This window comes from Gymnoscopelus microlampas (genome assembly GCF_963454915.1).
Source record: "Gymnoscopelus microlampas genome assembly, chromosome: 2".
Classification (NCBI taxonomy): Eukaryota; Metazoa; Chordata; class Actinopteri; order Myctophiformes; family Myctophidae; genus Gymnoscopelus; species Gymnoscopelus microlampas.
In genome coordinates, this window is record NC_139939.1 from 6,898,842 (window position 1) to 7,041,817 (window position 142,976).

A 142,976-nucleotide genomic window follows, 5' to 3' on the forward strand; every position below is an offset into this window, starting at 1 on the left:
TGGCGCCCCGTTTTATTTGGTTCCTCAAGCTCCATTATGTAAAGTGTCTTGAGACAACTTGTTAATAAAATTGAATTGAATTGAAATTGCAGTTTTAAGTTCAGTACTGAAGCATATACTTTTTATTGTCCTCTACTGACAAGTGATTTATGTGATGATGTGAGTTGAACTTCTTCTGCTTCCTGGTGTTCTGCCTCTTGATCCAGACTGTTAAAGGAAACCATCTCAGCGTCCATCTGTCCTACTCTCTGCCCTCTGGTGGCCTGGAGAAACACAGCAGCACCGATGTTTTACTTACAGGATCACTAACCTCGGGTCACGAGGCTGGTTTTCATTCTAAACTGAGCCGTGTGATCCGGTCTAGAAAAAAGCAAAAATAAAAAAAACGTTCCAGTTGTGGGTTCCGGTTGTTTTTGTTCCCCCACATAATACGGATTAGTTTAGTCGCACTACGAGTTAGAATACAATATGGATAAACCAAACGATTATTCTGCCAAACGAAACGACTTATATCCGCTGAAAACCGAAAAAGGAGTTGAACCCAGACTACAGGATCACGGTCTCATTTATGAAATACGGAAGCATATTGCTCCCATGTCAGGAAAAAATAATTTTATAACGTATCATGTTATAACGTGATACGTTTCACATTTTTACGTGACAACGTATCACGTAACAATGTGATATTTATCATGTTATTACATAATAAAAAAACATAATTTCACATAATTTCATTTTATTACATATAACATTATGGGAAAAAGAAAATGTATTCAAACACTAATACTAATGAAAAAGTGAGATTATAATGTGATGTGTTAGCATGTTATAACATGATAATGATAACGGCTGTTTTCATACAGATGCATGGAAACGATTAAGTGACATAATTTCAATCAGCTGAAATAATGGCTATCAAAGATGCATACTGTACCTTCTTATTGGACCAGAGACAATAGAGGACGACGATGACGATGATGATGGTGATGAGCACGAACAGAAGCAGCACTGTGACTGTAGTTGTGATGACGTTGGACGTCACATGAGAGGCTGTAAGATTTAAAAACACCAAGAAACTTGTAAAACATCTGTAAAAAGCAGATCTTCAAGCTCACAACGCGTCTGGGTGCGATGCGTTGTCAGTTGGTAGATGGGCTGTTTTTGAAAAGCCAAAGTATAACAAAGTGGCAAATGTATGTTTTGTAATATTAATCTAAATCTGCAAAGTCACTTAACCCTTTAAGACCTTAGGCAATTCTTTAAAAAAAAAAAATCCTAAGAGTTTTTTGAAAAAAATCTAAAAACATTTTTTTCCCAAAGATTTTTCAAAAATAGCAGATCTACAAGCTCATAGCGCGGCACCGAGTGCCGCGCTATGAGCTTGTATATCTGCTATTTTTGAATAGCCAAAGACATCTCGAGTAGCCTCGATCTCCAGGCTTTTATTGTTTAGTTTTGCTAAAAAATAAAAGCCTGGAGGAGCGCGTCGTTGTACCGGGTATGGGAAGTGTTTCATTTCCCCAACCAACCAGAGTGCAGTGAGCGTCGCTCGTAATGTTGTGTTAACGGGGCGGGGGTTGACGGACAGATCGGTGAACCAATGGGATCAGGCGCAATCTCTCTGCGCCTCTATACACCCGCCCCTCTATACCCGAAAACAGGAGCGCTGGTGTAGCCTACATCTCGAGTGACACAGATTCGTTCCAGGTCTTGGGTTAAGGTGTCAAAGAAAAAGTACAATATTTGCCTCTGAGGTGTAATGGAGTACAAGTATATTGAAAATAGGACATACTCAAGTAAATTAAAGTACAGTACATGAGTGAATGTACTTAGTTACTTTACACCACATAAATGTCAGATGAGAGGCATTATTTGGCTGCTATATTATTTGTGTTTTGAAAGGCAGCGACTGCTAAAAAATCCAACAAAGAAATGTTGTGGGGAAATGTAATAAAACCTCTAATTGCAAATGTTCATATGATTTTATACAGCCATAGTATTGTGGAATAAATGTATGTGTAGTAATAGTGCTAATCGTGAAGTGAGTTATTTTTCTCACTATAATCTAAATCCATCATCATCCCATGCCTACTTACATAGCTTACCACTTGAACCCTAGCATCCCAATTCTGAGAAAAATAGGTGAACATTTGCTGTAAATAACCAATCTACAAGCTCACAATGCGTCGTCTTGTCACCTTGTAGGGAAAAAGGATGAGGCCTAGAATAGACACCTGGGGGACTCAGTTTGATTGATGGATGGATGGATGGATGGATGGATGGATGGATGGATGGATGGATGGATGGATGGATGGATGGATGGATGGATGGAGGGAGGGAGGGAGGGAGGGAGGGAGGGAGGGATGGATGGATGGATGGATGGATGGATGGATGGATGGATTGATAGATAAGTAAAATTTCATATGATTGTTGAAGAGTTTGTTACCTGAACAGATCACCTCCAGTCTCTCAGTGGAAGTAAAAGACTGCTTTGTTCCACACTCCCTCACTGAAGACTCAGATCCAACACAGAATGCATTAATCAACCAAACAGGTTCAAGTGTAAAATCAGAAATCCTTTCTGTTGACACAGCAGAGCCACAGTCCAGCTGTCTACACACTACAGATGATGACTTCTGGTTCCAGTAAGTGCCATCCACTGGTCTCCACTCTCCCTGGTATTTCATCTCCAGTCTACCAGTACAGTGACTGGTTCCGCCCACCAACCTGACATCATCCGGCTCTGTAAAGAGACAAGAGATTAAGCAGATCATGTAATAATTATTTCATTATAAAATAATAATCCAAACCTAAAGAATACTTTGTCTTTTACCTGAGCAGGTGAGTCCAACAGTCTTGGCAGGTGAGCAGGTGTTTCTATTTGACCCTGAAGTTCCACAGTCCATGAGAACAGACTCACTGCCTTCACAATGGAACTCTTTGGGCCACACTACAGCTCAGAGACAAATCTTGTACTTTTATTCCACTACAATTATTTGAAAACTTTAGTTACTAGTTACTTTGCAGATATAAATATCTTTTCATACTTGTTTAGATTAGAGCTTCATGCATGTCCTTTTGTAAAAGATTTTTTATTAGGTAAATATTTATATAGAAAGGTCTAACCAGGGACTGGGGTTGCAAAATAGCCTCGGCTATAAACCCCATTTACAATGCAAGGGTTTCATGCCTCACTGTTTTCTCAGGGCACAACGCATGCAGTAACATTTTCATAGACCTGACTGCTTATTTCTCTTGCAAAATTTGGCAACCCACTTCACTGCAAAGCCGCGGACAAAGATACAAGCATACAGCTTGTCACGCAGCAACTGTTTTATGCTTGAAGATCAGATATTTTGCGCAGGATTGAGCACATGTGTGAAGCATACCGATGTGTTTCGCTACAGATCGCGCTGTTTTAAAATGCTGGGAGACAGGGAGAGGAGAGGGACAGAGAGGGACAGGAGAGGAGACGCTTCTGTCAGCGTGGACAGCTGATAGAAGCGGCGGAAAAAGATCAGATCTGCAAGCATACAGCTTGTCACGCAGCAACTGTTTTGTGCTTGTAGATCAGATATACAGATCGCGCTGTTTTACACGCTTTTTAAAATAAATATGCACGATCTGCAGTTACCATTACAAGTTAGCCTATTATGTTTCTGCCTGCCTGCAACAACATATAATGTGAGCTCACTGAGAAGAGTGGAATTGAAATGGTAATTGGTATTTAAAAGACAATGGAATCCCCCGTTGTGCCCCACAGCGTGCGGGAGAAGGTGTTGGGATAGTCTGAGCCAGAGGGGGAAACACTGGCCAATAGAACAGCAGGAAACGATTGGTCAAAATGACATTATCTCAGGCTGTGTGTGGGATGGCCATATGATGGGCATATGCCATATATGGCAGACGTGGAAGTGTTAAGTGGCTAATAAAATAACATAACAATAAAATGCAAATACAAAGTAATAACAATTACATTGATCTGCATAATAGAGCTTTAGTATAATAGTATAATAAGAAATAGTTTGTTACCTGAACAGATCACCTCCAGTCTCTTAGTGGAAGTAAAAAGATTCCAATTTTGTCCTCCACACCGCCTAAGTGAAGACTCAGATCCTGTACAGGTCCTGTACCATACAGGTTGAATTGTAGAACCAGAAGTCCTTTGTGTTGACAAAGCAGTGCCACAGTCCATCTGTCTACACAATACAGATGCTGATTTCTGGTCCCACTTCTGATGATCCACTGGTCTCCACTGTCCCTCATGTTTCACCTCCACCATACCAGTACAGTGACTGATTCCTCCCACCCTGACATCATCAGGCTCTGTAAAGAGACAATAGAATATGCAGTGGAAATTATTACGCTATAATTATACAAAAATAATCAAAAGGTGTAGTTTTTCTGTTACTTGTGAAGGTGTGTGAGAGAGATAATAATGAAAGGGGTGTGAGTAACTCTATATTATAACTCCATTCCTGTAGTAATCTTTGCTATCTGAGTGTTTGAGGGTTTTCCCCTTCACTTCTAACCCAGTTAAATATATATATTTTTGTTATTAAAGAGCTGGAGACCCCTGTCACTGAAAAAACACTATGTAGATTAGAATGATTACTATCAAAATAATGGCTTTAACTTGTTAATTAATTTTATTTTATTTAAAGGAGCTACACCATGAATTTTAAAAATAATAATAATATTTGATATCATATTGTTTATGTCCCTCAAAAGTTTTTCAAAAGGTTTGAGCCTAAATCAAGCCTCAGATATACTCATTCCAACTAACTTCTCTCTGGCTTATAAAGCACTTTCACCTGCAATACCACATTGTCCTGTTTGGCATGGGGCGCTATTGAGCCAGTTTGTATGCATGTTATGTCCTGGTCCTGTGTGGAAAAAGTAAAACAAATAAATAAGAAAAAATAAAAAAAACCTTTTTTTTTTTTTTTTTTTTTTTTTGGTTAGAACTGAAAAACGGGAGGAATTGTTCCCAGACGTGACGTAGGGTGGGGGAACAAATGTGACGGACTGTTTTCAGACCAATTTACATAAAAAACACAGATAGCCTATGAAAGCCTGCATGCTCGAAGTCGGGTATTTGTTGGAACAGAAGAGAGGTGGGGGAGACCAAAAACACACAAAAATGAAAAAAAAGTTAAAATTCATGGTGTAGACCCTTTAAACCAAAACAAGCCAATTTAGATGTTTTTTTTCCTCCCTTAGATGTTTTTTTTCTCCCTCCCCATGTAAAGCGTCTTTGAGTACTAAGAAAAGCACAATACAAATATGAGATATTATTATCATTATCATTATCATTATCATTATTATGATTATTATTATTATTAGTAGTAGTAGTATTAGTAGTAGTAATGTAGCTCACAGCGCAAGTTCATAAAGAAGATCACTGAGTTGTTATGTCCTGCAGTCTGACCGCAGATTGGCAATCTGCAGTCAGTCCGCCAATCTGCCAACCTGCAGTCAATCTGCCTATCGGCAGTCAGCCAATCAGGCGGTTGGACTCCGCCTTTTAAATATCACTGCCTCTCTCACTGGTCATTCTCTTTCCAGCATGCAGCAAGCAAAGCATGCTCTCTCTGTGGCTTTCACACACAGAGTTTACAAACAAAGTGTGCGCTCTCCATGCTGCGGCTTACACTCACAGAGATGCAAGCGGCAGCTCATCAGCTTTTTCTCTCAATAATATTTTCAGGGTTACTTCAGATCTGATGTTTCGCGATGAAGTTTACCTCACTCCTTCTATGACTAGGGTTTCTCTCATCAATCACCAGCTGGTGCTACAGCCTTATCCAACAAGCTGGCCTCACTCCTTCCAGGGCAATGGCTGCCTTCGTTCCAGCCTGCTTTCAACAGTTTGTGAGGCTTTCATGAATGCTATAATGACTCAGCTAATGCTGACTGCTCTTGCTACTGCCGCTACAGCTAATGCTAACTCATGTCTGCAATGATCACTGCTAATGCTCACTCTATTCAAACTGTTGCAAACATAACTGCTAATCATCACAGCTAATGGTACCTTTACCCAGGCTACTGCTAATCATGTCAACTACGCAATGTCAACTGCTGCAGTCATGAGCCAGCAAATTCTGCTACACTGCATTGCTACTACAGCTTCAGCTAATGCTGCTATTATGACAGTAATCATTATAGCTATGCTACGTCAAACTGCTACTGGCATGAGGTCAGTCATGAGTCGGCTAACACTGCTGATCGCATTGCTACTACAGTTTCAGCTAATGCTAATGCATGCATTTTGCTGCTGACTGCATCGCTACTGCAGTTAATGCTACTTTTACTAAAGCTGCTGCTAACATGTCTGCTATCATGTGCTAAACATTACAGCTATGCCGCTGCTGCCATGAGGTCAGTCACGAGTCTGCTAACACTGCTGTCTGCATTGCTTCTACAGCTCCAGCTATTGCTACAACTGCTGTAAAAAAGCAAGGCTGGTCATAAGCCTGCTAACTCTGTCGACTGCATTTACAACTAATGCTACTTCCAACTCCTGCCAACATGATGGTTATGTTAATGCTAAAGTTGCAGTGCTAAATTGCTGCATCGTCTTAATATTCACATTAATGCTAAAGTTGCGCCTTCTCCTTGCTCCCCTCTTATCCTTCTCTCTGCCGGCCCAGCTGGCCCTATACGAGCATGCCCCGGCTCCCGCATCTAGCCTCCTCTGCCGGCTACTGCTGTCCATCACTGCGTGGTCGCCTCCCTGCTCTCTAAGAGCTTTAGCCCCAATAAACGCGGGCTATACTTCTCCTGGCCATCGCTGCATGGTCATTTCTGCTCTCTAGGAGCTAATTCTGCGTCCGTATTTCGGACATCCCATGCTATCTCTAATAGCTTTAGCCCATAAAAGCTGCTAAATTTCGCTGTACGTCCGGCCCCTTCTATGCCATTTCTAGTGGCTTTAGCCCATAAAAGCTGCTAAATTTCCGACCATCGCTGCATGGTCTCGCTGTGCTCCCTAGTAGCTTTAGCCCCACGGTGGCTAAATTTCTGCGTCCGTATTCGGACATCTATGCTATTTCTAGTAGCTTCTCCCTTAATGTTGGCGGAATTTCACCTGACTGAAAAGGGTCAGTCTACGAGAGCCTCGCCGGCCTCGCATCTCCTAGCCTAGAAGCTGGCTACTTTCGTGGCGGAGGCCACCCTACGCTATCCACTCTCTCCCCTTTTGTTTTTCCCGCTAGTCGCCATTCCGTTGCTCGCACATTTCGGTTGCCGTTTAAAGCTTTCTCTTTCCTGTCATCTATCAAGTCGTCACGGTGCTTCTCTCAACCTGAGTCTCATTTTGGGGCTCTCTCTCCTTTCCTATTTCTGCTCGTTTTTATGCAAACGGAGTCTAATCGCTACTCATACTCAAACTGTTGCTTCATAAATCACTTCAGCTGAATGCTACTCAAACTGCTGCTCATGTCTGCTAAGCATTACAGCCATGCTACGTCAACAGCGCTGCTACGAGCTAACGCAATTTTTACTCAGCCTGCGGCTATCATGTCTGCTAATCATTACAGCCATGCTACTTCAACTGGTGCAGCTACGAGCTAATACAACTTCAGCCCAGCCTGCTGCTTTCACGTCTGCTAAATCATTAAAGCAGTCAGTCATGTTTCTGCTAACACTGCCGACTGCATTGCTACTACAGCTTCAGCTCATGCTATAACCGCCTTTAAAATTAGGTTAGTCACAAGCCTGCCATCACGGCCGACTACATTACAAAAACAGCTAATGCTACTTTCATCTGCTGCCTGCCTGATGTTCAGTTAATGTTAAAGTTGCTGTACTAAAATTGCTGCATCGTCTTAATCTTCACATTAATGCTAATGTTGCGCGTTCTCCTAGCTCCCCTCTTATCCTTCTCTCTGCCGGCCCAGCTGGCCCTATACGAGCACGCCCCGGCTCCCGCATCTAGCCTCCTCTGCCGGCTACTGCTGTCCATCACTGCGTGGTCGCCTCCCTGCTCTCTAAGAGCTTTAGCCCCAATAAACGCGGGCTATACTTCTCCTGGCCATCGCTGCATGGTCATTTCTGCTCTCTAGGAGCTAATTCTGCGTCCGTATTTCGGACATCCTATGCTATTTCTAATAGCTTTAGCCCATAAAAGCTGCTAAATTTCGCTGTACGTCCAGCCCCTTCTATGCCATTTCTAGTGGCTTTAGCCCATAAAAGCTGCTAAATTTCCGACCATCGCTGCATGGTCTCGCTGTGCTCCCTAGTAGCTTTAGCCCCACGGCGGCTAAATTTCTGCGTCCGTATGCGGACATCTATGCTATTTCTAGTAGCTTCTCCCTTAATGTTGGCGGAATTTCACCTGACTGAAAAGGGTCAGTCTACGAGCGCCTCGCCGGCCTCGCATCTCCTAGCCTAGAAGCTGGCTACTTTCGTGGCGGAGGCCACCCTACGCTATCCACTCTCTCCCCTTTTGTTTTTCCTGCTAGTCGCCATTCCGTTGCTCGCACATTTCGGTTGCCGTTTAAGCTTTTTCTTTCCTGTCATCTATCAAATCGTCACGGTGCTTCTCTCAACCTGACTCTCTTTTATTTTGGGGCTCTCTCCTACTCCTGCTCGATTAAATGCAAACTGAGTCTAATCTCCGAATCTTGTACACTTCTCTAATAATTGTTCCCTTGTTCCAAAGTGGCGTGATCTCTCTTTTATTGAAATGTACTGTAGCTCTATGTGCAAAACAGGCTTCGCAGTTCCATGCTCATGGCGGTGGTCCGTGGCCGCGTGCAACTTCAGATCAGTTGCCCCAGCCACTGAGGAGAACTGGGCAGGTCCAAACTCGGCTTGCCTCGCTCTACATAGCTTTGCAGAATTATAGTAGGACGTGTTAAAAATATTTTTCATGTATTGTCGGATAAAGGTCATGTCAACAGGTAAAGGTTGTTGCAGTGGCGCTAAGGACTCGCTAATCCCGTGACAGGAGCCTGGGTGAAGCTTCGCGTAATGCTCGTACCTTCCACTGCGTGACATGAACTTTAGAAAACTGCATATAGGAGATTAGAAAAGTAGCGAAAGAACCAATACTCAAATCCACAAATTCACTGCATCTAACCTGTCATTTCTCAGTCCGCAGCATCTCAGGAATTACTCTACTTTATCAGTAAGCTACATGTTCAAAATATCTCTGCTTCTAACCTCTCATTCTCCTTTCAGTCAGCGAACAAGCAACCCACCCCCGACGGGTATCTGCCAGTAGGCGTCAGGAATTACTCCAACTTAACGTTTAGCTACACGTATCACTATAGCGGAGTATCCCATATCTCCAGTTAATTCTGGCCATCCCTTTTCAATGGGGATTCTTCAGCGTTGTAAAAAATGTCACCTCTCCTCCTCATGGATTGGTGGTCTTTGTCTTTATGCCATTGCCTTGTTTATCTATCCTGATTCTGTTATCAGCTTAAACACTTTGACATGCTTAAGATCAGTTTCAGCTGCATATAGCTGGTGGTGGTGGTTTCTCACGTCATTAAGATGCCTTGAAGGCCTCTAGCCTTTCATTGCCATCTTAAAATCTGTTGTCACTCTCTGCTTAAACGCTCAATCACGGCTCAAGAACATAGGCAGTTCTTCTCATACCGTAGCTGGTCATCCTGATCCGTCCTCGATCCTAGTAGCGGTGCGGCACTGCTCAGCAGTGGACATTCGCTCAGGACTCCCGAAGTTCAGGACTCCCGAAGTTCAGGAATCAACAGGTTATTCTGTTTCATTTCAGGTCTCACCTGCCACGGTAAGACGTTTTGGGGGGTTGTCCCTATTAAGCATATTCCATACTATGTATGTTGCATATGTATGATAAATGTTAATGGAGTCTAACCGCCAAAATGCTTACGACAAAGTGCCTATTCAATAAATTCCCTTTTACAACAACTCGATCTCTCTCTTATGAATTAGTAATAGTAAAATCATTATTATTTAAAATGACTATATATATTACTTTTATTGGTGAAGTCACTGTTTATTACCTGAACAGGTCACCTCCCATCTGGAGGAAGAAGTAACAGACTCCACTGAACCACATTCCCTCAGTGAAGACTCAGATCCAACACAGGATGATGTAATCTTCCATACAGGTTGAGATGTAGAATGAGTCCATTCTGTTGAAACAGCAGATCCGCAGTCCAGCTGTCTACACACTACAGATGATGACTTCAGGTTCCAGTGAGACAAACCATCCACTGGTTTCCACTTTCCCTGGTGTTTTATCTCCAGTGTACCAGTACAGTGACGGGTTCCTCCCACCAACCTGACATCAGATTCTGTACAGGAACGATAGAGAAAGCAAAAAAAAAAGAGATTGTAAAATAATAATCAATAATATTTGTTATATGTTTAGAGAGCATATACATGTATTTCTCCACTAAAATTATAAATTAATAGCAAATTTGATTGCATTTACAGTGCCTACTATATAAACACACAGAGGTAAAGATGAGTAATGTAACATTAAATGAACTCTCAAATATTGAGATACATAATATATAATGTATATCTCTGAAATGTTTTTCAACTTATTTTTTAATTAGTTTTTCTATAGCTAATTCCCGAAAAAAAGTAAAAGAAAAACAGAAGGGGGGACTTTACAAGCACACCGGAGATAAGGTTCACACAAAAGGAATTATGGACATCACACAGAGCTCAATGGAACCAGACGGACGGACTGACAGACAGATCGATGAATCAATAAATTACTGTATAGGTCATTTCGACTCTGAAGAAGACATGTTGCGTCGATATAATACAGTATTGTTTTATCATTATCTAGATATGAATATGCAGGATATCAATAAGGACTATGATATGATATGTTGTATCATAGGACAATAATAAGTGTAGTTTGTTACCTGAGCAGATGAGTCCGACAGTCTTGTCAGGTGAGCAGGTGTTTCTAGTTGAATCTGAGGTTCCACAGTCCATGAGAACAGACTCGCTACCTTTACACTGGAACTCTTTCGTCCACATTGGAGCCTTCATTTCTCCATAGAGCGCCCCCTGGAGGACTGAAGGAGCCCCACAGCCAAGCTCCCTAGACCACCTGTGCATCCTGCTGGTCAAAGTCACCTTCACACACCGAGACCCACGACTGATTAGACTTCACCTCCACTCTGCCTGAACACAAACCAGTCCCATTCACCATCCTCACAGACTCTGGAGAGAGAGAGAGAGAGAGAGAGAGAGAGAGAGAGAGAGAGAGAGAGAGAGAGAGAGAGAGAGAGAGAGAGAGAGAGAGAGAGAGAGAGAGAGAGAGAGAGAGAGAGAGAGAGAGAGAGAGAGAGAGAGAGAGAGAGAGAGAGAGAGAGAGAGAGAGAGAGAGAGATCCAGTATTAGACCACCGTAATAGTGTAATTGTAATAAAATAATGAACACACCAGAGACAGAGACAGGTTATTGTCATTGTTGAAGTCATTGTTTGTTACCTGAACAGGTCACAACCACACCATTATCATATCTGTAAGACGTCTGTGCTCCACACTCCCGCAGTAAAGATTCAGATCCAACACAAGAAGATGTCCTTATAGTCCATACATGTGGAAAATTGTTGCGTGTTATAACTGTTGAAACAGCATATCCACAGTCCAGCTGTCTACAAACTACAGATGATAACTTCAAGTTCCACCGATTATACCCAGCTGGTCTCCACTCTCCCTGGTGATTCACCTCCGCTGTACCAGCACATTTACGGATTCCTCCCACCAACCTGACACCATTACGCTCTGTACGTAAGACAATAGAAAGAATCATCAAAATATGTAGTTTTTGCACCTGAGAACAGAATGAACATGGCCACATTTTCACTAGGCGTTTGTATTGAGAAGTCTTAAATTGTATAGAGGTAGATAAAGCTTCTTCCTGGAGCAGGAGTTGATAGCGCCTAAAAGAATGAAACATTTCTCCAGACTGGCATATCTACTAGGAAGTGTGGTCTATACTATGGTTAATTTGTTTTCTTCACATTCATTACAGGTGTTTAGAGCAGCAGAGAAATTCATACGATTTAAAAGCATGTAGTGTAAGTAGTTTCTGATATGGAATACCAATCATATTGAGGAAAACCATTCACTAATAAGAGTTGGGAAGAGAAAGGCATTATGACTCTTGAAGACGTTGGTATCTCTTTTATTTCAGAGTACAGTACACTTGCAAGGCCTATTATGTTACCTGGGGATCAGAGTTAAAAGACCATCGCATTTTGAGCTGGTTCCAGAGTGCTCCTAGACAAATAGTGTCATTCGATGTATGACCAATTAAACTGTCAGAAGTAGCCTATATGCCATCGGTGGGAATGAAAGCATGGGATAGTGATGTAGAGGATTTGGAGCAAGACTTGGATTAGGATGCTATTTGGGACAATATAACTGGTGCATCAAAAAATATAGTTGGCCAATCCCTAAATTCACATACAACATTCATATGTTGTATGGCAATGCTCTGGGATTTTGGAGTTCTGGGGAAAGGTTATACTTTAATGGATCTAATAGAAGTACAGTACAACTGGCAATGGACCTGTTTGTGTATATTATGCGGCTTGTATAGATCTGATATTTTCGGCTTATGTTTATGTGGCTTATGTTAAAATTAAGGCCATATCACACAAACATTTGCAGCCCCCCTGCAGTATCTCTGGAGGAATGTGGGTAAGGGGAGAAAGGTGGGGGGGATACTGGGGTTTAAAATGTTCGTTCATGTACTGTCTGTATTTTGTGAAAATTCAATACAAATTGAATAAGGAAAAAAAAACATGGATGTAGATATACCTGTAGATTGTGCCCCGGGGTCCTGCATTTGGGGGTCCGTGGATGGGACCACCTGTGATGATTTTGGCTGGTAAACGGTTTGGCTGGTAAGCAACCCTGCTTCCCCTGCACACACACACACCAGGCCTATTTTGTAATTTGTACACCCAAAATAATCCATTAAACTCTAAAAACATTCATTCGAAAGAGTCTTACCTTTTGGTGAAAGCGTGAGCCCAAGGATGAGTATGATGATGAGATGCATTGTGTTGGACAGAGAGTTCCAAATGACACCCTGGACACAGTTACACACAGTTACAGCTTTTAATACGTCTGTGAAGGGGGTGTGGTGTCTGTGGTGGACATGCAGTATCAAAGTACATTTGAGAAAAACTGGTCTAGTTGATGATGACTGCTGGCAACTGTGAAAACAATTCAAATATGTGGATAAACCTTTACTGGTATCATTGCAGGATAAATGCACTGTTGTGAAATCATCTCACTGGTATAGTAACACAAATCAAGGCTGTGGACTTTTGCTCATTCATCACAGCAGGTAAATGATTATTTTTATTACGACACAGCTCTTTTGAGAAATCACACAATGTGTTGATACTCTTTGGGTCAAAAAAATAAGTCACTTACCGTACCTACCTAGATAATAAACTAACTGGAGAGGGTTTGGCTCGACGATGGCTAAGTTGAGAATATTTCTCTATTGTATCAATTCTTCTTGGCAATAACTTTTATGACGTTGATAAGCCTGTTGTTTTCCCTTTTAAATGGTGACAAGGAACATGCATTTGTGGAATGAGCAGTGCAGCTGAGTATGAATGAATGAATGATTTTATTTTAGTGTCATGCCCCACATGGATTAAAGCAAAATAAAATCTCACGACTAAAAAGTTTGTATGACCAAGTCCTAATGTGCGATTTCTGACCCCCCCCCCCCCCCCCCCCACACACACACACACACACACACACACTACATTACATAAACCATACTAATACTAAAGTACATACTAAAGTACATCAAACCGCACCATGGAGAGACAGTGGGACAGAGACAGAGAGAGGCCCTACAGACAGCGCAGCAGCCTGGGCTACGTCATAGAGGGGCGTTACCTACCAATCGCCCTCATGAATCAGCCCCAACTGAACAAACCTGCGAAGACCGGTTAGGTGTGGCACCAAACCTCAAAAGCAGCCACTCTGTCTCAGTCTGGCACTGGCTCTCCTGGTGAACAGACGGGTGCTCAGGCCGTAAGCGACTACTCCACTATTTCTCTCAAAATGTTAATTGCTGGTGAAATGTAGAACTAAAGGACTGTTTCTTTTACCTCATAGGCAACCTGTGGAGAGATGTAAAGAATGCTGATGTTATGATGCATGGACCCCCCGAACCCGGGATGAATTTATGTTGAACTGTTATTATTTCCCCGTTTGAAAAACGTATAAACAATGCTCTCTGAGCCTGGCTTTCAATAAATGCCCTTTATTGGGTTTTTACCCTGCCTTCTGTGCCTTGGCCTTGATCAGTATCCCACAAAGCCTTGAACATAGCCTGGAGGTAAGAAGGAGCTGTTCCTTTCACTGCCCTATAGAGCGTGCCAAAAATCCTGAAGGGGGCGTCAACAAGTGTCTTTTGTTAGCAGCGGACATCTTTGAGGGGTATAAACCAGGTTGACTTAACATTGCCCAAAACAAACATGTCTGCGCTACTATGCCGCATTTATTATATATAGGCCTACAATAATAAACAGGATTTTAAATATTACAATAACTTTTGCAAAGAGGGTTTCACAGAGTTGGAATTTCAGTAGAACTAGCGAGAGAAATGCTATGAACTCCTTTCTTGTCACATTGCTCTCCTCATTAAACACTTAATAGATTTTTAGAAATAGAATGACTTGTTTTCATAACATTAGCGTCAGTGCTAAGGTTGATAAACAGGTACACTGCATAGTTTTAACAGACTACGAGGGAAAACCCTGCGTCGTTACAGTTTGTTTATGTGCTGCTCCACAGTAGATCTCCTCCTCTGTCTGTGTGTGCTGTGCTGTGGAAGGGCAGCACGTGTTGTATACAGATGTGCCACTTCAAAACTTCACACGTTACTGTTCTTTCCCTGAAAGGGGCCTGAAAATGCATTTTTTTCCCTCCCTTTTCTGCCCTTAAAATGCACTGTTTTGCCCCTGAAAAGAAGTTGTCACTACAGCCCCCCGTTTTCCCCTTCAACAGACATCCATATACATGAGAACAAAAGAATGTGTGTTGAATAAGGTGTCAGACTCATTATGAGGCGAAAGGTGATTTGACCAGTTGCTAAAATTAATTAGCATCATAAAAGCAGTGTTCATCAAAATAATTCAGCATTTTAAATGCCCTTCTTTGTCCCTCTTATTGCCCTGGGAATCCCCTGAAAATGTACTGTCTTGGCGATGGCAGGACATGTGAAGTTTTGAAGTGGCACATCTGTAGGTAAGAAAACCAATATCTTTAAGTGCCTTGATTTTATTTTACCAATGACTCCTCTAGTGCTCTGCCTGCCGGTAGGTAGGTAGGTAGGTAGGTAGGTACTTTATTCATCCCCGAGAAATAAAATAGATGTGCAAACAAAGAAGCATTTGGTGTCTGCGTTGATCCAGTGTCACAAAAACAGAATTCACACATCACTTGGTTGAGGTGCTGGTTTGGTGGATATCATGAAGAAAAAGAGTAAACCTGCACACTCATCTCCAATGTAATTTAATGACAACGTTTTGAGCCAGGGCTCTTCATCGGGTCAATGTCTATTTCTAGACCTGAAGTGAACATAGTTTAACTCCTTAAATATTCCATATGACTCTACTCAGCTTTATCCCAATATTGAAAAGAGATTTTTTTTTTTTTAGAACGCTTTTTGGCCTCAGCCTTCCTCAGAGCAGATTAAAAAATGATTAGCTTTATCCCAATATGTGACTGCTACTGGTCTTTGATGCCGCATGTCGCATGGGGACAATCAGTCGAAAATTGAACAAATATATCGATTTTTTTTTGTGTGTTTTTCGTTTTTTTTCATATTAACACAGTTCGAATGTTTAAGAAGGCTTGTAATGCAAAAGCTAGTCGTTTTAGAATCATTAAATGGTTACATTAGTATAGCAAAGTCGGCTGCTTTTGTGCAAGTTTGTCTGTGTTTGGGGGTGGAGAGACACTTGGCCAAGATTTAGCATAGTGATTTCAATTGGTCAAGGCTTGGCATTGTACTCCGGTTTCACTGCCTGAGCCGTGGTCGAGCACCAAGAGCCAGTGTTGCCAGGTATTGTTATTATAAGTTAGCCCCCAAGATTTTATTTGAAAATAGCAGATCTACAGTATAAGCTGAGCTCCAGTGGTGGAAAAAAGTACTCAAAGTCTCTACTTAAGTAAAAGTACCAATACTGCAATATAATAATACTCTGTTACAAAGTAAAATTCCAGAATTCAACATTTACTTGAGTAAAAGTACACAAAATTAGTATTGGCATCAAAATGTACTTAAAGTACCAAAGTAAAAGTACTAAAGATTCAAGATTCTTTTTTAAAATAGCTGATTTAATAGGGCTAGTGGGCTACTTGGGTGAAACTGGTCGTTTCTTTTGGGCTTGTTTTCATAGACCTCGACTGAAAAGTGTCAATGGGGGAGTGATTAGAGGAGTGGCTAGGCTGAATAAATTACCCATTGTTCACGCCCATTACCTGGAGCTGAGAGGTGCTCTCAATTGAGGTGCTCTCAATTCTTTGGGATTATCTCAGTTTGCACTATTATAGATAACCAGATTCAAATGAGCACATCTTCTTCAACTATGTTCCGATTTCAATGAATGATACATCATATGAAAGCTTATATTCTGTACTTTAATAATCTGTAAAACAAATGAAAAATGTCCCAACAGGTTTGATTCCTGGCCCTGTTAATGAGTCAAAGTGTCCCTGCACAAGACACTTAACCTCTAACTGCTCCCTGAGGCCTGTACTAATAGTGATCACTGGTCCAAGTAGCTATAGGATGGGTAAATGTGGAGGAGAAATTCCCTGTACTGTATTTGAAAACATATAGTGTCAAAAAATACACCCCAAGGAGTATAGGCATGCAAGGCAAGGCTATTTTATTTATATAGCACATTTCAACAACAAGGCAACAATGTGCTTTATGCAAAACATCAAGCAAAGAAAACACTATTATAAAATTACATTAGGCAGCGGCAAACCGAAAGGTCTTTAGTTGTGATTTAAACTAAATAAGAGTGTATTTTGTCCCTAAGCCATTCAAAGCTGTATAGACCAAAAGTAGTATTTTTAAATACATTATTTGACACAAAGGGAGCCAGTGTAATGGTTCATATAATTGGAGTGATATGCTCCACTTTCTTGGTATTAGTAAGGACTCAAGCAGCAAAGTCCTCAATCAGTTTCATCAATGTTGTAAAGACACCGTTACAGTAGTCAAGTCTGAAGATGAATGCATGACATACATTACTCAGCATGTTTAGATCATGATGAGACATAAGTCCTTTAACCTGTGATTTATTTATGATGTGATAGTAGGCTGATAGTAGGGACTGAATGTTTTTATTTTTGAATTTAACACAAGCACACAATTATCAGAAAGCCCCCCTTTCTGTCAAAAAAACCCTGAAGGAAAGGGGACGACCCCTGCACCCATTTCTGTCAGAGAGCCCCCAGGGGAGACTTGTCCCTTCGTCAATGACAAGAGGAAAGAGGCTCACCAAAATACCCCAAGATGTAATCTCACACTGCCCTCATGTGGATCTGTTAAGCATCACATTTATTTGAATAGAAAAACGTGTGTGGGTGTGTGTGTGCGTGCGGCCGTGCGTGTGTAAGGTGTTATTATTATTATTATTATGATATGTGTGCGAATACAATGTTTGTTTTTTGTCTAATATGTACGGTAGAGTATATTAACCCATTAAAACCGGGAAAGCATCTGTGACCTGAATGTAATAATTCAATTTCTCCCCTGAGCAAGCAGGTTCTATTAGCTAAGTGGTGAAAAAAAAGAAAAAGTCTCTCGTCTAAGTTACATAGTGCAAAAAAAACCTGAAGCTTGCTCAGGGTGGGACAATGTGGGGTCTCTGCTCGAGAATGTGCACATTGAATTGAAATGCAGCTTTAAGTACAGGGCTGAAGTATATAATTGTTATTGTCCTCTACTGACAAGTGATTTATGTGATGATGTGAGAAGAACTTCTTCTGCTTCTTGGTGTCCTGCCTCTTGTTCCAGACTGTTAAAGGAAACCATCTCAGCATCCATCTGTCCTACCCTCTGCCCTCTGGAGGCCTGGAGAAACACAGTAGCACCAATGTTTTAGATGATCACTAACCTCGCCTCACGAGGCTGGTTTTCATCCCCCACATAATACGAATCAATTAGTTAAGTCATGCTACGAGTTAGAATAAGATATGGATATACCAAAAGATTATTCTGCCAAACAAAAAGACTTATATCCGCTGAAAGGCGCGTATTGCTCCTATGTCAGGAAAAAAAGAAACACATCATGTTATAACGTGATACGTTTCACATTATTGCGTGACAACGTATCACGTAATAATGTGATATGTATCATGTTATTACATAATAAAAAACATAATTTCACGTAATTTCATTTAATTACATATCACATTATTATATGGAAAAGAAAATATATCCAAACACTAATAATAATGAAAAAGTGAGATTATAATGTGACGTGTTATCATGTTATAACATGATAATGATAACTGCTGTTTTCATACAGATGCATGGAAACGATTAAGTGACATAAATGAAATCAGCTGAAATAATGGCTATCAAAGATGCATACTGTACCTTCTTATTGGCCCTGCGACGATAGAGGACGACGATGACGATAATGATGGTGAAGAGCACGAACAGAAGCAGCACTGTGACTGTAGTTGTGATGACGTTGGACGTCACATGAGAGGCTGTAAGATTTAAAAACACCAAGAAACTTGTAAAACATCTGTAAAAAGCAGATCTTCAAGCTCACAACGCGTCAGGGTGCGATGCGTTGTCAGTTGGTACATGGGCTGTTTTTGAAAAGCCAAAGTATAAAATAGCAGCAAATGTATTTTGTAATAATAATCCAAAGGTGTCAAATAAAAAGTACAATATTTGCCTCAGAGGTGTAATGGAGTACAAGTATAAAGTATTGAAAACAGAACATACTCAAGTAAATTAAAGTACAGTACATGAGTAAATGTACTTAGTTTCTTTACACCACATACATGTCAGATGAGAGGCATTATTCGGCTACCATATTATTTGTGTTTTGAAAGGCAGCGACTGCTAAAAACAATGAAATGTTGGTGGGAAATGTCATAACACTTCTAATTAACAAATGTTCATATGATTTTATACAGCCATAGTATTGTGGAATAAATGTGTAGTAATAGTGCTAATCGTGAAGTGAGTTATTTTTCTCACTATAATCGTGCCACTAAATCCATCATCATCCCATCCCTACTTACATAGCTTACCACTTGAACCCTTGCATCCCAATTCTGAGGAAAAATAGGTGAACATTAAGCTAAACTATAGGCAAACATTTGCTGAAAATAACCAATCTATAAGCTCACAATATGTCCTGTTGTGACCTTGTAGATACTGTTTTCTGAATAGATTTGATCTAGAGGGAAACAAGGATGGGGCCTAGTATAGACACCTAGGGGACTCCAGTCAATAATGATGTGTGGGTCAAATGATTTAGAACCCAACCCTGGTAGGTCGTTGATTGATTGATTGATTGATTGATTGATTGATTGATTGATTGATTGATAAGTAAAGTTTCATATAATTGTTAAAGAGTTTGTTACCTGAACAGATCACCTCCAGTCTCTCAGTGGAAGTAAAAGACTGCTTTGTTCCACACTCCCTCACTGAAGACTCAGATCCAACACAGAATGCATTAATCAACCAAACAGGTTCAAGTGTAAAATCAGAAGTCCTTTCTGTTGACACAGCAGAGCCACAGTCCAGCTGTCTACACACTACAGATGATGACTTCTGGTTCCAGTAAGTGCCATCCACTGGTCTCCACTCTCCTTGGTATTTCATCTCCAGTCTACCAGTACAGTGACTGGTTCCTCCCACCAACCTGACATCATCCGGCTCTGTAAAGAGACAAGATATTAAGCACGGAACAAGTAATAGAATAATAATCCAAACCTAAAGAATACTTTGTCTTTTACCTGAGCAGGTGAGTCCAACAGTCTTGGCAGGTGAGCAGGTGTTTCTATTTGAGCCTGAAGTTCCACAGTCCATGAGAACAGACTCGCTGCCTTCACAATGGAACTCTTTGGGCCACATTGGAGCCTCAACCACTCCATAGAGCGCCCCCTGGAGGACTGAAGGAGGCCCACAGCCAAGCTCCCTACAGAGCACCTCTGCATCCTGCTGGTCAAAATCATCTTCACACACTGAGACCCACAACTGATTAGAGTTCACCTCCACTCTGCCTGAACACGAGCTAGTCCCATTCACCAACCTCACAGACTCTGGAGAGAGAGAGAGAGAGAGAGAGAGAGAGAGAGAGAGAGAGAGAGAGAGAGAGAGAGAGAGAGAGAGAGAGAGAGAGAGAGAGAGAGAGAGAGAGAGAAGAATGTCTCATTTCACAACTTAAAAATAAACAAACAATAGCCAATCTACAAGCTTGTACATCTGCTATTTTCAAATTGCTGAAATATATATGAGACTTATAATATTGATCAAAACAGAAATAAATCTACAAAGTAACTAATAACTAAGGTTTTTAAATAATTGTCTGAGATGTAGTGTGGTAAAAGTAAAATCATTGAAAATTGTAAATATTGAAGAAAGTAAAAAAGTACCTCAAAATTGGACTTAAGTACAGTACTTGAGTATGTGTACATAGTTACTTTACACCACTAACATATGGTGCATCCATAGAACAGGAACAGGCATAGAACATAGAAAATTTAGCAAAAAAAAACAAACACGTGGGGACCCCCTGGGGGTCCCAACCCACTGGTTGAAAACCACTGCCGTAGATGACTAAAAGATCATTATCACTGAAGTCATTGTTTGTTACCTGAACAGATCACCTTCAGTCTGTCAGTGGAAGTAACAGACTTCTTTGCTCCACACTCCATCAGTGAAGACTCAACACATTTGGATGTAGTCCACCACACGTCACGAGATGTGTGGCTATAACTGGAAGTCCTTTCTGTTGAAAGAGCAGAGCCACAGTCCAATTGTCTACACACTACAGATGATGACTTATGGCTCCAGTAAGACAAACCATCCATTGGTCTCCACTCTCCTTGGTGTTTCACCATCAGTATACCAGTACAGACACCGGTTCCCCGCCCCTCCGTCTCCAACCTGACCTGACCATCATCAGACCCTTTAAAGAAACAATAAAAAAACATAAGCAGTGTATGTTTAATAGTACTTTCATTGAAAATAATCTAAACCTGAAGTGTACTTTCTCTTTTACCTTATTTGTTTATGTATTTGTTTAATTGAAAAGGTCTTACTGGGGTCCACACAAAAACGTATAACAAAACACCCCCCACAAATACAACATTAAATTGCACTAATTCACATTACAGTTACATCAATATTTTAAAAAAAAACTGATTAAAACATAACACTGGTATGAAAATACAAATTTAACCATTCCTTCAACTATGGGCATGATATGAGCGTGTGTGTGTGTGTGTGTGTGTGTGTGTGTGTGTGTGTGTGTGTGTGTGTGTGTGTGTGTGTGTGTGTGTGTGTGTGTGTGTGTGTGTGTGTGTGTGTGTGTGTGTGTGTGCGCGCGCTTGTGCGTGCTTTTGCAGTGCGAGGCGTTGTTGTGAGCTATTTTCATTGAAGGCCTTCCCCACAATAATGATGCTGGTGTTTAAGAGGTTAATAAAATAACATAACAATAAAATGCAAATACAAATGAATACAAATACATTGAGGAACAATTCATAGATTAAAGAACAACAAAAATAATCATCATCATCAACAACAACAATATCATATAACAATAAAAGCCTCCAGGAGTCTCTCCATACACCACAGTTAGTCCAGATTGAGGGAGATTGTTAAAGACATAGTTTGTTACCTGAACAGATCACCTCCAGTCTCTTAGTGGAAGGCAAAATAATCACATTGTGATTGTGGTCGGTAGGTCCTCTACACCACCTAATTGAAGACTCAGATCCTGTACAGGAAGATGTCATCAACCATACAGGTTGAATTGTAGAACCAGAAGTCCTTTGTGTTGACAAAGCAGTGCCACAGTCCATCTGTCTACACAATACAGATGCTGATTTCTGGTCCCACTTCTGATGATCCACTGGTCTCCACTGTCCCTCATGTCTCATCTCCACCATACCAGTACAGTGACTGATTCCTCCCACCACCCTGACATCATCAGGCTCTGTAAAGAGACAATAGAATAAGCAGCGAAAAAGATTACGCTCTAATTATAAAATAATAATCAAAAAAGTGTAGTTTTTATTTTACCTGTGAAGGTGTGTGTGAAAGAGAGAATAATGGAAGGAGTGTGAGTAACTCTATGTTATAACTCTACATTCCTGTAGTAATCTTTGCTATCTGAGTGTTTGTAACAGGGTTTTCTCTTCACCTCTGACCCAGTTAAATTCAATTTATTTGTATTAAAGAGCTGGAGAAACGTGGAGACCCCTTTTACTGAAAAAAAAAACCCACTATGTAGCAATGATTACTATAAAAAGAATAGCTTTAACTTGTTAACTAAAATGTTTTTGTTTTTATCAAAATATTTCTTAGTATTATTATATTATTACACTTAATAGTATTATTAGTATTAATAATAATATTAGTATTATATATTTTTAAATGACTGTATAGATTACTTTCATTGGCAAAGTCATTGTTTGTTACCTGAACAGGTCACCTCCCATCTTGAGGAAGAAGTAATAGACTCCACTGAACCACAGTCCCTCAGTGAAGACTCAGATCCAACACAGGATGATGTAATCTTCCATACAGGTTGAGATGTAGAATGAGTCCATTCTGTTGAAACAGCAGAGCCGCAGTCCAGCTGTCTACACACTACAGATGATGACTTCAGGTTCCAGTGAGACAAACCATCCACTGGTTTCCACTTTCCCTCGTGTTTCATCTCCAGTGTACCAGTACAGTGACGGGTTCCTCCCACCAACCTGACATCAGATTCTGTACAGGAACAATAGAACAAGCAAAACAAAAGATTGTAAAATAATAATCAATAATAATTTCTAAATGTGTAGAGAGAATATACATTTATGAATCCACTAAAATGATAGATTAATAAACACACATAGGTAAAGATGAATAATGTAACATGAAATTAACTCTCAAATATTGAGATATATAATACATATACTGTATATCTCTGAAAAGTTTTTCAACTTATTTTTTTATATCAGTTTTTCTATTGCTAATTTCTGAAAAAAAGGAAAGAAAAACAGAATAGGGAGTTTTACAACCACACCGGAGATCAGGTTCCCACAAAAGGAATTATGGACATCACACACAGCTCAGTGGAACCAGACGGACGGACTGACAGACAGATCGATGAATCAATAAAGTACTGTATAGATAATTTTGACTCGTCGATATAATACAGTATTGTTCTATCATTATCTAGATAGGAATATGCAGGATAGTAACAAGGACTATAATATGTTGTTTGCACCTAAATTGCAACTTTTGAAGGACACCGACTGCTCCAGTACCTTCTGTGGCCTCAGTGGTTCAGAAGTAGTGATGCGCGGGTCGGGTTTTTTCATGACCCGCCCCGCCCCGCCCGCCACGGAGGTTAGAAAATAATCGCCAAGTGCATTCAAACAGTTTTATTGTTATTATTCTTATTCTTATTAGGAATAAAGACAAAACAAGAGCATGTGATTTTGTATTTATTTTTTTCGTGTGAGAGCGGCTGACCCGCTCACCCGCAGCCCGCGTAATTGCCACTGAAATTCTGACTCGACCCACCCGCGCCGCGGGTTGACCCGCGGGTTACGGGTCAACCCGCGCATCACTATTCAGAAGTATTGCAGTGGCTGTTTTTAAAGAGGTGGTGCCATGTTTTTGCACTTTTTCTGTTTTTCATGTGTCTCTGAGGTTGATAGAACTTCATTAAGCCCCCCGGAGGTGGTTTTACGGTGTTTTATGTCTTCTCTGATTATTTGGAGAAACTTCCTGGAGGCTGAAATCTTGAGGGTCAAACGTGCCAATAGAGAAACAGACCTTTAGTGACATCACAGAGCCCCCAAAAACATACCCTCCCCCTCATTATCATAACACAACAGGTGTGGGCATGAGGAGAAGGAGGGACTAGGACAGGTGGGTGGTGCTAAGGTGGTGGAGGAGGTGCTAAGGTGAGAACCAGGCATACTTAACACATTGAACGCCAGAGGTTAATCTCATAATGTACCTACCAGTGCCAAGCTCTTTTTGTTGTTTTTTTGTTTTTTTCATGTCGTCATAGCCCCCGCTAAATCCGTTTAAAATCCGCGTTCATTTGGTTCGACACAAACACGGGATCCGTGAAAAAGAAAAACAAAAAAATCCGAGCCGATCCGTGCCGCCATTTTGAAGTTACAGGCGAGAACGTTAGACAGGACGATGCGGTGAGGAAAACAACAAGGGAGATAAATCCATTCTAAGCTGACGCCCAGACAGGAAACGGATGCGAGCGAAAAAACCGGAACCAGTTTTATTTCGTTTCCGGTCGGCCCCGGAACCGGAAATGGGTCGAAAAAAATTCCGGAATGTGCACTTTTTCGATTTAACATGGGAAATGCGAGTCGCGTAGATCTACGCGACTGGCACACTGCGGCTTTAAATCGTTTGGCGTAGATCTACGCGATTGGCACGCGATGTGTTAATGAACTGGAGGCGTGTCCACACATTTTTTTTTTTTTAACAATTTCTGTACACTTTTTTTTTTTGAAAAAAAATCCTTACATAATAACAATACCTTATGATCAGGTTTTAGGGTTGAAAAATATCATGGCACTCCATCTTTAAGACTATAGATTACTGTTATGGTTTTCTACTGTACCTGAACAGATCACTTCCACTTTGTCCTCGCCGTAATCAGACCTCATCGTCGTTACACACTCCATCAGTGAAGACTCAGATCCAACACAGCCCATAGAAGAGATCCTCCATACAGGTTGACGTTTAGAACCAGAACGGCTATTTGTTGAAATAGCAGAGCCACAGTCCAGCTGTCGACACACCACAGATGATAACTTCTGTTCCCAGAAAAGATCCGCTGGTCTCCACTCTCCCTGGTGTTTTGCCTCCAGTATACCAGTACAGTTACTGGTTCCTCCGACCAACCTGACATCATCAGATACTTTAAAAAGACAAGACAGTAAACAGTGAAAACTGATTTTTTTCTTACAAAGTTTCTCATGTAAAAGACAAACTATACTTTTGGATTATTATTATATAATTAGTTGTTTTTACACTAATCATAGGACAATAATACGTGTAGTTTGTTACCTGAGCAGATGAGTCCAACAGTCTTGTCAGGTGAGCAGGTGTTTCTAGTTGAGTCTGAGGTTCCACAGTCCATGAGAACAGACTCGCTACCTTTACACTGGAACTCTTTCGTCCACATTGGAGTCTTCACTTCTCCATAGAGCGCCCCCTGGAGGACTGAAGGAGCCCCACAGTCAAGCTCCCTACAGAGCACCTCTGCATCCTGCTGGTCAAAGTCACTTTCACACACCGAGACCCACGACTGATTAGACTTCACCTCCACTCTGCCTGAACACACACTAGTCCCATTCACCAACCTCACAGACTCTGGAGAGAGAGAGAGAGAGAGAGAGAGAGAGAGAGAGAGAGAGAGAGAGAGAGAGAGAGAGAGAGAGAGAGAGAGAGAGAGAGAGAGAGAGAGAGAGAGAGAGAGAGAGAGAGATCAGACCACTGCAATGGTATAATTGTCAAAAATAAAATGATTAACACACCAGAGACAAGTACATTTACATTACCCTGTATGGTGTCTCTGAAATATTTAAATACATAAGGAAATAAAAATCCCCAAACAAAATAATAATTCATAAATATAGAAACAAATTACAAAGAAAACTATGGTAATAATCATCATCATCATCATCATCATCATCATCATCAGATGGATAGATAGATAAATCTATCTAGATAGATCTATCTATCTATGAAAAAAGAGACTGTATAGGTTACTGTCATTGTTGAAGTCTTTTTGTTTGTTACCTGAACAGGTCACGACCACACCATTCTCGTGGCTGTCAGACCTCTTTGCTCCACACTCCCGCAGTAAAGATTCAGATCCAACACAAAAAGATAAAATATGCATATTCCATACATATGGAAAACGGTTTTGCGTTATAACAGTTGAAACAGCATATCCACAGTCCAGCTGTCTACACACTACAGATGATAACTTCAGGTTCCAGCGATTATACCCAGCTGGTCTCCACTCTCCCTGGTGATTCACCTCGACTGTACCAGCACATTTACGGATTCCTCCCAGCAACCTGACATCATTAGACTCTGTACAGGGACAATAGAATAATCATCAAAATGTGTAGTTGTTTGTCATGCACCTGAGAACAGGATGACCATGGCCACATTTTCACTAGGCGTTTGTGTTGAGAAGTCTTAATGTTTGTATGGAGGAAGATAAAACTTCTTCTTGGAGCAGGAGTCGATAGCGCCTAAAAGATTGAAAGATTTTCTCCGGACTGGCATATCTACTAGGAAGTTTGGTCTATACTATGGTCCATTTTTTTTCCTTAATTTATTACAGGTGTTTAGAGCAGTAGAGAAATTAATTTTAAAAGATTTAAAAGCTGGAATAACAATCACATTGAGGAAAATCATTCACTAATACGAGTTGGGAAGAGAAAGGCATTATGACTCTTGAAGACGGTGGTATCTCTTTTACTTCCGAGTATAGTACACTTTTAAGGCCTATTAAGTTACCTGGGGATCAGAGTTAAAGGACCATCACATTTTGAGCTGGTTCAAGAGTGCTCCTAGACGGATAGTGTCATTCATAATGATCAATTAGACTCTCAGAAGTATTATGCCCTCGGCATAGGATAGTAATGTAGAGGATTTGGAGCAAGACTTGGATTGGGATGCTATTGGGATGCTATTTGGGACAATAAAACACAATCCAAATCATCAATATTTGCATTAACATTTTTGTCATAGGGCATACCATCCAGATTTAGGGGTATACCATTCCGGCCAATCCCTAAATTCCCATAGGCCTAACAACATTCATATGTTGTACGGCAATGCTCTAGGATTTTGGAGTTCTGGGGGAAGGTTATTAGGACTTTAAAGGATCTAATAGTACAACTGCCAATGGACCCGTTTGTGTATATTATGTGGCTTGTGGATCTGTTATTTTCGGGATAGGGATAGGGATGCGAGGGTTCAAGTGTTTAATGTAAAAAGTAAAATAACAAGGCCCCCTTGCAGTATCTCTGAGGACCTCCTAGGGGTCCCGGACCCCCTGTTGAAGAACCCTGTCTTAAATTATTATTCTAAATTGATCTCTTACCGAAAAATCAGTCTGGCTGGCAGCCAAGAAGATTATAGTCCAACATGACATATCTAAGACACGTCGGACCCTATTTTTGACGGTGCTTTACCCATTATCCCTAAACTTCTTTGCCATGTTTTACTATTTTAAAAAACATTTTCAAATAGTTCAAATAGCCAAACTACAAGCTCACAACGTGTCGATGTAGATCGGCTAGTTGACCTATTTGAAAATGTTTTTATTTGATTTGATTTTACCATGGACAAACGTGATATCAGATCTAAAATATCTTCTGACATACAGATGTGACATTCCAAAATTTCAAAGAACCTGCCATTGTCACTTCAGTGGAACATCAGTGGATAGTCCAACATATACATTAGATATATTACATTACAATATACAGGGAATCCCTGTATATTGTAATGTAATCTAATGTATATGTTTTTTTTGGGGGGGGGGACTGCAAATGTAAATTAGTATCTTTGCTAAATCTGGTGTATTTACATTACATTGATATGATAATAAAGTAAAGCAAAGCAAAGCAAAGCAAAGCAAAGCAAAGTAAAGTAAAGTAAAGTAAAGTAAAGTAAAGTAAAGTAAAGGAGAGAGAGAGAGAGAGAGAGAGAGAGAGAGAGAGAGAGAGAGAGAGAGAGAGAGAGAGAGAGAGAGAGAGAGAGAGAGAGAGAGAGTCTTTATATGTGGACAAGAGAGTAAGCAATAACAAAAAGTAATATTTATTTTTTTAGAATAGAACATTAGTCTAGAATCTATAAGTAGTTCATCTTTCATCTTTGTTTACCTCTTGTGGTGTTTGTTAGTAGACCTGAGGAGAAAAAACACAAAATAAATGGGCTTCAATATAACATCTACATGGTCCTTGCAAGAGAAAGATTACATGAAGAGGGAACGGCTAGTCTTTTCAACACAATGGTAAATAGCAGAGGTCCACCTGTGAATCCTGCTGACTGTGAGCGGCCGTTTCACCCACAGCCATGCACACCAAGATAATAGTTAGATGTTGCTATCACATGCAACATTTTCTTTAGAAAATGCATCTCTCAAATGTGTATGTGTATGTAAACCATTATGTCACACTCTGCTTAGGAATTCTGACTACAATCTAACTCCATGACATGGCTAACCTAGAATATACACTTGTGACAGTATGTGTTAACTACTGTATGCATAACCCATGTCTTGTCTTGTCTTGTCTTGTCTTGTCTTGTCTTGTCTTGTCTTGTCTTGTCTTGTCTTGTCTTGTCCTTATATGACTCACACACATATAAAATCAGCTCATCCAATAGAGGCTATGAGCGTGACATCATCGTACCCGGAAGTTATGCAGGACTACTGAGTGGCAAAAAAAGACTTTCTGGCCTTGACAGCCTATACATCCAAATAGAAAAGTCCTATCTGATTGTATTAAACAACGTTAAACTCTCCAACATTGCAGCTGTTCCGAAAGCTTGAATTATCCTCTTTCTATCAGCAAAAATTTTGTTTCATAAAAATCCACCCTAGACAAGGTATGATGAGCTACTTTCTGTCAAAAAACAATCTTGCAGGTGATTAGTGTCTGACTTTGGAAACGCTCGTTTTCAATAACGCAACGTCCTGCTGCCCCCTGCACCTTGTGCAATTTAGAAACAGGTGGTGCGCAGGACTGTTGAGTGAGTTCCAACGAGCGCTTCCAAACAATGCTCCATGCTGCTCAATGTTTAGCCACTCAGTCTAGATGAGGGGGGCGTGTCCCAGTGGAAAAGTGACGCATGTGCATACTCTCGAAGTACGAGGGTGAAAAATGCAGTTCGCTGGGTTCATTTACAACAGCCTTTAAAAAATCACCTTTCAGGAGGCCAAAAGAGGAGGTAGTACCATTTTCCCGTTAGACAGACGACCCCCAACCCCTGTTCTTGTACATATAGTTTTTTCCCCCGTTTTTATTTTTTTGCTGTATATAATGTTATCTTTTTCTGATTTTTTTTTTATTGATATTCGAACTGTGGTGCCACTATATATGTCTATGAATTGAATACCAAAGCCCTCATGGGAAACAAGACCGCAAGGACTTGGATGAATGGACCTGTTACGGATCGTTGCTATTTTCAACAAAGTTGTAGAACTGCACAGCATATAACAAACTCAGACACCTTTGGCATTTCCCCTGCATGGGACCCAAAATGACGCCTTTGCACACTAGTTCACTTGCTAATGTCCCTTCTTGTCTCTGATGCCTGCCTCCTTCCATAGTCAGGTATTGTTGTAACATGCAGTTGTGCCCTTGTAGATTCAAGTGATTAAGAATTGGTAGTTTATGAGTTGCAGATGTTAGTTAAATCTGACAGCATGTATGACTGTCAGATTTAAGGTTCTATAAGATTCTAAGGTTCTAGAAGTGTGTTTGTATCATTATTAATTGCAATAAAATGCATATTTACCTCCACAAACAACACCAGCATCTTCTTGGTGACCACAGTTGTGGTTTCCAATGCTGTTATGGCTGCACTGTGAAAGCTGTGACTCACTGCCTGAACACCTGACATCATCCAACCAGATCATTCCATTACCCGGTCTGAAGCGGGCAGAACCTGGTGCTGACAGAGCTGTTCCACAGCCTAACTGTCTACACACAACCCGGGCATCATCCAGATCCCAATCATCATCACACACCGTCCCCCAGCTGCCACGGTAGTACACCTCTACTCTGCCTGAACAGGAGTTTGAACCACCGACCAGCCTCACTGAATAATCAACTGAATGAGAAGAAAAACATTGAAATATGACAATGATCAACCTGACAGAAAGCTTACCTACATACAGGAGTGTTTTCATAATAAAGATTTGACATGACACTTAGACTGTACACCATGTATGCTGAATGATATAAATGTTGTTTGGAGGGGGGGATACTGGGGTTTAAAATAGTCGTTTATGTACCATCTTTATTTTGTATTTTGTGAAAATTCAATAACAATTGAATTAGGAGAGGAAAAAAAGAACAGGGGTGTAAGATGTACCTTTAGATGGCGCCTCCAGCGTTGAGTTGGCCGGTGGGACCTCCAGCGTTGAGTTGGCCGGTGAACGGCCTATGGTGGCGGAAATGTATAGATTGCCAAATATATGTGTTAATCTACTTATATTCAACCTTGCTGAATATAATCTAAATGCATTGTGGGCAACTTCTTAAACCAAAGCTAGTTTGACTTTACTACAGCTGTCCATCTTAACAGGTGACATCCCCGACAGACTGCTACTCTCTGTCAGCATATACCTGTCCTAAGTGATACTATACGTGGTCATTGCTAATTTAACCAGTCAGCTTTATTATACATGGTACTGTCGTTTAGTATAGCCTGTTTATATTTATCTCCATTTAGGGAGAGCATCTTCGGGTATAAGAGGTGTCCCATATGGTATAGGTGTCCCGCTGGCCGGCCCGTCCTCCCTTTAGCCAATTTTAATATAGGATAGGGTGACACATATACACATATACAAACATCATTATTAATTGCAATAAAATGCATATTTACCACAAACAACACCAGCATCTTCCTGGTGACCACAGTTGTGGTCTCCAATCCCGTTATGGCTGCACTGTGAAAGCTGTGACTCATTGCCTGAACACCTGACATTATCCAACAAGATGTTTCCAACACCATGTCCGAAGCGGGCAGAACCTGGTGCTGACAGAGCTGTTCCACAGTCTAACTGTCTACACACAACCTGGGCATCCTTCAGATCCCAATCATCATCACACACCGTCCCCCAGCTGCCACGGTAGTACACCTCCACTCTGCCTGAACAGGAGTTTGAACCACCGACCAGCCTCACTGAATAATCAACAGAATGAGAAGAAAAACATTAAAACATGACAATGATCAACCTGACAGAAAGCTTTCCTACACAGGAGTGTTCTCATAATAAAGATTTGACATGACACTTAGACTGTACACCATGTATGCTGAATGATATAAATGATATCAATGTTATATCATTATATATATATATATATATATATATATATATATATATTAAGGCCGGGCCGTTAACGCCGTTACCGGGCTAAGTTAACGGCGGACTGTTATCGCGCGATAAAAAAAATTACCGCCGTTAATCTATTCTCAAAGTTGGGTCTGGGAGCCAATTACATTAGCTTTACTCTGTGTCTGTGTGTGAGTGTGTGTGTGTGTGTGTGTGTGTGTGTGTGTGTGTGTGTGTGTGTGTGTGTGTGTGTGTGTCCGGCCCGAGCGGGGGGGGGGGGGGGGGGGGACGACTCTGCATGTAGCGTTGATTTCAACTTGTTGAAAGTGTGTGTGGGTGTGGGTGTGTGTGCGGCGCGCGCGAGCGATGTGTTTGTGTGAACGAGCATGCGTGTGTCAGACTGCTCCTCCTACCTGCTGCTTAGAGTTAGTGTGTCCCGTTTTACTTTAGGTCAGAGAAATTCAAAATAAGAGTGCACTGACTTGCTTTTTTTTTGTTAAGAAGAAGAATGCTCAGTTTTCATTGTTGCTACACTTAGAATATCAAATAAAAAGTGTGAACCAAAAAAATTGGATACTTAAAGTTAAGAGTGATACTGACTTGTTAGTTGTTATAGATGAAGAATGCTTAGTTTTCAATGTTGCTACAATTAGAATATCAAATAACAAGTGTGGGAACTCAATAGCACTTAAATAGTGATATTGACAGTTTTTTTTTTATATAATTTGACGTTGCAACACTTAAAATATAGAATGTGACATTTTAACGGTAATATCGTATCGATATCGCAATATTTGATGGACTCATGGTGTAATGGGCCACCTGGCCTGAGAAACGTAAGGAGGAAAGAAAAAGCAAGGCCTTACTTCTGGTCATTATTTGGGTAGAACACACATATTTTGAATGCCTTCGGCAGACTTCAAATGAGCCATTTTAATCTAGATTAACTCCAGGATTGCAGATAGATTAATCTAGATTAAAAAAAATAATCTATGCCCACCTCTAATATATATATATATATATATATATATATATATATATATATATATATATATATATATATATATATATATATATATATATATAAATGTGTTCGTATTGAGCCGCTTGATACGAACCGAACAATATCAATATACTTTTTTTTATCAACTTCTGACGATGCGCTCTGTGCTCATCAACCTTGGATCTGCGCTGCCCTGCCAAGGTAAAGAGCAGTAACTACGTTTTTGGACACGCCGACCAGTGTTGGGCAAGTTACTTTTAAAAAGTAACTAGTTACAGTTATTAGTTACTGCTCCAAAAAAGTAATTAGTTACTTTACTTAGTTACTAAATTATGAAAGTAACTAGTAACTAGTTACTTTACTTTACTTTTTTTTTAAAAGAAGAAAAAATGTATAACATTAAATAAAAGTGTTTTTATGTATAGCCTATCAAAATCATTTGGAAATAATATATATATATTATTTCCAAATGATTTTGATAATAATAATATATATATATTATTTCCAAATGATTTTGATAATAATAATATATTTATATTATTTCCAAATGATTTTGATAGGCTATACATAAAAACGTTTATTTGTTTCTTCTTCTTTAGAAATATTTTCTTTCACATCAGGATGTAATGATCATTATACTCAGAGCAATACAATAACCCACCAATCTCCCACACTCCCTCTACTCCCCAGTCAGTTATCAGTTTGAATGAATTTGATGTCATTTGCATATAGATGTGAGTGGCCTTAATTTAACTGACTAAACCCTTTTTTTTATAAAAAAAAAAAAAAAAACTCTCACACTTATGCCAGTGTACTGTATTACACACACACACACACACACACACACACACACACACACACACACACACACACACACACACACACACACACACACACACACACACACACACACACACAGTTTTAGTGTTGCTCTGTGGTACAGTGAGAGAAGAAGAGACCATTGTAGTCATTATGAAATGTAGTGGAACAATTAAATGTCTTTCTGCACTGTAGTGGCCCTGCTGCTTTCACTGCTATTTTGCTGACTAGTTCTCTGAAGGCAACAAACTCAACCGTTGTGATGGGAAACATGTCCTCCTCAACAACATACCTGCCAATCAATCTGTTTAGTTGAGTCTGGGTGACATGCTGTGGCGATTTAAAAAAATCGTTTTTTGGCTGTTTAGATGGATGGAGTAGCTGTAGCTCCATCTAGATCACTGCCGGTGGAGACGGAGGGGTCTTCTTTGGCGACTAGTTGTATAACCCCATGTACTTTAGTTAGGTGCTTCAGGAGATTAGCATTGCTGTTACTCGATGTGGACAATGTTTTCTGTCACTGAAATGTCTTTAGCGCCCTTTATCCCCACAAATTCTAAATAATGGTTATATTTCCAAGCTGCAAACTAACGTTGCGCTGTCGCTCAGCTGTGTGTGTGTGTGTGTGTGTGTGTGTGTGTGTGTGTGTGTGTGTGTGTGTGTGTGTGTGTGTGTGTGTGTGTGTGTGTGTGTGTGTGTTAGCAAGGGAGGGTCTGTGTATGGCAAGACCCGCTCAAATGGCTGAGCGGGTTGAAGCACTTTAAATTCTTCAGTGATTTTTGATTTCGTAGTTACTGCCACTGGGGGCGGCAGTGGCTCAGGGGTAGAGTGGCCGGGTAGAGTGAACTGGAAAACCGCAAGGTTCCCAGTTCGATCCCGGGCTGGGGCGCTCCCCTAAAGTTACTGTCGAAGTGTCCTTGAGCAAGCCGCTGAACCCCTAATTGCTCCCGATGAGCAGGTTGGTGCCTTGCATGGTTTCCTCCGCCATCGGTGTATGAATGTGTGTGTGAATGGGTTAATGGCACAATCAATGTATGGCGCTTCGGATAGAAGCGCTATATAAATGCACCATTTACCATTTACTGCTCTTTACCTTGGCAGGGCGCTCAACTATGCAACCTAGGCCAACCTAGAGTTGCCTGCTCCTCCCCCCCACTCTCCTCACACAGAGTAAACAAATAAAAAAAAGTCACACCGAAAGAGAAGACACGCTGAATGCTACGCTAAGTTAACCTGTTGCAATAATGGCTAATGCCATAGAGAGACCAGAAATAGAAGACAGACCCTCCACTATCCAGCAGATCTGGCGTTTGGAGCCACTTTGGTTTTCCTGTTAATTATGCCCGGGATGGCAAAAGAGTTGTGGATAAAAAGAGTCGTGTTTCACGACGATAAATTACGCCAGTGGAAATACTACAAATCTGTCAACTCATTTATGCAGACATCACCTCGATGTGACAACCCCTGCTCATTTTGCTAGGATTGGATGGCTTAGGCTAGGGTTGAGGACAGAGTACAGCAACTTGCTATGGGCCTGGTCTTCAAGATACACCACAACATTGGGATCCCCTGTATTTGTCAAAATAAGTCCACGATCATAACACCAGAGGAAGCTCCACGAATCATGTTCAACCAAGATTTGGCTCAACAAAGGGAATGAACTCATTCTCATGCTATTCATCAAAAATGTGGAATGCCCTACCAAAAGGAGTAAAGGAGTGTAAAACCCTACTCACTTTCAAAACTGCCCTAAATATGATATATACATACAGGGGCGTCACAGGGGGGGTGTAAGTGGGACTGAGTTACTAGGGCCCAAAAAAAAAAAGAAAAAAAAGATTTTATTTTTTTTAAAGAAAAAAAAATCTTAGGGGGGCCCACAGTGAATCTTTTTCCCCAGGGCCCAGAATGTGGTGCTACGCCCCTGTATACATATATAAACATAAACGCTTACCAGAGCTTTCGCAGCTTTCCCGCCTTTTTTCAAACCCGGAAGTGAGACAGGGGACCTTAGAATATAACTAAAACCTGTTTATGCCTGATCAAATTATGATTTTGACAACGACGACGAAGTTGACAATGATCTTGGACACACATTTAAAGAGCAAAAACTTTTACAAAAATAAATATTTAAAACATATATGGTAAAAGTACATTCTTACACCTATGTTATCAATACACATGGTTAGGTTTTTTTTTATGCTTTTAACAAAACATTTTTAAAAATGTTTGAAGTTGTGAATAATTTTCTTAGACAAGGGTGTTTTTTTTTTAAGTCTTAAGTAATTCATATATATAAATTCTTTAAGATTATTTTCTCACCAAACATTTTCTTAAATGAGTGTGTTAATAAATAATAATTGTCTCCGCCAGGCCGAAAGGCATGGCGAGAGAGTATGTTTTACCCCCTGTCCGTCCGTCCGTCCGTCCGTCCGTCCGTCCTGTCCGTCCGTTAGCAGCTAATCTCCGGCACCGTTGGCCCAGTTGCTGCGAAACTGTGCACACCCACTCCCTGGATGCCAATTCAGAACCTCTGCCCCACGTTTTTCACATGGGCCTATTATAGCGCCACCAGGAGGCCGATTTGTGCAAAACCCATTTTTTCCCATTACTCCTACAGCTTTCAACCAAACGTCATGCACATCGGTACACAGTATCTCTATAGTCATGTGATCAACACGGATCTGTCCGATTTCCCATATTCCATCCTCATTGGCTAAGATTGGCTTCCAAAGTTTGCAGGATTGGTCCGTTTTGAACAAACTGCCTCAAATAATGAACGCAGCTTGCCATTTCCATAAAATTGCACACGCACATTCCCACTAGGCCGAGGAAGAAATGCCACTTGAACAACACAAATGAGCCTCATGGTGGCGCTGTAACAGGCCGATTTGCATTTTTAACTATAACTGCACGGATCTGTGTGAAACTTTGCAAGCATTCTCCCTAGAGGTAAAGGAAAAACCTTTGCCATGCATTTTTCACATCTGCCTTTTAGAGCGCCACCAGGAGGCTGACTTTTGGAAAACTATTTTTTTGCTATTACTCCTTCACATTCTGTCCAAAAATCACTAAAATCGGTACACAGTATCTCTATAGTCATGTGATCAAGATGGAAGTGTCCGATATTTCATATTTCATTGTAATTGGCCAACATTGTTCTCCAAAGTTTGCTGGATAGGTCCGTTTGAACAAAATGCCTCAAATCATGAACGCGACGTGCGATTTCTGTGAATCTTTGCACACACATTCCCACTAGGCCGAGGAAGAAATGAACCCTTTTCACATTGGCCTGTTATAGCGCCACCAGCAGGTCTAATTTAGCATAACACATTTTTGGAACAAAATGCCTCAAATCATGAATGCAGTGTCCGATTGCCATGCAAGGCCTAAGAAGAAATGGCACACTTTTCACATTGGCCTATTATAGCGCCACCAGGAGGCCACAATAACCTACCTGACCTGGCGGAGACCTGTGCTCCGAGGAGCACTTTTTCTAGTTTGAAATGTTTTGGTAGGACATGATTTGTCCCAATTCTCAAGAATGGGTGATATGTGTCACAGTATGATTGGAAAAGCAGTCAGATTGAAAAAGGTACACTCGTTTTCACAGACGGAGGCGTGCCGTCTGAAGGTGACTTGAGCCACGAGAGGCACCGCCGAGCTAGCGTTGCAAAGTCACCTTCAGCCGACTCAGCGCCATCCGAGGCAGAATCGTAAAACATACACAGAGTGCATTTTAGCTTTGACAGTGGATGAGCACACTGGCTGACACCACTCACTGATAGTGAATAATGCACAGTTCAAGGTGGTATTTCAATCTTCTGTACAGGTACATTAAGATGCCAGTAGCCTACTTATTTATGTTTAGCAGAAACCAACCTGTTGAATATTATTAAACATCTGCATCAGACAGCATATGGCTATTGAAATAAATACATTATGTGATTTCGACATACAAGATGTGCCTGTAATAAATCTCTGACTACTAGGCAGTTGGCGGTTCCACGTGCCACACAAGGTGCCCAGAAAGGGAGACATTTGCCAGGTTTGAAATGGTGCCAGGTGCGAATTGGTCTCATTTCACACCTGGCAAATCAGGCACAACAATGAGGTGAAAAAAGCAACTTTACAGGGAAAGATCAGGAAAAGTAAAGAGAAGTGTGAAGAGGTCAGATATCATGTCTGTAACAATGATGCACTGATAGTGTTGTGATGCTCAAACGTATAAGATGGTGGAGGGCAGTGGTGTAAAAAGTAGCCTACTCATATACTGCAATGTACTGTAGAAATACTCTGTTACCAGTAAAGTACAGAATTAAAATGTTACTTGAGCAAAAGTGCAAAAGTATTGGTATCAAAATGTACTTAAAGTAACACAATTAGAAAGTACTCATTTTGCAGAATGTCCCATGTCACAAGTTTTCAAATGTATAAAATGTATTTAAAGAAATTTAAGATCTACAAGCTCACAATGCATTGCGACGCATTGTGAGCTTATACAGCTGTTTTCAAATAGCCGAAATGTATATAGGGCTGAAGTAGTTCATGTATGTTTTGTAATAATAATACAAAATTACAAAGTAACTAGTAACTAAAGTTTTCAAACAATTGTAGTGGAGTAAAAGTATAATATTTGCCTCTGAGATGTAGTGGAGTAGAAGTAAATGTACTGAAAATTGGAAATACTCCAAAAAATACCTCAACATTGCACTTAAGTGCAGTACTTGAGTAAATGTACTTAGTTACTTTCCCTCACTGGTAAAGGGAGAAGGGTGGGGGGTACTGGGGTTTAAAATAGTCGTTTATGTACCATCTTTATTTTGTATTTTGTGAAAATTCAATAACAATTGAATGAGGAGGGGAAAAAAGAACAGGGGTGTGAGATGTACCAGTAGATGGTGCACTGGGGTTCTGCGTTGAGTTGGCCGGTGGAACCTCCTGCGTTGAGTTGGGCAGTGGGACCTCGTGCGTTGAGTTGGCCAATGGGACCTCCTGCGTTGAGTTGGGTGAACGGGCCCAATGTGCAACCGGCTCAATTACTTCCTTAAAAGTGCCCCTACACACTGGCATGGAGAGAGAGAACAAAACTATATTAAGCACTTGAAATAGTATTTCGTGGACATGATAGGCTACATGGAGGGAGACGGGGATGGGGGGGCGGGGGGGTCATGACGTACCCAGCAATTCCATTGGGGGGATGCCCCCCTACTTTTGAGTAGAAGAAGATAAAAACTAGGTCTCCGCCAGGCCGGGTTAACTACCCAGGGTACACAAACTTTAGAAGGCAATCAAAGCCACTTCGAATTGGATTTGAACTTATATTTAGATCACATGCAGCCGCGGCCCATCCATTAGAGGGCGCTAGTGCACCGCACCACCGTTCTCAACACCCCACCGACCTGAATAAAACATTATTTTGAAATCTGCATCCTGTAATTTATTTAAAATGAGCAAGCTAGCAAGGTGAATACATAATTGTAAGTAACCAGTGGGTAAAAGGTATAATCTGCCATGGTGAAATGTCAAATGTTGATAAAAAAAATTCTACGTTTTATAACATTACTGATAGGTTACAGACTGTCACGTGTTTGTGCTACCTCTTGGACGCATATTTGCTGCGTCCTAAGCTAAAACATGTGACACAACCAACCTCTTGGGGGCAGCATACACCTCATAACAGATACTGACACACAGCGATCACAAATGAATGACATTGATGAGTAGCCCACTAGAACAAATATTAATGACGAGCGTTGAGTAAACGCAGACAGTAATAGTTACACTATTGCTGTCTGTGTTTACTCGACGCTTGTCATTAATACACAGTAAAAGTGTAATTTCATAATGGAAAAAGACAACTCTGTGAAATCACTGCAGATAACTCCATTTGAGAGAAGAACACTGCCAGAGAAAGTGAGAGCTTGGACCTAATTTAGCCTGGTAAAGCCCCCTCTGGAAATCTCATTTGTATTTGATTTCACTGGGGGGTTTACGAGGCTAGACCTGATGTCAACATCACACAAAAATCAAAGGGCAGGGAGAGAATATATAGGGCACGCACACACACACACAGACACACACACACACACACACACACACACACACACACACACACACACACACACACACACACACACACACACACACACACACACACACACACACACACACACACACACACACACACACACACACACACACACACATATATATACCCAAAGTAACCCATCAAACACTAAAAACATTAATTCGAAAGAGTCAATTACCTTTTGGTGAAAAAGTGAGCCCAAGGATGAGTATGATGATGAGATGCATTGTGTTGGACAGAGAGTTCCAAATGACACCCTGGACACAGTTACAGCTTATAATACGTCTGTGAAGGGGGTGTGGTGTCTGTGGTGGACATGCAGTATCAAAGTACATTTGAGAAACACTGGTCTAGTTGATGATGACTGCTGGGAACTGTGATAAAACAATTAAAATATGTAGATAAAACTGTACTGGGATCGTTGCAGCATAAATGCACCGTTGTGAAATCATCTCGCTGGTATAGTAACACAAATCAAGGCTATGAACTTTTGTTCATTCATCACAGCAGGTAAATGATTAATGTTATTACGACGCAGCTCTTCTGAGAAATCACACAATGTGTTGATACTCTTGGGGTCAAATAAGGAAGAAGATTGTTCCTTATTAGTTAGTTACTTACCGTACTTAGATAATAAACTGGAGAGGGTTTGACTATTAAAGGGAGGGGGGGGGGGTGTGACGATGGCTAAGGTGAAAATGTTTCTCTATTGTAACAATGCTTCTTGGCAATATCTTTTATGCCGTTGACAAGTCTGTTGTTTGGTGGCAAGGAACTTTAATCCATGTATATGACACCTTTTCAGATATCTAATATTATTAAACAACTCTTCTCGGACCCTCCAATAAAAAAGTACAACACAGAACAAAAGTATTCAAATCATACATCACCCAACATAACCACCTATTTCAATATAAAGTGGCAGTGTACCTCCTCTAATCTGAGCACAGAGTGTCTTCTTTTCTTTGGCAGGTTATATATAACATAGTTTTCGATGCAATGATCTATAATCTAAATCTTAAAGTTCTCGATATGTATGTAATATTGGTTTACTCCAAATCTCCTTTTCCCAAGTATGTTTGATCTTATCAAATAGCAACGCCTTTAGGGTTGCAATAATAATTGTTGTCCTAATATCACATTATGTCCTTCATCCAAGGTCCATTCTGTTGTTTGTCCCAATTGAATACTTTCTTTGTTCCGTCTATTATCATTCATGTTGACTAATCCGTTCCACAACCTGGCGGTGCACACCTTCCACCTCACAAGGTTCCCATCCCATACCTCCTGAGACTGCTGCCATTGGTGCATATTTATGTACACCCAGGAAATATCAGAGGCCTCGGTTATGCACAGTGTATGCTACACTCTCAGGGAATCTCCCATGACCCCAGAACCATAATCAAGTACTGGACAAACACAGGCCTGATAAATTGATGTATAGGTAAGGAAACCAATATCTTTAAGTGCCTTGATTTTACCAATGACTCCTCCTAGTGCTCTGCCTGCCGACTCAGAGAGTATGTAGGTAGGTAGGTAGGTAGGTAGGTAGGTAGGTAGGTAGGTGGGTAGGTGGGTGGGCGATGGGTAGGTAGGTACTTTATTCATCCCTGAGGGGAAATTAAGGTGTTACAGCAGCTCTCATAGATACAGTAATAAAAACACATAATCAAAACATCTAAAATAGGCATCTAAGCATAGTCAACATACAATATACAACATACAAAAATACAGCCCAAACACTACTTTCACTAGTAAGAGACCACACCTTCTGCTCAAGTTAAACAGTATTTATTCAACAGAATGCAATGCGGTATGTGTATTGATGAGGAGCCCGAGGTGGGGCGAGACTCAGGGTGGGGGTGTAGTCTCGGGAGCCAGACGACCATGGATGCTCGGCCCTGGAGCTGTCTGTCGCCTCTGCTCCGAACGCTACCCCCCTGGGGCTCCTGGAGGAAAGAAGATAGAAATGTTAGGAGAGCAACATAATGGAGGAATGTTGGGGAGGAGGAGGGCATTTTTGAAAACGCGAGCGAGATCAAAGAGGGGGATGAATACAATCGCAGGTGTATTTATACTGTGGTGATTGCTGCGTGGATTGGCTGGGAGATAAGCAGCGCAGGTGAACTTGATCATGAACGTGAGAGGCTGAGCAGAGGGCGGTCTCTACTCCCGAACCTACGTTGAACACAACTACATTTCACTAGTAAGAGACCACACCTTCTGCTCAAGTTAAACAGTATTTATTCAACAGAATGCAATGCGGTATGTGTATTGATGAGGAGCCCGAGGTGGGGCGAGACTCAGGGTGGGGGTGTAGTCTCGGGAGCCAGACGACCATGGATGCTCGGCCCTGGAGCTGTCTGTCGCCTCTGCTCCGAACGCTACCCCCAAAAGGCAACATCGGTTTGTGGAGAAGACCGGAGAGTCTAGGCGGGCAGCCACTTTAGCCCGTATCGGAGATCCACTAAGAGCGAGTCGTTAAAAAACACCCGCATATTACATACGTGGATATCTAATATTAGCCAAAGTGAGCTGCTTGGGAGATGAGCTGATGGAACGCTGCCCCCAAAAGGCTGCGTCGGTTGTGGAGGGGACCGGAGGGAGTGTCTAGGCGGGCAACTGTCACATGATTCCTCCTGTCCTTGGACCCTCGGTCGGGCGAGGAAAAACTCCCACCGGGAGGGTCGGGTGGAAGAAACCTCGGGAAGGATCACGAAGGAGGGGACCCCCTTCCGGGGCGGACAGGCTAGGAATATGCGGCAGTTACGGGCGGCCTAGAGTGAGGTGTGCGTGGTGCACGTCCTGGAGGTTGGTCCGTATGTAGGAGTGGTACGCTTGGGAAGACCACCGTCCGAGGATGCGGACCAGATGGTCCGGGAGGCCTTGCCGGGATGCGGTGGTGGCGGCGCCGATCCGGAAGGAGTGACCGGAGTAGAGTTGGGGCGGGAGTCCGGAAAGGGAGAGGACTTGACGGAGGTGGTGGTGGAACCAGGAACGGGTGACGATTGAGCCGGTTTCCGTGCTGAAGAGGGGGTCTTGAGGTGTGGCGTGCAGGGAACGTCTCGTGGTGACGTAGCGGAGGATGGGCTCATATGGACTGAGGGGGGAGTCTGTCTTGAAGAGATGGATGGTGGAAGAACGCCCCAGCTGGTCCGTCTTGCTGCGTTTGAGGGTGAAGGTGAGGGATTCGGAGGAGTGGAAGGTGATGTCAGCCAGGCTTGGATGGTGGGAGGGGTCGTACCGGGAGGATGAGGAGGTCAGCTCAGAGCACCGGAGGAAGCCGAAAAAGGCCAGGAGGAACATGCTTTCCAGGGTGGAGGAGATGTGGGGTGTGAGGTAGCCGGCACGGAGGGTGCGGAGGCAGTGGAGAAGCAGGTCAGAGGTTAGGGGATGACGTCTGGGTGTGGTCGGGACTTCGCTGCGGTGAAGGCCCCGAAGCAGCATGGCGATGTGGGGGTGGGAGGTGGCCGGGCTCGGGAATCCGTCCAAAAGGCGGAAGAAGAAGCCGACCCCGCTGAGGTAGACGTGGAGGGTGGAGGTGCGGAGGTGGAGATGGGAGTGGCAGTGCGTCAGGAATGCTGCCATTACGGTGACGTTAGTTGAGGGGAAGGGGGTGCCGGTGTTGGTGTGGAACCTCTTGAAAGTGTTCCATGCTGTGAGGTAGGTGGTGAGTGTCCTGGGTGCGAATCCGTTGATGATGTGGTGGCGTGACTGGATGAGGAGGTGACGGAGCTGGGGGTTCAGGTGAAGATGGTCTCGGAAAACGGAGGGATGGGTGTTGGGTGGAGGTCGGCGTCCGGCGCCAGCAGTCGAAACCTCTGGAAGGAGAGACGGGAGAGAGAATCTGAAATGAGGTTATTGTGACCGGGTATATGGGCTGCACGGATGATGAAATTGTGGGTGACGGAGGACCAGGTGAGACGGCGGAGGAACGGCATGATGTCGGGGGAGTTGGAACGCCCTTTGTTAATGATGTGGCCTGGTTATCGGAGTGAATGAGAATGCATTGTCGTGGCCGCACTCATCTGGGACCACTCGTGGCCCCAGATGAGTGCGGCCACGACAATCGGATATAGCTCGTGTAGTGCTGAGGAAGGGTGAGGTGAGGGGGGGATGAAGGCGAGGAACTCCGGTGACCAGGCTGACGCAAACCACCGTCCCTGGTAGAAGCCACCAAAACCGAGGGACGGGGCCGCGTCAGTGTACAATTGAATATCGTGAGGGTTGGAGGTGATGGTGTCATAAAATAAAGTGATGCCATTCCAGTTACTGAGGAGGTGGAGCCAAAGGCGGAGGTCTGTGCGGGAGGAATGATCAATTGAGACGTTATCGTGCAGATTGGGAACTGAGGAGGCCGTGGTGAGGAGGTGTGAAATGAAGGGACGGCCTTGGGGGATTATGCGGAGTGCGAAGTTAATGTGACCGAGTAGGGCGAATAGCTGCCTTTTGGTGCAGATGGGGGCCAGGAGGTAGTTGTGCAGGAGGAGGGTTATTCGATTTAACTTTTCCGGGGGGAGGGAGGCCTCGAAAGCTACGGTGTCGAGGGTGATGCCCAGGAACTCCAGCTTAGTCGAGGGGCCAATTGTTTTCTCCTCGGAGAGGGGGACGCCTAGTTCGGAAAAAACCCGACGAATGGTGTTGAGGCCGTGTGCAAGGGGGGCAGAGGGGTTTGGAGGTTTAGAGATGGATGAGGTTTATGGCGTGAGTGACAGTGGAGTATTTCATGGAGAAATCGTGACTGGGGATGGTGCTGTTGATGCTGGGGATGTGAGAGTTGTGGGGAGAGGAGAGGTCCATGATGAGGCGCTTCTTCCCCGAGTACTTTCGGGTCGCCACGCCGATAGGGCTGATCCGGTACACGGGGAAAGGTGGTGTGTCGAAGGGCCCCATCATGAACCCCTCCTTTACCTCCTTGGCGATGAGTGTGTCAACTGTGTCCGGGTCGGTGATGGCGGATTGCAGGTTGTGGTAGATGTGGGATGTGGTGGGGGTGACGGTTAAACCGGGGTGGAAACCGTGGGTGAAGCCGTTGATGAGGAAGTTGACGAATGGCCGGTCGGGGTGATTACGGAGGGCAGTGGTGAGGGCTGGGATGATGATGGGCGTTCGAAGGTACTGCTTTGCCAGTCAGGACTTAGGAGTGGATGTGGGGTTGTGGGGGCAGGCGGGGCGAGCGTGAGCTCCCCCGCAAAACGAGCACACGTGCAGGAAGCGGCAAGCGGAAGACGCGCAGCCGGCGTCGTTAAAATGATTGCAGATTTGTCTGCCTGCCTGGAACAGGACAGGCCTCCCCCTAGAATCATTGGCATTGGAGGGCTGCACGGAGCGGGAGGGATTGGAGGAGGATGGCCTGGGTACTATGGAGGGGGGAGGTGCCGCGGAGCGACTGCGGGGGAACAGAGGTGGTGGGTTGTTGGTAACGGACGGGAATGATTTGCTGCTCTGCCGGGGCTTTTCGATAGCCGTGGTGCAGACGGCGGACGGGTGGGAAGGGGCTCCGCATAGGTCGCAGGACAATGCGACCCTGGCCGTGAACACCCTCATGTACAGTTCACGGTCCAGGGCCCCCCAGTAGGTGTTGGAATTAAACTGCTGAATGCGGGCGGCTGCTGCTGTGGCAAACAGAACATGGTAGTTATAATACCCCGTGCCGCCGAACCGAATGGCCAACTCTAGGATGTTAAGCATATACTGATCCAATTCGGCCCGACGGTCGGGGTAAACAGAGCAAATGATGTCTCTGAACAGGGAGAAGGCATATGCGAATTCGCTTGGGGTGAGATCGCGGGAACGGGAGGGGAGGGACTGGCGGAGTTGTGCCTGGAACCCGAAGGGTGTTGTAATTTCCCTATTGCGAAGGGGGTCGATGATTGGCGGCTGGAGGAGAACCGCCAGGTCAACGTACGCACCAGAAAGGATCTGTTGGCGGAGGGAAACGCTGACTGGAGAGAGCCGGGTTGCCTCGGCAAGAGGAGGCTCGGCTGGGGTGGCCGTGGCCAGGGTGTGGGTGGAGGCTGGGGGAGTGAAGGGGTTATAGATGTTAGCTCCTTGGAATGCCGGGAGGAGGTTGGGAAAGGGACCAAAGGCGGGTGCGAGGCCGGAGGAAGCCTGCGGGGCCTGAGAGTAGATGGAGGAGAGGAGCGAAAACAGTTGGGCCGGGTTGGGTAGTGAGGCGGTCTGAGTAGGAGGTGCAGACCCGGTAGGGGGTGCAGGCTCAGTGGGCGGTGCGGACTGAGGGGGGGGAAGTGGGGTGGCCGCCGGGGGCGGGGCCACGACCTGGGTGGGCTGCACGGTGGGCGGGGGCATGACCTGAGTAGGCTGGCCTGAGTAGGCTGCCGGGGGTAAGGCCCATGTGGAGGGTGCATCCCAGGTGGGGGGCGCGGCGGGGGCGGGGGCGGGGCCGAGGCGGGAGTGGTGGAGAGCCGAGTGTCGTTGGCGGGGCCGCCTTTGGGCGGGGGCGGGACAAAATGCTGTCCTGGCGTGTAGAACTGGGGCAGAGGTGAGGGGCGCGCGGCGCCGGGAAGAGCGTGCTCGGTGCCGCCGCGGGGAAGGCGGGCTGAGCAGTTCCGGGGAGGGAGGCGCGCTGCGCCGATCGTCAGACTGTGTGGAGGGAGACGCATGGCGTCGGTGCGATGGCGCAAGCCGCCGATCTGGGGAAGGCACGCGGTGCAAGGCGTGCCGTCCTGTTGGGGGGGCGGGGGGGCCGCTGTACCGTCTGGATGGCAGTGGACGGCTGCGCAGGGAAGGGAGGAGGGAAGGAAGGGGGGGAGGGGGGGGAGGGAGAGAGGCGGAGTTGAAGCGTGGAGCTGGCGTGGGCGGGGCCGCTGGAGTGGCTGGTGTTGGAGCCGTCGAGCTGAGGTGGGCCAGGTAGGCCTGGAATAGTTCAGGTTTGCGGTCCGTTTTTTGGAATGGAACCCCCCTCGCCGCGAGCACGCTCTGTAGGCCGGCGACAGTCCACAATGAGATAGAAAGCAAAGGCACGGGGCCGTGCCAACTGCCGCCGGCTGTGACGGTGCTGCGGCGAGAGGAGGATGCGTCCGCGGGACCGCTGCGCAGGAGGGAGCGGACGTTTGGGTTCTGACCCGCGAACGTAGGAGGAGGAGAGGCTTGATTCGGATACCGTGAACGGAAACGACGAGGAGAATAATTCCTCGTCGTCGGAGGCATGCACGTTAATCTCGTGCTCGTCCATGGTGGTGGGACGGCGGAGGACGCACACTAATAAATATACTACTACCTGAAATACTTCTACCTGAATAAGCTATATGACACTGGCAACTGTTGGCTTTAGTTTTAGCTTTATAAGTTAAGCAACAGTGCAGCTAGGAACGGATGAAAAGAAACAAGAAAACGGCGTGTTACCTGCTGTTTTACGAGCGGAGAATACGATGCGATTGTAGGTTTGTGTTTGTTTTGAAAACGCGAGCGAGATCAAAGAGGGGGATGAATACAATCCCAGGTGTATTTATACTGTGGTGATTGCTGCGTGGATTGGCTGGGAGATAAGCAGCGCAGGTGAACTTGATCATGAACGTGAGAGGCTGAGCAGAGGGCGGTCTCTACTCCCGAACCTACGTTGAACACAACTACATAAAGAGTCCGATGGCTTGCATCCTACATCCCCCGTCCTACACAACCTGGTCTGCCTGATCAAGCCAACCAGATGAGGAGTTGTATGCCGTCTTATTGCGGCAGGAAGAAAATATCTCCTATAGCGCTTTTAGCGCTCCTTCAGTCCTTCAGCAACAGTCTGTTGCTAAGGGAGACTTTTCTGCCCTGCCACAGTGTTGTGTAGGGGGTGAGAGGGATTGTTTGATACTAACCCCCCAACATACCACCACAATACTACGCTGGCCACCACTGATTGGTAGAACATGTTCAGCAGAGTGGGACAAAATCTTCTCTGCCGATGCCAAACAGCTTATTCTGCATTTGCGGTTGACTCTTGTTTTGAGCTTCCTACCCCATGTACCCACGGTTCATTCAACCTTTATTTACTTTCTCGTGGGTTACATTGAGGGCAGAGCCCTCATTTTTAATGATGCCGAGATTACAGAAAGCATAATAGGACAGCTTAATTAAAATAGTGACCTTTAAAACAACAAGATTTTAAGTTTTTTAAATAACCCAGTAAGACCATGGAATCAATTTTTAAAGTGAATTGTAATTCATTCCAAGTAAAGGGAGCGCTAAAACTGAAGGCTGTTTTACCTAGCTCGGTGTTGGCCATGGTATCTGGGGGTACATGGCTACTTTGAGTATGTCTCCCCTCAGGATCCCACTCTAACAGACAGTGGTGGAAAAAGTACTAAAACATTTTACTTAAGTAAAAGTATCAATACTACGATGTTACTTAGAAGTAAAAATCCGGAATTCAAAATGGACTTGAGTAAAAGTACAAAAGTATTTGCATCAAAATGTACTTAAAGTACCAAAAGTAAAAGTATTCATTTATGCAGAATGTCCCATTTCAAGTTCAAATGTATTGAAAATAGCAGATCTACAAGCTTGTAGATTGGCTATTTTCAGATGGCCGAAATGTATATAGGGCTGAAGTGGTTAATGTATGTTTTGTAATAATAATCAAAATCTACAAGTAACTAGTAACTAAAGTTTTCCAATAATTGTGGTGGAGCAAAAGGACAATATTTGCCTCTGAGTATCCTCGCAATTTTGGAAGTTGTAACTTATTTGTGCCATCCCATATGTTTTTTTTTTTTTTCTGAAATGGCACACTCTGGGCATATGTACACACAGACAAATAAAAATAACAAACTCATCCTTCAGAGTGATGCCATTCAAGAACAATAAAACCATGCAACCTTGCTTCCAGGAAGAAACATTTAATGGAATGGCTCTATAAAGAACCTTTGACCTCTCCAAACCTACGCACCGATTGTCCTCAGTGGTGTAAAGTAACTAAGTACATTTACTCAAGTACTCAAGCTCGAGCTCTCTCTAAGTACTAAGTACATTTACTCAAGTACTCAAACTCAAGCTCTCTCCCTTGGGGAGACAAGGATGGAAGACGGACTCTCGCCCCGGCCCAGGGCAGCCGGCGCCCCCTCTCACCTGGGCCGCACAACGTCCCTCCGCCGCAGGCTGGGGACCCACATCATGACATCGATACTGAAATGTAGAAATATTCTTTTACAAGTAGGACATTTCCGGAATTAAAATTTGACTTGAGTAAAAGTACAAAAGTATTGGTATCAAAATATACTTAAAGTACTCATTATGCAGAATGTCCCATTTCACAAGTTTTCAAATGAATGAAATGTATAAAAAAAAAGCTCACAAGCTCACAAATGCGTCACCTCGTGACGCATTGTGAGCTTGTAGATCGGCTACTTTCAAATGGCTGTTTTTTTTTATATTGGGCTGAAGTGGGATTTTTGTTTAAAATAATAATCAAAATCTACAAAGTAACTAGTAAATAAAGTTTTCAAATAATTGAAGCGGAGTAAACGTATAATATTTTCCTCTGAGATGTAGTGGATTAGAAGTAAAAGTACAGAAAACAGGAAATACTCCAGTAAAGTAAAAAAAAAAAAAAAAAAAAAAAGAACTCAGAATTAACACAAGTACAGTACTTGAGTAAATGTATTTAGTTACTTTACACCACTACAAAGTGGTCACTAAAGCTCTTCTGTCAGAAGGCCTCCCTTTCTGTCAGAAAAGGGGGGCGGCCCCACCCCTCTTTCTATCAGAAAGCACCCCACGGGAGATCTTCTGTGGGAACAACAGGAAAGCTCACCAACATACTTCCAAATCTAAACCCACACTGCCCTCATGTGGGCAGTGCTAAGCATTGCTGTTATAGAGCAGGGTTTGTCAAAGTGGGTGGTGTGGCACCCTATAAGGCAGTGGTTCTCAACCTGTGGGTCGGGACCCGCAGGAGGGTCCCCACATGATATTTTGGGGGTCCCCAGATTGACAGTGAATCGACAATTTAAAGACTTTAAAGACGTTTTTAATACCTAAAAATAAAAAAGACCATTATCAAATCTAATCAACAAACTACACTATAAAAACTGGTCAAACATTGGCCAAATTCTCAAATAATATAAGAAAGACGCAAACATTTTGAAAATTGCCGATCTACAAGCTCACAACGCTTGCGTTGCGAGGCGTTGTAGCTTGTAGATCGGCTATTCTCACAATATTTGTCTGTGGAACCGAGTCAAAATGCCTCAACTCCTACATCCCAAGTGCTTATAAGGGTGGGGGGTCCGCAGTTCAAATATGATTATTTAGGGGGGTTCCCAATTCAAATATGATTATTTAGGGGGGTCCCCAGTTCAAATATGATTCTTTAGCGGGGTCCCCAATTAAAATGATTATTTAGCGGGGTCCCCAATTCAAATAAGATTATTTAGCGGGGTCCCCAGTTCAAATATGATTACTGTATATAGGGGGGTCGTGGCCTGAAAAGGTTGAGAACCAATGCCCTAGGGTGCCTAGGCGTAAGTCCAGGGGTACCGCAGAACACTTTGATATTTGGGATTTATCAATATCACTATAGTTTCACCCCTTAGACCCTTTATACTTAGTAAAACAGACCTGAAGATGGACTGTACTTGGTGCGTTCTTTTTCGATCAACACCAAATCTCTTCCCTGAAAATAGCAGATCTACAAGCTCACAACGCTTTCGGTGAATGTTCCCCCCAGGAATAATGGACGCTGGGGTTCAAGTGGTTAAATGTCAAGTATGAAGTTAATCCTCGGGACATACTGTATCTTAGGGGTAAAGATTTACATGTTTATGTAATATGACATAAATATAAGCTGCTATAAAGTAAATGTGTTGTAAAATATAAAGTGATGTAAATCAGGGGGGATATGCATTTTCAGGTGGGTTGCCAATTTCGTCCAATCAAGAGGGAGTATCCATTTATTTTTTCATATTGTTATATTGATATTTTTCGTCAATATTCATTAAGAATGCAGGTGTGCATTGACATTGCGACTTACCCATTGCTGTGCCTTAACCAGTGGTGGAAAAAGTAGTCAGATATTAGTAAAAGTAACAATACCACATTACTGTTGCAAGTAAAAGGCCTGTGGTTCAAAATGTTACTTGAGTAAAAGTACAAAAGTAGTGGCATCAAAATATACTTAAAGTACCAAAAGTAAAAGTACTAAAATGTATGAAAATAGCCGAGCTACAAGCTCACAATGCGTCGCATATGTTTTATAATATAATAATTCATATCTGTAAAGTAACTATTAACTAAAGTTTTCAAATAATTGTAGTGAAGTAGAAGTACAATATTTGTTGTGGTGGAGTAGAAGTAAAATACTGACAATTGTAAATACTCCATTAAAGTATAATTAAACACCATTTCTGTAGCCTTAATATGTATGCCCATTTTTTTAATTATCTTCAACACATTCTCGTTTTCTCTATGTTATGATCATTTATTTAAAATGGTAATAAGGTGGGCAAAATAAGCTTTGGCTTCAGCCCATACCTTTTCGGACAAATAGTTATCTTGTTGACTAAGTTGTACTGTATGTTCAAATGTTTTGTTTAAAAAAATCATGCCCGAAATAAAAATAAACTAACTAACTAACTAACATTCTCACTCCCAAGGTGTCATATATTGACCACGGTTGTCTTTACGTCACGGTATGTTTGAGTGTTCCTGGGTGTGTGTTGCATGCTTTTTTAAGCTTCCTATTCCCTTGTCACGGTATCAAGTGACTCAACTTGTTTTGGTTTTCAGTGATGTATCGATCCTGTGTGCCCCTGGGATTATAGCCTGAAAAGCAACAAACATGTTAATGTCTCCATGATACTAATAACTATTAGTGTGATTTGCAAATACTCCTCTTGAACAAATGCAAATACAATTATGGGTAACACTTGCTATGCGTTCCATGTCTACAGTATAATAGTATAATGTATTGTAAACATTCTTATGGCATTATTAATCTGCTCCTGTATAATCATAGTTACAAAAGCTCATAAAGACTCATAATGCTTTATAACAATAATCATAACACATTATGAAACTAATTATAATGATTATACGTATTATTTATAATACTTAATAATTGCTACCCAATTAGGATATTGTAAGGCATTACTGCAATGCCACAGTAGTTTTGGGCACAGGATCTAATGTTTAGGGGCTATTTCTTCCACTTTGCCCTCATATCATATCCTGGTTGAGAAAATGCCCCCATTGACTTACATTATACTTTTTTTTAAATATTATATTTCCAAAAGTATGTACAGTCTGGCCTGGCAGTGTATAAAGTTTTGCGCGATCGGTTTGCAACATTAATCAGTTGATACATTCCATGTAGACATTTTGACATTTTAGACATCCTGTGTCAGGAAGAAAAAAGTACATATGTGCATACAGGAAAAAGAAAAGAAAAAGTACATACAGTACACGCATTCAGGGGAAATACTGCATGCTTTATACCATTGGTTAGTACCATAACTTGTAGTGTATGTCCGGACATATTCTCATCCATATCAGATCCATGCATGTTCACATGTACACAATCTGTAGTCTGTCTGATTAACCACAAATGCCCTAGTTTATACTTTATACTGTATACGTATACGGTGTCTTGCAAAAATAGCTATGCCGATCTACAAGCATGCAACGCGTCACAGTGTGCCATCTCGTGAACTTGTAGATCAGCTATTTTTTGTATTTTAAAAAGAAAAACAAACATGTATTTGACGTATACTTGAATTATATATTTTATAATAAGTTGAATTGATTAGTTGGATGAGCTGTTAAACCCCTATGATGCAGGACATTTAGGCACTGCCCCCAGGTGAAACACCAGGATTTTAAGGAGACCCCTGAGGTTTCACCCACTCCTTGGGGGGGTCCATGCTCCTTCACCTGGTGTAGCATTGAACTTAAATTGTAATTGTATAGTCAATGCGGCTTGGATCTGGCTGATACCGTGGCCAAAATGTAAACGGAAGGTACAAATTAGGCATGTCCTAATTAACCCTTTAAGACCGGGAGCGCATCTGTGTCATTCTAGATTTATTTGGCTATTCAAACATAGCAGATATACAAGCTCAAACATGCTATTTTTAAAAAATCGTGAAAATCTTTGAATGTATATATATTTTTAAGTGAACATTTGTAAAATATGTTGTTCCAGGTTCACGATTTAAAAAAGAAATAGCAGATCTACACGCACTTGGTGCTAGGCTATGAGCTTATCTGCTATTTTTGAATAGCCAAAGAGATCTTAAAATGACACAGATGCGTTCCTGGATTGAATGGGTTAAGCGTATTCATTGATTACGGCCAGGGTAGGAATTTTACGGCGGCCATTTTACGGAGTCCCTCAGTTTGGCCTTCTGCCCCTCAGGTAGATGTATATCGGTTAAAGGGGTACATTTATAGAATATTGATATGATGTGAAATATATTTTATATAATTATATATATTACATGCCATATTATTTTACTATGACAGAATATACTTGACTGATATTATATATTGAAAAAAACCAGAAGGTTTCTGTTACTTGTTTTCATTTTTTCTGTTTTGAAAAAAAAAATGTTTTCTTTATTGTATTATCTTACCTATGATAGTTAATCAATGGTTAAAAGGGTAGGCACAATAAGCAAGGCTCAGCCCGCCCTACACCTTTTTGGTCTATGTTTTCAATGATGACAAATTAAGGTTTTGTATTAATTTGCTTGTAATGACCAAAAATAAAACTACTACTACTAGACCACTGGCCTTGTGATGTCCCAGATCCACTGTGGACCCTGAGGTCCACATGATTAGATCTTTCCTATTAGGCCTACCTCACCAAGACAAAAATAGGCTCTATGCGCATCAGCCATATTGTAACTTCCTTCACAGGTGTAACCATAATACTAATGAAGGCTCTGTTCCATTCTGGTCACACAGAGTCAGGGTGTTGATATTGTGCATGTTGGCTCACTGGAAACACTCTGCTACACCAGTGGTTCTCAAAGTTCCAAATGGCCCCTTATGGGTGTGTAACTCTCAGAGTTATGCGGGTCCTTGAAACTCAAAAGTGTGAGAACCACTGTGCTACAGTAAATGGGACAGAGCCTTCATTAGTATCATTAGTAACACCTGTGAAGGAAGTAAAGCGGCTCAATTTCTTTACAATATGGCTGCTGTGCATAGAGCCTATAGCACAACAACAACAACAACAACAACAGGGCCAGGCTTGTTCTGGGAATAATGCCAATAAGCTTTTGGACACAGCAGATCATTTATGCCGGGTATATGACAAAGTAGTATACTTTGTCATATACTACAGTGTCACACAAAAGAGCAAAGATTGCTAATCTATAAACTCACGATGTGTCACGATACGATGCAGTGTGAGCTTGTAGATCTACTATTTTAGAAAGTCTGTCTTTGGGTTTTATAAATATTGAACCAAAAAAAGTATAATATTCTTATGTTTAACCATGTAAACCCTATATGGTTGACTGGAGTCCCTCGGGACACCCTTTGGTGTTGCGACGCAACACCAAACCAAACCAAAGTCCATCTGCCTGACTAAGATGTTCACTGATAAACATTTCAACATTGGAAATTGTGAGTCAGCAGTCTGGCTCCAGAGACGAGCCTACTATATATCTCTAAAAAAAATATTATAATGATGTACAAGTATCCGGGAGCTGCTTGTAATTAAGACAATAATCTAACAAACAATATCAGATGAATGTGAGCAGAGGTGAGAGCGTGCAGCTGCACTGCGTTGTAAGACAAGAGGAAGCATTAACTACCGGCAGCTGCTGTGCGTGTTTCATGTGTTGTTTATTTGAGTTTGACCTTACATTTGGATCGCAAACCTGACCAGATTACGTCGTAACATTCTCTCTCTGTCCATCTCTCTTCTGTCCATCTGTTTCACCTCTTAGAAAGAACAACTGGTTTATGAAGAAGTTTTCATCCTCTCTCTCTTCGGAATATATCTGATTTATTCATCATCAAGGTTTCAAATCTTATTTACATGGCGAAGAAAATATACTTTGCTTTAAAAGCTCACCGCCCCTCTCTGTTCTTCAGTCAGTTATCTCATTAAAGCAGAAAAGGTTTCAATTGAACCTAAAAGCAAAGAAAATATCAATATTACAACGTCTGTATTTTGTTTTGAGTTTGCTATGTTTCCATATGTTGCTGTGTTTATGTCCGTGTGTGTGAGTGTGTTACTCGGCGTCGCAGCTTCCTCCGGTCGTGTAACGAAACCACTGCAGGTTGGAAACCCCGTGGAAATGGACGATCGCCCCGGCGACGACCAGAATGTGGAACAGCTGGTGAGAATGGAACCAGATGTCGCACTTGCCGGGGAAAAACCTCTCGGGGATTCTCGCGGCGTACAGACACGCCCCCGTGATGTAGAGCACCGCCATCAGCATCAGCCAACCTATCTGGCCGATCGTGGTGGCTTTGGTGAAACCCTCGCTGATGATGAAGTGGGCTGTCGGAACGAGGCCGCTGAGACCCAGCGCGACGAACACGCCCGCTCGGACCCCTCTGTTCTGCGGCGTGTCGAAGAACTCGCACTGCGAGATGATGATGGCGGCCAGGCCGAGGACGCAGACCACCGTGATGTAGGTGATGCACCGCTGGGGGGAGCAGTAGAAGGCGTAGTAGAGCCACGGAACGAAGGACGCCATGATGAGGAACGCTATCCCGCCGTAGTCCAGCTTGGAGAAGACTTTGGCCACCCTCTCGGAGTGGCAGTAGACCGTGTGGAACAGGAAGGAGAAGCACATGCAGAGGACGGCTCCCAGGAAGAACGAGCCGAGCACGACCTTCTCCTGGAGCGGCGCCACGAACCACGCGTTGTCCCTCAGCATGTACACGAGTCCCAGGCACAGGAAGAACACGGAGCCCAGCAGGTGCGTCCAGATGTTTCCGGTCTCCGTGTGAATCCTGAATATGCTCTTGAAGCAGGCCTTGAAGGACGGCATGGGAGGCCGGTGACCGTGGAGGAGGAAGTCGTTGTCTTTCAGCCATTCGGGGAGCATGTCGAAGGAGAGGACGCGCCACCGGCCCTCCCACATCTTATGTACAAAGTCCTCCATTTTCTCCATGAAGCCCTCATCGCCATTCTTTCCTCCCTCCCCTTCTTTTTCGTTCTCGTCATCTCCTCCCTGTTTGCCCTCAGAAACTCTCCGGTTGGAACCTGTGGTTGGTGTGCCATCCTGTTCCGAGGGACTGATGGGATCCGTAGGTGTGTTTGTAGTTATTTCTGACTGGTTTTTGGTTCTGTGACGGAGCACGAAGGCTGGGCCTTCGGCTTCGTTTTTCTCTCCTCCTTCCAGCTTGGAAGAAGTGGGCGGGTGGGATGTGAACCGAGTAGAACACCCAGACTGGAGTACAACCAGGAGGCTGGATTCTCTCGACCGGATTCGGAGTGGGCCTTGTGCTTGTAATCTATTATTCAGGAGAGTGGGGCAGAGTGAGCTGTCCTTGTGTTTGTAATCAAAGTTCTGTTCTCTATAGTCTACCCTCCGTCTGTCCCCGTCCTTTGATTCACGGAGTGTATAAATATATACTGGATATATATATAATAGTGCGGTATATGTAGTTCATGTCATATTACGTCATGTCACATATTATCACCTTATATGGCGTCACTCGTGGGACACAACTGACACTTGTCATATATCGCATCAATTGCTTTGGTGCCCGGTGTGAATGTGTGCGCATTTGCATATTTGCATTGACTTTGCATGTAACCATCAACATTGCACCACATTGGGTCCTCAAGCAATACACCCGCCAAGTGTGAAGTTGAACGGTTCTTAAGATATGCAGGAGACAGATATACAGATAGAGATTTGTTGGGTAGATAGATATATAAATAGATAGATAGATAGATAGATAGATAGAGAGATAGAGAGATAGAGCGATAGATAGATACTAGTGCGGTAGCGTTATGAAGTCAGTCTATCATATCATTCATTTATGTCAGTACTATGACGTCAGTCATCTCCATATCTGGCCATAATTGGCGAGGGCAGACGAACAGAAGTACAGACGGTAAATATGGTAACCCTTCTAGTCTTTGCACCTTTAAAGTGCTTTACAATGTATTTCACATTCAACCATTCACACACACACGCACGCACGCACGCACACACGCACGCACGCACGCACGCACGCACGCACGCACGCACGTTTGATTGATTGATTGATTGATTGATTGATTGATTGATTGATTGATTGATTGAATACTTTACTAACAAGATTGCTCACAGTACATGTAGTACAGTCAAACAGCTTATGCTAAACGGATCACAAAAAATAAAAACAATACAAATACAACACAAAACATATTGGAATAAAGGTATATTTACAGAGAAAGGTGGGGCGGGGGGTGGGGGTTTCCTCTATCAAGGTGTCAAGGTGTATCAAAGAGTGAAACTACTGTATGTTCACTTGTATTTTGAGGACAGGAATTATTTTACCGTAGGTTAGTTTTGAGTCTGGTCAGGGAGTCGAGATCCAGGACTTTGACTTTGATCAAAGAGAAAGAAAAACAGTCCTGTGGTGTCTGCGAAAGCACGTCCCAGCGTAATGTCTGTCTGCACCAACCAACCTGCCTCCGATGCATTATTTTCACTCACTCTCTCTGATTGGCTGGCTGACACGTGTGCCCATGTCACTGCTGGACCGCGAGTCACACAATTTGTAAGTCTGTTTTCCTCACATTGGGTGAGGTTCTGCGTTGTCTTGTAGTTCTCTATAGTGATTATTTGTGTGCCATAGCATTCTCTCTGGGAGTTCGCTCCGCCAATAATCTACGAACCACTTGAACCCCAGCATGCCTATTCTGGGGGGGAAATTCGCCAAAAAATAGCTGATCTACAAGCTCAAAACGTGTCGTGTCACGTTGTGAGCTATTCTTTGGTGAAGATATTTGGTGTAGACGTAAAACGCCGCCTAAGTAGTCTACAGAGGAAACTCAGGTCCAGTTTACATACAGGGTTTAACCACTTAAACCCCATTATGGTTGAGCGGAGTCCCTCAGGGATCTATAAAAGTGTCAGGTTCTGCGAAAGCTTTCCCCACAGTATGGGGGAAATGCTAGGGTTTAAGTAGTGAAGTAGTTAAAGGGTCAGGACACCCACTTTTCGTAGATGTTAAAGGTAGGGTAAGTGATATTCCTTTGTTAAAATAAGTGTTAAATAACTGTATTCTGATAGTACTCATTGTTATAGAGTGAGCGTTTGTTCAGTAGCAGGGGTCTCCCTGTCTCTCGGGCTCTTTAATAAACAGAAAATGCATTTTCACGTCGGGATGCCAATTGTATCCTAGATGAGAGAACTCATACAGGATACAGGATCAACATGTGAAAGTGAGTGACGAAAGTGATGACTCAAGGAAATGAGAAGACAACATTGGAACTGGAACAATATAACATTGAAGTTGATACTCTCTCCCACCTGAACATGTACAGTCAGTATGTTCTGTTTATTAAAGAGCTGGATAGATTGGGGGGGTCTCCCTGTTGTTGAACAAACACTCTATAGCAATTAATACTATCAGAATATAATGCTTTAACATGAGCAAAAAAACTGTAACACGTTTGTGAGCTTGTGCATCTGTGATAGCCTGGTAAACCCCTCCCTCCGGAAATCTCATTTGTATTTGATTTCAGTAGTGAGTCTGGCCTACAGGCCTGTCTGGGCGTTTCTCCGGAGTTCATAACATGAACTCACCTATCAGCGTCCTCGCTCATTGTTCTGTGATTGACAGCGAAGGTTGGCCAATCAGGTGGCGAGTTCAAGTGAAACCGAATGGAATCGAGTGCAGTGCAGACGACCAAAATGGAACGGCAGCCATTGTTTTCTGTCCGCTGTTTTTGGTTTCGGTTTTAAAAATTTAAAACGCTCTCAAACTTCTTTTTTGAGGACATGAATTTACTTTTAAGATATCGTTCGGATATAATGTAGTTGTTTAACTTCATTTATGTGGTCAATTAATCATGACTGAGCCTATTTAAAAATAAAAATTCAGAGAACCGGCAGGGGCGGGCAGTGACACGCATGTATCCGAATAAAGCAACCTATTTTCGGCATGGCCTTTTCAAAAGTCACCTTGCTGGCTGGCTTGTTGGCTGGTGGTGGGGAAAACGAACTGCTGAAGGGGAACAAATTGCTGATTGGCTGAAGAGGTTGTCAGTCAACTGTACTAATCCCGCCCAGCTCCCAAATTGCCCATACAGGCCTGTAGACCAGACCAATTCCTGAATTCAAATGCAAATGAGATTTCCGGAAGGGGGGAGGGTTACCAGGCTATCTGTGATACACCGTCATACAATAAAGTATACATTTGGCTTTAATATCGTCTTTGTCGGGTGGAAACCATGTCCACAACTGTAACTTTTCAGGATTGAAATTCAAAAACGGCAAAAGTAGCAGATCTACAAGCTCAAAACGCGTCGCTTCGTTCCGCGTTTCGAGCTTGTGGATCTGCATCAAAAGTAGATCTGCTACTTTTGATGCATTTGTGTGTACGATGAAGTGGGGCGTTAATTTACGAAAAAACACAAACAGTTCAAATATGGAGATAAGAGGTTTCTGCCCAACAGCAACAATATGACAGTGGATGCAGGCTTGCTGGCTTTATCACCCCCACCAAACCTGAACCTGAACATGAGACAGTGGCAGCCGCAGGAACTGACTCATATGCTACTGTGACACACGTAAAACATACACGCACGCATGCACGCACTCACTCACGCGCACATGCACATACACGCACACAGTGGTGTGCACACAACGGATAATAATAGGTGAAGCCAATTAGGTTATAGTGTTGTGTAACAGTTTTGTTCATTTATAAATGTTTTCCCTCTCTTTTCTTAGTTTTAATCTGTTTGCTTTTGATAATTGTTTGCGTCAATGTGTTTGCTTCCATTAACGTGTTCTGTTTTTACTATTTTTGGCCATTTGTGTCTCATGATGTATGTTTGACGTATGTTATGTTATGTGTCATGGATGTAGTTTTCTCCTGACTGGAAAGCACTTTGGATCAACTCATGTAAGCATGCTATACAAATAAAAGGTGACTTGACTTGACTTGACTTGACTTGACTTGACTTGACTTGACTTGACTTGACTTGACTTGACTTGACTTGACTTAGACTTAGACTTGGTGTAAAAGTGTCATTACACCTGAGTGGTTCTCATATCATGTTTCCGAAATATAAAAAAAGCTCAAATGTTTTCCCAATATATTTTGAGAATAGCTCACAACGTGACACGTTTGTGAGCTTGTAGAACGGCTATTTTGAAATATTTCGATATATGAACTAATTTAGCTGGGGAGAGAGCCGTGTAGAGTGCAGTGTGAGTGCAGGTCGTGTTGTTATCCAAGGCAGGCGGGGCCAGTGAGTCACTTCTTATTCACCCAACTAATTAAATCTGATTTCCACGCACGTGCAAACACCCTCACCTCATGACTTCTGCTTGAGCGTTAGCGTGTGCGCGCGCACGCGCGCGCATGTGTGTACAGTATGCGTGTGTGTGTGTGTGTGTGTGTGTGTGTGTGTGTGTGTGTGTGTGTGTGTGTGTGTGTGTGTGTGTGTGTGTGTGTGTGTGTGTGTGTGTGTGTGTGTGCGTGCGTGTGAGTGTGCGTGCGCGTGAGTGTGCGTTTATGTGTGTGTGTGTGTGTGTGTGTGTGTGTGTGTGTGTGTGTGTGTGTGTGTGTGTGTCTCCACAATTATAGTAGAATTTGAGTAGGGAATTTGACAACTTTCCTGGTCCTCACAAGAGAGATGGTTGTTTGTTTTATGGTTAAAACTGTTTTTTTAAATGTTTTTTTAGACGTAGATCTATTTTAGACCCCCAGGGGTCCTTCATGGGGGTCTATTTTCAAATAGTCAATATATACGTTTAAAGTGTCTAAACTGATTGTGATGCTATATTAACACATTTTGCTGGGGACCCCCTGGAACCCCCTCAAGGACCCCTTGGGCGTGGGTCAGAGCCACCCGAAGCTGACCTCAGCTTTTATAAACCAATCTTTTTTTCTCTCTCAGCTCTTTCTTTTGTGACCCTACTAAGCAAGTAACTACGCCAAGAAGCAAACTGATAAAAATGGCTTTTAAAGGTTTTTCAACTGACCAGCCAAAATGCCAAATGCCCTCTAACCAGTGTTGGGGAAGCTTTGAAAGCGTATAGCTTGTAAAGCTACAGCTACTTCACCATGGCAGTAGTTTTAACAAACTACATTTTAGACCCCTGGGAGAAACGTAGTTTGTATAACTACAGTCAAAGAAGTTCAACCACTTTTTGTTTAAAGGACGACTTCACCCATTTACAACATTAGATCCCCACTAATGGTCCACCTGATACAATTATGTAATTTTTATCTACTCAGTCTGTGTCTCATAGGAGGGCTGTGGACACTTCAGAAACCCGTCTACCAGTGACATCATCGTTAGGAATTATTTCAATATTTCAAATGTTTTATTTTGATTTGTATTAACCTGAGAACAATGGCTTCCATTATAACATGCTAACTTTCCAGGAATAGAAAGCCTGTAGTTTCTATTAGCTTGGATTCCCCATCGTTGATGTCACTGGTAGACGGGTTTCTGAACTGTCCACAGCCCTCCTCTGAGACACAGACTGATTGGACAAAAATGATGCCATATTATTATGAGCTTTAGTGAGGACCAGAAAATGGGTGAAGTCGTCCTTTAAGCGCTTCATTGAAAATGTGCATGTGGGGTATATTAAATACAAAATTATAATCTACAAAAAAGTCACATGCCAGCAAAAATATGCCTCTCAATTGAGTTGTATTGCAGAAGAAAAGTTGACCCTTTTTTTGTTCAGGGTTCTTCTGGGTTTTTAAAGTGAAGACCAAAGACTTAAAAGACTATAAAAAAAATGTTTTCTCAAATATGGCCATGGTTGGGCCGGAGTATCGCTATCTGGAGTGACGGGAGCTTCGGGAGGGCACTGTGACGCATTGTGAGCTTGTAGATCTGATATTTTCAAATGTTTTTTTGACATTTTATACATTTGAAAACGTTTGAAATGAGACATTCTGCCTAATGAGTACTTTATACTTTTGGTTACTTTAAGTACATTTTGATACCGATACATTTGTACTTTTACCTACATTTTGAATTCCGGACTTTTACTTGTAACAGCGAATTTCTATGTTGCAGTATTGATACTTTTACACACACACACACACACACACACACACACACACACACACACACACACACACACACACACACACACACACACACACACACACACACACACACACACACACACACAAAAGGCAAAAGGCAAAATTGTGTGTTGGTCATGAGGGGAGGGTGTTTGCACTTGCGTGGAAATCAGATTTATTTTATTTTATTATTTTTTCTGCCTAATGAGTACTTTAAACTTTTGGTTACTTTAAGTACATTTTGATACCGATACGTTTGTACTTTTACTCAAGTACAATTTTAATTCCGGACTTTTACTTGTAACAGCAAATTTCTATGTTGCAGTATTGATACTTTTACACACACACACACACACACACACACACACACACACACACACACACACACACACACACACACACACACACACACACACACACACACACACACACACACACACACACACACACACTTGTGTGTTGGTCATGAGGGGAGGGTGTTTGCACTTGCGTGGAAATCAGATTTAATTAAACACTGCTGAGTGTTTGTGTGTTTATATTGATCACACTGCCTTCTTTGCAGCAACCCACCCTGCGAAGCATTTAAGTGCTTACCAGGTCAAGCCAATCAGATGCAGCACTGGCTTGTATAACATGTCATGCTTCAAAGCAATCAGGATGGAAGACAAAGGGAGAGCCCTGCCTTTCAAATGGGGTTCCGCTACAAGAACACAGTAATGGTAAATCAAAATGAATATTATATTCATTGAATGTTATTACCAAAAATTGTAGCTTGAGAAAAAAAATACCAAAGACGTAGTTGAACTACTTGACTTGCCACACAAGTATGAATGTAGTTGAACTACCAGCAAGCTACAGCAAAATGTAGTTACACTGTAGTTCTACTACATCTAGTTTAATGCTCCCCACAGCCCAGGTTAGAAGGTTTGGGGATAAAAAAAAAGACAGGCGAGGTTGAGATGGTTTGAACATGTTCGTAAGGAGGTACATTGGGGGAAAGATGCTGAAGATGGAGCTGCTTGCAGGCAAGAGGAGAAGAGGAAGTCCAAAGAGGAGGTGTATGGATGCAGTGAGAGAGGACATGCATGTGGCTGGAGTGACAGAGCAAGACGTAAAGAACAGAAGCAGATGGAAACAGAAGGAGAAGAACTGGCCTGCCAAATGGGCTATCGTTTCTGTCGGGTGGAAACCTCATATGTCCGAAACTGTTACTTTTCAGGATTCAAATGAAAAAATTGTGATGATTTGTGATGAATTGTGAATGAATTGTGATGAATTGTGATGAAAATTGTGAAAAAAGTGCGATGTTATAAAACTTCCAAATCAACCTGGAACCATCATCATCACCAGCTAAATGAACAATATGTATATATATATTATATTATAAAGAATACATCACATGGATGCACCTGGGATGTATCATCAGTGTTGTAGCCTGGGGTCACAGGGTGTTTCGGGTCTCGCAACATACACCCTCGCCCAGGTGACCCAGCCGGGGTTGATCAAGCCCCAACTTACATCCCAGGTAGCTACCCACGGTCAATCCTATAGGGAAAGACAGGGCCACTCAGTCCGCTTCTCCGGAAGTACTCTGCCTGAACACGGGGAGGCTCTGGCACGTGGAGGGACTAGGCTCTGTGGGTTGTCTCCTGGCCGGGCTCCTCCTTCGTCTCACCAGGTCCAGGACCTGAGCGCTGCGCCAGATCAGGTGCACCGCCCCGATCCAAACATTTCCTTCTGGCGTGATGGTTCGTTGGGTCGATACCACTAGATTGGGCCGTCTAACAAAGTTGTGTGAGAGATTGGCGGGTGAAGGTCAGTGGTGCAAAGTAACCAAGTACATTTAGGTCTATAAGTACAGTAAGTAAATATTTTAGATGTTTATTTTATTGTTTTACCTTACTTGAGTATTTCCAATTTTCAGTACTTTTACCAGTCTATGCCACTACAACATTAGTTAGTTACTTCATTACAATACATACATTACAATTTACAATTTACAGTCACAATGTAGGCATTTAGTAGACACTCTTTATCCAGAGTGACTTAGAATAAGCAAGGTAAACACATGCAACACCGAATGCAGAGAGACCGTGTTAGTGTCTCAGTAATCTAGGATCATAGATAAACCAAGAACCTAACATCAGACTAAACAATATAATATCAAAAATAAAAACAATCTGTACATTGAGGTTATATAACCTATAGGATGTCAGCTAAGCAAATGAACCTGGCATCTGTCAAAATAACATGCACATGTTAACCTTTAAGACTACATGGTCGTCAAGGCTAGGTCAAGTGCTACGGGCTAAGGTGGAGACTGAAGAGGTGAGTCTAGCACTTGAAATGAACCACTTCAGCCACTTCAACTTTATTTGTATAGCACCTTTCATAACATGAAATGAAGCTCAAAGTGCTTTACAGAGCAATAATACAATTACAGAAAAAGTACAACTAATTTAATAATGAAGGAAAAAAAAAGAAAAGCAAATACTTGGGTACACTTTTTGTACTTTAAGTATATTTTCATGCCAATACGTTTTGTACTAAAAGTAAATTCTGAATATCGGACTTTGACTTGTAACAGAGTATTTCTACATTGTAGTATTAATACTTTTACTTAAGTAAAAATAAAATGGAGTACTTCTTCATCTCACAGTGGGTGAGAGTGAAGAGACAGAGAGATGGAAGGGATATGCTGGATGAAATGATATTAGATGGAGAAGGATGGAATTACCACGCCGTGTCTCTCCCTCTTCTCTATATCTCTGCACCGCCGGCATTGGTTGAAAGTACTCAAGTACTCTCTGCCTCTCCAGCTCTTTAGTAAACAGAAACATACATTTTCAGGTCAGGACACCAATGTTATCCAATCAGGAGAGAGAACTCACACAGGATACAGATTTTGCCAGTTAAATTGGAAGTGATGACATAAAGAAACGAGCATACAAAATTGGAACTCGAACTTGGAACTATAAAATTGAAGCTGATATAAATGGGTACTCTTTCCTGATTGGCTGAAATTTGGTAACCCACCTGAAAGTGAATATTCTGTTTATTAAAGAGCTGGAGAGACGCAGAGAGTCCTGTTACACTCTATTGCAATGATTACTATCACAATATAGTGCTTTAATCTTTTAACAAAAAGCTATCACTCATTACTACCTTAACTTTAATTGAACAGGGGGTCCGGGACCCCAGGGGGGTCCTCAAAAATACTACAGGGGGGCCGAAAATCTTTGTGTGATAAGAGCTTTTTGCATTAACCACTTAGCATCCATATTCTCAGGAGAACTTCATCCAATAATAGCAGATCTACAAGCTCTACAGGATCTACAAGATCTACAAGATCCACAACGCCTCGTGGCACGAGGTGGTTGTGAGCTTGTAGATCGGCTATTCATCAGCATGGAGGTTTGGTGTAGATGGAAAAAAGAGCTGACTAGGTCAGAGTGAAGTCTACAAAGTATTGAGGGTTTAAGTAGGCCTATTAGTTGAATGTCTGAAAATGCACATTAACATGAATCCAACATATTAATAGTAAATAGTTAATGTGCAAACAAACAAACAAACAAACAAACAAAAACATACATTTTCACAACACTGATGATAGTGCTATCAAACATGTCTATGAAGTTATAAATGATATCTATGATTATTTTTTTTATCTGCAACACAATTTTATACAATATGTAGTGTGGGGGGGGGGGGGGGTCCCTGCTTCATCTCTCTCTCAGCTAAGAGGTCCTTTGCCTGAGAAACGTTGAAGACCCCTGCAGTAGGCTACATTACTCAAGTAAACGTACTTAGTTACTCTCCGCCGCCGCGGGTATTGCTCCTTTTACTTGGGTAAAAATAAATCAGAGTCCTCCCTTGCCTTGCTGCGGTCTCTCCATGCGTTGCTTCCAGGAAATGGAGGGAAGTCTCTGGAGTGTAATTAAGGTTGGACCAGACCTCCTAATCAGGACCAGCGTCATCCCGGGGCCTGATGGCACGGCAACCAGCTACCGGTACATTACCGAGGAACATGGGGGTAATAGTTTAATTGGCCAATGGCATCCCAATTAGCAAGGAAGGTCACTGCACGTATCCAGATCACTCTCCAAAACAGTAACACTGCATGGTACACATGCATTCAAGGTTCAACATTGTTATTGTTACATATTATACAAATGTAGAGTGCGATTTTGTTGTTCTTGGCTCCTCAACATTGTAGCCGCAGTAATGACAAATAAATAATAATGAATGAAGAATTACAAAGGAATAGCAGTGGTATGGAAAATAAATCTGTTCTGTCTGTTCTGTCTGTCTGTCTGTCTGTCTGTCTGTCTGTCTGTCTGTCTGTCTGTCTGTCTGTCTGTCTGTCTGTCTGTCTGTCTGTCTGTCCATTTATCCATACTTTCTATATCTATACCAGGGGTCTTAAACAGGGTGTCCGGGACCCCTAGGGGGTCCTCAGAGTTACTACAGGGGCGCCACATCTTTGTGTGATAGGAACTTTATTTTTTACATTAACCAAATGAACCCTAGAATCCCTATTCTGAGGAGAACATTAGCCAAAAATAGCAGTTGTGAGCTTGCAGATCTGCTATTTTTGGTAAATAGTTTTGGTGTAGAGGGGAAAAAAGAGCAGACCAAGTACAGAGCCAAAGGTCAAATGTACTAAGTATTGAGTGTTTAAGTGGTTAAAGGTCTGAAAATACACATCAACATGAATGCAACATAGAAAAGATAAGTCAACAAACAAAACAAATATAAATGTACTACAAGTCTATGAAGCTATCTATGAAATCTATGAAAAAGCTTAATCTGCAACATAATTTTATACAATATCTAGTGGGGGTCCCTGCTTCATCTCTCTCTCTCAGCAAAGGGGTCCATGGCCTGAAAAACGTTGAAGACCCCTGATCTATACCATAATCCATCCATCCAGCCATTGTCACATTCTTATTATTATTATGATTTTATGAGGGACAATGCACAGCAATCAACATTGTGGTTTCCACATCAATGTAAATGTGCCAGAGTTATAGCTAAAAGCTCATTTTAATGTGTAGTCCCAGGTTGTTAACATTGGTCGTCTAAAATTATCAATACAGCACGATACAATAACATTTGATAAAATAAGATAAAGTTATATAATAATACATCCAATTTATATATCGCGTTTCACTGTACCCACAGTCACTTTACATAAACAGGAGTTATTATAAAGTGTACGTAAAGACAATAATGACAACAATACAATTTGAGGTGCTATGATTACCCATACGCACAGTGTGATGTGTGCTCCCAGGCTACTATTCCATCAGTGACACAGGGGGGAGATTCCCTGGCAATGACGGATGAATCATAAGGCATGGACATGTCTTTCTCTCTGTCTGTCTGTCTGTCTGTCCATCCGTATGTCTGTCTGTCTGTCTTTCTGCCTGCCTGCCTGCCTGCCTGTCTGTCCCATCAGTATTTCAACCATTCCTCAGGTCATGTAGTGGTTCTCAAGGTGGGGTCTAGGGACACCCAGGTGTCCTTGAGACGCTGCCAGGGGGTCCCCAGTAAAAGGAGTTAATACTTAATATTTGTAAGCATATCTTATATTGTATGCTTTGTCTATTTGAAAATAGCAGATCTAAAAGCTCTAAACGTGTCATCATGCGATATGCTGTGAGTTTGTACATGTGTATTTAAAAATTAAAACAAATGTGAAAACTTTGGAATCATTTTAACTCAAAGTTTTTCTTATGGGGTTCACTGGCTCAAACTCTATACAGATGGGGGTCCGAGGCCAAATACATACCAATTTCTGGGTCCTTGATATGAAAATATTTGATGTAGATTGTTTTAAAATCTCTTCCAAGTGTTTTTTCAAACTTAAACTGACTGATTGTTCAGATTTTTATTCTTTTGACAGATACAAAAATGACCATAATAGTATAAACTTCAACATCATCACAACTAGGTTACTAAGTTCTTCACAGAAAAACAAAGCCAAAAGTTCAATTCCCGTGTCCACAACTATTAGCATGACTGGTAAACGCTGGCTACTACAAGCCATCAGAGAGAGAGAGAGAGAGAGAGAGGGAGAGAGAAGAGAGAGAGAGAGAGAGAGAGAGAGAGAGAGAGAGAGAGAGAGAGAGAGAGAGAGAGAGAGAGACACAGTAATTCATGTGGTCAAAAAGAATGACCTGTTCTGCAACCAAAATGACACAGTTTAACAGTCAATCTATCAATCAATGTGTGCCATTGTGTGACACACAACCCTTCCTACTGACTCATGTAAAGTCGTGATAAGCATTTCATAATAATATATATATATATACACATATATATATATATATATATATATATATATATATATATATATATATATATATATATATATATATATATATATATATATATATATATATATATATATATATATATGTGTGTACGTACATAATTCTGTCTAGACTTTGACTTATTTATATAAATATATATGGAATTGGATTTCAGATAAATCTAATATTGTGTGCTGCCAAAAACAATTAGGTCCATCTGAGTAGAAGGGAAGGGGGGGAAAAAAAAGCTGAGTAATAGAGAATCTAATCGGAGCTGGTTACTCACACAGGGGGACAACTTGCGCATGTGTTTGTTTGAGTCCCGGGCTCCAGCTCAACAGTGACGTGTTGTTGTCACGCTCATAACGAGGCAGCCTGTTGCTGCTTTGCCGTGACTTTTTTTCCGCCTATAAAAACGTGCAGAAGGTGAAGTGAAGGAGTGAAGGGTTGAACATTGAAAGAGTGAAAGGGAGCTGTAGTTTTAGGAACGGTGCTGAAGACAACAGGCTCTCGACACAATTACTGTTTAAGTTTCAGCACCTTGGACAGCGCTCCGCAACCAAAACCAACTTCAGCACTTCGGATAGCGCCCGCTGACAAAGCCAGTTTCAGGACCTTGGACAGCGTTGCGCAGCCAAAGCCAGTTTCAGCACCCTGGACAGCGACCACAGCCAAAACCAGTTTCAGGACCTTGGACAGCGTCCCGCAGCCAAAGCCAGTTTCCGAACCTTGGACAGCGTCCGGCAGCCAAAGCCATTATTCCACTATACCACTCTCTGTAAGTAAAGTTTTTTTAGTTGTTTTTTTTTAAACACCATTTCGAAGAACAATTCGTTGTATATGCAAACATGCAATAGTGATAGCCTCATTTACGTTAATTAGCCTTTTCTGACATAAAATAGCAGTGTAAGCAGTCAACTTTTATGCAAGAAATGTTTTCCAATGTGTAGCAAAGCTGTTAAACAAATTAAAGGGATATTTCACTTTCAAATAAAATAAACATGAAAAAAAGAATATATATAAAATACATTAAAATAGGAATGGAAAAATCACAGCCCCCTCATGCATTAAAAGGACATTCTAATATGTGAGGGAGCCATGTTTTTTCCATTACTTTTTAAAATATATTTGTTATGTTTATTTGATTTGAAAGTGAAATATCCCTTTAGACATGATTTACAGAAACTAATCATAGGCATAACCAAGACTGGTAGAGGGGTTAAAGGACAGACTACCGCTCTTTTAATGTTCAAAAAAGAAAGAAAGGAAATGAAAACAAAGCACATTATGACGCTGTTAAGGCATTTTATTTTTTCAGCAACGTGTACAATGATTGTACACATACGTGGCTGACAAAATAAGACAATACCTTTCCCTATTGTAGCCTATATGGTCAACTCCCAAATCCTCTCTGTCTGGTGGAAACCTCATGTCCAAAACTGTCACTTTTCAGGATTCAAATTCAGATCTACAAGCTCAGACCTACAAGCTTAAAACGCATCGCTTGGCGCCATGTTTCGAGCTTGTAGATCTGCTATACTTTTGATGCCTTTGTGTGACACTGTAGTATGATCAAGTATGGCGTTAATTTATGAAAAAAAAACACAAAAAGTTAAAACATGGATATAAGAGGTTTCTGCCCCACGGTGACAATATATTCTCTTCAAAATAAAATGAACGACATATAAAGTTGTGTAGCCTATCAACTTGTCCACCGTGTGTCTGTATGTGTTTTGCATCTGTGTTTAGGTTATGTCTCAGATGTACAACATGCAGCTGGTGTTCCTGGGCTCTCTGTTGTGTGTGGTGTTTTCTAGAACAGCCGCCCTGCCTGTCTTCTCTACCAGGTACATACCAGTCTTCCAAACGATGGTGGTGCTGCTTTTAAGCAAGCCATGCACCCTCGTCTGATCTCTGATGGAGTATTAATTGAACTTATTTTATTCAAGTTGTACGATCAGGTTAATGAAATTGGAAACTGGAACATAGATAGATAGATAGATAGATAGATAGATAGATAGAGAGATAGAGAGATAGAGAGACGATAGAGATAACGTCATTTTTCCGGTGTGCTGCCAATTTAATCCATTTTGGGAGAGAAAAGCCACTTATCTGCTTTAATTTATAATGTTACGGTTCCAATTATGTCTGTTACTAGGTATTTTCTCTCTCAAGAAATCCCAGCCTGATTTTTTTTTTCTTTACTAAAGAGCTGTAGAGCCTTTAATGGACAAACAAACTACAGCAATGATTACTATGAGAATGCAGAGCTATTTAACACGCAATGTAACAAAACAAAAAAGTAACAAAAACAAAATATCCCGTTCATAAAACATTAATGCTATTTATGCCGTTATATTTATGTCATCATCATTTTATTTATTACTGGTGTGTGTGTGTGTGTGTGTGTGTGTGTGTGTGTGTGTGTGTGTGTGTGTGTGTGTGTGTGTGTGTGTGTGTGTGTGTGTGTGTGTGTGCGCGCGCGTGCGTGCGTGTGCGTGTGTGTGAGAAGGTCCCAGTCCCTGGAGACAGAAGGTGACGGTCCATCCCTTAACGACCTAGACAGCCTTAAACTCATCTTTGGCTTAACGAGGTAATTAACCTCAGACCTGTCAACCAGTGCTTTGTTGCAGTCAACATCGGCTTCACTTTCACAATCACAATCGGTTTATTTGTCACAACACAGTTTACAGGTGTAAGGATACGGACACAGCGGAGTTTGATTCTGCCTATGCGACGGATCCAGCCAATGCTTTTCGATGGGAACGGAGCGTAAAGCTGCGCATTGGCAACACAACGCTCAGTTCCCATTGAAAAGCATCGGCAGAATCCGCCGCATTGGCAGAATCAAACTCTGGTGTGTCTGTACCCTAAAGACTTTTTTTTTGCGCGCGCTCCACGGTTTTTGTATAAGACAGAGCATGAAGGGAAAAATATAGAAAATTTAAAAAATAAAACAAATAAACAGACAGTCTATGTATCCCGATTTCCAAAAGGATAAGCATGCATTTAATTCAGTCTGACCAGAAGCAGGGATAAAACATACATAAAAATGAAACAAACCACCCGTCATGCAACACCATTAACCCTTCCATTGTGTTAGGGTCATTTTTTACCTGTTTTCCAGTTTAAATAGGTAAAAAGTACCCTTTACATTTCTTTACTGGAACGAGGGTTCATGATATTCTCAGAAATAGCCATTTTAACGCAACACAATTATTTATCATCATTTTAATAAATTCCGATGGTCTCAGACAAAAAAGTGACACTTGTGGTGTTAGGGTCCGAAATGACCCGGCAGAGAAGTGTGGCTCAATTCCCTCCAAACTGTCAATATTCAATGTTTACATGTTTGAGAGTGAGAGAGACTTGTCCTCAATTAGCATTTGCTATCAGGAGTAAAATAACGTTTGAGTTCTACCTTCGATAGTAGGGTTAAGGGTTAAGCAGCATAAATATGGAATAAGAGTCCTTGAGAGCTGAACTGCATCTGACCTGATGTTATTGGACCTGATTGTGAGTCGCTCTCAACAGCACTGCTTGACATGTAAATGTCCCATGCTCTGTCTAATGGACTGTATGAAGGACAAATATTGCATGCTTTCAAGTGACCTACATTTTTTCCTATTGAATTGAATATATGTCATTTTTGTCTAGCATGAAGCTGAATGCTTAGAGTATTAGGAGGAATGGAGGTAATTACATCATTGCTTTAGGCTGGTGAATCAAAATCAATGATTAGCATTATCTAAGATCTCAAAGTAAGATGCTGGAATGATGCAAGTACAGCTGATATTGTATTAATATCGTATCGTATCAATCTATCAAGATTGTGTAAATCCGTAAAGCATCAAAAGATCTACCATCAAAATGACAGATTTGTCCTAGCACGTGTATAAAGAAAAGTAATTGATTTCATTCTGATTCTGATTCGCAGAGCATAATTTGTACATAAGCGAAAATAATTATTGAGCTTGTAAATCTGCTATTTTTTTATTCAGATCTACAAGCAAAAGCTAGTATGCATTGTGAGGTTGTAGATCGGCTATTTACGCGATCCGTTGTATAAAACCAGTGTACATAAACCAGACTTCAGTCAAGCAGTTGGATGTCACATACAGGAAACTGTCATAATGTTCCAAATGAAACAAAACAAAAATGACAGAGGATTTACTTGAGAGGAAATGCATTTTGAGTGGACAGAATATATTGGACAAAATATGTGTCCAGCCCCCCGACTGTGTGTATATTTTGAAAAAAATATATATCTTGAAAAATAATAAAACAAAGTGAAAGTGAAAAGATGTGAAATGTTTCCTTCTTTCCTACTGTTCCCTGACTGCCTGTATTTGTCCTGGCAGATCTACAAGACATGCGGATGGTCTGTTTACCAGCGGTTACAGTAAACTCCTGGGTCAGCTGTCGGCCAAAGACTACCTGGAGTCCCTATCGAAACGAGTCAAGTAAGCAACCTTTCACCCACAATGCAAAGCTACAGCCTATTACCCAAAATCAAGGAAGGTAAATCAAGGATGGGACAACGACATCATGTTTCCTATCCAGCAATTCCAGCAGGAAGATTCATCGCACTGGGTGGCAAACGCACTGCAGTCAATGAGAGCCAGGTGGACCAGCTTATTAATAATCACCATTTCTGAACGATTGAGACCTTTGTAAAATACTCGGTCCAGGAAACTAAAATAAGACATATCACACATATCACATTGTTTTGCTCTGTTGCTTTTCGATGTGTACACTGTATACTTTTATAGAGGTATCTAAAGAGCACAAAGTATGTTTCTGAACGTGCCAAAGTATTGCTAGACTGTCCATCATTGCCAGTCTGACAACCAAATATTGCGATAAAAAGACAATTCTAACATTTGAAGAAAAAAACGAAAACAAAAAAAACCCGAAATGATTCCATTAACAAAAAAGTATGTGAAAATAGCAGATCCACAAGCTCACAAACCTGTCTCATCGCGACATGTTGTGAGCTTGTAGATCCGCTGTTTTCACTAGTTTGGGTCCTGGGGAGACAATTCTCTTGTGGGTCTCGAGCTAAAAAGTTTGGGAACCAGTGTGCTAAACAACCCAGTGTCAAACAATAGAACACAAATGGATGTCGTCTCTGTCGAGTGGAAACCTCATATGTCCAAAACTGTTACTTTAAAAGATTCTAATTCAAAAATAGCAAAAGTAGCAGATCTACAAGCTCAAAACGCATCGCTTCAGCTCCCGTTTTGAGCTTGTGGACCTGCTACTTTTGATACTTTTGTGTGACGCTGTAGTATGATCAAGTAGAGCGTTAATTTACGAGAAAAAAAAGTTACAAAATGGAGATAATGGGTGTCTGCCCAACAGCGACGATATTATGCCAAACTGTAGAACATACAATTCAGACGTACAACTTACATCTCAGTATTCAGACTAAGCTTCAATGGGTCATGTTGTGGTTACCCCCCCACCCCCCTTCCTGTGCTCAAGTCTGACCACTTAGACAGCCATCAGCTGGTGAAACTGAAAAAAAAAAAATCCCCCATGGGATCAATTAGTTTTTGTCCCATCACATGTTTACAGTTGCAAAAGACAAAGGTAAAGAATAGAGAAAGAAACGAGGGAAACCAAGTCAGATAACGAGCAGACACAATGTCAAAATATCGTATCTGTCGGGTGGAAACCTTGTATGTCCAAAACTGTTACTTTTCAGGATTCATTATTATTATTATTATTATATATTTTTTTTTAAGTAGCAGATCTCCAAGCTCAAAACGTGTCGTGTCAAGCAGGGCATTAATTTACGAAAAAAATAACAGAAAGTTAGAATTATGGAGATAAGCGGTTTCTGTCCCGACAGCAATGATAGGCCTGTACAGTATATTGAGGTGCATGGTCAAAACAGAAATAAAACAAGGCAGACGACATGCTTCTTGTGCAAGTATAGAGAACCATTTGCAGCTATACAAATAGCAGCAGACATGGAAACACAGTGTTGTGTGCAGGTGAGAGCCAACACTTAGCAGCAGATAACCCAACTTTAAGTGTACACAAGTCATAGTGGCAGTGCAGCAACAGTGGAGTGTAATCATAGTCATGAATACAGAAAATGATAATGCATGTGCGACAGCCTGTGTCGTCAAGGAAGTCTATGACCCTGACCCATTGTTTGGGAAGCCCTGGTGGCTTCCCAAACAAATGGGTCACGGTCATAGAATGTAAAACAAGACATTTACAGGGTGGCTACCGATATAAAGACAATGGCGCTCATTTATCAACGCGGTGCAGCCCAAATAATGGGCGTACGGCGAGATCACCGCACCTTTCGGCATTTATCAATATATCCTGACGTGGGCTTCATCCTACCATACGCTGAAATCTCACGTCTGGTCGGGCCAGTTGTTGACGTTGGCTGCACCCGTTTATTCCATCCTAGACCTGCGGAGCAGCATTGTTTGACTGTCTGAGAGGCATCTGGACACATAATCCACTCATAAATCTGTATATCTACACTAATAAATAATCCCTGTGAAAATATAACATTTTATAAAGTAATTTAAACAAACTGCTTTAACAGTCATTCAGATAAGATTGTAGATCTGTCTGTATTGAAAATAGCAGATCTACAAGCTCACAAGCCAGCGACGCCTTGTGAGCTTGTAGATCTGCTATTTTTAAAATATAAGGGCGCTTTCTGCGAGAGCACTCTTCTGCGCGAGCACCGGTCTAACAGGCGGCGCTGCTGTTATATTTTCATGGCCACCGGGAGATGAGACATTTAACCCATGGTCCAACACACACCAGCCTTCATTCATTAATGTTCTCTCCAGGCTATCTCTCATTAATGCGGAGCGGGACGGGACTCGCCCGTCCGACGGTCCGAGTCTCACTGGGAAATGGGAATAGCCTACATGACGGCTTTATTTTAGTGTAACTCGAACGCGCACTGCTCGGTATGGGTTAAATACATTAATATACAAAAGTATTCCATTCATGCCGATGTGATTGGTACTGTATGTCATTCATGTAGGCTACAAGCCTACGTGACAATATGCTACGGGCGTGTGTGTGTGTGTGTGTGTGTGTGTGTGTGTGTGTGTGTGTGTGTGTGTGTGTGTGTGTGTTTGTGTGTGGGGGTATCAATTTGGGACAAAACGTTTGAAAGCCAGTGACCTAGACCAGCGGTTCTCAAACTATTTCATGACAAGGACTCCCAAATTGACACTTATTAGCCTGTGGACCCCTATTTGACCCCCATTTGCTCTAGCAGGTATTTTCAACCATTTTAATTACAAGGACCCCCAGTTTGACATGCATTAGGCTACGGACCCCCATTTAATGGCATTTCTATCTCTGGGACCCCAATGTAGCCTATATTCATAAATCAATGTTAATTTAACTCAGAGAGTGTACAAATGGAACCAAATGGACCCGTTATGGTCCATTTGGTTCCATGTGTACACTCTCTGAGTTACAGACTCATAAGGGTCCATTTGGTTCCTAACTATTTATCATTTAGCTGGGGACCCCCTGGAACTCCCTGACTGTCATGGTTTGGCTGTGATGTCTGTGTGCTGCTTGACACATGCTGTGTATTGTGTGTCTCTGTTGCCCCCCAGTGGTGACCTTATGGACAGTCCGGGGAAGAGACACTCGGATGCCGTCTTCACAGACAACTACAGCCGCTTCCGCAAACAGATGGCCGTCAAGAAGTACCTGAACTCTGTACTGGCAGGGAAGAGGAGGTAAGGTACAGTACAGTACAGTACAGTACAGTACAGTACAGTACAGTACAGTACAGTACAGTATACACACATGTTGTGACATCAGGGCTCTCAATGATGCACATTGGGGGAGGAGGAGGGTCGTGGGGCGGGGGCGGGCGCACAGATCGGCCATCCAATAAGCTCTATTCACAGCAGCCATGTTATGAAGACATTCACAGGTGTTACCAATGATACTAATGAAGGCTCTGTTCCATTCTGGTCAAACAGAGTCAGGGTGCTGATATTGTGCATGTTGGCTCACTGGAACACTCTGTTACACCAGTGGGTCTACAGTTGGGGTCCAGGGACCCTCATGAGCTTCCAAATGGCCCCTTACGTGTAACTCTGAGAGTGTACAAATGGAACCAAATGGACCCATAAGGGTCCACTTGGTTCCATTTGTACACTCTCAGAGTTATGGGGGTCGTGGAAACCACTGTGCTACACTAAATGGAACAGAGCCTTCATTAGTATCATTGGTAACACCTGTGAAGGAAGTGATAATATGGCTGCTGTGCATAGAGCCTATTGTTTTCCCCCGGTTGTTTTCACCCGAGATTTTGAATCGGCCCCTCTAGACCAGATATCAGACGCGCTGGGGCAGGCTAGTGTAGGAGAGACAGGCAGTAGGACAGTTTGGTTGAATGAATGAATGAATGTATTTGGTGATAAAAGGACAGAACACTTCCATGAAATATATTGTCTCTTTCGGGTGGAAACCTCCTGTGTCCAAAACTGTTACTTTTCAAGATTCACATTAAAAAATAGCAAAAGTAGCAGATCTACAAGCTCGAATACTTTTGATGCTTTTGTGTGATGCTGTAGTATGATAAAGTAGGGCATTCATTTAGGATACAACACAGAAAGTTAGAATAAAGAGATAAGAGGTTTCTGCCCGACAACAACGATACACAATATCACTGGGGATAAAAACACAATAAAGCCCTTAGACAGTGTAGGAGAGACAGACTGTAGGAAAGCTGGGAGGGAGACAGTGTAAAATCAAACGTAAAAAAAAGAATTAAAATAAAATGATAACATTTAGGTATACTGGTAGCATCATCATCATCATGTATATTTATAGCATTGAATATTATGTTTTTGTTTTCTCCATTGCCCTCAGTATCTCCCCAACACACACACACACACACACACACACACACACACACACACACACACACACACACACACACACACACACACACACACACACACACACACACACACGCCATTGCTAATCTGTTTCATTATCTTTATGGTTGGATGCAATTCTCAGCCAGCACAGTAAAATATAATGACACAACCAGATGCTCTAGTTAATTGGAATGCAGCTCACAGATTGGATATCCGTTTGGACAATCTGATCTGTGGTTGATATCATCTCTGAGTCACCTGCCGGTGCGTGTGTGTGTGTGTGTGTGTGTGTGTGTGTGTGTGTGTGTGTGTGTGTGTGTGTGTGTGTGTGTGTGTGTGTGTGTGTGTGTGTGTGTGTGTGTGTGTGTGTTGTGTAAAAGGCTGATAATAGACATTGCCATTTTGTCAAGACACGGTGAATTACAGAGACTGAGCATTACATTTATGGAAACTTGATTGAATTGTCCACAGAGTGTGTGGGGAGGGGGGGAGGGTGCCTCCCGGTGGGTCAAACAGGTAGTGCACTGTCTTTATGAGTGGTTCTCAACCTTTTCTGGATCGGGGTCCACTTGAAAATCTCAAAATGGTTTGCGGTCCACCCACCAGATGTGATGCGATACGAGAGTGCGGTCCAGCCAATACCAACTCGGGACTCTGTTAACTAAGTAAATGTAATTAGTTACTTTACACCACTGGTGAAGTGTTAGGTTTGTTTGTTTGTCCACCATGCAGTTTGGAAGATGGAGGCCTGACAGACATGAGTGTGCGAGCGGAGCCGTCCTCCCAGCAGGTCGCTGACGATGTCTCCATGGAGGAGCTTCTCAACCAGCTCACAATGGTAGGAACATCTCACCAGGCAGCCGCCACCGTTATGCTGCCTCCACACTGGAGGCCACAAAAGCTTTAACAAACAGACAGACAAACAAACAAACAATAAAAAAGCTTTTTAAAAAAAAGAAAAGAAAAAAGTGATAGTGGTCAAATGCAGCTGCTCTATTTGCATGTTGGTACCTACATTATTTCAAAAGTGGGTTCAGATTCTATTAAATTAGTATTTTTAAATTCGTATTTGTGATGATTTTTGTCTTCTCGCGGCTGCCATTGTTCAACAAAGCAGAAAAACTCACGAAAATATCTCTCTATCCAAAATGAGTTAATTCCACAGGAAGACTCTTCACATACTAGAATATGTCTGACACGAATGTCAGAGCTTAAATGTAAATGTAAATATGAAATAAAAGCTTAAACATGTATAGAGCTAGCAATAGGCTCTATGCACAGCAGCCATATTGGAAAGAAATTAGGCCCCTTCCTTACTTCCTTCACAGGTGTTACCAATGATACTAATGAAGGCTCTGTCCCATTTAGTGTAGCACAGTGGTTCTCAAACTTTTGAATTTCAAGGACCCCCATAACTCTCTGCAGTGTACAAATGGAACCAAATGGATCCTTTTACGGGTCCATTTGGTTCCATTTCTACACTCTTAGAGTTACACACCCATAAGGGGCCATTTGGAACCCCCTCAAGGAACCATGAGGATCCTTGGACCACACTTTGAGAGCCACTGGTGTAGCAGACTGTTTCCAGTGAGCCAACGTGCACAATATCAGCACCCTGACTCTGTTTGACCAGAATGGAACAGAGCCTTCATTAGTATTATATTGGTAACACCTTCGTCCATAATGTTGCAAAATCACGGTACGATCTTTAAGCTTCAGATCAGTCTGCAAGTGATTCCAGGCTGCAGGAGAGCGCACATGAAGGCTTGTTTGCCAAGTTCAGTTGGAGCTTTAGTTAAGTAGCAGGGAGGGAGTCACTTGAAAATTCAAACTGTATACTGGTTTTGTGTAATAATATACCCACGTCCCACGATGCTGATGTTTTCTTTCATGTGTTGCAGGTTCTTTGACCAGCCTCTGCACACTGGGAAACTTCTCCACTGTATTTATCCCCTGATTGCCTCATCCCATGTATAACGTACCGATGATGATACTGAGGACATTACTGAAACCATGTATAATGTACCTATGATGATACTGAGGATATTACTGAAACGAGCAGTCTGCTCATTATCATTACACACCAACTATCCTACTGTCCATTTCCAGCAAGTAGGGCTGTCACAATCATCACATTTTCAGTTGCCGATTAATTGTCGCATAAATAATTGCGATGAACTATTGACATTGTGTTTTTGGCATTGAATACTGGAACATAAATCTAAATTGCATTTCTGTTTTCCTTTTAGGTTTGTACGCAAACAATTGCACAGGGCAGAGATACAACAAATAACTTACATAGAACAAACAAATGACTGACAATGGTCGGTACCGATAATCAAAATAAATAATGTGCTAATAATAATCTAATAATCTTATACTTTCAAAAATATTTAAAAAGAGCTTAAATGCCGGTCTACAAGCTTGCAACACGTCACATTGCTATGTGTTGAGCTTGTAGATGAGCTATTTATTTATTTTTCAACAGATGAATTAATACAGGTACAGATACATGGAAACAATTCTGATGATTATGCAAAGTAATTATCTCAAATAATGATGTAATAATTGTGACAGCCCTCCCAGGAAGTAGCCGTGACCCAAAATATCTCATTTGTAACGGTGGAAGATGTGTTTATATAGTAAATAGATTTCTATTGATTTAGTTGTTTCATGTATTGTTTTTGCATGTTCATTATTATGTACAACATTGTAATTTACTTACAGTATTTTGCCTTGCTAGATATTGTTATATGTGAATGTTTAAGACAGTGAAGTGTTCAATAAATAGAGTATAAGTTTGAAATAACAGTTAGTTCATAGTGTATTCTTTCTTGAAATACTTCTGTATGAGAAAACCCATTAACGTATTAATTAATCCACGTGTGCATTGTGATGTAAGTATGTTTAGATAAGAGATAAATACAGTGCAATGTACTGTACTGTAAGTCATTGCATAGGACAGTAATCTTAGAACATGTCAATAGACCAAGTCCTTTCTTTTTTCTTAAAGGTATACTATGTAATGTATCTAGCTTTCTGTTTCTAGGTGTGTGTGTGTGTGTGTGTGTGTGTGTGTGTGTGTGTGTGTGTGTGTGTGTGTGTGTGTGTGTGTGTGTGTGTGTGTGTGTGTGTGTGTGTGTGTGTGTGTGTGTGTGTGTGTGTGTGTGTGTGTGTGTGTGTGTGTGTGTGTGTGTGTGTGTTGGGGGGGGTGCTCTCTTGCATTTCCATTAACAAACATTCACACAGAGTTTGAAATACAATCTCTTTGTACACATCCTTGCGCTGTTATTGGCTGGAAGCTCTCAACAGGTCAGAAGATAAGATTTGTCTTAAAGAATTCAACATTTTTCAAACACGTTTTCAAGCCCTTTCAAAAAACCTTGAATAGCCAAGGCTAAAATCTCAGATGACACAGATGCTTTCCCGGTTTTAATGGGATAAGCAATGCTTAAAATTAAGTGGTGCAAAAGGACTCAATTTAAAATTAAAAAGAGCTTTTAGATTGCCGATTTTGGGCAAATATTTTACTTTGGGGACCCAGACATTTTGACAGACAACTTGATTAAACAGGGTGTCTTTCGGTTGAAGAAGCTTAGATTTAGTTGAAAACACACATACTGTTTGTCTGGAGACTGTCCAGAACTGTCTGGACTTGTCACTCTGCGTCAAAAGATTTGAACCTAAACACAGGACGCCAAACAGAGCTGATTCTAGAAAGGCTTCTGCCAAACAAAAATAAGTTTTACTCTTGTACCTGTACACAAAATGAAACAATAAAGCACAACCTTGAACCTTGAGACACAAGGAACATACTGGAGCACTTAGAACACACACACATGCACATGCACACACATGGATGTTCAGACACTCACACACACACACACACACACACACACACACACACACACACACACACACACACACACACACACACACACACACACACACACACACACACACACACACACACACACACACACACACACACACATGCATAGTTGCATTTGTTATAGGTCCATGGTTTTCACTTCTGGTTTATTCTCTGTGTGTGTGTGTGTGTGTGTGTGTGTGTGTGTGTGTGTGTGTGTGTGTGTGTGTGTGTGTGTGTGTGTGTGTGTGTGTGTGTGTGTGTGTGTGTGTGTGTGTGTGTGTGTGTGTGTGTGTGTGTGTGTGTGGCTAAGCATCATACCACACAGGAAATGCATGTAGATGCTTCACACAACCAAAACCAAAGGGGTTTATGTAACAACATAACTGTCACTTTGTTTGTCACGATGACATTCGCATCAACCTTATCACGTGAGTATTTATTTCAATCTTATTATCTTGATTTTTACCATTAAATAAATCAAGTTAGAGCAACATACATACAATATACTTAATTGTGTTCACTAACACTTTGCTTTGCTTTGCTTTCATTTTGCTGATGCTCATGTCAAAGACATGCATGATTGTGTTGAGTCAACCTAGCCTGTAGAAATAAAGTTTATAATGTTACACACAAGAGCTTATTTAAACATCCAGCCTTTCATTGACAGGAAGACAACAAGTGGTATAGAGATAGAAAGAGACAGAGCATCTAATACAGAATATGTGAAACGAGAAAGTAAAGAGAGAGACAAAAAAGAGAGAAAAACAATCTGAAACACATGCACAAAACAGGAAGTCCAAGAGGAAAACAAATATAGCTCAATCTTTTTCATGTCAAAGACCCCAAAAAAAAAATTTGCCCGCGGACCCCTATCTGAAAAGATGCGTGTGTGTGCGTGTGTGCGTGTGTGCGTGTGTGCGTGTGTGCGTGCGTGCGTGCGTGTGTGTGTTTGTGTAAAAGGCTGATAATAGACATTGCCATTTTGTCAAGACACGGTGAGTTAAAATGTTTCAATAATATTCAAAATTCGTACAATCTTTTTCAAGATTGTTTCAAGATTGTTTTTAAAATACTTTCATAGTGAGCTTGTAGATCGGCTATATGTACTGTATAAGTGGTAAACTGATTTTGATGCTAAATTAACTAATTCAGCTGAGGACCCCCTCCTACTCCCTCAAGGACCCCCCTGTAATTGCTAAGCAGCCCACATCTCTCATATAAAAAGGCCTCACTTCACACACACACACACACACACACACACACACACACACACACACACACACACACACACACACACACACACACACACACACACACACACACACACACACACACACACACACACACACACACACACACACACACACAGTGCAGTAAAGGTCACACACTTGCACTCAAAAGACAACAATGGAAATAAGCTCTTGATCCTTTCTCTCATTCAACCATTGTGTTGTGTTGTTGACGTTGACGTTGTGTTGTGTTGTGTTGTGTTGTGTTGTGTTGTGTTGTGTTGTGTTGTGTTGTGTTGTGTTGTGTGTGAATGATTCATTGATCATTGGAGTGAATGTTAAATCATACTGCTGGTGGTCTGTGGTGTACATGTGATCAATGAGAAAGTGTTTGGTTTTCTGTCACAGTGGCTTATAATCAGTGGTGGAAAAAGTACTCACATGTTTTAAGTAAAAGTATCAATACTGCAATGTAGAAATACTCTGTTACAAGTGAAAGTCCGGAATTCTAAATTGACTTGAGTAAAAGTACAAAAGTTTTGGTATCAAAATATACTTAAAGTACAAAAGTAAAAGTACATTGTGCATAATGTCCCTTTTCACAAGTTCAAAATGTATTAAAATTCTTTTGAAAATAGGCGATCTACAAACTCACAATGCGTCGCATCGTGACACATTATGAGCTTGTAGATCTGCTATTTTTAAATAGCTGAAATGTATATAGGGCTGAAGTGGTTAGTGTGCTTTGGCTAAAAAGTAACTAGTAACTAAAGTTGTATTGGATTAAAAGTAAAATATTTGGTTCTAAGATATAGTAGAAGTAAAAGTACTGAAAACTGGAAATACTCCAGTAAAGTAAAAATACCTCAAAATTGTACTTCAGTTCTTGAGTAAATGTAATACTTAGTTACTTTACACCACTGATTATAATCCATAAATAATAATCCATAATGAGCAGATTTCTCATTGGATTAGATCTAGTCACATTTCAGGTGATTAAAGTTCGGTGGATCATTAGTTCTCTGTGGATGGAATGTATGCAGCTCTACATTACATGCAGGCTGCAGGACAATCATAGTTGAATATTGAACTATGATTCATGTGCTTTGCAAAGGGAAACATTATTGAAACTTAACTTGCACTTAACATTTAATTAACTGAACTAATAATACATAAATGAACTATTGAACTGAACAGAATGGACAGACAAATGTATAAACTTTAGGTGAACTTAACTCTGGATTAGATATGATTATTCCAGTTATAACGACTGGGTGCATGTGTTTTCTTTTCTTAACCACATGAAGCTGCTCTCCCATTAACATGTGTCTCCTCTCTCTCTCTCTCTCTCTCTCTCTCTCTCTCTCTCTCTCTCTCTCTCTCTCTCTCTCTCTCTCTCTCTCTCTCTCTCTCTCTCTCTCCACACAGTGGTGTATCTCCTCGCCTGTTGTGGACCTGCTCAAACAGAGGGTGAGACAACTTCAATGCATTGCATTATGGGTAGTGTGAGACAGGCCATCTGATGTGTTCCAACCATCCTGTTAATTAATACACAATAAACGTTAATTCAGGGATTTACAAACACCACCACAATCCATCTAACAATCTATATATGATTGTTCTGGATTCATATAGAAAATGAATAGGCATTGTTGACCATGTGAATAGTCCAAATTGTACATATTTAGATAGTAGAGGCTCTTTTTATTCATTTTTACACTACCTTGAAAAGAAGCACTATAGCTAAGTGGTGATCATATTCATTATCTCATGGTTTTATCTTCCTGTCACTCTCTCTCTCTCTCTCTCTCTCTCGTCCTGAAAGAGTTCAGTTCTTTGAATATGAGTCCATCTCACTGAGTTGTGAGGAAGAAGAAGGGAGCTCTACACTGGATTGGTTTGTGAGAAGAAACACCATTCAGAGGTTGAATGAAACCTGTAACAATGAATGGGGATCCACCAAAGGTATGTAGGGACCAGACATACAGACAGACAGACAGACAGACAGACAGACAGATGGATTTTAACTGAAATCTCCCTTTCTTCTCATTGTGATTCTGTGTAGGAGAGGCCTGTGTCATACAAGACCTAAATCCTTGGGACAGTGGAGTGTACTGGTGTCAGTCCAAGTCAGGAGAACTCAGCCGATCCATCAACATTACGATATCTGGTACAATCAATATAACTACATGAATATAATCAATATAGTGCAGTGGGTAGACAGATGTTGATGTCATAACTCAACTGCTGTTGGTTCCAGATGGAGATGTGATCCTGGAGAGTCCTCTACTTCCTGTGATGGAAGGAAGTGATGTCACACTCCACTGCTTGTCCAAAGACATCGCAACTGGTAATCCATCCTCTGACCTCCCTGCTGATTTCTATAAAGACGGATCCTTCATCAGCACTGAGTCTACAGGACAGATGACCATCCACAGTGTTAACAAGTCTGATGAAGGATTCTACAAGTGTCACATCTCTGACCTTGGAAGGTCACCAGAGAGCTGGATGCATGTGAGAGGTGAGATAGTCAGTCATGCAATAAGGCAAAGCAAATAAATAGATAAATGGATTACAAGACAAAGTGTTTAAAATTCCCACTAGTGGCTGTGCTTCTCTGCTACATCCCATGATAAAAGAGGCTTGTATCGATCAACCGACCTTCTGAACGATATTGTCCATCCATAGAATCTCACTGACAGGGTTAACATAAATAAACTGATTTGTATTGGTGGTTCTGTGCTACTCTTGGTCACATACCTGCTTAGACAGAACTGAAATGTTTAACATGTAAAATAGATTCATAGCTCTTAAAATGTGTGTTTAAGAGAAATCTGTGTCTCTTTCTGCTTCAGATTCTCCTGCCTCCAAAGACAAGGATCTGCCTCCATATTTCTACCCTCTGGTGGGAGCTGGAGTCTCCATCTTTCTGCTGATTCTCGGTCTGTGTGTCTGGATGAAATGCAGAGGTACGTCAATAATGTTCTCACACATAGACATTACAAGCTGTAAGATTCTACTTGATGTGGTGTCACAGTTCTTTGTATTTTTTTTCTTCATAGTTTTCTATGAAGAAAAAAAAAATCACACCCTGTGTGAAGGAAGCGGTGCCTTCGGGGCGGGGCTAAACTAATTTCAGTTCATCCCTATTGGTGGTCTGAGTCCACTTACCAAATTTGTACTTGGTAGCATGCTGCAAACTGGAATAATGGCTGTTTAAAGCCCAGCCAATGGGCAGACAGAGGGGGTGGGGCTTAAGTAATTACAGTTCGTCCCTATTGGTGGTTTTAGTCCATGTACAAAATGTGTACTCCGTAGCATGCTGCGACTTGAGTTATGGCTGTTTAAAGGCCAGCCAATGGGAAGACAGAGGGAGCGGGGCTTCAGCAATTAATACTCGTCCCTATTGGTGGTCTAAGTCCACATACCACATTTAGACTTGGTGGCATGCTGCAAACTGGAGTTATAGCTGTTTAAAGGCCCGTGCTCATACGGACGGACATAACATAATTACGGACGGCCACACAGACACTCTGGGGTCCCTGGACCCCTCTTTGATAACCAGTGGTACGTGTGGCCAATGAGAGGAGAAATGGAATAGCCGATGTCCAAGTCCGTGTGTGTGTGTGTGTGTGTGTGTGTGTGTGTGTGTGTGTGTGTGTGTGTGTGTGTGTGTGTGTGTGTGTGTGTGTGTGTGTGTGTGTGTGTGTCTGTGTTTGTGTGTGTGTGTGTGTGTGTGTGTGTGTGTGTGTGTGTGTGTGTGTGTGTGTGTGTGTGTGCGTGTGTTTGTATGTGTTGCTTCTTTGCCGTGCTCATATGGACGGACGGACACACAGACACGGTCAAATGTAGAGCGGTTGGCACCGCAAAAAATATGGGGGGAAAAAATGGAATTTATTATGACTCAACTAACATGCATGTAACCCATTCCACTTAACTGCTGCAGACTATAAAAACGAGTCCTTTCTCATAAAGCTTATGAATATGCAAGGTGCAAAGTATGTGGAGCTCCGTCTGGTAGGAATAACTGTGTACATCACTAGCATTGGAAAACAATGGGCCTTCTTGGGTGTAGATGTTATTTCTGTCCAGAAACATTTCATCACTTGCATAACCCTGGTTCTCTGATAATAAGTGAGGTGACTCACTATGGGGAACACTCCAGAGAAGTGTCCCTGTCTGGCTATGCTAACTAGTTAGCAGCAGAGCTGGTTCTGATTAGCAGTGCTAACCGGCAGCAGATAAATACCCCTCTTTATGTCACACAAATCTCATTTGCATAGTTTTCCAAAGATGGCTGCCCTGTGTGATTTATGTATACATTTCAAATTCAAATGTAGCCTACCATGGCTTTTCAAATAATTATGATGATGACAATATGTTTTTGATATAATATATCAAAAACATATTGTCATCATCATAAATATTTGAGAGATATGTGTCATCACTTTTGCCAGGAAATCGCTGGTGTTTACATACGCTATTTTTTTCCCTTAATTTACAGATCCATGTTGTGTCAGGTAAGTACAGTATTTATTTATCTATCTATCTATCTAGATCTCACAGCTGGACTCACCTAACTCAAACTCATTATGCTAGGGTGGGATGGCTCAGGGTAGAGGACAGAGTACAGTGACTTGCAATGGACCTGGTTTTCCTTGATACTCAAGGGACCAGTGCCCATGTACCTGTCTGACTACTTCGAAAGAGTGAGTAACGCCCACGGACACAACACCTCATTCCCACCAGATTCAGCACAAACATGGGGATGAATTCATTCTACTAGTATGCCACCAAAAACGAACAACCATCAAAAAGTGTGACTCCCTACCCTCCTTCAAACCCACCATAAAAGAGCACCTAGACAAGTCTTCTAGCTTTCCAAAATACATTACCCCCAACAGTTTTTCGGTAAATATACTTTTTTTTGTATGACTCTGTGTCTTGATGAATCTATCTATCTATATAAATACTATGTTTTCTTTCCTTTTGTTTGCAGACCTGTTCAGTCTCAGGGAAGCAGCTCAGCTCCAGGCCAGAGGACCAATCAAAGTGGGGCTCCTGATGATGTGTACTACCCACTGTGGCATGGTCAGTCTTAAGCCATATCACCTCCCTTTACGAAGACCAGGCTGGGCCGTCGGAAGGAGTATATGAACAGGGCTATAGACAGACAGACAGACAGACAGACAGACAGACAGACAGACAGACAGACAGACAGACAGACAGACAGATAAAGTAAGTGTGTGAAGTACAGGATAGAGGTATGATTAGGAATAGAAAGTTAAGAATATAAGATGTTTTTATAATACTGATAATAATAAATTCAATAGACTTACAGTCTGACCATAATAGCCATCTGCACTTGGTCTGACTGAGTTAAAATAAAGTATTAGTCTGTACCATCTGAACCAATGGGTTTGTGCCTTAAGTTGATTAGCTCTATTGTTAACTTCTAGTTCTCTGTAAAGAGCTGGACAAAAAGGAACTGGACCTCATTCTGACCATCAGTTAGTTGAGCTGTAACAGGTTCCACATGATGTTGTTGTTGTTGTTGTTTTTGTCTTGTACATTGGAGATTTTATGAATGTATTGATTTAATGTTTCTGTACATTTTTATGTGTGCATACACATTAAAGCTGCACTATGCAACTTTCCTCTTCTACCCTGGATTTGAACCGGGTTGTGCTGACATTTTTACCATTGAGCTAATAGAGCCTGCTCGCTTGCTCAGGGGAATCTTGACCATCAGGTCAAAATTTGTGTCAGATCCTGTGTCTAGACGAATACAACCACCCCAATTGTATATAAGTTATTAACACAACACTGATGAAAGTGCTGTCAAATGGATCTAAAATCATCAAAGCTGCTGCATCACTTGGAGACAACCCATAGTCACTTAAAATAAAAACCTGGAACACTTCCAAACTATTGTCAAATCTCTCAACGGCCAACAGACACTGAAGAGACAATCAGTTATGTAGGCTATACGTGGTGATCAAGCATCGAAAGCATCTTATCAAGCTGCATAAGGCTTTCAACAACAAAAACGTTGTATACAGTATGCAACTGCAACACTGTTTCCCACTCTGTACTAGTGTTTTATATTTGTGATGATATTGAATGTTTGGTGCTATTCCTCATTTGTTGATGAATTGAATACCTAGGACCCCAATGGAAACAAGACCGCAAGGACATTGTTGGTGTTATGCTTTTAGACAAAGTGTTTGACTGTACTCGTGCTGTTTTACATTTCTGTCTAATAAAATATTCAAACCGATTCAATCCTTGCTTCGTCTCTTTCTCAGCTAAGGGGTCCTTGGCCTGAACATTTTTGAAGACCCCTGCTCTACAGCAATCATTATTATCAGAATATAGAGATATTAAACACATATTTTAACAAGAAATATCACACATTTCATGTTGTGCACATATAGTACATTTTACTGTTGACGTGTTGAGCTATAACAGACAGCGTGCATATTTAAGTTTCATTCAACACCTCTTGTCGACCAGCAGGTGTCCTACTGTACCTGCAGCTGGTATCCACTAGGCCGGGTCCTAACATGCATAATAGACAGGCTGCTGTCTACAGCTTATTTGATTCATGTATAGCTTATACTAAAAATAGTATAGGCTATACACACGTGTGTGTGTGTGTGTGTGTGTGTGTGTGTGTGTGTGTGTGTGTGTGTGTGTGTGTGTGTGTGTGTGTGTGTGTGTGTTTGTGTGAAGTACATATACATAGGAGCAGTGGTGTAAAGTAACTAAGTATATTTACTCAAGTACTGTACTTAAGTACAATTTTGAGGTATTTTTAACTTAACTGCAATATTTCAAATGTTCAGTACTTTTACTTCTACATCTCAGAGGCAAATATTGCACTTTCGCTCCACTACAAAACAACCACTTCAACCCTATATACAGTACTTTTTGGCCATTTGAAAATAGCTGATCTACAAGCTCACATTGAGATAAAGACTGCAGGGCTTGGACATTTTGTTTTCTCTCCTTATAGAGCAGGGGTGGGCAACTTTGATGATGGAAAGGGCCACTATATTTCCACACTCACTCCAGAGGGCCACATTGCATATACTGTCGGGCAGACACCTCTGTATTTTTCGCCATTCTTTGTCACACAAAAGTAGCAAAAATAGCCGATCTACAAGCTCAAAACGGTTTGCAGAGCGACACGTTTTGAGCTTGTAGATCGGCTATTTTTGCTATTTTTGAATTGGAATCCTGAAAAGTAACATTTTCATTTAATTCCAAATGCATTTAGTTATACTTATGTTAGCTTTATGAACTTAAATACGAATACATTGGACATAAAAAATACAACAGAATTGTAATACTAGTCATTAAGCTACTAATATAGACAGAAGTAATTAAAGCGGGTCATGTTTGCATATTTGGAATTGTAACAGCTGAAATCAATAATATATCAGTATTCTAATATTAACCTGCGGGCCGCATTAAGTGAAGGTGGGGGCCGCATGTGGCCGCCGGGCCACCAGTTGCCCATGTATGTTATAGAGTGTGGGTTTTACTAAGAAACAAGGAAACTGACGTGTTCACCGCAAAACTCTTCACAGTATGATGGGTTCCAACTTAAAAGGATGTAGCACTTTTAATGACGCATAGCAGCATGCGTGCGTATGTGAAAGTGGCCTATGTGTGTGTGTGTGTGTGTGTGTGTGTGTGTGTGTGTGTGTGTGTGTGTGTGTGTGTGTGTGTGTGTGTGTGTGTGTGTGTGTGTGTGTGTGTGTGTGTGTGTGTGTGTGTGTGTGTGTGTGTGTGTGTGTGTGTGTGTGGTTGAGGGTCTTAACATAAAGGAGGCGCTTAACAAGAAGCAGAGGGGTCGATGTCAAACAACGTAGGCCAATAGCTGTCACTTTGCAGTTTGTCACGATGAAATTTGCATCAACTTCTATAGTATCATGTGAGTACTTTATTTCAATTTTATTTACCATCAATTTTATTTACCATTACCATTTATTTACCAATGATATTTACCATTCAACTTTATTTAGTCATGGCAGAGCTTATTTTCATTTACATTTATTCAATGAGACGTAAGTCTCTATTTTGTTACCAAATAAGGTTATTAAAGTGGTTTTGTGTTTTTACCTGGAGAAACATAGAAGCTCAAGCTGTGGTGGTTGTGAAGTAGAACTATAATAACCATAAGTCTGGATGTCTGTTTGTATCAAAGAAGGCTAACAATGAGGTTAAAGTCTAGAGGTCTGGCAGCCAGTCTGTCAGCCATTACAACAGCCTGCCATACTAATGTGTTCTACTGGGCTTGGCTGATGCTCATATCACTAAAATGTTTGTGGTCAGTCAACCTACTAATGTCGCTCACAAGAGGACATTTAAACATCCTGTCTTTCACTGGCAGAATGACTTCTTTTTTTTTTACCAATGTGTAGAGAGATGAAAAGAGACGTGTTAGAGGTGTGAAAACGAGAGGAAGAGAGAGAGATACAGACAGGGGGAAAATGTACGTGACTGAAACAGCGAAACAGGAAGTCAGAGAAGAAAACACAATGAGACAATGCATTGCACGTGCGCCCACACATACACACACTCACACACACAAACACACACATGTAGAGGGTAGGAGAGGTCACACACTTGCACTCAAAAGGCCACAATGGAAATAATGAAAAATAGTCACATTTCAGGTGATTCAAGTTGTGTGGATCATTAGTTCTCTGTGGATGGAATGTACGCAGCTCTACATCACATGCAGGCTGCAGGACAATCATATAGTTGAATATTGAACTATGATTCATGTATGTTGCGAAGTGAAACACTATTGAAATGAACTTGAATAACATGATGAACTGAACTACTATGAAATGAACTATTGAACTGAATGCAATCCAGAACTGAATACATTTATTTGCATAACCCCTGGATTAGATAGATATCTGTCTTATCATGTGTAAACTCTCAGCCTCTCTCTCTCTCTCTCTCTCTCTCTCTCTCTCTCTCTCTCTCTCTCTCTCTCTCTCTCTCTCTCTCTCTCTCTCTCTCTCTCTCTCTCTCTCTCTCCACACAGTGGTGTATCTCTTCGCCTGCTGTGGACCTGCTCAAACAGATGGTGAGACAACTTCAATGCATTGCATTATGGGTAGTGTGAGACAAAGTACAACGGGTAGTCTGACAAAGCCCCGACACTATGACTCAGACATATTGGTCGGATCGGCGGATCAGTTTAACACGTAGACTCTCTATAATGGAACTGAGTTGCACTGTACTGGGTGCGTTCTTTTTCGATCTAAATTGCCAAAAACAGCCGAAGTACAAGCTCATAACACGTTGCAACGCATTGTGAGCTTGTAGATTGGCTATTTATGGCTAATGTTCCACTCAGAATATAGGGATGCTGGGGTTTAAGTGGTTAAATGTGAAGTATAAAGTTATTTTCAGTATGTAAACGGATATTCTCTCAAGTTTTACTTGTGACATACTGTACTGTATCTTTGGGGGAAAGATTTACATATAGCATAATATGACATAAAGGAAAGGTGCTATAAAGTAACAATGCAATTCAGGGGTGCCGTGGATGAAAAGGTTATTTAAAGGAGTGCCCTGAGCCAAAAAGGTTGTGAGTGTAGCAGCCCGAACCTCTAGTTGGATAAAATTGGTATCCCGACCTGACAAAATGCTATCCACCCAAAAAAAGTATGTTGATGTATAATTGTTATAGATTCAAATAGAAAATGAATAGGCAATGTTGGCCATTTGAATAGTCCATATATTAGCATTGTAAATACAATGTATTTATATATATATTTCTCCTCCAAAGCGCTTTACAATGTATTTCACATTCACCCATTCACACACACATTCAAACACCGATGGCGGAGGAAACCATGCAAGGCACCAACCTGCTTGTGGGGAGCAATTAGGGTCTTGCTCAAGGACACTTGCTAAAGGAGTCTAACCTGGAACCTAACCTGGAACCTTTGGATCCCAAGTTGGCCACTCTACCTCAGAGCCATACTACCCTGAAATGTACTATAGCAGCTATTGTGCTCTCTCTCTCTCTCTCTCTCTCTCTCTCTCTCTCTCTCTCTCTCTCTCTCTCTCTCTCTCTCTCTCTCTCTCTCTCTCTCTCTCTCTCTCTCTCTCTCTCTCTCTCTCTCTTCCAGTGTCTGTGAGAGTCAGTCCTGAAAGATTTCAGTTCTTTGAATATGAGTCCATCTCACTGAGCTGTGAGGAAGAGGGGAGCTCTACACTGGGTTGGTCTGTGAGAAGAAACACCAGTGAGAGGGTGAATGAAACCTGTAGCTATGAATGGGGAGTCACCAAAGGTATGTAGGAACAGACAGACAGACAGCCAGACAGACAGCCAGACAGACAGCCAGACAGACAGACAGACAGACAGACAGACATCTCTTTTTTTTATTGTGATTCTGTGTAGGAGAGGCCTGTGTCATACAAGACCTGTATCCTGAGGACTGTGGCGTTTACTGGTGTCAGTCCAAGTCAGGAGAACTCAGCCGTTCCATCAACATTACGATCTCTGGTACATTCAATATAACTACTGTACAATAATATAATTACTATTGTAGTGGATAGACAGATATAATTGTCAATGTCATGACTCAACTTGCTGTTGGTTCCAGATGGAGATGTGATCCTGGAGAGTCCTGTACTTCCTGTGATCAAAGGAAGTGATGTCACACTCCACTGCTTGTACATAAACAAGACAACATGGAATCCATCCACTGACCTCCCAGCTGATTTCTATAAAGATGGATCCCTCATCAGCACTGAGTCTACAGGACAGATGACCATCCACAGTGTTAACAAGTCTGACGAAGGATTCTACAAGTGTAACATCTCTGACCTTGGAGAATCACCAGAGAGCTGGATGCATGTGAGAGGTGAGATAGTCATGCAATAAGGCAAAGCAAATAAATACATAGATTACATAGATTAAAAGCTCCACTAGTGGCCCCTAGAGGCTGTGCTTCTCTGCTGCACCCCATATTATCAAAGTGATTCTGATCAATATTGTCCATCCTTAAAGTCTGAAATCTGATTCGTACTCTTGATCAAAATGTAAATGTGTACCTGCTGAGACGTTACTGAAATGTCTGACGTTTAAAATAGAATCCCATCTCATAAACTGTGTGTTTAAGAGAAAACCTTGTCTCTTTCTGCTTCAGATTCTCCTGCCTCCAAAGACAAGGACCAATCTTTTTCTCTGCCTCCATATTCTTATGCTCTGATGGGGGCTGGAGTCTTCACCTTTCTGCTGATTCTGGGTCTGTGTGTCTGGATGAAATGCAGAGGTACGTCACACACGCACACGCACACACACACACACACACACACACACACACACACACACACACACACACACACACACACACACACACACACACACACACACACATTCAGTGTTTTTTTTAACACATTAAAATACTATATGTATAGCAGTAGTGGCTCAGAGCTTCTGCCTGGTGACCAAAAGCCTAATATCTCCCCGGCCTAGAGCAGAGGTCTTCAACATGGGGTCCGGGACCCCTAGGGGGCCCTCAGAGCTACTATAGGGGGTCCGCCAAATCTTTGTGTGATATGATTTAGTTATTTTTACATTAACCACTTGAAAATAGCAGATCTACAAGCTCTCAACGCCTCGTGCTGCAAGGCGTTCAGAGCTTGTAGATCTGCTATTTTTGGCAAAGAGGCTTATAGGTGTAGAGGGGAAAAAGAGCAGACTAAGTAAAAAAAAAAAATTACAATTTCATACAATATAGAGTAGGGGGTCCCTGCTTCATCTCTGTCTTAGCTAGGGGGTCCTTGGCCTGAAAACGTTGAAGACCCCTGGCCGAGAGGGTAAGGTATTGGCTTTCCACACGGGAGACCCGCGGGTTCGAAATGCAATACCTGTGTAGCAGAACCTGTGCAATGTGATATGTACATTCTACATGCCTGTTCAATATTATTTGATAAATTACATATTTCATCACAGCATGCACTTCCAAAACTTGTTCCCACTGATCATATTGTTTACATTAGTCTCTGGAGACAGACTGTTGGCTCACACAATGTCCAAGTGCTTGCACCTAACAGTAAATCAGCTCATCGAATCGCAGAAAATGAGGGGATGTCCCGCCTCCCTACACTTCCGTTTCACCTTCGCATGCAGGCGGGTCAGGGTGGCTGTAGCTTAGTGAGTAGAGAGGATGTCTGACCCGGCCCCGGTCTACTGTATGTGTCAAAATGTCCCTGAGCAAGACCCCTAACTGCTCCCCCCAGCACTCATCCTAGCCATCTGAGCAGGGGACCCCTGTTTCTGACCAAATACTCTATAGCAATGATTACTATCAGAAAATAGAGCCATTTCACACCTTTCTGAAATGTTGCTTTATCTGCCATTGATCCATTGAAGTCCATATTAAAGGCCAGTCCACACCAATGCAACTCCTTGCAACTGCCATTGGAGATAATGGTTGCAAGCAGGGGCAGATTCAACCTTCGTGGTGCCCAGTGCTACGGGCCGTATCGTTGAGGTTGGGGCCCTGTGCTGCAGCGCCTAAAGTCCTTGCATTAAGCCTACACTGGTTGCAAGTAGTTGCATGTTGCAAGGAGTTGCGTCATGAATGATTGGTGTGGACCGTCCTTAACATATGAACTTATTGTTATTGATAATTGATGTGATGATGAGTGTTTGTGTGCTGCAGGCAGGACAGACACACAGACTGCAGATGTGTCATTTTATGCCAATGTGAATGTGAAACAGGAAGATAAACACAGCAAGAGGAGAGGTAGAGTAACTCAACACGACACTACCACTGTGTGCTAGTTAGTACATCGATCAGCCATTCTCAACCTGTGGGCCGGGGCAACAATTAACACATTTAAAACCATTTAAAAAAACAAAACAATGATCATATAGGACATTTTAGTTTGTTTGTGTACGTTTAGGCAACACAAATGTCTATGAAGTAATGAATGTGATTGATGACTATGAAAATAATACAGTATACTGTTTAAATGTTTTCATGTCAGACTGTTGTCCAGGGTTATTCATAACTTTGAGGTTAAGTGGCAGTTGAGTAAATATCCAGTAAACAGAGATATCTGAGTCACTTACCCATTCAATCCGGGAAAGCATCTGTGTCATTTTAGATGTATTTGGCTATTCAAAAATAGCAGATATACAAGCTCATAGCGCAGCACCGAGTGAGCTTGTAGATCTGCTATTTTTTAAATAAAATCGTGAAAATGTGTGCAAATCTTTGAATATATTTTTAAAGCAAATATTTGTAACTCAAATCTTTGCATGAACTGAAAGATTTGCACAAATCTTCCACGATTGTTCAAACAACAGCAGATTTACAAGCCACGCTATGATATGAGCTTGTATATCTGCTATTTTTGAATAGCCAAAGAAATCTTAAAATGACACAGATGCGTTACTGGTCTTAATGGATTAAGATAGAATGGGAATTGAACTCTGTCAACAAAATTGAGTGATGAATACACACCAACTTATTCATCAAACTGTTCAATTATTACTCACATTCTGCAAAGCTTCTAATTGTCTTTCAACTCATGTTTCACTCACAGAATCATCGAGGCCTAAATGTGTCGCTGATCCAATTTATTCAAATATGGAATGAGTCTACAAAATGGATGTGGAGGTAACAGATCACCGGCAAATGTTTTTTTTACTATTTCTGAAGCTGTACATTCCACAGTTAAGGAAGTGTTATGACAGTAGATAAAATGCCAGACTACATAGAGTACAGAAGTCCTGACGTCACTCGTTCATCCCCTGCGTCGCGGAAGTAATTTCTCTATGGAGAATAACATTGGGTCATCTTAGAATGGTCTCATATAAGAATTGTGGTCCAAAAATAAACAAACTGTCTCGGCAATATTGTCAGGGAGGTGGCTCTGTATCGTTTATGATAGTCAGTCACTCATATTTGAAACGGTCTATTTCTGGCGAAAATGTAATTCGGTGGAAGTAACATTAGCGTTTTCTCACCGTCAGTTGATGCTTCATATCCATAAGAATCAAACCGCCAGGATCATTTGTTTATTTTTGGAACACAGTTCTAATTTGACGCGATATTAAACACGTCTATGGGAATTCAGAATGGGGGAGAAAAACTCGACCCAGGTAGGATGCATAAATTACATCAGACTTCGGTGCTCTATTGTGTTGCATCATGTTCAATGACAGTCTATCATGTACATTTTTGTAACTTTGTTTCAGGTCCTCAGACGTGTAGGAAAATCCAACATGACAGATGTTCCATACATCAAATCACCATAGAAATAAATGTATAGAGCAGTGGCTTCCAACCTTTTCTGGATCATGGCCCACTTGAAAATCTCGAAAGCGTTCGCAATCATCCCATCTGATGGGTGGGCCGAGCTAAGGTTAAAAAAGAAAAAAAAATGAAAATCTTCATTTTTTGCTAATTATTTGGGGGCCCACTTGCAATATCTTCATGCCCCACAGGTCGGGAATCTACTGTGGCAAAGCCCAGAGATTAAAGATCTCAGGTGCATGCGAAAGATTTTATTTTTTTGCAAAATATTGTATATCGTTGCTGTCAGGCAGAAACCTTATAGGTTGCCTCGCAAGGCATTGTGTGCTTGGAAAGTATATAGTAACCCTCAAAACTACAACACTTGAGTTGATTGGATGAACATTTCTCTCAATGAAAGGCTTATTAATTGGATGGTGAGGATACTAAATAGTTTTAGACAGCTGGATTAAAGATGTGGTATCTATATGGAAACAGTAGATAGCCGTCTAGACCTTTATTGTGGAATATCTATGGAGCCAGCTGCATCAGTCCTTCAAGATCTGGGCAGTGACCACACTGAGTCTAATCATGTCAGTTTTGAACCAACATTCTATGGATTAGAGTCACCCAGTAGAGAGTTTCTGTTTTGTTTTAATCTTTTCTTCTTTACTTTTTACGCATGGTCATTCTTAATGAGCATACATTGTGCAGGTTGCTGGTCCACAAGACCATGATAATACTGTATATGTTGCTGTATTATAAAACCCTGAATAGATGTGTGTTCATAAAGAGTTTATTTTATATCCATATTGTGAACCCATGAGGTGAGAGGTAATCATCAAGACACAATGGTGCTTAATGGTTTCCTTTCTTTTATTGTAAATATACTTTCAAATTATTTTAAGATATGAACATTTTCGTGTTTTAACATATTTTCAAAGGGTTTTAAGTTGTGAAAAGGTTTTTGTTTCATTGTAAACATGTTTTTAATGATTTAGAATGTATTGTTGACTGTTGCAGGTCTCCATGGAGGAAAGCTGGTCATCTGGCCTGTTGTTGTGTGGCTGTTCACATAACCACAACATTGCCATTATCTGTTGCTTTTATAGCTTTGTATTATTATCACTTTTAAATATATATTATAATATTGTTTGTGTTGTATTGCTGTATAAATCTGTGGGGAAAAACAAATGGACATTCCATTCATATCAAATCTGTGCTTCCTTGTCAGCCACAGAAGAGGAAGATCATCAATCCATATTTGTTCTGTACGAAGAAGTGTTGTTATAGTTTCCATAGCAATCAGCTATCCAGTAAAATCTGAAAAAGAGTGCTGTTTGACTGTTCTGGGCCTACCTGTTTACTCTCACTGGTATGTGTATGATGGTGTTTTCAAAGTCATTGAATAATAGCCAGGACCCTGAGCTGGTATTATTAAAAAACATTAATATTTGTGTCAGTTGAATGCATAATAAAGTACCTTTATTTGAATTTAAACTGCTCTGATGTATCTATTAGGGTTTAGATGATAATGTTACAGTAAATGGTGCATTTATATATAGCGTCTCAATATGCATGATACATTCACCCATTCAAAGCGGAGGAAACCATGCAAGGTACCAACCTGCTCATCAGGAGCAGTTAAGGGTTCAGTGTCTTGCTCAAGGACACTTCGACACTAACTAAGGGGGGAGCTGGGGATCAAACAGAGAACCTCAAGCGCCTGCTCTTCCTCCTGAGCAACTACCACCAAGGGGGTGTTTATGCTATTAATGTGATCAGTAGCTGCAATCACTATCAGCCAGAAGGTGGTGCTGTTTGCCAAGCATTGTATAGTTGCTCTGGATTATTTCCAATTTTCAGAGGCAAATATTGTTCTTTTACTCCACTGCAATTATTTGAAAAATTTAGTTACCAGTTACTTTGCAGATATAAATGATTATATATTACAATATACATTCACCACTTTAGCCATATTTTATACATAGGCTATTTGAAAATAGCCGATCTACAAGCTGAGCTTGTAGATCGGCTATTTTCACTTAGTACTTTTACTTTTGGTACTTTAAGTATATTTTGATGCCAATACTTTTGTACTTTTACTCAAGTAACATTTTGAACACAGGCCTTTTACTTGTAACCATTTTCACTTGTAAATGAGTTAATGTGAAGAGCTGTTTAGATGTTATCAATGTCTGCTTTCTGACATTGAAATGGAGTTGATGGCATTGCTACCTACACTATGCATCATAAAGTGACTGGTGTTTGTTTAGAATAAACCGCGTAGTAGGTTTTTGATGGATTGATTGAATACTTTATTAACATGTTTGATAACAGTACGACAGTACAGTCAAAACAGCTGTGCTAAACACACCCTGTTGGACATAATAGTAATTTTATATCAAATATTTTGCACAAAGAAATCATACACATTCACCCAATATCTTTAACCTCTGGGCATTGCCACAGCTGGTGTTCAAAACCCAATATACGTATATAACTATACATACAATATACATTAAGTAACCCAATATACATACTTGGGACAAAGTTGGAACAAAGTTGATTACTATGAGCCAACCAACATTATTCACAAATTCAAACTTTAAAATCGCTCAACTCATGTACAAAATCAATAACAGTAATATAGCTGCAAGCAGCGATAATACAGGGCCAGACATGGAAACTAGAGAGAGAGAGAGTTTGTGTGTTTGTTTGTGTGTTTGACAGCTTACTAGTGGCTTACTAGTTACAACACAGCCATCATGGGAGGGAGGGAGAGAGAGAGAGAGAGAGAGAGAGAGAGAGAGAGAGAGAGAGAGAGAGAGAGAGAGAGAGAGAGAGAGAGAGAGAGAGAGAGAGAGAGAGAGAGAGAGAGAGAGAGAGAGAGAGAGAGAGAGATGGATACTGGAGAGAGAGAGAGAGAGACATGGATACTGGAGAGAGAGAGAGAGAAGAGAGAGAGAGAGAGAGAGAGAGAGAGAGAGAGAGAGAGAGAGAGAGAGAGAGAGAGAGAGAGAGAGAGAGAGAGAGAGAGACATGGAAACTGGAGAGAGAGAGAGATAGAAACGGAATAGATGAGAGAGAGAGAGAGACATGGAAACTAGAGAGAGAGAGAGAGAGATAGAAACGGAATAGATGAGAGAGAGAGAGAGAGAGAGAGAGAGAGAGAGAGAGAGAGAGAGAGAGAGAGAGAGAGAGAGAGAGAGAGAGAGAGAGAGAGAGCACCATGGAAACGGAATAGATTGAGATTGTAGATCGGCTATTTTCAGAATGAAGTATGTCATACGTTGAAAAATGTACTCTCAAATATGCATTTCAGGTTATCTTTACCATTTGCACATGTATTCATTGATACAGTCATGTTGTTTGCAATTCAACTTAAATGAAGTCTGCAAGTGAGGCTTGAACTGACAACCTTGTGATTGTGAGGCACTCATTTAAGGGAGACGCCATTGGACCAACAGACAAGGAACTGTGAAAAAGGAGATCACACAGATGATACAGTTTCAAGCAAATAGCTGAAAATCCTGGGTTTAAGTGTTTTTCAAACTGCTCAAAATTGCGGACAATCTAAGGGCGGAGCTTACTGGTCAAAGCGATAGATGTGTTCCTCATGAGTCAAGGCACAAGTGTAAGCAAGTTTCACGACTTTCGGCCAAACGAGGCATGACTTTTGCCTGTTTAAAGTTTGCATTTTCAAAAAATTGCTATAGCGCCCCCCTTTGGCCAATTGGAGTGAGATTGGTTTCAGTGATATTTGGAATGACTCTCTACATTACTGCAACGTTTCAAAGAAATGTGAGTCTTGCATGTATGTGTTAGGGGCAGATGAATAATTTTCATAAAACTGCAATAGTTAAAATCTATGGAATCCTGGGATTTTGGAGCAATCTGCACGAAACGTTGAACACTTGAACTTTGGACCTCTGCCGACAACTTCTAGGCGGCGGAATTCCCATAAGTGAAAAAATGCAGAAGTTAGGAGCCAATGGCTGTTTTTCATGTAATTCAAAATGGTGGGCGTTCTAAAGGTCAGAGGTCAAAAGTCAGACCACAAAAGTTGTCGGGCATGAAGAGACACATGTGTGTATCCAAGTTTCATGGCTGTAGGTCAAACAGGGCATGAGTTGTACCTGTTCAAAGTTGGCATTTTCAATTGAGTGCTATAGCGCCACCTTTGGACGAAAGATTGTGAGAATTATTTTTTGATCGTTTTTCATGACCATCTACCATATGGCCGAGTTTCGTAAAAAGCGACAGCACGGTTCAGCCAGAACTGCGAAAAGTGGCAGAAGAAAAAGAAGAAGAAGTGACAGAATACTGCCAATAACAAAACAGGTCCAGAGCTGAGCTCTGGCCCTGTAATAATAATAGCCCGAGGACAGTATCCAGAAGATGTTTCATAAAAGACAAACAAAGTATAATCTTATGGGTACATGCATATACTCACAAGTAAAAAACAAAAATGCCAAACAAAGATGTCGGCTACAACATTCGCAGGAGTAACTTTGTGGAACAGTCTTGATAAAGATCTGGAATTGTACAGCTCATTAAACATAATTTATTTAAAAAAAATATTAAAAAATAAGTTGATAGATAATTATATAAAAAACAGAATTTTATAAGTTACGGAATTAATTATTGTGTATATCATGCACAGTATACATACATTGCTGCTATGCTCAGGCACCTTAGTTTGTTTCTTATCTCAGGTACTCTGTAAATATGTAGATAACTTGTTTGGCCTTCTGTTGTTCTCTTGTTTGATCTCCTTCCCACTTACCCCCCACCCCTCTTCTTCTTCTCCCTCCCCCCCTCTTCTTTCTATGGAAATTAACGTTGCGATGGGAATGATGTACAAAAACGAATTTCACCCACTTTTTACCTTGTAAACCTGTGATGTGACAATAAACCTGATTCTGATTCTGATTCTGAATAAAAGGAATGTGTCTTCTGTAGTATAGCATGTACAGTACATACTACTTGTACATCAATGCAAAAACGTATACAGAAAAGTGTCTTGTACCTTGCTTCTTTTTCTGTCTTTTTTTCTGTTTGTCTGTTTTTTTCACTCCATTTTAACAGCGTAATAAGCTATGGCTTCAGCCAATACCTTTTTGGTCGGAAATGTGGTTATCTTTTCTTTATATATTTTTTTCCTGTATTACCTATGAAATGTTAACTATGTTACCAGAAATTGACTGCAATAAACTAAACTAAACTAAACAGTCATGCTGTGGCACATATCATAAACATTAGTCTATTCATTTATTTCTATGGTGATTTGATGTTTGGAGCATCTGTCATGTTGGATTGTCCTACACATCTCTATCTGAGGACCTGAAACAAAGTTACAAAAATGTACAGGGTAGACTGTCATTGAACATGCAGTACAATGTAGCCTGGCATTTTACACTTCATCGTCTTTATGATTCTGTGAGTGAAATATGAATTGAAGAAATTAAGCTTTGCAAAATGTGGGTCACACTTGATGTCACATACTGTAGATATCTCTGCTCACTGGACATTAACTCAACAACCACTTGGCCTCAACATAAATAACTCTGGACAACAGCATGAGAACATCATGTAAACAGTATACTGTACCATTTTCAGGGCCATTAGATCGCTTCATTACTTCATAGATGGCTGTGTTTCCTAAATAAATATAAAAGTGGACAATTTGATTATTGTTTTATTATAAATTTACATGGTTTTAATTGTGTTCCTTATTCAGCAAAATAGCATGAAAAACAAAGACATATGAACTGATGGACTTTAAAGTTGCAGTCGCGGTTTAAATCCGGGAAATCCCCCCCCCCCAAAAAAAAAAAAAGAATATCCCTAAATTATTATTTTATTGTATCTACGGGGCCCTAAATGTCTCGGGGGGCCCAACCCAACTACGCTGGCTGCGTCACTGTAGTTACGCATCTGCGACCGGCACCTGCTCGTACAGCCTCAATGTTTGCAAACAAATGATTGGTCTAATACAACACCACAGCGAGGACAGTACACCCACTTTGATCGGTCCTCTGGTCTGCAGCGAAGCCCTGACTGGTTCCCTGAGACTGAATGCATCTGTAATTAAAACATATATATTCAACAGGAATGAAGCAACAAACCAGATGTAATCTGCTGCTGTCATGTAGATTATTAGACAGAGATCAATACTGTACTCACCTGACACAACATGGATCTGTACATTAAAGAAAAGGCCACATACAGTAAGTTATACTTAAATATTGCTATGCCATGGTTTGATGGAGAGTTGCTCAGTGATTCTGTGGTTCTCATAACAGTATGGTATGATAACATTTAAACAGTGTATACTGTACCATGTTCAAGTCGCTTCATTACTTCATAGATGTTGCCTAAAGGTAAATGAAGACATATTAAAGGGGGGATATTGGATTATTGTTTTATTTTAAACATGGTGTTAATGTTTCTGCTAAATAGTAGGGGGAAAAAACAAACTAAACAAATACACTTATTTAGATTTTAATTAGAACCAGTTGTCCTGAACTTCCTCTCCTTAGCCAACATGATTGGTTCAAAGACTGACCTTGTGGGCAGTGCACATCATCAGGAGTCCCACTTTGATTGAATTTGGTTCCCTGAACAGGTCTGTATTAAAATATTCATAATTAGTAGAAGTGCAGTATAAAACCAGATAGAATCTACCGCTGTGATGTTGATGAATAGACAGAGATCAGTACTGTACTTACCTGACACAACAGGGATCTGTAAATTAAATAAATAAGTTGTATCATAAATACTGTATATTTATACCATTAAATGTATTATGCCCTAGTACACTGTTTTATGTAGAGTTGTTCATTGATTATAATCTATGCAATCATAGTGTAGCACAGTAGTAGTCAATCAAGCACCATCACATCACTTATGAATGATAGTTCATATGTTTAGAAATTAACTTTTTTCACACAAAAAAAAAAAAAGAAAATGCACTGACCAGAGCCTTTTAAAGACGGCTTTTAATGTAAAATAAAGGCGGTGCCTATGTTTAAAAGGGGCTGGTGTGAACATCATTTTATAAAATATGAAGTACAAAATGGGAATATAAGGGCGTATGATCAAGGTGAACAGTATGATCAATGTGAACAGTATGATCAATGTGAACAGCGATGGATGGATGACAGAGTTCAAGCCTATAGACTAGACAAAAAGGAGACCTCCAAGGATAAAGGCACAGTGTTTGTAGTTGATTGTCCCACACGTCACAAGGAACAGTGACATCACATCAGAACTAGCTTCTGTTTGTGAACATCATTGACGTACCTCTGCATTTCCTCCAGACACACAGACCCAGAATCAGCAGAAAGATGGAGACTCCAGCCCCCATCAGAGGGTAGCAATAGGGAGGCAGAGAGACAGAGGGAGGGAGTGAGAGAGGGGTAGGCACAGAGGAAGGGGTAAGGTCTGATTGCTCGTTGTCTTTGGAGGCCGGAGAATCTGAAGCAAAATGAGACACAGATTCCTCTCAAACACATTTGAAGAAGAGTAGGACAGAAGCACTAGTTAGAGTGTGGGAATCGAAGGATGGACAATGTTGCTCAGAGTTGGTCTCCAATAGGCTCTATTCACAGCAGCCATATTATCACTTCCTTCACAGGTGTTACCAATGATACTAATGAAGGCTCTGTTCCATTTAGTCTAGTACAGTGGTTTCCACGACCCCATAACTCTGAGAGTGTACAAATGGAACCAAATGGACCCGTAACCATTTGTACACTCTCAGAGTTACACACCTGTAAGGGGCCATTTGGAAGCCCATGAGAGTCCCTGGACCCCAACTGTAGATATGCACAATATCAGCACCCTGACTCTGTTTGACCAGAATGGAACAGAGCCTTCATTAGTATCATTGATAACACCTGTGAATGTCTTCATAATATGGCTGCTGTGAATAGAGCCTGTTGGTCCATACGAACCACTTTGATAATATGGGGTGATGTGGCCGAGCAACACAGCCTCTAGGGGCCCCTGGAGCCTCTAGCCCAATTTGTCTTGTCATCTAAACTCCTCACAACAAGTTCGGAAACTTAACTTCGTCGATTATTTCTCCACTTCAATAATACCAATTGGTATTGTATTTTATAAAAAAATTATCGTTGACTAGTCACACCTTTACCACGAGGTATAACTTGTAAAGGTTGTGTGGTTTGCGCCTCCCAAAACATTTGCCAAAATCCATATGCTTCTGTTGGTAATAGCTCTCGCTTTGAGTGACCTGCCAGCACACACCTGCTAGTTCTCGCTCAAAACAGAAGTATATTGGGTTATTTTGGCACATTTTTGGGGCACGCTAAACGTGCACTGTGCACGTTTAGCGTTTGTTGCTCATTCCACGATTGCACGATCTTTACAAGTTTCACCTTGTTGTAAAGGTGACCAATCAATGATAAAGATGATATAAAATACAGTATTATTGAAGGGGAGAAATAATTGATTGAATTTAAGTTTCCGATTTTTTTGTTCAGAAACTTTGTTTTATTGAGTTTATTATTTATTCAGCATTATTGCATGACTATCTCACCTCTCACATCCATCCAGCTCTCTGGTGACTTTCCAAGGTCAGAGATGTGGCACTTGTAGAATCCTTCATCAGACTTGTTAACGTTGTGGATGGTCATCTGTCCTGTAGACTCAGTCCTGATGAGGGATCCATCTTTATAGAAATCAGCTGGGAGGTCAGAGGATGTTTCCCATGTTTTCAGGTCACCACATATAGTTGTCTTGTTATTGTACAAGCAGCGGAGCGTGACATCACTTCCCTCCATCACAGGAAGTACAGGACTCTCCAGGATCACATGTCCCTCTAGAAACAGTAGTTTTAGTTATGAACAGGAACTGGAACTGGAACCAACCACCCGCCGGTTGAGTTATATGTGTTATGATATTATGTGAAATATATCTGTACCCAGTACCCACTACATATTGTTTATGTAATTATATAGATAATACCAGAGATCAAAATGTCGATGGAACGGCTGAATTTTCCTGACATGGACTGACACCAGTACAATCCACTGTCCCAATGAAACGGCAACCAGGTGACACAGGACACTCCTACACAGAATCACAAAGAAAAGAGAGATTTCAGTTTATCTCAATCTATCTATCTATCTATCAATCTATCAATCTATCTATTTATCTATCTATCTATCTATCTATCTATCTATCTATCTATCTATCTATCTATCTATCTATCTATCTATCTATCTATCTATCTATCTATCTATCTATCTATATCAGTGGTGTAAAGTAACTAAGTACATTTACTCAAGTACTGTACTTAAGTACAATTTTGAGGTACTTTTACTTTACTGGAGTATTTCCAATTGTCTATACTTTTACTTCTACTCCACTACACCTCAGAGGCAAATATTGTACTTTTACTCCACTATAACTATTTGAAAACTATATACTAGTTACTTTGCAGATATAAATTATTACATTATAAAACAAACATTAACCACTTTAGCCCTATTTTATACCTAGGCTATTTGGAAATAGCAGATCTATAAGCTCATCTATCTATCTATCTATCTATCTATCTATCTATCTATCTATCTATCTATCTATCTATCTATCTATCTATCTATGTATCTATCTATCTATCTATCTATCTATCTATCTATCTATCTATCTATCTATATACATCCATACCTTTGATGGTTCCCCATTCAGAGTTGCAGGTTCCAGTCCTCCACCTCTCATGTCTTTTCACAGACCTTTTCACAAACCACCCCGGCATAGAGTTCCCTTCTTCCTCACAGCTCAGTGAAGCTGACTCACATTGAAAGAACTGAGGTCTTTCAGGACTGACTCTCAGAGACACTGGAAGAGAGAGAGTCAATATGTCAATATGTCAATAATGTTTCACTTTGCAATTAGGCACATTAATCATAGTTCAATATTCAACTATAATATCTGCAGTCTGCAGGACAATCATATTATGATTGTCCTAATATGATTGTCCTGCAGACTGCATGTGATGTAGAGATGCATACATGTGTACACGTACACGTGTGCATGTGTGTGTGTGTGTGTGTGTGTGTGTGTGTGTGTGTGTGTGTGTGTGTGTGTGTGTGTGTGTGCGTGCGTGCGTGCGTGCGTGCGTGCGTGCGTGCGTGCGTGCGTGCGTGCGTGCGTGCGTGCGTGCGTGGGTGGGTGGGTGGGTGGGTGTGTGTGTGCGTGTGCGTGCGTGTGCGCGTGCACGTGTGTGTGTCAGCTGAGGTGCTTTTTTTTATTCAAGGGATGTGGACTGCTCTGTAATGATAGTTATATTTAATATGTTGTCTCATTTTGTTTTCCTCTTTCACATCCTGTTCCATACTTGAAGCTCATTATTGTTCTCTCGTTTTTCTCCTCTCTCTATTTCACTCTTCCTCCCCTTTTCACTCATTCTCTCATAGATGTTCTCCCTCTCTCTTTTCATCTCTCTATGAATGAATGTACTGTATAGGTACCAGCAGAGGTGGAAAGTAACTAAGCACATTTACTCAAGTACTGTACTTAAGTGCAATTTTGAGGTATTTTTTACTTTACCGGAGTATTTCCAATTTCCAGTACTTTTACTTTAACTCCACTACATCTTAGAGACAAATAGTGTACTTTTATCACTATAATTATTTGAAAACTTTAGTTACTAGTTACTGTAGGTTTTGATTATTATTACAAAACATACATTAACCCTACATAAATCGGCTATTTTCAAAGTCATTTGAAAATAGCCGAACTACAAGCTCGCAATGCGACACTTTGTGAGCTTGTAGATCTGCTATTTTCAAAAGATTTGTATACATTTTATGTATTTGAAAACTTGTGAAATGGGACATTTTGCGTAATGAGTACTTTCTACTTTTGGTACTTTTAATACATTTTGATACCAACACTTTTGTACTTTTACTCAAGTACATTTTGAATTCCGGACTTTGACTTGTAAAATAGTATTTCTACATTGCAGTATTGATACTTTTACTTAAGTAACAATGTGAATACTTTTTCCACCACTGGGTACCAGTTAGGTGTTATACTGTATAACAAGTGGTATGTGTATTCTGTTCAACTATGAACTGCATTTGATTCTATTGCAGGTGAATTAATTTGAGCATCATTTCTGTTTGTCTGGATATTTAAGGCAGAATCAAACTTTTTTGTTTTCCCTGGATACGGTTGCAGGTACCCCACACAGTAGTTTCATTTAACAAACCTGGAGCCTTTACAAACACATTACAACTGCATGTGTTCCCATGCAGTTGTTTTAGCATTATTATTCCGGTTTTAGCATAATGTTCCTGAAAATTCGGTGACATGTCTTTATGGTTACCCAAAAATATTGTTTGTGTCAATTACAGAGTTCATCTAAGTCTGTCTAGATGACAAAACAGATCTGGGACAAAGACTTTGGAATCACTGTTAAAGGGCAAGACCACTTTGGTAGAGGTTTGTGTTGTGTAGTTACCTTGCCATGATGTAACTCCAAAGGTGGACACAAAATCAAAAATGTAATTACTCCATTGATTAGAAATTGATAATTCAAAATATGCTCCTCATTGACTTACATTGTACGGAAAAAACGCTCTCAAGGATGTTAAATTTTTTATTTAAAAAACAGTACAGGGTTTGGTGATATTCTATATTTTCTGAATCAACTTTGTTTGTGTTTACGTGCTAAAAGAGTGACTTTGAGAGCTGTTTCACCGTACAATATTTTGAATTATCAATGTCTAATCAATTGAGCAATTATTTTTAATTCTGGTCTTGGAGTTACATCATGGGGTAACAACACAACCCAAATCTCTACCAAAGTGGTCTTGCCCTTTAAATGGATTGTGATAGGTAAAATTAGGATTATTTTTGTGATTCTGAATCGATCTAGTAGTGGTTTTGCACCAAAACCACTACTACAACAGCAGCCACAATGATTCAATGGAGATGTCTATAGAGTCAATGGGGACCCCTGGGAATATTACTGGTCTTTGAAAAACAAGACCAGGAGACCTGGTTGTACCAGACCCAGAATAAGTACTTCATAAGATCAGAGCACTACGTCGCGGCTAAGCCGGACTTCACATGACGTGTCAGCCTGTGTCTATACCCATGTATGGACGAAAGGGGGACAGACTTTTATGGCTGGGGCCTGAGGGAAAAGGGGGCATGCCCACGTATGGACGAAACAGGTACAAAGCCTCATGTAGGCCTACCCCTTGGGTCTGGCAATAACTAACAACCAGACACTGACTCTGTGAGCCAGTCCGACATACAGTAGGGACACCCCTGACAGCCTGACACACGCCTGACACACAGCCATGCGTCTTACAACCCACACCACAGGGGAAAGGGACCGTCTGCCTACGAGCACTCGTCCTGCAAGCACCCCACTGCATAGCCTGATGGAACATGTCTGAGCAAAGCTATTGGAGGTTTTTCACCTTGGACATGGGAGAGGGGAGAAGTCCAGGGTCTCCTGGGCTCCTAACACTTTGCTCTTCTATGCTCAAAGTGCCCAGGGAGCTATCCTGTGACCCCTACACCCCACTTAGGCCCGCTAAATCCTTACACTTGACCCCCACTAATCTCCAGCCCCATACTCCCCTCAACCCACCTGAGGGCCACCCTGGGCCCGCTACACTGTCGCACACACAGCCCCCTACAACATACACAGCCCCCTCACTCACCTCCACTTCCACACCCACACCTCTACTACTGCAACTGAGAAAAGGACAATAGAATCTGGCCTTCATATATGTCTCCAAACCTGGTTAACCCTAAATTAAACTTAAAACCTGGGTCCTGACATTCTGGTAGAGTGTTTGGGTTCTCCACAGCAGGGTGAGAGGGGGTGTTGCCTGTCCCTCCAAAACTTGAGTACAATTTTAATGGAAAAATAAATATATTGTAAATGAAAACAACTCAAAGCAGAGTGATGGTGAAAAGAGAAACTGCTCTCTGAACTCTGCCTCGACTAAACAAAGTTAAATGGTTGAAATCAACAAAAATAAGATTGAAATAAAGTACTCACATGTCATGATATGGGTTGATGCAAATTTCATCCTGACAAACTGCGTAAAACTCACTGAGTGATGGTTATCCGTTCGTTGCTTGACAACAACATAGATCACTCTCTTAGCGTCATTTCCTTGTGGTAAGATGCTCAGACACACTCGCGCGCGCACAAACTCGCGCGCGCGCGCGCGCACACACACACACACACACACACACACACACACACACACACACACACACACACACACACACACACACACACACACACACACACACACACACACACACACACACGTTCACACGTTCACACGCACACGTTCACACGCACACACAAAATAAAATATCATCATCATCATCATCATCCTCATTTGAATGATAATAGTGATGATAATAATTGCAAACTGAATTTATAAGAAAATAGCCTATTCATTTACCAGAGAACAGTAGCAAATATGTAGACCCAATCTAGACCCAGTCAAGCAAAGGTGTCCCATAAAGCCCATCTAACACACAGCAGGAGAAGGAAATGGACTCATCAGCATTTCTGAGACACAATGTGGTTGTGAAGTGCGGTTATAGAATGTATAGGACGCCATGCACGACAAGCCCCAAGGTATGAAATTCCAATATCCCATTAAAAGTGGCACACCCTTATTTGCGAGTGCTTACAACTTTATTTGCTATTGTTGTGCCTATTAGGTCAGCACCCATCACACTCTGAAGCCTAGCCTCGTGTCTCAATTCGGGGGTTGGAACCTGCGAAGTGCGGATTTGAATTGCGATGACGCCACAGGGGCGTCATCGCACTCATTATTGAATGAAAGCAGGGCAGAGAGACACTGTGGTTCAGTGAGAGAGAGAGAAATGATCACATGTAGTACACCACAGACCACCTAAAGTATAGGATTAACATTCAGTCCAATGATCAATCATTCACACACATCAGTGAGACACACACACACACACGCACGCACGCACGCACGCACGCACGCACGCACGCACGCACGCACGCACACACACACACACACACACACACACACACACACACACACACACACACAGGACAGCACAACACACAACGTCTACTCAATACACAAGAATGGACACAGCTTTACTGCAGTCACGCACAGTATACTGTAGGTGTGTGTGTGTGTGTGTGTGTGTGTGTGTGTGTGTGTGTGTGTGTGTGTGTGTGTGTGTGTGTGTGTGTGTGTGTGTGTGTGTGTGTGTGTGTGTGTGTGTGTGTGTGTCAGCATCCGTTTTGTTTATTCGAGAGATGCACTGCAATAGTTATATTTAATGTCTTGTCTCATTTTGTTTTCCTCTCTGACATCCTGTTTCTCTCAGTACTTGAAGCTCATTCTTTTCTCTCTCTCTATTTCTCTCTTCCTCTCTTTTTCACTCTTTCTCTCTTGGATGTTCTCTCTCTCTCTCTTTTCATCTCTCTAAAAAAAAACTGTCCTCCTCTTTCTCTGCTTTCTGGGCCAGTGATCACCACACGAGAAGAAGGGAGGGTGTGGGTCCAAGACGGGCTATATAACACCCTCTCATCCATCTTTTTCTCCCAGCCCATACACTGATCATAGTAGGGGTTGGGCCTCTCAAAGATTGTCTGCTTTCTTGTACATATACTGTACTGTACATACTGTACATGTGGAATGAGAAAGACTTGGGAAGCGGGTGTTCCAGGTCTTCTTTGGATTGGGGGGCGCGGGGGAGGTTCTGGGTTACACACCCAGTGGTTCTTATACTTTTTTTTTAACTTTTTTTATGGAAAATTGTATTTTTAGAAAACAAAAAGGAAAAAAGGTTGTTGATGAAAAGTTGTGATTTAATTGTTTAAACTTTTTTTTTTATCTTTTGAAATAACATATATTTTTTAAAGTAGGAAACGAAAAAAGTTATAACTAGAAAAAGTGCTCCTCGGAGCACAGGTCTCCGCCAGGTCAGGTAGGTTATTTTGGGGCAGCAATGTTCGGAATTCGGCAATCAGGATGTAATATGAAAAATCGGACGGAACGATCTTGACCACTTGACTATAGAGATAATGGGTACCGATTTGCATGATGTTTGGACACAATTTGTAGGAGTAATATAAAAAAAGAAAACTGTTGCAAAAATTGTCCACAAGGTGGCACTATAATAGGGCAATGTTAAAATTGTGGCATTTGTTCCTCAACGTAGTGCGAATGTGGGAGCAAAGTTTCACTGCAATCGGACGCTGCGTTCATGATTTGCGGCATTTTGTTCAAAACGGGCCACTCCTGCAAACTTTAGATGTAAATTTTAGTCAATCAGGATGGACTAGGAAACATCTAACACATCCTTCTTGATCACATGACTATAGAGATCATGTGTACCGATTTGCGTGAAATTTGAATAAAATCTGATGGCTTACAATCAAAAAATGTGTTTAACATAAGTCGGCCTCCTGGTGGCGCTATAAAAGGCAGATGTGAAAAATGCAGGGCAAAGGTTTTTCCTTGGCCTCTAGAGAGTGTGCATACAAAGTTTTACACAGATCGGTACAGTTATAGGAAAAAACACAAATCGGCCTGTTATAGCGCCACCATGAGGCTGATTTAAAAAAAATTAAGTAGCATTTCTTCCTTTACGTAGTGGGAATGTGCGTGCACAATTTCACGGAAATTGCATGCTGTGTTCATGATTTGAGGCATTTTGTTCAAAACGGAGCACTCCTGCAAACTTTGGAAGGCAATTTTAGTCAATCAGGAAGGAATATGAAAAATCTGAAAGACCCGTTTCGTTTAATGACTATAGATATACTGTGTACCGATTTGCGTGCTGTTTGGACAAAATATGTAGGAGTACTGTCAAGAAATGTGTTTTGCACTAATCGGCCTCCTGGTGGCGCTATAACAGTCCCCTGTGAAAAATTTGGGGCAGAGGTTCTGCTCTGGTATCCAGGGAGTGTGTGTGCACAGTTTCGCAGCGAGCAAGCCAACGGTGCCGGAGATTAGCTGTACACAGACAGATCGAATGACGGACGGACGGACGGACGGACGGACAGGGGGTAAAACATACTCTCTCGCCATGCCTTTCGGCCTGGCGGAGACAATAAGCCATTGTGAAAAGGGTGCCATTTCTTCTTAGGCCTTTCAGGATAATCGGACACTGCAAAATGTGTTTTGCTAAATTAGACCTTCTGGTGGCGCTATAACAGGCCAATGTGAAAAGGCCTAGTGGGAATGTGTGTGCAAAATTTCACGGAAATCGCACACTGCGTTGAGGATTTGTGGCATTTTGTTCAAAACTAACCCATCCTGCAAACTTTGGAAGCCAATCTTAGCCAATCAGGATGGAATATAGAAAATCGGACAGATCCATGTTGATCACATGACTATAGAGATACTGTGTACCAATTTGTGTGATGTTTGGAAAAAATCTCTAGGAGTAATATAGAAAACAAAATGTGCACAAATCGGCCTCCTGGTGACGCTATAACAGGGCCATATGAAAAGTTTGGGGCAGAGGTTCTGAATTGGAATCCAGGGAGTGTGTGTGCACAGTTTCGCAGCGGGCAGGCCAACGGTGCCGGAGATTAGCTGCTCGCAGACGGACGGACGGATGGACGGACGGACAGGGTGCAAAACATACTCTCTCACCATGCCTTTCGGCCTGGCGGAGACAATTACTCGCGATCCATAAAAATGTGTCCGTGACCCAGACGTGGGTCCTGACCCACTGTTTTTAAACAGTGGTGTAGTACAGTGGTTCTCAACCTTTTCAGGCCGGGACCCCCCAAAATAATCATAATTGAACTGGGTACCCCCCCACACTTGGAATTGTAGGAGTTGAGGTACATTTAGTTTGACTCGGTTCCAGAGATAAACATTGTTAAAATAGCTGATCTACAAGCTCACAATGCATCACGTTGCGAAGCGCTGTGAGCTTGTAGATTGGCTATTTTCACAATGTCTGCCTCTTTCTTATATTATCTGACAATTTGTGTTTGACAAGTTTTTATAGTAAAGTTGATTAATTTTTTCATAAAATTCCATTAATTTTACCCCCCGGCCCCCCCCCTCCTTTTTAAGGTATTAAAGAGGTCTTAAAAGTCCTTAAATTGTCACGTCACTGTCATCTGGGGACACCCCCAAACTCATGTGGGGTCCCCCGTGAGGGTCCCGACCCACAGGTTGAAAACCACTGGTGTAGCACATGCAGGACACACAGGCAGGTGACATTCAGCAGTTAATGATACAAACAACAAGTGTCATGATCCGTCTCCCTGTTGTGTTCTCCTATTTTGTATTGAGTTTTTACCGTTCCTTGTTTATTAGCTGTAGGTAGGGTTTAACTTTGCAGTTATTTCCTTTTTATTTTGAAGTGAAATTATAGTGTTTCCTGTCGGCCCTAGCAGCTGTTTACTGTGTTGTCTCAGCCTTCCTGTGTATTGTTAATGTCTTTCACCTGTGTCCTGTTGGTGCTTTAGCCAATCCTGTGTTAATTAGCCACTGTGTTCACCTGTTTACAGTTATCTCTGAGTGTATATATACCCTCAGTTCTTCACTCTTCTTGACTTGCCATGAACCTGTTCATGCACCGGATCTCTGTCTGTGTTTTTGGTTCCTGTTTTTCATGTGTTCTCAGTATTTAATAGTGGTTCTCAAACAGTGTTTGAGAAGCCCTGTTTCTCAAGCAGTCTAGACTATTAACCTAAGCGTGTGTCCTGTATTTGGTGCACAGTGTCAACAAATCCTGTAGTGTCCATGTCATCCACTAAAAGGAATCTTGACAGATTCATTTTAATGAGGGAATGGACAGTGTACATTTTACACTGTCCATAATGAACAATATTACTCTCGGGCCGAATGACTTTGTATTCCCTTTGAGAGAGAACTGGCATAGAGGCATGTTAAAAGTAGTTATGGTAGCCAAAGAAGGAGATGATACGGTGTAGGCTGGTTTAAGCAATCGCACCTGGCCTGAGTCAAGTAATTTAAACTGAGCTGGCTGTGACCTGTTGTTGCACACAGGTTAAATCTGCCACACAATTGTTTTTATTTCCATTAAAGGTCAACATTAAAGACCTAACATTGCAGAGGTGGAAGAAGTACTCCTATTCTTTACTTAGTAAAAGTATCAATAACACAATGTGGAAATAGAAATAACAAAATGTAGAAATATAACTTGGCATCAAAATATACTAAAACTGAAATGCAGAATGTCCCATTTCATAAGTTTTCAAAATGTATACAAATATTTTGAAAATGGCAGAGGATCTTGTAGATCTGCCGTTTTCAAATAGCCAAAGTACATACAGGGCTAAGTGGTTAATTAAGCAATATTACACGAGAGGGTGTGCTTTACCGTCATTATTGGCACGACAGTGATGCGGTCAGGAACGAGGCGCCAGCCGAGTTCCGCCAGCATCACTGAAGTGCCAATAATGTAAGGTAAAGCACACCCTCGAGTGTAATATTGCGATTATACAACAGTTACCAACAAAACACATCCAAATTTATTCATATTGTGGGGCAATTAATAATAAAAATGTTTCGCTATTGTCCGTTTCCCTGTAAAGAGAAGAGTTTTTGACTGAGAGACATTAAATAGTCCCTGTAGCAGTGCTTTGAGTTTGAGGCACCGTCTCATCAACACAGCTGAGCTATCAATGCTTGCACAGTGGAATGAATTCCAGTAGGCTATATGCTCCGTCGTACGACCGTGTCACGCGGCCAAAATAACTGATCTACAAGCTGACAACGCGTCGCGATGGCGACGCGTTGTGAACTTGTAGATCGGCTATTTTGGCCGCGTGACACGGTCGTACGACGGAGCTACTGGACTGTTAACGAAATGGGGGTCATTGTACTTTACACAGGAGGATATTTATAACCTTCTAACCATTGATCAACCGTAAATCCACCAAATTAACAACATAGTCCATTTTGCATAGCTGTTTGTTCTCCGGTGGCGGCGGTGGGTCAGGCTACTGTCTGTTTGTTTTCCTACCGTGGGACAGAGTGACTTCACAGCACAGCTGTGCCATATAATGGTCTAATCAGGTGCGGACTGGACTGCACTGCGGAGTGATTTATTAATGTGATTAGGCCCGTGCTATGATGCTGGTTTGAAGCACGGCTAGAAAGCTATTTCAACCAATCAGATTGCTTGGTCGGAACTACCTGTTGTATAATGTATGTTTTGTAATGATCAAAATCTTAAAAGTAACATTTTCAAATAATTGTAGTCGAGTAGAAGTAATGGCATTGACAATTGGAAAACTCCATCAAAGTAAAAAATACCTCAAAATTCTACTTAAGTACAGTACTTGAGTACCTAGTTACTTTCCATGACTGGAATATTGTTCTTTTTATTTTTATTTTTTATTAATACAGCAGCAAAAAAATGTGTAGGCCCTATGTACTGTACCTCTGAGTATGCAAGCCCCAGTGTGTATCAAGACTCTGTATCAAAGAACAGCATATTATTTTTGGTCGCAAACTTGTAGATCAGTCAGGACTGAACACGATGCCCAGGAGGCATGCAGATTCCTAGTGCAGCTGAGGCCCGGTTGTCAACTGACGCAAGGAGCCAGCCGATGGTCGGGTCGGTGTCATAGCCGCGGAAAAGACGTTTTATGTTAAGGGTGCTGTATGCGCACGCGTGCCTAATACGTGTGCCCGCGGAAATATTCCGGGTTTGATACTTTTTTTGTTTTTTTTTGTTACTTTAATTTGGTTAATTAGGTTCCAGAACCCATATTGCACTAAATCTCCCCCAAATAACGACCAACAACAACAGGCAAAATGTTTTTAATAATCTTATTCATTTATTATTATTATTTTAATTTTTTTCATACATTATCAGGGGGTGCTGCAGTCGAAGTGCCATGGCTTAGTAGTACTTGGTTGAAAGCTTGGTTAAAAGTCCACAACTGGATCATTGTTTAAGAGAATGATGACCCTTGTTGAACGCCTCATTATTACACCTTCTCCGTAGCAGTTTTCCAATCTCATTCGACTGTGTGTTGGGGAAGCGATCTCTCACAGCATCTGTGAAAACAGGAAGGAAGCTTGTTTAAGACTTGATCAGATTATTACAAAATCCATGCATAATTACACCGAAAGGACAATAAAGAATGAATCTGAAGACATTAATACAGATTATCTGTACCTATAATTGCATCAACTTTTTCTGGGTCCAGTTGCTCCTTCACCTCCCCTTTTTCACCCCTTCCCAGTAAGGGTCGAAATGGCGAGGGTCTCTTTCCCAAACACCAAGGTTGCAAGGTCCTGCGTGAACAGCGACACCCTCCTTGAGCTGATCCTTTTGAACAGGCGTGTAGAGAGACCCTCACAGATGAGTTGCCAACGAACATCTGTAAAAATGCCAAGAAGCAGATTAAATTATACCTTAAAGGTAGGGTAAGTGATTTTCTTTGGTTGAAATAAGTGTTAAATAGCTCTATATTCTGATAGTACTCATTGCTATAGAGTGTTTGTTCAGTAAAAGGAGTCTCCATGTCTCTCCAGCTCTTTATAAAACAGAAAATGCATTTTTGTTTCAGTTTCAGTTTCATTTCCAATTTTATCCAATCAGGATGGAGAACTCAATCAGGATATAGATTAAACAAGTGAAATTGGAAGTGATGACACTAAGAAATGAGCAGGCAAAATTTGAACTGGAACACTATTAAAATGAAGCTTAAAAATGGGTACTTTCTCCTGATTGGCTGAGATTTTGACACCTACCGGAAAATGTATTCTCTGTTTATTAAAGAGCTGGAGAGACGGGGAGACTCCTGAACAAACACTCTATAGCAATGATTACACTCAGAATATAGTGCTTTAACCTTTTAACAAAATACTTTTTGTTTTAACCAAAAAATATCACTTACCCTACCTTTAAATGGTTTGCTCTGATTATTGACAGAGTTACATCAGAAATGCTCATTTCACTTCACAACAGTTAAGCTAAGCAACTAAGCACCACTGTTCAGAGTCAGAGCCCGGATCAGAACGTGTGTGCAATCGATCACACCCAGAACCCTAGGGAATCCATATTTTGCAAAGAAATCCTGCTGTACCCTGCGTTGTCTCTTAGGTGTCACATTGTGCTGAGGAGATGTTGGAATGACCCACTAATCATAGAAATATAGCACAGGCGTAATCCTAACAGCAATGGGCACTGCCTGACGGGAGAGGCGCAGCTTGGTCACGCATTCTTGTTCTGTGGAAAATAATATTTTTTGTACCTTGTATATCTAATATATTTGCCGCTGATACTACGCGTTGTTGTGAACTATTTATTTCACCGTCAAATACACAGAGCATAAACCTAATGCATCATACTTTTCACAGTAAAATAGGTTACTGACACGTTAGGTTATTAAAAAACGATTTGAGTAAGCATGACTCACCATTCAGCAACAATATTTGTCCCTTGTAAAAATCCTCCTGTCAGCAAACCCAGTACACCTTAGTAACATCACTGCCACTGTCAAAATCCTTAATGTCTTAGGTGGGAACTATTCTATGTATGAATGAATGAATGAATGAATGAATGAATGAATGAATGAATGAATGAATAAATGAATGAATGATTTATTTTCGTGTCCGGCTGCCTTTCACAGCCCATCCCTTACGGGATTATTCAGACACATTAAACAATGTTTCCAGTGCCAACATGCTGACACAAAATAAAAATACAAATAAAATAAAAATAATAATAATAATAAATAATACATAATAATAAACAAAATCAATAATTACCACACTGTGTACATAACACTGATCAGAATTACAATTTAGTAATCTAGTTTCCAAACTAGAGAGTTAATATGTATTTTACATAAGCAAACATTGTTGCTACAGTTAATTAATGTATGGAGTTGATGTTAATACGCCAGTCTGTCTATCCTTGATGTAAAATGTCCAAGAGAACAAGCGAGAGGCAAAGTTGACTGGCTCCGTGGCTCGTGAGGAGGGATCCGCACAAGACTTTAACCTAAAGGCGGGAATAAGCAAACTTCAATGCAATACAACACACTACCAACTACATTTCTAGAATACTGAAAGTAGTAGCCTAGTATTTCAGTAACCTGCTGTATACTTAATTTTTCAGTTAGTACCTTGTGGCTCACACAGCTAGTGCATGCCCTGTGAATCACAAGGATCCGACTTTGAATCCAAGTTGCAAGTCTCGCAAGTCTCTTCTTTCTCCGTCCTAGGGGCCTCTCGTCTCTGTCTTGAGGAGGCAACAGAGCACTGGTCTCACTGCCCAACAATTCTGGAACTCTCTCCACGAGGAACTGCGGTAATACACCTATCAGCACAAAGGAAGTCATTGATTAGTTGATCGGCACATATTAATCAAACTAACTGTTAATTATCAAAAGTGTATCAGAGGGATGTAAGCATTTCTAATATGCACTACAACTTTACCAAATGGATAGCCATTACATTACATTACAGTCATTTAGCAGACGCTTTTATCCAAAGCGACTTACAATAAGTGTATTCAACATAGGTAGGGAACGAAAACTACTAATCACCAGAAGTTTTAAGTACATTTCCTGCAAAAACAAGCAACCAAGAGTATACCTAGCGCTAAGGTAAAAGTGCAATATATCAGCTACCTACTTTCTTAAACAGATGAGACAAAAATGGCAAAATCAAATGAGCACGAGCTAAAACAAATAAGTGTATCGACTAAACAAGATCCAATAAAACAATACAAAAATAAAACAAGAGTTCGTACAACTAGTTAACAACAAGTAGGCCAGGCAAAGAGGAAGGATAGTGTTTCCTGAAGAGGTGGGTTTTCAGCCTGCGGCGAAAGATGGGCAGTGACTCTGCTGTCCTGACATCAGTGGGAAGTTCATTCCACCACTGTGGGGCCAGAACAGAAAAAAGTCGTGACCGTGTCGATCGACCAGAGGGACCGTTGAGTGGCGAGGGAGTCAGTCGCCCCGAGGTGGCAGACCGGAGTGGTCGGGCAGGGGTGTGGGCATTGACCAAAACCCGGAGGTAAGAAGGAGCTGTTCCTTTCACTGCTCTATAGGCTAGCACCAGGGTTTTAAACTGAATGCGAGCTGCTACGGGGAGCCAGTGCAGAGAACGGAGAAGGATAGTTGTGTGGGAGAACTTGGGGTGGTTGAACACCAGACGAGCCGCAGCTTTCTGAACAAGCTCCAGAGGTCTGATGGCTGATGCCGGAGCACCAGCAAGGAGGGAGTTGCAGTAGTCCAGGCGGGAGATGACAAGAGCCTGGATGAGCACCTGGGCTGTTTTCTCCGTGAGGAAGGGGCGAATCCTCCTGATGTTGTAGAGGAGGAATCTGCAGGACCGTGTCACTGATGCGATGTTAGCCGAGAACGACAGTTGATCGTCCAGGGTCACACCCAGATTCTTCGCAGTCCGAGTTGACGTCACCACAGCATTCTCAATGGTGATGGCCATGTCTCGGTGAGGACAGCCCTTCCCCGGGATGAACATCAGCTCGGTCTTGTCCAGGTTGAGCTTCAGGTGGTTCGTCGACATCCACTCCGAGATGTCAACCAGACAAGCAGCAATGCGTGCCTCCACTTGTGTGTCAGAGAGGGGGAATGAGAGGATCAGCTGGGTGTCATCGGCATAGCAGTGGTAGGAAAAGCCATGGGAGTGGATGACAGCACCAAGAGATGTAGTGTAGAGAGAGAAAAGAAGAGGACCCAGAACCGAGCCTTGGGGAACCCCAGTAGTGAGCCTGTGTGGTTCTGACACAGACCCTCTCAGCATCACCTGGTAGGAGCGACCCGTCAGGTAGGATGCAAACAGGGAGAGTGCAGAGCCTGAGACACCCATCCCCTCGAGGGTGGAGAGGAGGATCTGGTGGTTCACTGTGTCGAACGCTGCAGACAGGTCCAGGAGTATCAGGACGGAGGAGAGAGAGTTCGCTCTGGCGGCATGGAGCGACTCCGTCACTGCCAGGAGGGCAGTCTCTGTCGAGTGACCCACTTTGAACCCCGACTGGTTGGAGTCCAGGAGGTTGTTCTGGTGGAGGTAGGAAGACAGTTGTTTAAAGACAGCACGTTCGAGAGTTTTAGATAGGAAGGACAGAAGGGAAACCGGTCTGTAGTTCTTGATCTCAGAGGGGTCAAGTGTCGGTTTCTTCAGGAGGGGGGTGACTCTGGCAGTCTTGAAAGCAGAGGGAAAGTAGCCAGACGTCAGAGAGGTGTTAATAAGGTGGGTTAAGAAGGGAAGGAGTTCAGGTGCAGAGGACTGCAGCAGAGGGGATGGGACCGGGTCCAGGGAGCATGAGGTGGGGCGACTAGAGGTAACAAGGAGAAGGACCTCTTTAGAGGAGAGGGGAGAGAAGTGGGATAGAGAGGGTGGGGGAGAGGGAGGAGGAGTAGATGAAGATAGGGAGGGAGGGGTGGAAGGCAGACAGGTGTGGGTAGTGCGCAGGGCATCAGCCGGGGGAGGAGTGAAGGAGGATCGGATATCGTTCACCTTCTTGTCAAAGAAGTTGGCGAAGTCGTCAGGGAGGAGGGAGGAGGAGGGCGGAGGGGGTGGTGGTTGCAGGAGAGAGGAGAAAGTTTCAAATAGTTTTTTAGGGTTGGAAGCAGAAGCCTGAATTTTAGTGCAGAAGAAAGCAGCTTTAGCAGCTGATAGAGAGGAGGAAAAGGTAGAAAGGAGAGTTTGGAAGGTAAGAAGGTCCTCCGGGAGGTTGCCATTTCTCCATTTGCGCTCAGCCGCTCTCAGGCTCCGTCTCTCAGTACGCACTGAGTCCGACAACCAGGGAGCAGGTGGAGTTTGGCGTGCAGGCCTGGTGGTGAGGGGACAGAGATGGTCTAGAGAAGAGGATAGGGTAGAGAAAAGAAGATCAGTGGCGGTGTCAGGGGATAGAAGAGCAAAGGATTCAGGGGCAGGGAGAGCAGAGAGAACAGAGGAGGAGAGATCAGTGGAGGATAGTGTGCGAAGGTTGCGACGTGAGGAAATCATGTGGGTAGGGAGGGGCTGTGAGGGGGGAGAGGAGAGAGAGAGAGAGTAGGACATGAAGTAGTGATCAGATAATGTCTTACCTTTTCTAACCTTTTCACTGGAAAGAGGAGTGACGGACAGGTTAGCTGTAGAGCAGCATCTGGTGAAGATCAGGTCCAGTTGGTTGCCAGCCTCGTGGGTAGGGGGAGATGGGGAGAGAACTAGGTCGAAGGCGGCGAGAAACGAAAGGAGTGGGTCTCGCTGCTTCTCAGTCGGGAGGTTGAAGTCACCCAGAAGGATGAATCCAGAGCCATCGACAGGGAAGTGAGAGACTAGAGTGTCCAGCTCTTCCAGGAAGCCACCAGCAGGGCCCGGTGGGCGATAAACAACTGCAATGGTGAGCTTGACTGGATGAGAGACAGTGACCACATGAAATTCGAAGGAGGTAGGAGAGAATTGTGACAGTGAGACAGGAGAGTATTTCCATTTTCTGGAAATTAGTAGACCAGCACCACCACCTATCCGCACAGCTCTGGGAGTGTGAGAGAAAGAGTACACATCTGACAGAGCCGCGGGCGTAGCAGTGTTTTCTGGTGGGATCCAGGTCTCAGTCAGAGCAAGGAAGTTGAGGGAGAGCAAGGATGCGTAGGCTGAGATGAAAGCAGCTTTGCCTTCCACCACAGCCGAGTGGCAATTCCAAAGCCCTCCCGTTACCACTTGCTCGACGTGAGTTGACAGAGTAGGATATATTAGATTAGTGGTATCGCGACATCTGGGTGTAACCCAGTGTTTGTGCGACCACCAGGAAGAGGAGAGGACAGGAATAGGAAGAAAACACATTGTAGACCACTAAACCTATACACACTATATACTGCTATATCTATCACACTACTATCTATGTCACTAGTCAATGATACTGCCTACCGTTCTTTGACTAAGTCGGGCTTTGACAAAGTCGGAAGCTACCGCTTTCAGAGCAGGTGGTTTAAAACAACTTCAACTGATTGCTAATCGTCTGCCAGGAGTGCTGGTCAAACCAGACACTTCACAGGGCAATCAAGTGGCCTATCTTACAGGGTGAAACTACTTCTACTCCAGGGTGCCAATAGCCAACTGCTTTTAGCACAAAAACACAAAAACTACTAGAAACTACAGACTACCACACAAGCTAATAATACAGTACTAATAGAAAAGCACTTAGTGTACAACTACTAGCAGCTTGCTAAATAACAAAAAATGATACTATACTCAACTACCCAGGGGTCAGGAGCTCAATTCTCTTCAGATGTTGTTTACACACTGAACAAGAACACTCTCTACCTGGCTATTTAACCCTTGAGTTGTGCTGGTCAAACCAGACACTTCACAGGGCAATCAAGTGGCCTATCTTACAGGGTGAAACTACTTCTACTCCAGGGTGCCAATAGCCAACTGCTTTTAGCACAAAAACACAAAAACTACTAGAAACTACAGACTACCACACAAGCTAATAATACAGTACTAATAGAAAAGCACTTAGTGTACAACTACTAGCAGCTTGCTAAATAACAAAAAATGATACTATACTCAACTACCCAGGGGTCAGGAGCTCAATTCTCTTCAGATGTTGTTTACACACTGAACAAGAACACTCTCTACCTGGCTATTTAACCCTTGAGTTGTGCTGGTCAAACCAGACACTTCACAGGGCAATCAAGTGGCCTATCTTACAGGGTGAAACTACTTCTACTCCAGGGTGCCAATAGCCAACTGCTTTTAGCACAAAAACACAAAAACTACTAGAAACTACAGACTACCACACAAGCTAATAATACAGTACTAATAGAAAAGCACTTAGTGTACAACTACTAGCAGCTTGCTAAATAACAAAAAATGATACTATACTCAACTACCCAGGGGTCAGGAGCTCAATTCTCTTCAGATGTTGTTTACACACTGAACAAGAACACTCTCTACCTGGCTATTTAACCCTTGAGTTGTGCTGGTCATTGGCCATTGTCACGTAACAGCCGATGACAGACTCTTCCATAATAAAGGCGTTGTGGCTTCCCCCAGGATGATTTGCGAATACATTCAAGATGTTACCACATGCATCGCAAATCACCTGGACATTGATGGAATGGGTTCCCTTACGCGTCACTGATCTGAGGCAGTGCCCAAATCAGAACACGTGTGCAATCGATCGCACCCAGAACCCTAAGGAACCAATCCTGCTGTACCCTGCGTTGTCTCTCAGGTCTCACATTGTGCTGAGGAGATGTTGGAATGACCCACTAATCATAGAAATATAGCACAGGCGTAATCCTAACAGCAATGGGCACTGCCTGACGGGAGAGGCGCAGCTTGGTCACGCATTCTTGTTCTGTGGAAAATAATATTTTTTGTACCTTGTATATCTAATATATTTGCCGCTGATACTACGCGTTGTTGTGAACTATTTATTTCACCGTCAAATACACAGAGCATAAACCTAATGCATCATACTTTTCACAGTAAAATAGGTTACTGACACGTTAGGTTATTACAAAACGATTTGAGTAAGCATGACTCACCATTCAGCAACAATATTTGTCCCTTGTAAAAATCCTCCTGTCATCAAACCCAGTACACCTTAGTAACATCACTGCCACTGTCAAAATCCTTAATGTCTTAGGTGGGAACTATTCTATGTATGAATGAATGAATGAATGAATGAATGAATGAATAAATGAATGAATGATTTATTTTCGTGTCCGGCTGCCTTTCACAGCCCATCCCTTACGGGATTATTCAGACACATTAAACAATGTTTCCAGTGCCAACATGCTGACACAAAATAAAAATACAAATAAAATAAAAATAATAATAAATAATACATAATAATAAACAAAATCAATAATTACCACACTGTGTACATAACACTGATCAGAATTACAATTTAGTAATCTAGTTTCCAAACTAGAGAGTTAATATGTATTTTACATAAGCAAACATTGTTGCTACAGTTAATTAATGTATGGAGTTGATGTTAATACGCCAGTCTGTCTATCCTTGATGTAAAATGTCCAAGAGAACAAGCGAGAGGCAAAGTTGACTGGCTCCGTGGCTCGTGGGGATCCGCACGAGACTTTAACCTAAAGGCGGGAATAAGCAAACTTCAATGCAATACAACACACTACCAACTACATTTCTAGAATACTGAAAGTAGTAGTATTTCAGTAACCTGCTGTATACTTAATTTTTCAGTTAGTACCTGGTGTTTCACACAGCTAGTGCATGCCCTGTGAATCACAAGGATCCGACTTTGAATCCAAGTTGCAAGTCTCGCAAGTCTCTTTCTCCGTCCTAGGGGCCTCTCGTCTCTGTCTTGATGAGGCAACAGAGCACTGGTCTCACTGCCCGACAATCCTGGAACTCTCTCCACGAGGAACTGCGGTAACACACCTATCAGCACAAAGGAAGTCATTGATTAGTTGATCGGCACATATTAATCAAACTAACTGTTAGTTATCAAAAGTGTATCAGAGCATACTGGGATATGAGGTACCTATGGAAAGTAAAGTTCTATATCTATGTGACTTAGAATCAGGAAAGATATGGATGGAAGACAGGTATTTGGTTAAGATTTTATTGGCAGCAGGGAAGAAAAACATCACAAGGAAATGGGGACAGGTTGACAAACCCACAAAAAGACAATGGAAAGAACTGGTGGAGGAAATTTATGTCATGGAAAAAATGACGCTCCGCCTGAGGCTCCAGGAGACACAAATGGAAAAAAATGGGCAAAATGGATATTCTACAAGAACTCTAACTAAGTGAAGTAACAGAGTAACAAAATGACATACACTGTCAGTTGTTGGTTCCTTAGCGTTTGTCTTTTTGTTTAGTTTTTTTTTTTTTTGTTGGGTTCCCTTACGCGCCACTGATCTAAGGCAGTGCCCGAATCAGAACATGTGTGCAATCGATCGCACCCAGAACCCTAGGGAACCAATATGTTGCCAAAAAATCCTGTTGTACCCTGTGTTTTCTCTCAGGTGTCACATTGTACAGAGGAGATGTTGGAATGACCCACTCGCCTAGAAATATATCACAGGAGTAACCCTAACAACAACGGGCAAGGCATAGGGACAGCTGGCAATGGTGTCTACATCATCTGCAACCAAGTGACATAATTCTGCATTCTTATTCTGTGGAAAATAATATTTGTATTGCCAACGACTGATTGATCCAAAATACAAACAATGTTGGCCTACCTGAAATCCAGAGGTAGCTGGTGCTCTGCCACTGCCAGTACATACGAGCTGGCATGCTTCTAATGATCTCGCCCTCGAGTCTATGGATTACAATCTCAGCCATTTCCACAGGGGTTCGAATGAGGTCAAAGCCTCATATGGCTTTTATATCAAATCTCACATTTGAACCACTAATGATACTGTGTGAATTAACAATATATAGCGATAGAATTGACAGGAAATAATACGACATGAAGTGGAATTTACCGGACGAGGTGTATCCATGTAGACATGGTCCACTAGCGCGCCAGGAACAATGACAACTTGATTTGGAACCAGAGCTTCGCTGCGCACGAGGCCTCGGAGCAGTATGGAGACGTGGGGGTGCGTAATGGCCGGGCAAGGGGAACTGTGGATGAGTTTTAGGAAAAAGTTGAGGCCGCTGAGGTAGACGTGCAAGGTGGAGGTGCAGAGTCAGGGAGTGGGCGTGAGTGACGGAACGTCTGGTGCGACGGAACGGAAGTGCGCCAGGTAGGCGCGGAACAGCGCAGCCTTACGGTCCGTGCGCTGGAACGGGATGCCGCTCGCCGCTAGGACCCGGTGCAAGCCGGCGACCGTCCACTCGGAGATGGTCAGCTGGGGCAACACGTGCTCTGGGCCGTCGGCGTCGGATGCATAGCGGCGAGAAGCGGTGGAGCGGCTCGAGCGCTCCGAGCCGCTGTTTGGAGCTGGAGGAGGCGGCGGAGGCTGATCCTGCCTCGGCTGGGCTGGTGGAATTTCGTGCGAGCTCCGACGGCTCCAGGTGACCGAGCCGGATGGGCCGGTGTCGGGGACCTAGCCCTGGCTGCCTGGCGAGGAGAAAAGGTCCTCGTCGGAGGCATGGAGGACCAGCTCTTGCTGGTCCATGGCCGCGGAGCGCCGGTGAAACTTGGCTGCAGAGAAACAACGCCGCGAGCAGCGAGTTGGTTTTTTAAACCGTCTATCTATATACAACTGCATTTCAACAGTGATGTGTGACGTGGTGGACACAGAGGCATCCTCCTCAGCAGGAGCGGTTTTACGACACTCGGCTGTCAGAAACTCCTTCGTGTGCTCTCTCCTACCCTCATCTCTCAGCCATCGGAGTTTGAACTTCGGACCACTGACAGCAGCAAGAAGTGCATCATTGCTATCCAGTACAGCAGCAAAACAAGTCTGTATGGCCTGAAAAATTTTGATGAGGGTCTGCAGACAAATACAGACTCGATTTGACGCTTCCAAGTGGCCTGTGATGCTTTCAGTCCGGTAATTCCCCCCATGGGATCAATCAAGGTCTGTCTGTCTCCATCTATCTAGTTTATTATGCCACTTTCGTATACAGCTTGTTTATTTTGATCCATGTTCTGCAACTAAAACAAATGTAGTATACAGTATCTTCTAAGGCGGTCTGTCGCAGAGTTGCAGTAATTCTTTCAGGCCCGCAAACTAATGGCTTAGAATTTGTTTTACCTGAGCCAAACTTACTTGCGGACTCCTGATCTACTGGCATACAGAAGCATGTCCTGAAGAGTGTGGTGTACCATCAATTAAAAACTACTTTCCATCTGTGAAACACAATCTGCAGCAGATAGCTGGGTGATGTGAATTGTGCCATCATGGCGTTTACATGTATGGACCAAATGTCGTTTTGATATGGTCATACTTTCTCAAAACGTCATTTGAAGACATATTGCCTCACTCACAGAAGCTATTTCTATGCTTGCCAGTTGCCACCAATTAAGCATGACTATTTTATTATATCTGAATTTAACAGAATCACACTTCCATGTTCTGCAACTAAAACAAATGTAGTATACAGTAAAACATGAACACACACTAAATACCACCACTGACACGTGTGTAGCCTGAGAGAGAGAGAAAAAATTAACTATATTTTGTTTTGTTGGAAATCTGTTTCAACTGAAAATAAATCGATTCCGAGGTCAAATATTGATATATTGAAGTAATTTCGATTAATTCATTACAAAGCCACATGTTTGAAAACGTACATTAAGTACATTTTGATACCAATACTTTTACTCAAGTACATTTTGAATTTGAAATAATGCTGTAAGTTTTAATATTTGTTCAATTATTTTTTTTTTTTGTATTTATGATTTTTATTCAGCATAGGGTAATTTTTGACAGATACAGGTGCGGTAAGACTCATGCCTCTTTTTCCTTTTCTTACACACAAGGACAAACAGTACAATACGAAACAATGCACACCCAACATAACATTTAACATACAAGGTACAAGATTGGTGCAGTTCTAAACAGCACACAATTCTGCTCATACCCTACCTCCCTCATGGGTCCCCAGTCACCGTTCAATTCACCACAAAGAAAAAAAGATACATAAATACATAAACAAAACAAAAAACCTGATGAAAAAAACATTACATGAAATCAGCAAGCTCCACATCGAGTTCTAAGGGGGAAAAAATGTAAAAAGAAAAAAGACACAAGAATGTTCCCTTCCCCTTTCCCTCTCCCTCTCCCCTCCTCCCCCAACAGAAAACAGAATGGACAAAGATAGGAAGACAGGTGGGGGGGGTCTCCATATCACTGGATGGGCAGCCCTAGTTCTATATTTGTTCAAAATTTACCAATTAATAAATATTCGTTAAGGCCTGCAAGGTGTGCATGCAAGTGACGTTGCACCTGGGCCGTCACACTCAGCATCAGCACCGGTGGTGTTGTTGATGGAGACTTGCTTTCGAACGTTGACCAACAAAGCTGGGATTTTTGAGAAAAAAAGTTCTACAAGATTATACAGACAGCAACCATGGAGGCCAATATGTGCCTGAAAACCACATATAACCACATAGTATATTAACCCATTTAGAGCTGAACTTGTCCAAGAAGCTACAAATCAATTGACTTTAAAATAAACACATTGGTAAGGTTGTTGTTTTCCTGGCTTGATGATTCTGCTGGACCGGGGCTGAACTGACTGTCCTCTGACAGTAGTTCCTCCTCCGCCTGTCTTTGCGCAGCAACTTTGGCCTTTTTCTATAGGGCAAAGACGTTCATTTTTATTATTTAATCATGGATAATCCAATACACAAATGATGCCTAATGTGATATCAATCTCTGCTGTTTAATTACCGGTTTTGAATTTCCAGAGTCAGAGGCTTTGTCGCCAGTACTGGTATCTACATCACCAAAGTTCAGGCGTTTTGCTTTTCTCACCCTCTTGACCAGGATGTTATCTGGATAGAGTTCCCTCTGAACAGCTCTGAGTGTAGCATCTTTTTCTACTCTCATATAGAGGGATAGATTTTCTTAATGCCAAACATCAACACCATTACAATGAAGAAATACAAATAGATACAAAATAATGATGTGTCCCACCTTTAGAGTTCTTTAAAGAGGTAGTGCCATGAATTGTTTTAGGTATAACGAGACATAGAAGAAAATGGACAAAAGCAGTGTCAGTTCTTACAATAAATATTGATATTCCATTAGAATGCTTAATTGATTTAGAGTGCTTAAGATTAATGGAAAACATGTGACGCTGAACAGAGAAATCAGAATTTGACAGGTCATGCGAGGGGTTAAAGCTCTCAGTGCAAGTAGTGTATTCCCCACATCTAAGGAACCCATAAAATGCTAATAGGAAAACTGCTTCCAAAAGACCCTGCTCTTAGGTGAGACTCATTTATGCACCAGTGGAAGAGTAAGCAAGGGACGTTTATCATTGCCTTGGGGGTGTGCTTTCTTTAATCCATTGAAGAGGAGCTTAATTGACGGATTCGCGAGCAAACAACCAACAGATGGGTTTTGGCATCTCAAATGAAACTGCACACCGGCGACCAATGCTTTAATTGAAGAAAGCTGGAGTTTGAGTTTTGATTCTGCAGAGTGAACTATGAATGCGCAAATCATGGGAATATTAACAGGAAACACGGAGACTGAAAAGGCTGCACAAAAATAAATGAAAAAAGACCAGGCAGCGTATGCTTTTAATGTATTCGTGGAAAGGCCCATTCTCATATAATGAGATGGCAAAGTCATGTAAGACTTTAAGCGTTCGTCTAATCTAGCGTGATAATCTAGCAATTTTGTTATCTAAACCAGGAATGCGGGACGTGCGGACTGAGAAGTTTCCCACGCGCTTGTCCAGGTTAGTCTGCTTACAAATCTATTAATAATCGGAATTGAAGATCGACCTTTATTGATTATGTGAACCTTTGCCTCGTTATCACAAAACAGGATTATTTGTTTCCTTGCCCACTTATTTCCCCATAGAATGGATGTGACCACTACTTGGCTCTCCAGCGTTTGGATCTGAGAATCCATCAACCCAACAAAACCTAAATTTAGTTGAGGGCGGCAAGCACAGCGTCAACAGGAGATGGATTAAAGACAACGGGGGGTTGAATTCTGGCCTTTTTTGGAGCGGAGTGAGTGCTGGGTTTGATATTTTTGGCTTTCTTTGGAGGGGTGGAGTCACGATGCGCAGCTGGGCTAGCCGGAGCAGTGTTGGGATGGGCCATGCTCGTACTGCCCTCTTGCTGTTGTGAGAGGAACTGGAACAACTCTTTGTGGGATATATCTACCGGAGGTTGAATGCCACTAGAGCTCTTCCAATATTTTTGGCACTGGCCAATCCTCAATGCATGGGAATGGAATTACTCTCGTTGCCAGGCATGCACTACGACGGCAAACGTACTGGGTGTTATCTACCTCTCCTTTGCTACGACGGCTACTGTATGACGGCTATGACGGATGGGCTTCCATCTGGGTAGTCCTCGCCCTCCTCTGAATACGAATCATCCAGTATGCCGACTTGGTGCTGGACTACATAAAAACAAAAAGAATGTTAACACAGAATAGCAACAGGACAGCAATAAAAACATGGACTTAATACATAAGATATTTAAAAAGCTAGATAAAAAAAGATAACAAAAAATGCTCCTCGCCTGGATACCCTTCCTGCTGCTGCTCTGCCGGGCTGTGGTCCTCCAGTATAGCTTGTAGATCTGCATTTTTTTCCTGAATATTAGCCTAAGAATGCTCGGGTTACAATAACCATGGCCTTTGAATGTTGGGAACTATAGAGGCCAGACAAATAGTAAGACCATACTAAACAAAACGTACTCTCTTGAGAAGGGTCGCCTGGACTCTCTGCGGCTGCACTACCCTCTGGTATCTCTGGTTGATGTGCAGTCGCTGTGATTAGTCAATTAACAAATCAACATTTGGTTAATATGTAGTACAAATTTTAAATGTGTACATATTAACCGAGACAAAATCATGTACTTAAAAATTCTGAAGAAAATAAATACAAGTTTTCTAAAAATAATATATATATATATATATATATATATATATATATATATATATATATATATATATACACATACATACATACATACATACATACATACATACATACATACATACATACATACATACATACATATATATATACACACACACACACACACACACACACACACACGCGTGTTTTCTTACACATGACTTTACAAAAAAAGTAAAAGAAAAATAAACGTTTTCTTACACACAGTCAGGAGGTACTGGTACGCAGTCTTCATTGTGTTGAACACATCCAGGTACACATCGTCGAAGTTGATGGCCTGGATGTGGTTTGCAATCAACCTCTCGCCTTGACGGCTGCCAAAAAAATAGGATTGGCTTAAAGCCCAAGGCACCAAGTTTTGCCATCTGAAACGAACAAAAGAAGAAAAGCAGTTGGCATAAGTTAAATCCACTGAATTATTGAAAAAGAAGCGCAACTTGTCTAATTTAGATTATTATCTTAGAAGCAACATTGTTGTACCTCAATGCTCATTCCCATGTACAGTAAGGCTATATGTCAATTATGTATTATTTTGATTTGTCATATTATGATAGTCATATTATGTTAACCCATTTAGACCTGAGGATGATTCTAAAAACACCTTCTAAATCGCCAAAAAGAAAATACATAAAACAAATGAAAATAGCACATCTACAAGTTCACAATGTGTTGCAATACAACATGTGAGTTTGATCAGCATTTTTTGAATAGCCGAAGTATAATAGGGATTAACTGTATGATTAAACTGTACTGACCATGGTTTTACTGTGCTTGACTGACCGGCCAACTGACCTGAACCCCATTGTATTGTCAAGAGGAAGATGAGACACCAGACCCAACCACACAGATAAGCTGAAGACCGCTATCAAAGCAAACCTGGGCTTCCATAACACCTCAGTGCCACAGGCTGATTGCCTCCATGCCATACCACATTGATCGATATATATATATTTTATATATAGTTTTACTTACTGCAATTCTTGCTGCGTTCACGGCCCGCGAAGCGTTTTTGAACTGATGCTGCCGTTTGGCCCACTGGGCGTCGAACTTCGCTGCTCTAGCCGCAACTTTGGGTGTGGTGGTGAGTTGACCTAAACAGGCCCCACATGTGGTCTTCCTGGGCTCAGCCACCACACCACATTGGGGACATGTTCTCTTCTTTGGTTTTGTCATGGCAGTAGAGTAGAAACCACTGGAGGACAGACATGAAAGCAGCAGCACAGAGCATAGAGATGGTAGCTGTACACCTAAAATGACCATTCCTCTATCCTCATCCTCCACTACGATTCCTGACTCTAGCACAGGGGAGGAAAGCTCACCATTTGCTATATGGACAGAGGAGATGTGGGCCAGGAAAAGGAGGCATACCCCTGGATCGACTGTAAAAACTGGGGTGCAAAGTTTGCTCATACATTATGGATGTATCTACCTTCAAAGAACAACCCTGTAATAGTCATAACCCAGCCCAATAATAACACAAACCCCTATAATAAATTAAAAATATGTTTAAGTGTTTAAATTCCTCATTCTGCTGGTTACCCCCTGGATAACCCTCTAGGGTCCCTGACCCAACTCTGAGAAACATCCCTTTGATTCCATTTGTACACTCTTGAGTGCAAATTGTAAACAAATTCTACATTTATGTCCACAAAGGGCAGATGTGTAATTATGAATTATACACAGGGGTGCACATATATACAAATGAAGGCCACACATAGCAGATATATTTAGCTCAATCACAAGGCATTGTTGTTGCTAGATTAGCTTGTTAGCTAAGCTAACCTAAATCTCCAAAGAGATTGTCTTAAACTGTCTTAAACTTACATACCCACCAACTTTCTAAAGTACACACCTCAACATGTTAACAAAAACCCCAGGTTCTGTCATTTTGTGGTGCAGATTAAAGATGTATTTATTTTCAGATGAATGAGAAAATAAGTGGCTGCTTACCTGTTATGATTGAGGGAGAGTTGTAATGTTTGCAATGCGCGCGTTCTTAACAGAGGTGAGATGCATTGTGGGAGGAAGTGAGGTAATTTGAGACTTTTGTCAGACTGGCACTGAAAAGTGGAACTTCAACCTGGTTTTGGCACTTTCTCCATACAACCCGTACATCTACATAAACGTTCGCATTTCAAATATAAAGTGCTTAACTCATGGTCATTGGTCACGGATGTTAATATTATGTACGGGTCCTCAAAAGTATCTCTATTCTCAATGGTGAGTAATCAATTAATGTAAAATCAAAAGTTATTAAATAGTGGTCGGAGAGGTTCTCATTATATGGGAAGACTATGAGATGTTCAATTTCAATACCATAGACCAAAACAAGGTCGAGGGTATGGTTGAACTTGTGAGTAGGTTTATCTACACACTGAGAGAAACCAATTGACTCAATTAATGTAATAAACGCTTTACTGAGGCTATCGGTTGCAACATCCACGTGGATATTCATATCGGCAGCCAGAATGATTCTGTCAGAGTCTAGGACTAGGCGTGATAGAAACTCTGAGAATTCAGATAGAAATTCAGTGTAGGCCCCAGGAGGGCGGTACACTGTAACAAACAATAGAGGCTGTAATGATTTCCAGCTTGGGTGCGAAAGAGTGAGAACCAGACTTTCAAACGTTTTGTAAGTCAGCCTGGGTCTGGGGCTGATTATTAAGCTTGAGTTGAATATGGCTGCAACGCCACCTCCAATCTGGCCGGTGTCTCGGGGAATATGAGCATTTATGTGACTTGGTGGGGTGGCTGTATTTAGGGGGACGTATTCTTGCTCACCCAGCCATGTTTCAGTAAGACAAAGTAGATCAAGATGGTTGTCTGATACGATTTCATTTACCAATACACCTTTATAGCGTAGGGATCTAATGTTCAGGAGTCCACATTTAATTATTTTATTTTGTGGCACTACTGCATTAATTTTGATCTGTGCCAAGTTTTTATGCACAACTCCTCGAGCCCTTGGTTTCACATGCCTAGGGGGTCGAGTAGTTTCAATTGTTCTGATTTGTAGGGTAGGTGGCTGCTCTGGTGGAAGCACAGAGAAGCGTGTAAGACTGCAACTCTGCTTCCTGGTCCCAACTCTGGGTGGTCATAGTTTATTGTCGATAAACTTGTCTATATTTCTAGAGATGAGCGCTGCACCATCCCAGGTTGGATGTATGCAGTCTCTCCCCATCAGACCAGTTTTCCCCTCGAAAGTTTGCCAATGGTTTATAAAGCCCACGTTATTATCTGGACACCACCTTGATAACCAGCGGTTGAATGAAGACATACGGCTGTACATCTCATCGCCAATCATATTTGGCAGGGGACCAGAGAAAACTACGGAGTCCGACATTGTCTTTGCGTATGTGCACACAGACTCAATATTTATCTTTGTGATCTCTGATCTCTTAAGTCGTGTGTCATTGCCACCGCAGTGGATTACTATTGTATCATAACGTTTGTGTTTACTTGTAGCCAGCATTTTTAAATCTGATTCGATGTCGCCCGCTCTGGCCCCAGGGATGCATTTGACTATGGTCCCTGGTGTCACTAACTTCACGTTTCTCATTATAGAACTACCAATAACCAGAGTTGTTTTCTCAGTGACATATGGAGGGGGCGTGTCACCAAGTGGGGCTAACGTCTCACTGCTAAACTCAACGGGTGTAGCAGCGAGTGGGGAAAATCTGTTTGAAACGTGAAGTGGTTGGTGTCCCGTGTGCTTTTGTTTACTAGGCCTACTACGCCTACGACCAGGAGCAGTCACCCAGCCGTCTTGGGTCGTGGGGTGCGTGTGGGGACTATGATCAGTCACGATCGGTGACCGTGACTGGTAATGTCCCCCTGTTCCCTGTTGCACGGGAGCAGAGGCTAGGCTAATGTGAGCACCGCTAGCTATAGTTTCCTCTAGCCGCCAGAGCCTCCTCTCCAGCGCTGCAAGCACACAGCACTTGTTACATACATCCGCACATTCAATAAAGGCGTCGGAGCTGTAACTATGCATGTGACTCGATATGATCAATATGTCTCTGGTGACGGGCTACGTACCACAGTCCTTTAAGGTAGCTGTCATCAAACCCCTCCTCAAGAAGCCTACTCTCGACTCAGGCATTTTGGCTAACTATAGACCTATATCGAACCTCCCATTTCTCTCTAAAATCCTTGAGAAAGCAGTCGCCAAGCAGTTATGTGATTTTTTACATAACAACAAGCTATTTGAAGCTTTTCAGTCAGGATTCAGAGCACACCATAGCACTGAGACGGCATTGGTGAAGGTCACAAATGACCTCCTGATTGCATCCGATAATAACCTTCTCTCTGTACTGGTTCTGTTGGACCTCAGTGCTGCATTTGATACTATTGATCACCATATTTTGTTGCAGAGACTTGAGCATCTGGTTGGCATTAAGGGTGCTGCATTGAACTGGTTTGAGTCCTATCTGTCTGACAGATTTCAATTTGTAAACGTTAACGATACACCTTCACTACGCGAAAAGGTTAAATACGGAGTCCCACAAGGCTCTGTACTTGGACCAATACTATTCACTCTATATATGCTTCCCTTAGGTGAGATAATTAGGAAACACTCTATAAATTTCCATTGCTATGCAGATGATACACAATTATATCTATCAATGAAGCCAGATGAAACAGATCAACTGGCTAAACTTCAAGCATGTCTTATAGACATCAAGAGTTGGATGACCCGTAATTACCTACTCCTCAACTCGGACAAAACTGAAGTTATTGTACTCGGCCCTAAGCACCTCAGAGATAAATTAATCGATGAGAATTGTACCCTAGATGGTATTACCTTGACCTCCAGGGCCACTGTAAAGAATCTGGGAGTCACGTTTGACCAAGACATGTCCTTTCAGTCCCACATAAAACAAATTTCAAGAAATGCCTTTTTTCACCTGCGTAATATTGCAAAAGTTAGGCACATTCTGTCCCAAAATGATGCAGAAAAACTTGTCCACGCATTTGTTACTTCTAGGCTGGACTATTGCAACGCCTTACTATCAGGCTGCCCAAGTAAGTCCCTAAATAGCCTGCAGCTTGTCCAGAATGCCGCTGCGCGCATACTGACAGGAACCAGAAGAAGAGATCATATCACTCCTTCATTGGCCTCTTTGCACTGGCTCCCGGTTAAATACAGAATAGAGTTTAAAGTTCTCCTCCTCACATACAAGGCTCTCAATGGACAGGCACCAGTATATCTCAAAGAACTCATCGAGCCCCGTAAACCAGCCAGAACACCACTGCGTCCACAGTATGAAAAAATGCTTACGGTTCCAGTAAACCCCCAAAAAACTAGAACAGGAGGTAGAGCATTTAAGTTTCAAGCACCTCAGCTGTGGAACCTTCTCCCAGTCTCAGTCCGTAAAGCAGACACACTCTGTATATTTAAAACTAGACTAAAAACCTTTCTCTATGATAAAGCCTATAGCCGAAGTGTATAGACTCAGTCCCCCTATAGTCATCCTCTCTCCCCTCGTCCTCTCTCTTCCCGTCCTCCCTTTGGTTGTGTGGGTTTGTGTCCCATTGGTACAATCGTAATTAACCCTGTACGGATTCACGCTCTAGTAAGGCCTGCCACTAATTCTACAACCGGGGACTCGTTCCCCGGAGTTTCTTCTACCACCCACGTCGCAGGTCCATGGACTATTACTATGGACCCCCAGCTGCGGCTCAAGACTGTGACTGCGGACCGGGCCTGGGCCTCTCCATGGAGTCTTTGGACTGTTACTACGGACCCCCAGCTGCGGCTCAAGACTGTGACTGCGGACCGGACCGGGCCTCTCTCCATGGAGCACGACCTGGACACGACCGTGGACTTCTACTACACTACACTATACCGCATATTATATTATCTTAAACATTTTTATATTATTCCATTATATACTGCATACACACTATTGCTGTACTATATTATACTATCATATGCTAGTATCTTACACTATTATATTTGCTATTATTGTTATTGTTACTGCTTGCACTGTATCTCTTTCTGTCTCTCCTCTGTCTCTCCCTTTCTCTCTCTCTTCTTTCCCCCAACACGGTCGAGGCAGAAGGCCCCCGCCCTAGAGCCTAGGGTCTGCCTGACGTTTCTTCCTGTTGAATTAAGAGGGAGTTTTTCGTTGCCACTGTCGCAAAATTGCTTGCTCAGGGTGGGATGTTGGGTCTCTTCTCTACATGTAAAGTGTCTTGAGACAACTTGTTGTGATTTGACACTTTAATAAAATTGAATTGAATTGAATTGAAATTTTCTGTATCGTTTAATAAAAAGCATTTTAATCCAATTGGTGGCCATTTTCTTCGAATTTTCTCTATTCTTTCAACTACGTGACCTTGTCGGTTGGGAGGTGTACTGCACTCTGATACATTATAACTCTATGAGAAGATGGCCATCAATCGGATTAAAATGCTTTTCATTAGAAAATACGGAAAATACTGGTACTTTTGAGGACCCGTAAATAATAATAACATCCGTGGCCAAAGCATAAGCACTTTATATTTGAAATGCGAACGTTTATGTAGACATACGGACCGTCAATGGAAAAAATGCACAGGTTTTTGCACTGTCTAAACAATACTGTCTAAACAAACGTGATTAAGAGGGCGGAAACGGACGGTTTACGTCCGGATCCGGATGCAGTAAATGCGCCAGAGCACTAGGAAACATTAATTAATAATAATAGATAGATAATAGATAGATACAGTAGATAGATAGATAGATAGATAGATAGATAGATAGATAGATAGATAGATAGATCTGCATATATCTATCTATCTATCTATCTATCTATCTCTCTCTCTCTCTCTCTCTCTCTCTCTCTCTCTCTCTCTCTCTCTCTCTCTCTCTCTCTCTCTCTCTCTCTCTCTCTCTCTCTCTCTCTCTCTCTCTCTCTTTCTCTCTTTCTCTCTCTCTCTCTCTCTCTCTCTCTATTTATATATATTTATATACATATATCTATCTATCTAGATAGATAGATAGATAGATAGATAGATAGACAGATAGATAGATAGATAGATAGATAGATAGATAGATAGATAGATAGATAGATTCGGTTTCAAAGTAGCCCTGAAACGTCATATCATGACAGTCATGACGAAACTTCAACCTGATATTTGCACTTTTTCCATTTACGGCCCGTACATCTACATAAACGTTCAGATTTCAATTATAAAGTGCTTACCCCATGGCCACGGACGTTAAAATTATGTACGGTCCCTCAAAAATACCCGTATATTCCGTGTTGTTCAATAAAAAGCATTTTAATCCGATTGGCTGCCATTTTCTCACAGAGTTATAAAGTATCAGAGTGCAATACACCTTCCAGCCGATAGGGTCAGGTAGTAAAAAGCTTGGAGAAAATGGCCACCAATCGGATTAAAATGCTTTTTATTGAACGATACAAAAGATACAGGTATTTTTGAGAACCCGTACAGAATTGTAACATCCGTGGCCATTAGGTAAGCACTTTATATTTTAGATCTGAACGTTAATGTAGATGTACCGAGTGTAATGGAAAAAGTGCAAAAAAAAAAGGCTAAAGTCCAGCCATGACGCCCGTGACGGACGAGTGTCCGTCACGGGCGGAATGCGGAAGTAATCTGACATGACGTCATGGGCTTGGAAAAGTCATAAAAATGTCCCGTTCTCAACAAATACTCATCGAAAAGTTACCAAAATAATATGGAAATGAAATTGAAGGCGCATATTGTCGCCGGGGGCGGACTTGGACGACACATAGTGCCTTCCTGGGGTTCTGACCAAAAGGCAATATGTGCCTTTTTCGGAGTGAGACTGAGTTGCACACACACACACACTCACTCACTCACTCACTCACTCACTCACTCACTCACTCGGTCTCACTCTCACTCTCACTCTCACTCTCTCTCTCTCTTTTTTTTAATGAAAGAAAGAAAGAAAGAGACATTATGAAATGTATTCATGTATTTATTTATTTATAAAATTGTGAGGGGTGGGGGTAACAGGCCTCCCCGTTGTGGGGGGGTGGGGGTGTCTTTTTCCCAAGGGGCGGGATCAAAACAATGGCCCTCGACGCAATTGGTCAGACCTACAACCCAACTACCAATTACAGTCTCCCATATTCGAATACTGGGCCCTGATTGGTCACCCACGTCTTCTGGAGCAGGAAATGGATTCTCTATGGAGCGGTGCCAGACCCAAATCGCAGAGTGCCGTTTTCTTTTTTGCACTCGCAGATTCGTCTGGTCCCAGGCTAGGGTGGAAGACCTCCTTAGTTAGTTAGTTCCTCTTATTATTATGATGTAACGGTGGCGTTTGTATTGACATGTTACCTGCACATGTGGCCTTCTAGCGCCTTCCTGTATCTTACTTTCAGAAGGATATTTAGTCATAATAAGTACAAATATATACAATTCTAAAAGCTACAGCTCTGACCTACAGTGTTGAAAACAGGGGACTTTGCACATGTCAAATGAGTCACATGAGTGTGATGAGAGGATTGATTGATTAGGTCATTGATTAGATAAGGGGTCTGGGGGGAACAGTGCTAAAGCCTGTGTTTCCACACTAGTTACCAGGGTGTTATTGCTGCGTTCTTCATTTTCCATTGCAAGCTCAGAGACTGACGGTAAGAATTGAGAGCGTGTTTACACGATGATAAATGTATATATTTCTTATATGTTTTATATTTTTTTGTGTATATCTTATGTCAGTAATTTGTCGTTGTGTTGTTGTTTGTGTTTCATTTTCTTGGTTTAACCTGCTGGCCTAAAAGTGTTAGAGTGTGTTTGCATTGTGAGTTAATCAACCATCAGAGACACAGGTCGGAGTTGTGTCCGCTAACTCATTTGCTCCAATACCCTTTACAAGAGGAGATCTAATTAGTTGCATTACTTGTGTGATTGGCTAGATAATTGTACACAGACATATACACATACAGTCAGACAGACACACATAAAGTACAACTACATGGCATGTACATAAGAGGTTGTACCTCTTAACGTTTTTAAAGGGGCAACAATTTAATGTCACCATGTTGATACTTATTTTGTTGATGAACTGTGTATATGTTACCCCCATCGTGATTTCCTATTTCATTGGATTCCTTGACCCCAGAAATGTACACTTTGACACCAATATTATCATTATAGCTCTAACAGAAGCAAATATATTGGCTATGCTGTATTGCTGTGAATGGCGGCGGCCATTTTTTTAAAACACACTCCACTACAATTACTTGAAAACGAGTTACTATTTACTTTGCAGATATACAGTAGATCATAAAAATGTACAATATAATTATTACTAAAGATACAGCACATGAAGACAAGCACATTTCAACAACAACACAAGTTGTTGTTTGTGGTGATGTGGTGATGATAAGGTCTATACAGCTTGTTTATTTTCAACCATTATCTTAATGTTCTGTCATGCTGCTGGTGGTGATGACAGACATGACAAGAATTATCCAGTTTAACCCTTTAAGACCGGGAACGCATCTGTGTCATTTTAAGATGTCTTTGGCTATTCAAAAATAGCAGATCTACAAGCTCATAGCGCGGCACCGAGTGCCGCGCTATGAGCTTATAGATCTGTTTGTTCTTTTTTTAATCGTGGAAAATGTGTGCAAAGCTTTGAATATATATATATATATGTTTTAAAGCGAACATTTTAACTCCGATCTGTGCTTCTGGGGGGTCCCTGGTCAAATACATTTTGGGGGTCTTTGACATGGAGCACTGATAAAGCAACATACTGTTAGGATTTTAGTGAACATTGTTAGATGTATTTGGCCGCGGACCCCCCATCTCAAAATGTTTTGTTCCAGGGACCCCCCAGAAGCAAAGATTTGAGTTGCAAATACATATTCAAAGATTTGTCAAAATGTTCAAGATTTTAGTGTGGCATTTTAGTGCGGCACCAAGTGCCACGCTATGAGCTTGTAGATCTGCTATTTTTGTAAAATTGTGAAAATGTGTGCAAATCTTTGAATATATATATTTTTAAGCGAACATTTTTAACTCATATTACAACTTCTGGGTGTCCCCGGAACAAAATATTTTGAGATAGGGGTCCACGGCCAAATACTTAAGTTACAGAACCACTGATATTATAGCAACATAAGTTTTTTTCAAAAAGCTGTTAGGATTTAGAAGACATTTGTAGAATCCCCAGAAGCAAAGATTTGAGGTACAAATGTTAGCTTTAAAAATATATATTCAAAAATTTGCACCCAATTTCCACGATTTTTCTCCAAAATAACAGATCTACAAGCTCATTGCCGCGCTATGAGCTTGTAGATCTGCCATTTTTGAATAGCCAAAGAAATTAAAAAATTACACTCGGATGCGTTCCAGGTCTTAATGGGTTAATATGATGATATTATTCTATCTCTGTTGTTCCCTAGAGCAGTGCTTCTCACCCCGGGGGTCCCGACCTATATGTTGAGAACCACTGCTCTAGAGCACAGAACGACAGAGGATTCATCCATGTTGTTGAACAGTGAGAAACCCTGATCACACTGAACAGGAAATACTGACGTCTCTCTTATCAAACCAACACACAACACAGGACAGCCAATGACCATGTGACATGAACATCCAATCAGACTAGGAGGTTGCTCAAATCTTCAGGTCACTGATTCCCATGCTACACACATTATCAGAAACAGGTGACATACCCTTCACAACAGTACTGTATGTCTTTAGGTTTTGTCATGGAGCTTCACAACAGTACTGTATGTCTTTAGGTTTTGTCATGGAGCTCCAGTTACATTTTTGCCAGACCCAGAGGGTCGGCCTACATGAGGCTTTGTCTGTCCCTCTTTTCTGTCCCTCTTTTCCTCTTTTTTCTGTCCCTCTTTTCTGTCCCTCTTTTCTGTCCCTCTTTTCCTCTTTTCCTCTGCACACGTCATGCGAAGTCCGGCCATTCAGATTTCAACCACTAGGGGTCTGGCAGTACCAGAATGTCTGAACTTAGCCTTTGATGTGTGCCTTAACGTCTTCCTGGGGTCCAAGACATTAAAATACATATCAAATATCACAGTGTATTACAAAGATAAAGTCTCCATGGGGTGACTAATCCATAGAAAAAACGTTTTTTTGGGGGGGTGAACTATCCCTTTGATTTGCAGCAGTTTGCCATGGCTCTGCAGCCTAGTCGTGTGTGTGTGTGTGTGTGTGTGTGTGTGTGTGTGTGTGTGTGTGTGTGTGTGTGTGTGTGTGTGTGTGTGTGTGTGTGTGTGTGTGTGTGTGTGTGTGTGTGTGTGTGTGAACCATGTACTGTGTGTACTTTAATTATCCGTACAGCACATGAATGAACGACACTTTCCTTTTGATTGACAGGAATCACTTGTCATGTTGACACTGGAGGAGTGAAGTTTACAGTCTGGACTCATTTCTTCAACACTTTAATAAGGTAAACACTCTGAGTGACACAAAGCTTACTAATCTGTCAACATATCATTACTAATGTAATTAAATGAAGCTACAGAAGTGTTTTATAGGTAAACACACCAGATTATAGTAAATGATGGATGTACACTTTACTGTACTGTACAGTCATCCAGTTATGAACTGTTCTCTCGGCTAGTGTGTCAAACTGTACCGGGGCATCAGATTTACCATCACTTTATGTCTCCACAACATTAGACTTTAAAATACATTTAGATAATGTCATCATAGATAAGAATGGATGGATTCCTTCTGTCGCCACCTCCAGGCTAAGGTGTCAACTTCACACATAAGCTATCTGATAATCTATTACATCTGCCTGGAATGAGTGCTTAAAGTATTTTCCGTATTAATGAATGTACTGGAATGAGTGTTTAAAGTATGTTCTGTATTAATTAATGTACTGGAATGAGTGTTTAAAGTATGTTCTGTATTAATTAATGTACTGGAATGAGTGTTTAAAGTATGTTCTGTATTAATTAATGTACTGGAATGAGTGTTTAAAGTATTGTCTAGTCATTACTGATTCATGCTTTCTTTACTATTATTGTTATTTATTGGTGACTCTGCTGTGTTTTTATTGTATTGTTGCCTCGGCTGCCCCTCATTTGTAATCTGAGTTTAAATAAAGGTTAAAGGTTGTGATGAGTGTAGGTGGTTTACATTAATGGCTTTTTTTCTCTTTTTTGAAATTGTGTTAATTTAGGGTGTTTACAGTATGGGGATCTTCTTCTCATCACCAGGTGAAACATTACTATAGAAATATCAAGCACATGATCCATGTAGATATGAGGACTGTGTGTGTGTGTGTGTGTGTGTGTGTGTGTGTGTGTGTGTGTGTGTGTGTGTGTGTGTGTGTGTGTGTGTGTGTGTGTGTGTGTGTGAGAGTGAAAATAGACGATGTATGTCTGTCTGTCTGTCTGTCTGTCTGTCTGTCTGTCTGTCTGTCTGTCTGTCTCTTTCCAATCT

The 142,976-nt window shown here is 41.7% G+C and overlaps 3 protein-coding genes across 3 annotated transcripts; 2 read left to right on the forward strand and 1 right to left on the reverse strand.

Moving 5' to 3' along the window:
• Positions 1-54,431: 54,431 nt before the first annotated feature.
• Positions 54,432-59,699, reverse strand: LOC311053620 (adiponectin receptor protein 2-like; the record flags this gene model as incomplete). Its single annotated transcript, XM_084069244.1, has 2 exons — positions 54,432-55,665; positions 59,695-59,699. 2 exons carry the CDS (start codon positions 59,697-59,699, stop codon positions 54,432-54,434), a joined length of 1,239 nt encoding a protein of 412 aa, XP_083925370.1.
• Positions 59,700-62,431: 2,732 nt separating this feature from the next.
• LOC311053625 (VIP peptides-like) lies at positions 62,432-75,494 on the forward strand (the record flags this gene model as incomplete). The annotated part of the gene is made up of 5 exons (XM_084069259.1): positions 62,432-62,542; positions 69,498-69,595; positions 70,261-70,341; positions 72,110-72,211; positions 75,365-75,494. The coding sequence occupies 5 exons, from the start codon at positions 62,432-62,434 to the stop codon at positions 75,492-75,494; spliced, it is 522 nt and encodes a 173-aa protein (XP_083925385.1).
• A 1,908-nt stretch (positions 75,495-77,402) lies between these two features.
• LOC311053632 (uncharacterized protein) lies at positions 77,403-97,400 on the forward strand (the record flags this gene model as incomplete). Its single annotated transcript, XM_084069267.1, has 7 exons — positions 77,403-77,483; positions 83,581-83,713; positions 83,814-83,918; positions 84,009-84,269; positions 92,935-93,060; positions 94,456-94,539; positions 97,060-97,400. 7 exons carry the CDS (start codon positions 77,403-77,405, stop codon positions 97,113-97,115), a joined length of 846 nt encoding a protein of 281 aa, XP_083925393.1. The 3' UTR covers positions 97,116-97,400.
• Positions 97,401-142,976: the final 45,576 nt, after the last annotated feature.